At 44.8% G+C, this 144,179-nt stretch overlaps 1 protein-coding gene across 4 annotated transcripts; it reads right to left on the bottom strand.

Annotated features, from left to right (window-relative positions):
• Nucleotides 1-35,651: 35,651 nt before the first annotated feature.
• On the bottom strand, nucleotides 35,652-96,488 carry POR (cytochrome p450 oxidoreductase). Of its 4 annotated transcripts, none has more exons than XM_066575127.1 (16): nucleotides 96,343-96,488; nucleotides 75,432-75,630; nucleotides 62,515-62,563; nucleotides 60,769-60,897; nucleotides 54,860-55,009; nucleotides 54,535-54,659; nucleotides 54,109-54,198; nucleotides 53,792-53,890; nucleotides 53,446-53,562; nucleotides 51,018-51,136; nucleotides 50,373-50,554; nucleotides 47,840-47,989; nucleotides 45,480-45,747; nucleotides 44,566-44,711; nucleotides 43,112-43,197; nucleotides 35,652-37,802 (listed from the first exon to the last, which is right to left on the bottom strand). In XM_066575127.1, the coding sequence occupies exons 2-16, from the start codon at nucleotides 75,614-75,616 to the stop codon at nucleotides 37,658-37,660; spliced, it is 2,040 nt and encodes a 679-aa protein (XP_066431224.1). In that variant the 5' UTR covers nucleotides 75,617-75,630; nucleotides 96,343-96,488; the 3' UTR covers nucleotides 35,652-37,657. The 4 variants fall into 4 exon arrangements, with proteins under 4 accessions (XP_066431224.1, XP_066431222.1, XP_066431221.1 ...); XM_066575125.1 differs by lacking the exon at nucleotides 96,343-96,488 and adding an exon at nucleotides 95,451-95,468; XM_066575124.1 differs by lacking the exon at nucleotides 96,343-96,488 and adding an exon at nucleotides 76,144-76,249.
• Nucleotides 96,489-144,179: the final 47,691 nt, after the last annotated feature.

Consider the following 144,179-nt stretch of genomic DNA (forward strand, 5'->3'; position numbering starts at 1 on the left):
TAAAGTGTGCATTAAAAATTACGGAAGGGTCTTAGTCCGTAAAACAAAATGACAAATTAAAGCCACCAAGATATGTTATCCTAACACGTGGCCTCAACTATATTGTGCCGAGGTACACAAAGACAATCCTGATGGCAGTAACTGTAAGGTATATGGGTGTGCTCATTCCATGTTATACCCTAATACATCCCAGAAGCTTTTATTGTGAAAGCCTCTAGGGAGATCCCCTTCTTCAATGCAGGGACCTTTATTTATTTATTTATTTTTGTACTAGTGGTGTTACGCACTGGTTCTGGAAATCCCCTATTCAGGGGGATAGTGCAACAAGATCTGGTCACTAAGAGGGGATCTGATGGTATAGTTACTTCCAGTAATTCTAATAGAGGGTGTTCCCTAATTATGAGTGTTGATGCTAATCTACTCAATAAAGCTCACTTTTAGGACCCAAAAATATAAATTCATAAAAATTAACTTTTAATAAATATTGCTTAAAAACCTTATGGACACACAAACAACAACAAAAAAAATAAAATAAAATCCACTATCCGGTAGGGAATGTGAAATTGTATCATACAGTAACACTTTAAGATCAGTATCGATCTTGGACGTTTTCTTTATTATGTCTTTTACGTCCAAAAGATAGCTCTTTTTTGGGGGGGGTTTCTTGGTTTTAATGTTCCAAAAAACCTATGCATTTTTTCCGAACCTGAACATGATGTCGTAATCAGCCGGAATCTACATGCAACTCATATAGTCCAATGTATAATAGACACGAGATGTTTTTATGTACAGAATAGACCTTGTAATTGCCCAGATGTTTTTATGTACAAAATAGACCTTGTAATTGCCCTACGCGTTTCGCCCACTGCGTGGGCTCCTCAGGGGCTCAAGTATCTCCTGGGATGATTCCCTGGAGAAAGGTTATCAGTCATCAACTGAGTATAGAAAATTGTTTATAAATTAGGACTATAAACCATTAAAGGCAATGAGTAAGTATAGGTAAGGTACTGTATTGAATTAGCACCCCACTATGAGGAGTGATCGCTGCAATAATTCCTCCTAAGCTGATATGCGGTACTTGATAGCCTAATAATATTTCCTAGAGGAACAGTGCCCAGTTATCACTTAGAGTGATGTCTTGGTCAATACCCAGATAGTCTGCGCACTAAAAAAAGTTCCCCAGGTAATACATCGCTGTCTATTAGATCCTTTTAGTAGGTGAGTTTTGATATACTCAAAAGCTATCAATAGTATACAGTAGCTCCCACTAAATAGGGTTTTTCTGCAGTCAGGCAAATTCTCAGCCTAGTGAAGGGTTGTAAGATTTCCCCCCCTATCAGGATCAGATAAAGCAGAATGAAATCATAAAATAAATAGAACAAGCGGCAGCATGACAGTCCTGGTGGCAGTCCACCACCAGGACTGTCATGCTGCCGCTTGTTCTATTTATTTTATGATTTCATTCTGCTTTATCTGATCCTGATAGGGGGGGAAATCTTACAACCCTTCACTAGGCTGAGAGTTTGCCTGACTGCAGAAAAACCCTATTTAGTGGGAGCTACTGTATACTATTGATAGCTTTTGAGTATATCAAAACTCACCTACTAAAAGGATCTAATAGACAGCGATGTATTACCTGGGGAACTTTTTTTAGTGCGCAGACTATCTGGGTATTGACCAAGACATCACTCTAAGTGATAACTGGGCACTGTTCCTCTAGGAAATATTATTAGGCTATCAAGTACCGCATATCAGCTTAGGAGGAATTATTGCAGCGATCACTCCTCATAGTGGGGTGCTAATTCAATACAGTACCTTACCTATACTTACTCATTGCCTTTAATGGTTTATAGTCCTAATTTATAAACAATTTTCTATACTCAGTTGATGACTGATAACCTTTCTCCAGGGAATCATCCCAGGAAATACTTGAGCCCCTGAGGAGCCCACGCAGTGGGCGAAACGCGTAGGGCAATTACAAGGTCTATTTTGTACATAAAAACATCTGGGCAATTACAAGGTCTATTCTGTACATAAAAACATCTCGTGTCTATTATACATTGGACTATATGAGTTGCATGTAGATTCCGGCTGATTACGACATCATGTTCAGGTTCGGAAAAAATCCATAGGTTTTTTGGAACATTAAAACCAAGAAACCCCCCCAAAAAAGAGCTATCTTTTGGACGTAAAAGACATAATAAAGAAAACGTCCAAGATCGATACTGATCTTAAAGTGTTACTGTATGATACAATTTCACATTCCCTACCGGATAGTGGATTTTTATTTTTTTTTGTTGTTGTTGTTTGTGTGTCCATAAGGTTTTTAAGCAATATTTATTAAAAGTTAATTTTTATGAATTTATATTTTTGGGTCCTAAAAGTGAGCTTAATTAAGTAATTGGGACCTTACTGCCTCTGTGAAGTGGTAATCTACTCAATAGACCAAATCATGATGTAAAGATTTGCTCCCAGTATCCAACAATAGTGTTGGATTACCCGACTCCAAGTGTAACTACAGAGATACGTTTTTATTGTTTTATTATTCTAGACTAAGGTTCTATTCTCCTGTACACAATACGTAATTCAGTTCGTTATAGCTTCTTTTGTTCAGAAAAGCTGATTCAACACATTTCTGTCATTAAAGCGACTCATCAGGAACCCAAATTCAACTGAACCACGAATGGCGTGTGCCTAACAAAAGGTCTTGCACCCTTTCAACTGTCTGAGGGCCAGAAGAAATATATATATATATATATATATATAAAAAATCTATATAGCCATATAGGTAATAAAGACTAATGATTGCTATTGCCAAGATCTAATCAGATTCTGCTTCTGATCTAGACACTTAAAGTTGCCTCAATAAATGCTTTCCTTTCTAGGAAATTAAAATCTCATTCTACGTTAATGTATCTTTCGTTCAAATTTTAATCCCGGGTACGCCAGGTATCCCTGCTAGCTTAATAATCGCATACGTTCGGCAACAACGTCTGCCCGTTTGTGTAGGCCTAGCTTATGATGCACACCCCCTTCCCCTCTGCATCACCAAATAAATCTGTCTTGTCACGTTCCCTAGAGAACTCTAATTTTTCAGGATAAAACATAGCCTATGTCCTTCCTCAAGATGTGTAAGCTATCTCCCTGCCAAATTTTATCAAAAACGCTTCAGCGGTGAAAAGGTAACAAACAGACATATATACGTACACTAATATAAAAATGTGTCATTAATTTTTTTGGAAGAGAGAATGGGCAGGCATTCTCTTTACACAGAAGTCCTCTGCACCTATGTCCGCCCCTGGCATATTTTCAAATTAAAATACCATTTTCCTGATGCGTACTGCATGAGGTGGCACGTTGGATAGGCTCCGACAGCAGAGAGGCTGGCAATATACAGTAAGAGAACCCCGACGGATGTCTTCCAACATCGGCGCTGTACAGCCTTAAAATCATAATGTCTTCAGATGTCAGACAGTGGATTGGAAAGGGTTAATATATTGTATTAGGACATTCGGAGTTGGAGGGGTTTTCTGAGATTGGACAACACTGAGGCAAAGCTGGAGGATGGTACAACATTTCAAAGAAAGTGTTAAGGCCCATTAGAACCAACAATTTTTGCTCAAAGAGGTCTTTTGAGTGATAACCGTTGTGTCTAAATGCACGGACATCGTGCAATTGTCGTGCACGGGTCGTTCCTCGCTCAATTCTAGTTTTCTTGAATTGAGCGATGAACTCTTATCAGCGGTGCAGGCTGATATCACAGTCGGCAGCGCTGATAAGATTCCTACAGCCCGTGTCCCGCTGGTAGTTCACAGTGGGGCACGAGCTGTAATCATGGAGAACAATACAGCTGTTTGCTTTTGCAGAACAGTTGTATTGTTCGCTGAGCGATAGCAGCGGTGTCCTGCTCCACCTGCATGGCTATTAAGTAGCTGCTTAGCTACTATAGACTATGCAAAGATGATCGCTCAAAACTGTCGTTTGAGCTATCATCTATCGGTGTAAATGGGGTGTTACTTACCAATTGAATCTCCAGTGCTACCTGCCCACTGTAGTCCCATAGAGATGAATGGAGAGGTAGTGTACATGCATAACCACTACTCCATTCATTCTGGGACACTCAGGAACCCTGTGCACCCGATCATACACAGACTCGGCTCAGATACTTATCACCTATTCCATGAACAGCACTTCCTTGCTTTTGTCTCCCTGCTGCAGCAGCTTCCTCATCCTCCTCCCTTTATAGACTTCTATGGACAGCGTGAGAGCGCAGCAAGCAGAGACCCACCCCCTCTTCCTGGTGTCTCTGTTATAGGCAGACTTCACATGATAACAGACAATAAACAGCAAGTTAAAAGAAAGTGAGTCCCCTTGTGGTCAGCACTTTAGAGATATCTTAAGTACAAAATATACAATTTCAGGGGAATTTACTGATTTATCTCATAATCAGAACTTTGTTCAAAGTGCAGTTCCTATTCAAAGAGTTGTTTCATCTCCATATTCCCCACAGTTGGGTAGTCTTAATACCAGCACTCACCATGGTGGACCAGAGCCATCCCTGTGATTGGTCGTATGCATTACTATATTTTCCATCTACTGGATGTAAATGGTGAATTGCTGATATTTTCTATTTCCTTTTGTTTTCCTTTAAAGTATAACTACTCTTTTTCATACATCATATTGACATGTCATACGTTTTGATAAGTGGGTTCCAAGTGCTGAGAACACTAAAATGAACAGGCAGAACCACTCAGCTGAGCGCTGTGCTCATTTGGCTGTCGTTGAGAGCGGTGTATAAGCTCCATGCATTTCTATGGAGCCTGTATAGCACGCTCCAGCACAGCACTCAGATGAGCGCTTCTAGCTGTCTGTTTTAGTGATTGTGCAGGTCTCGGAAGCCAGACCCCCACTGATCAAACTTTTCGTAATGCTTGAGAGCTCGTTTCGAGTAACGAACCCCATTGAAGTCAATGGGAGACTCAAGCATTTTTTAAGCTGACCGATGCTCCGCATAGGGGAGCTTGTGTGAAACACCTGAAAACATCAGAAAGTCATGGAAATGCCACAGAAACGGATAGGGAACGGCAGGGGCAGCATGCATGGGTGCATCTGAGGCTCCCAGGTCGCACTATTAAGCCAAATTGGGGGCAAGAGCCTGGCGGTCATCCCCCCTAACAATTTACTTGGGACAGACCATGAGCAGCAAGGCACACGCGCTGGCACATCTTAGCTAAGCACCACACTAGCTGCAACCATGGCCAATCACCACCTGCTGGTGACACCACTGCCTCTTCTCCTGGGTGACATGTTGGCATTGCTGTCCAACCCCCCGCACGAGCCTGCATCCACAGCGCACACAAAAGTTCCCTGCACAACGTTCAGCTGCTCTCATGCTACACGCTGGCCCAGGGTCAGATTCAGTTCCAGCCTCCACCTGGTTGATCCAATGTGCCATCAGTTACAGTTGCTTTCATCGCTCCAAAGACTGGATGAACCACAAAGAAGTTCCACAAGCCAAACCTGGCACAGTTGCACCTCCCACCCAGGACATCGGCTTCTGCCCACAACCTCAGCAATCGTGGGCATAAAGCGGACTCGGATGCTAGTATTGCTGTAAACGTCTCATTAAATCAGTTACAGTTCCTTTCAGCGCTCCAAGGGCTGGATGAACCATGAGGAGGTTATTCCGCAGGCCAAACCTGGCACAGTTGCACCCCAGACTCCCCCCCCCCCCCCCTCCTTTCCACCGAACCTCGGCCTCTGCCCACACCCTCAGCAATAAAGCAGACTCGGATGCTAGTACTGCTGCGAACGTATCATTAATTCAGTTACGCTTCTTTTGATTGGTCAAAACCAGTGTCTCAGATAACTGTGGTAACACGAGAGCAAATACATGTTGCCCAGAGCTGATCCCCAGACCCCAAGCAGGAGAGGGAGGTGGCATAATAGGCCCGAGAAACTGTGACCGAGGTAGGGCCCGCAATCCTCTGTGTGGGAAGCACGTGAACGGGCCCAGGGTCAGGCTCGGTCCCAGCCTCCGCCTTGTGTGACCTAAGGTGCCGTGAGTTACATAGCTATGGGAAACCCGTGTGTCCCCACACAATTCATTCTGTGTATGTGTCAGATAGCTGAATACCGCAATGGGTAAGCCTTCTGCACCCTACCCAAGTCATTCAGTGTATTTGTGCCAGACAGCTGGACACCGCGCTGGGAAGCCTTTGTGCATCCACAGCATAGGCGAGCCTATGAAACTCAAGGACAGTATTAAACAGGAAGAAAAGAGAGTGCCCAAACATGGCAGAGTTTCACCCCACGTGAAACTGTATAGGCGGACCTCTGAAACATTTCAGTAGCAAGTGTATAGGTAGACCCCTGAAACATTTCTGTAGCAAGACTATAGGCGAACCCCCCAAACCTTTCAGTAGCAAGTGTATAGGCGGACCCCTGAAACATTTCTGTAGCAAGAGTATAGGCGAACCCCTCAAACCTTCCAGTAGCAAGTGTATACACGGACCCCCGAAACATTTCTGTAGCAAGTGTATAGGCGGACCCCTGAAACATTTCTGTAGCAAGAGTATAGGCGAAACCCTCAAACCTTTCAGTAGCAAGTGTATAGGCGGACCCCTGAAACATTTCTGTAGCAAGTGTATAGGCGGACCCCTGACATATTTCTGTAGCAAGAGTATAGACGAACAACTGAAAACATTTGTATACCAAAAGTATAGGCAAAGCCCGGAAAAATTAGTTTGCTAAGAGTATAGGCGAAGGCCTGAAAAATTGCTTTACCCCGAGGGTAGTTGAAACCCATAAACATTTTTTAAAGATACAGCTTGTTGTTGCTTAATTCGTAACAGAGCCTGGAGGCAGCCCTCCGAAAAAATTGGTTTTAACGGAGCCTTTTGACCCACAGAAAAATTGGCAGTTCAGTGTGATGACATGCTGTTTTAGGAGGAGGAGCAGGAGGAAGAGTAAGATCCGAGATGGATAGACCAAGCTACTTTTTTCCCCTTTTTTGGGGTGATATAGGATGCATATTTCTCCTGTTGCAGCTAAAAGAATCTTTATGATCCGCTGCTTTCCACTGGTGGAGAAGAGAAGTCTGGGGAAATCCAGCATTTGTTCATCTTTATGAGTGTAAGCATGTCAGCGCTGTCAGTTGACAGGCGGGTACGCTTATCCGCGATGATCCCCCGAACAGCACTAAACACCCTCTCTGACAAGATGCTAGCAGCAGGGCAGGCCAGCACCTCCAGGGCGTGCAGCGCAAGTTCGTGCCACGTGTCCAGCTTTGACACCCAATAGTTGTATGGAGCAGAGGGATCACGGAGGACGGTGGCACGATCGGCTATGTGCTCCCTCCAACTCAGCCTTGACTGGGGAGTGGTGACACAGTCTTGCTGGGGAGCCATAAAACTGGCAAAGGCCTTGGAGAGTGTTCCCCTGCCTGCGCTGGACATGCTATCTGATCCCCACACCTTCCCTGCTAGTTGGCCCTCTGAACTGCGTCTTAGGCCAGTGTCTGCGGATCCTCCACAGAGAGCGGAAGTGGAGAGAGCGGAAGTGACGTCAGACGCCAGGAGCAGCGCGCCGAGGCAGAGGCACGAGGAGGGGTCTGAGGGGCAGAAGGGGACATCGGACCAGCGGAGGAGCCGATACCGGCGCCCGGAGGTGACAGGAGTTCGAGGAAGAGCCGGCAGGAGGAGTGCAGAAGCAGAGCGGGTCCCGGAGCAGCAGCAGGAGAGCAGAGTGACAGGTGGAGTGAGTGGCCGTCGGGAGAACAGGTGACGTCACTGTGGAGGAGCTGCAGCAGGAGCCGATAAGTATCTTCTGTGTGTGTGTGTGAATATAAGTGTTTGTCTTCTGTGTATCTAGTGTGTCCTGGTTGTGTTTTTTTTGTGTACCTACTGTAAGTGTGTGTGTCTGTGGGTCTAAGTGTTTGTGAGGAGGGGGAAAAAAAATAATAATTTTTTGTTGTGTGAGCGGTTGCTTGCAAGAGTCAGCGTGTGAGCGGTTGCTTGCAAGAGTCAGCGTGTGAGCGGTTGCTTGCAAGAGTCAGTTTGTGAGCGGTTGCTTGCAAGAGTCAGCGTGTGAGCGGTTGCTTGCAAGAGTCAGCGCGTGAGTGGCTGAGCTGTGGGCAAGCGTCAGCGGGTGAGCAGTTGCGTGCAGGGGACAGCGTGTGAGCGGTTGCGTGCAGGGGGCAGCGTGTGAGCGGTTGCGTGCAGGGGGCAGCGTGTGAGCGGTTGCGTGCAGGGGGCAGCGTGTGAGCGGTTGCGTGCAGGGGGCAGCGTGTGAGCAGTTGCGCAGAGGGGGCAGCGTGTGAGCGGTTGCGCAGAGGGGGCAGCGTGTGAACGGTTGCGCGTGAGCGTTAAGTTTGTGAGCGGTTGCGTAGAGGGGGCAGCGTGTGAGCCGTTGCACGCGAGCGTCAGTGTGTGAGCAGTTGCGCAGAGGCGGCAGCGAGTAAGCGACTGCGCGTGAGTGGTCCTTGCAAGAGGCAGCAGGTGAGTGGTAGCGTGTGAGCGGTTGAGCAGAGGTGACAGCATGTGAGCGGAGTGTGAACAAGTCTATCCTCACTACTTCCACAAGTAAATTGTAGATCCCCACTAGGATGAGCTCCATGCCTGGCAATGTCATCCAGTGTGCTACTTGTGCAATGTATGCGGTCCTTGATCAGCCGATCGAGGGTGCATACTGTTGCGCAAGATGCATGCACGTTGCACATTTAGAAGCCCAAATCCTGGATCTAAATGGGCAATTGGCAACACTGAGAGCCATTGACAACATGGAAAGGAGTTTGCTACTCACTGAGCAGACACTCGCTGGGGTAGAGGAGGGGGCGGATGGTAGTGCGGAAGAGCAGGGGGAGCAGGCAAGAAGCTGGGTGACAGAAAGAAGGAGGGATAGAGGGAAGAGAACCAGGGAGGCTAGTCCTGAACTGGCACAACCCAACAAGTTTGCACGATTGGCAGATGAGGGGGATGCCATTACAGAGCTAGCACCACTGCAGCACGACACGCCCTCTGAACGCCAGGGGGATGACTGCTCCAGAGAGACGGGGACGGGGATGGCAGGGCAGGCTAGAGAGGTCCTAGTGGTGGGGGACTCAATTATTAGGGGGACAGATAGGGCAATCTGCCATAAAGACCGGGATCGTCGAACGGTGCGTTGTCTTCCTGGCGCTCGAGTTCGACACATCGCGGATCGGATTGACAGATTACTGGGAGGGGCTGGTGAGGATCCAGCGGTCATGGTGCACGTTGGCACCAATGAACAAGTTAGAGGTCAATGGAGGGCCCTCAAAAATGATTTGAGGGACCTAGGGTCCAAGCTTAGGGCGCGGACCTCCAGGGTGGTTTTCTCCTAAATACTGCCTGTACCTAAAGCCACACTAGAAAGGCAGCAGGATCTTAGGGAGGTAAACAAGTGGCTCCGGAGTTGGTGTAAGAAGGAGGGATTTGGGTTCCTGGAGAACTGGGCTGACTTTGCTGTCGGCCACAGGCTCTACCGTAGGGATGGGCTGCATCTTAATGGGGAGGGTGCAGCTGTGCTGGGGGAAAAGATGGCTAGAAGGCTGGAGGAGTGTTTAAACTAGGGACTGGGGGGGAGGGCAAAATGATAAATAGTGGGGTAGCCAGTGTAGCTAGCGACCTGGGCCAAAGAAATGGGAATGGGGGTTGAGCGGGGGGGGGGGGGGGGGTTAGTACAGTTAGAAAAGTGAGGTCAGCCAATAGTACGAATAGCAACAAAACGAATTTAAAAAACAAAAATAACGATATCAATTGTATGACCACAAATGCACGAAGTCTGATTGGTAAAGTGGGTGAGCTTGAAGCAAGAATGACTGATGAGAGTTATGATATAGTTGGAATAACAGAAACATGGCTTGATGATAAGTGCGATTGGGCGGCGAATTTACAGGGGTACAATCTCTTCAGAAGAGACCGAAGGAACCAGAAAGGGGGAGGGGTATGTCTGTACGTCAAATCGAACTTAAATCCGAGACTACGGGAGGACATAGGGGTAGGAGAGGAACAGGTGGAATCTCTATGGGTAGAAATACAGGGAAAAAAATAACAAAATCCTGATAGGGGTCTTCTATAGAACACCATAGCAACAGAAGAAACTGAAAACTTACTATTAAGGCAGATAGAAGAAGTGTCAAAGCGCAACAAAGTAATTATAATGGGGGACTTTAATTATCCAGATATAATATGGGAAAATGAGACCTGCAAATCTCACAAGGGTGATAAGTTCTTGAGAGTAATTAAAAATAATTACCTGAACCAACAAGAGGGAGGGCCATTCTGGACTTAGTACTAACTAACAAACCGGACCAAATAAAGGGGGTGCAGGTTGAGGGGCACTTGGGGAATAGTGACCACAATATAATCAGCTTCCAGCTGTCATTCAATAAGAAGCCTTATCAGGGAGCGACAAACAAACTAAACTTTAGTAAAGCAAAATTTGATCAGCTTAGAACTACTATCGGTAACATTAATTGGGACAACATCCTCAAAAATATCAGTACGGAGGACAAATGGGAAAAGTTCAAAAGGATCCTAATCACCTCATGTGAGCAGTTCATTCCCTTTAAAAATAAAAGAATCTCAACTAAAAGGAAACCAATGTGGCTCAACAAGACGGTAAGAGGGGCAATAAACGATAAAAAGAACGCGTTCAAACTGCTAAAGCAACAAGGCAGCGAAGAAGCGCTAAAATCGTACAGGGAAAAAAACAAAATTTGCAAAGATACGATCAAAATTGCTAAGGAGGAGGCGGAAAGACTGATCGCCAAAGAGAGCAAAAAAAACCCCAAACTATTTTTCAACTATATTAACAGCAAAAGAATTTGCAGGGAGAGCACTGGCCCTTTAACAAATAATGCAGGAGGAATCATCGAAGATGATGGAGGGAAGGCAAATCTATTAAATAGTTTCTTTTCAAGCGTATTCACAAGCGAAAAGGAAATGCCACACGAGATACAGGGGAATAAAATAAACCCCTCACAAAATATGTCATACCTAATGCAGGAGGAAGTGCGGAACAGGTTAAAGAAGATTAAAATCGATAAATCCCCAGGCCCAGATGGAATACACCCAAGGATACTAAGGGAACTAAGTGATGAAATAGTTAGGCCACTATACCTAATATTTCTAGACACTATCAAGACCGGTGTTGTACCATTGGATGGGCGCATTGCCAACGTGGTTCCAATTTATAAAAAGGGGACTAAAAGTGAGCCTGGTAACTACAGGCCGGTAAGTCTCACCTCAGTAACGGGAAAAATTTTCGAGGGGATTCTGAGAGACGCCATCGATGAGCACATCAAGGAGAACAAGGGAATAACTCCTCACCAGCATGGATTCACGAAGGGTCGCTCATGTCAGACAAATCTGATCAGTTTCTACGATGAAGTAAGCTCTAGGCTGGACCTGGGAGAGTCTATTGATCTCGTATATCTAGACTTCTCTAAAGCGTTTGACACCGTGCCACATAATAGGCTAATATACAAAATGAGACAGCTCGGATTGGGTGAAAACGTGTGTAATTGGGTTAAAAATTGGCTCAATGATAGAAAGCAGAGAGTGGTAATAAATGGTTCATATTCTGATTGGGCCACAGTCACTAGTGGGGTGCCACAGGGTTCAGTATTGGGCCCCATTCTGTTCAATATATTTATCAACGACTGATAGAGGGGCTGCACAGTAAAATATCAATATTTGCAGATGACACAAAATTATACAATATAATTAATGCAACGGAGGACAATGTGCAGCTACAAATGGACCTAGATAAGCTGGGGGCTTGGGCAGAAAAATGGCAAATGAAGTTCAATGTTGATAAATGTAAGGTTATGCACATGGGCAGCAAGAATGGATGTTACCAATATTCACTAAATGGGGTACCGCTAGGGAAAAGTGAAATGGAAAAAGACCTGGGGGTACTAGTGGATTGTAGACTAAACTGGAGCAACCAATGCCAGTCAGCTGCTGCAAAGGCAAATAAAGTTTTGGGATGCATTAAAAGAGGTATAGGGGCGAAGGACGAGAACATTATCCTTCCATTATATAAGGCACTTGTCAGGCCTCACATGGAATACTGCGTACAGTTCTGGTCACCGGTGCTCAGGAAAGATGTTACAGTACTGGAGGGGGTTCAAAGAAGGGCAACTAAACTAATACATGGAATGACGGGACTGGAATACCCAGAGAGGCTATCCAAACTGGGATTATTTACTCTAGAAAAAAGAAGGTTAAGAGGCGACCAAATAACCATGTATAAGTAGATGAGGGGACAATACAAGGATCTCTCCCAGGATCTGTTTATACCCAGGACTGCAACTGTAACAAGAGGACATCCGCTACGTTTAGAGGAAAGCAGGTTTCATCACCAACATAGAAGGGGGTTCTTTACTGTTAGAGCAGTTAGACTGTGGAACTCTCTGGCTGAGGACGTAGTGATGGCAAAATCCTTAGAGGAGTTTAAAAGGGGACTTGATGTCTTTCTGGAGAGGAAGGATATTATAGGCTATAAATCTAAGGTTATTTGTTAATCCGGGTATACAGCCAGGTAGGAACTATTAGGGGTTGATCCAGGGAACAATCAGATTGCCATTAGGGAGTCGGGAAGGAATTTTTTTCCCCAAAAGGGCTATTGGCTTCTGCTCTTGGTTTTTTTTTGCCTTCCTCTGGATCAACAAAACAGGAGGTTAGACAGGCTGGACTAGATGGACATTGTCTTCATTCAGCCTTACGAACTATGTTACACCGCTAGCACTGTCAGATGGGAACTTTAGCATCACTTTTTCCATCAGGGCCCTGTGGTATTGCATCACTCTCGTACCCCTTTCCTCTTTGGGAATGAGATTGGAAAGGTTCTCCTTATACCGTGGGTCTAGAAGGGTGTACACCCAGTAATCCGTGTTGGCCAGAATTCGTCAAACGCGAGGGTCACAGGAAAGGCAGCCTAACATGGTCAGCCATGTGTGCCAGAGTCCCAGTATGCAACACATCACTGTCCTCACTAGGAGGATGCACCTCCTCCTCTTCCTCTTCTTCTTCCTCCTCTTCAGTCCATACACACTGAACAGATGAGAGGGAAGCAGCAGGGGAACCCTCTGCAGTGTGGGCAGCAGTCTCTTCCCCCTCATCCTAATCCTCCAAAACGTGCTGAGATACAGACGTGAGGGTGGTCTGGCTATCAAGCGATATACTGTCAACCCCCGTCTCCTGTTCTAACCGCAAAGCATCGTCCTTTGTGCTTAGCAGCGAATTTCTCAGCAGGCAAAGCAGTGGGATGGTAACGCTAATAATGGCCGCATCGCCGCTCTTTGGATAGACTCCTCAAAGTTTCCGAGGACCTAACAGATGTCTGCCATCCATGCCCACTCCTCTGTGAAGAACTGCGGAGGCTTACTACCACTCCGCCGGCCATGTCGCAGCTGGTATTCCACAATTGCTCTACGTTGCTCTAAAGCCTAGCCAACATGTGCAGCATAGAATTCCAGTGCGTGGGCATGTCGCACAGCAGTCACTGCTCTGGCAGCTGCAACTGATGTTGCAGTGTCCTGAGGGCGGCAGGATCTGTGGTGGACTTGCGAAAATGTGCGCACATGCGGCGCACCTTGCCAAGCAGATCAGACAAGTGGGGGTAGTTTTTCAGAAACCGCTGAACCACCAGATTGAATACTTGGGCCAGGCATGGCACGTGTGTGAGGCTGCCAAGCTGCAAAGCCGCCACCAGGTTACGGCCGTTGTCACACACGACCATGCCCAGTTGGAGGCTCAGCGGCGAAAGCCAGAGGTCGGTCTGCTCTGTCAGACCCTGTAACAGCTCAGGAGCCGTGTGCCTCTTGTCACCTAAGCTGATTAGTTTCAGCACAGCTTGCTGATGCTTCCCCACCGCTGTGCTGCCATGCCATGCCATGCGCTACCGACTGCTGGCGACATGCTCACACTTCTTAAGTGAGAGGTGGAGGTGGAGGCATAATACGCTGGAGAAACCATCACCGAGGTAGGAGCCGCTATCCTCGGTGTGGATACCACGTGAGCAGTCCCAAGATCTGACTCGGTCCCAGCCTCCACCAAGTTCACCCAATGTGCCGTCAAGGAGATATAATGTCCCTGCCCGCCAGTACTTGTCCACGTGTCTGTCGTTAAGTGGGCCTTCCCTGTAACCACATTGGTGAGGGCATGGTTTATGTTGCGGGAGACATGCTGGTATAGGGCGGGGATGGCGCAACGGGAAAAATAGTGGCGACTGGGCACTGAGTAGCTCAAGACCGCCACCGCCATCATGTTTTTGAAAGCCTCCGTTTCCTGTATGGCAGCATCTCCAGACTGATTAATTTAGCAATGTGCACGTTTAAAGTTTGTGCATGTGGGTGGCAGCGTATTTCCGCTTCCACTGAACGCTGCGCTGGGAGACATTGCTAGAGGCCGTGGAGGTGAGGGTGTGGGTGCGGGCTGAGAGGAGCTCATGCCTGCTTCCTGGGAGGGGGATTGGATCTGTGTGCCAGGTTGTGGCACAGGGGAAGAGGCAGTGGTGTGACCCGGAGGCGGTGAATTGCCTTCGTCCCACCTTAGGGGTGCTTGGCCATCATATGCCTGCGCATGCTGGTGTTGGTAAGGCTGGACGTGGTGGCTTCCCGGCTGATCTTGGTGCGACACAGGTTGCACACCACTGTTCGTCGGTCGTCCGCGCTCTCACTGAAAAACATCCACACCTTTGAATACCTAGGCCTCTGCATGGTGGCTTGGCGCGAGGGGGTGCTTTGGGAAACAGTTGGGGGATTCTTCGCTCTGGCCCTGCCTCTACCCCTGGCCACCCCACTGCCTCTTCCAACCTGTCCTGCTGCTGCACTTGCCTCCCCCTCTGAAGCACTGTCTTCAGTAGGCTTAGCAAGCCAGGTGGGGTCAGTCACCTCATCGTCCAGCAGCTCTTCCTCTGAATCCTCTGTGCGCTTCCCCCTCAGACTTACTGCCCTTTCTACTACCTCACTGACAGACAATTGTGTCTCATCCTCCTAATCCACAAAAAGCTCTTGAGACAGTTGCCGGAAGTCCCCAGCCTCATCACCTGGACTCTGGGAAATTTCCAAATGTTGGGCATCGGACACGACAAACTCCTCAGGTGGGTGAGGAACCGTTTTTTCCCACTCAGGGCAAGGACCCGAGAACAGCTCCTGGGGGTCTGCCTACTCAGAATCTGTCATTTTCTTGGAGTGACGAGGCTGGGAGAAGGAGGAGTAGCCAGAGGATTCAGAGGTGCAGTCCCCTAGCCCGGTAGTAGTGGACTGCGTGAAAGACTGGGGGTTCGATACATTGCTGGACGCGTTATCCGTGATCCACGACAGGACCTGCTCGCACTGCTGTGCTTGTAATAAAGGTCTGCCAAGCAGACCCGCAAATTGTGATATGAAGTTGGGGAGCGGAGAGACACGGCGCTCTCCTAATCCCTCTGCAGCCGGCTGTGATTCACCCCGCCCAGGACCTCGGCCTGTGCCCACACCCTCACTTGGACGTCCTCATCCTCGACCCTTACCCCTACTCCTCATCATGTCAGATAAAGGATAGAGTCGGGCCCAAATAAATTAACCCACTGTATAGCGCTGAGAACTGGGGCTAATTCACCGCACACAGAGACTTGTGGATACCAGAGGCTCTATGCTGTTACAGAAAAAATTAAACTGCTGTCGTGCGTGGATACCTAGGGATAATTTACCACTCACAGGGACTTGTAGATAAGAGAGGCTGTATGGAGTGGCAGAAAATGGTAACCCAGTTGATAGTGCTGATAACTACAGCTACTTCACCGCACACAAGGAAAGGCAATTGTGAGATGCTCTGCACAGGGGCAGAAAACAATTATTAATCCAGTGGATAGTGCTGATAACTGCGGCTACTTCACCACACACAAGGAAAGGGAATTGTGAGATGCTCTGCACAGGGGCAGAAAACTATTATTAACCCAGTGGATAGTGCTGATAACTGCAGCTACTTCACCACATACAAGGAAAGGGAATTGTGAGATGCTCTGCACAGGGGCAGAAAACTATTATTAACCCAGTGCATAGTGATGATAACTGCGGATACTTTACCACACACAAGGAAAGGGTATTGTGAGATGCTCTGCACAGCCCCAGAAAAAATTAACGGACTGTTTAGCGATGAGAACTCTGGCTAATTGACCGCTAACAGCGAATGGAATATGTGAGATACTCTGCACAGCCCCAGAAAAAATTAGCCCACCATTTAGCAATGAGAACTCTGGCTAATGCACCGCACACAGCAAATGGGAGATGTGAGATGCTCTGCCCAGGGGCAGAAAAATTAACCCAGTAGATAGTGCTGATAACTGCGGCTAATTCACCCCACACAGAGAATGCTTGAAAAAAAATTGGTGCACTACTGCTCCCAGCCAGCCAAAAAATAATGCACACAATGAGGAGTAGCCCTAGGAAGGACTGTTGGGTTCTTGAAGACAGGATCCTCCCTACTCTACTTTCCCTATCTGAGCGTCAGCAGCTCTTTCCCTAACCTCTGCCAGCATGCGTCTGAGGCGAGCCGCGGTCACCCGATCCCCTCAGCCACTTACTGCTGTAGACGTGCAGAGGGCTGGCACGTCTCAGCAGGATGGTGTGTTTCCATGCTGCCTACAGAAGTTTATAGAAAGTAGAGAGGGAGAAGAACTTTAAAAAGTCAATATTTTCATAAATAAGTAAATATGTACTAACTTTGCTTCATTAGGGCTAATATCCACGTCCGGATTTCTGCCACGTTTTATGTGGCGGAAATCCACAGCAGGTTCTATTAAACCTAATAGTTCAGTGTTCACGCTGCGGAATTTCACGCCGGTAATACACGCGGCGGGCTTCCATTGTAGTCAATGGAAGCCCGCCGTCACGCTATTCTTCCGCTGCAGCACAGCGGTAGTCGTAAGTATTTCGTAAGTATTGCGTGAGTATGCATCCCTGCCCACAGCGTCATCCTGCACTGACAGGGCATCATGCGCTATACTGCACATGCGCGCCGGCTCGAGGAATGGGAATAACGCGGCGGATCTAGGGGGGGGGGGCATATGTATGCTACAGTATGCAGGACAGTGGTCCGAAGTCTGGAGGCTGTTCTACATATGTATGCTACAGTATACAGAACAGCCTCCGACATCTGAGCGTTGTCCTGCATATTGTAGCATACATATCTAGAACAACCTCCGACATTGGAACGCCATCTTGCATACTGTCAGAAACATGTGTCTGCCCTCCTCAACTCTCACACTATTTTAACATTATTCCTGAAATATCTGAGGAGAGAATTCAAATTTTTTTTTTTAATGTTTATAACTATGGGCTGCATTTAAAGGCTACGGGCACCTTTGTGTGGCTGCAGAAGACAACAGTGCAAAATTTTTAATTAAACCCTATTGCAAAATTGTCAGCCCAAAATACATCCATTTAAGTAAAAAATAAATAAATAAAAAGCCCCATAAAAGGTGTCAATATCCTTTAAATGCAGCCCATAGTTATGAATTTTATATATATATATATAAAAAAGTTTCTAACCTGAGATATTCCATGAATAATGTTAGAATAGCACCATTTCAATTGCTGTCCAACCCTTTTATCAGTTACTCGGCACACCTTTTAACATCAAAATGATTCTCAGCCTAAAATACATGCATTTAAGTGAAGAAAAAAAAAACTGCTCCTGTCCCCAAAGTTGACCATAGCCTTTCATGATAAATATTTTTTGTGAGACAACCCCTTTAACATTTCTTGTGACTAGAGTTGAGCAAACATACTCTGCCGAGCTTGATGCTCATTCGAGCATTAGCGTACTCGATGGTGGGGGGAGAGGGGGGAGAGGGGGAGAGGGAGAGAGAGAGAGAGGGAGGGGGAGAGAGAGAGGGAGGGGGAGAGAGAGAGAGGGAGAGAGAGAGAGAGGGAGAGAGAGAGAGAGAGAGAGAGAGAGAGGGAGAGAGAGAGAGAGAGGGAGAGAGAGGGAGAGAGAGGGAGAGAGAGGGAGGGAGAGGGAGGGAGAGGGAGAGAGGGAGGGAGAGAGAGGGAGGGGGAGAGGGAGAGAGGGAGAGAGAGAGAGCTCTCGAATTTTATGAAAAGCTCAACTCGAATAACGGGGAATCGAGGATTTAGGTGCTCGCTCATCTCTACTTGTGACGTTCTAAGTGTGGGATTACTAGGTTTCAGTCAAACAAAAAGGGTCTTTACAGCAGGTTAGTTTTTTATACTAGTGAACATATTTTTCTTTAAAATGCTCTGATAATACTCTGAAGGCCTTAAACATGTTACAGGAATAAGCAGTCTCAGAAGCATCCCCATAACATTATGGATCCTCCATGTCTCACTGTAAGTAGGGTGCATGTTTCTTTTTAGGCTTCATTTAGCCTAGTGGTCTTCAACCTTTTTCAGCCCAGCGCCCCCTTTAGGTATTGGGATGGTAGCCAGCGCCCCCCAAGCCTTACTAGTTTAAACCCAGTCAACGTTTACCTTGTTCACAAAGTTAAAACAACAAATTAAAATACCTAATGTCTTTGGAATGTTTGAGTGTTTTTAACAGATTAGCATTAATTGTGAAAACATGTCTCTAAAAATTACCAAAGAAGTGTTATAGTCAGCTAAATTTTAGCTGCTAAAATGTAGGTGCAAAATATTTAAAAGCAGGTTAATTGTGGATATAGTAATAAATAGGTTTTATTGCAGAAGATAATTTTGGGGGGAAACAAGCAATAAGACCATCTTTAATTATCATTCGATAGAAACGTATAACGTATAAAGAAAATGCAAGATACACATTAATCCTTAATGGTCAGAAGACTAATTAAAATGCAAGAAGAATGAAATTCGAGTAATAATAATGTTCGCCACAATCAATCTGTGTCACTAATGGCTGCCTTGAGCCTGATGAGCAGATGCCAGTTTCGCGATATCTGGTTCTATCTCCGTCAACCGCAGTCTCAAATTGCCCCTTACACATATCTGAAGTTTGTTTCTCACTTTTGTCAGGAGCTGCTGAACCACGTTGGCCTCTCCACTAAGAACGTAGATGGAAAAGCTAACATGAGCAACATAACTTCCTGCCACAGGATAGGATAGGAATTCTTCACTTTCACCCAAAAACATTCATAGCCACATTCTTGTAAAAGTGCTTGAGCTTCGCTATTGTGTTTCAAGTCAATCAACTGCTCTTGTAATCTGGGATAAAATTTTCCTGCATCTGCTGAAAATGGATTGAGTACCCACGTTGGTATTTCAAGGGTAAATAGATGCCAAAACCTAGTTTGCATGTGTTCTTTGGGTTGTTTGAGGTGTGAGCAAAAAACATCTAGGTCTGCATCTTTAAGTTCGTCTTAGTCTTCACGTGCAAGTTCTTGAAGACTCAAACTAACACAGAGCTAGCATTGACTCCGGTTATTGGTATGAAGGTCCAGTTTGGCAATGAAGGAAGAGATTAAACCTTTAGCCTTATTGAGTGATTTTTTGAGTGATAATCGTTGTGTCTAAGCCAGCCTTTTATCATCTGCCAGCCTTTTGTCATCTGCCATATGCTTCAAGTTTTGCTTCAATGATGTTATCAAACTCTAGAATTGACCAGTTTCTATAGAGTGATAAGATCTAGTCAGACAAGGTCTACCTACTAGACAATAGATATGTATATGGCAGTCTCCTACAAAGATAGACAAATTGGTATCATTTGTGCTTACAACAAACATCAAAACCCTTCTCTTACTTACACACAATAAAACATGCAGAACAGGTCTGGGATTAGGTTCTTAGAATGCAGGGCCTAGTTTATGTAATAAAGCCTGTTCAGATTTTTTTGTTTTTAATATAGATATACACACACACACACACATATATATATATATATATATATATATATATATATATATATATATATATATATATATATATATATACACACATATAAACACACTATATTATATTATAATATACAAAATAGCCATAAAAAAATATTTCCATTCGAGTCTGTCTTTCAGTTTCTATCATTAATAGAGATGAGCGAACACCAAAATGTTCGGGTGTTCGTTATTCGGAACGAACTTCCCGCGATGCTCGAGGGTTCGTTTCGAACAACGAACCCCATTGAAGTCAATGGGCGACCAGAGCATTTTTGTATTTCGCCGATGCTCGCTAAGGTTTTCATGTGTGAAAATCTGGGCAATTCAAGAAAGTGATGGGAATGACACAGAAACGGATAGGGCAGGCGAGGGGCTACATGTTGGGCTGCATCTCAAGTTCACAGGTCCCACTATTAAGCCACAATACCAGCAAGAGTGGGCCCCCCCCCCCCCCCTCCCAACAACTTTTACTTCTGAAAAGCCCTCATTAGCATGGCATACCTTTGCTAAGCACCACACTAGCTACAACAAAGCACAATCACTGCCTGGATGACACTCCGCTGCCACTTCTCCTGGGTTACATGCTGACCAACCGCCCCCCCTCCCCCCCACAGCGCACACCAAAGTGTCCCTGCGCAGCCTTCAGCTGCCCTCATGCCACGCCACACTCATGTCTATTTAGAAGTGCGTCTGCCATGAGGAGGAACCGCAGGCACACACTGCAGAGGGTTGGCATGGCTAGGCAGCGGCCCTCTTTAAAAGGGGCAGGGCGATAGCCCACAATGCTGTACAGAAGCAATGAGAAATAGAATCCTGTGCCACCGCCATCAGGAGCTGCACACGTGGGCATAGCAATGGGGAACCTATGTGCCACACACTATTCATTCTGTCAAGGTGTCTGCATGCCCCAGTCAGACTGGTAATATGTACCTTAACAGTAACCGCGTTGGTGGTAATGTGGTGGTGACTGAGGACCTAGTAGCACGGTTGTATTTTGTTGGTTTTCGGAATGCGGCCAGGATTAAGTGGGCCGTGGCGGGGGGATGGTGTGGGGGCTCTCGTTGTGTCGGTAAAGGTGAAATTCTTGGACTGCCACCAGACGAACCAATGCAAAGACATTTGCCAAGAATGTTTTCCCTGTTGGAGGAGGAGGGGGATGTTTTTGAGGCACTACGTGTCCTCTCCACGTGTCCGTGGTTATATGCACCTTTACAGTAACCGCGTTGGTGGTAATGTGGTGGGGACTGCGGACCTAGTAGCACGGTTGTATTTTGTTGGTTTTCGGAATGCGGCCAGGATTAAGTGGGCCGTGGCGGGGGGATGGTGTGGGGGCTCTCGTTGTGTCGGTAAAGGTGAAATTCTTGGACTGCCACCAGACGAACCAATGCAAAGACATTTGCCAAGAATGTTTTCCCTGTTGGAGGAGGAGGGGGATGTTTTTGAGGCACTACGTGTCCTCTTCACGTGTCCGTGGTTATATGCACCTTTACAGTAACCGCGTTGGTGGTAATGTGATGGTGACTGCGGACCTAGTAGCACGGTTGTATTTTGTTGGTTTTCGGAATGCGGCCAGGATTAAGTGGGCCGTGGCGGAGGGATGGTGTGGGGGCTCTCGTTGTGTCGGTAAAGGTGAAATTCTTGGACTGCCACCAGACGAACCAATGCAAAGACATTTGCCAAGAATGTTTTCCCTGTTGGAGGAGGAGGGGGATGTTTTTGAGGCACTACGTGTCCTCTCCACGTGTCTGTGGTTATATGCACCTTTACAGTAACCGCGTTGGTGGGAAATGGCCTCGCCGCCATCATGTCTTTGGGAAGCCTCTGTTTCCACACCCCAGAGACATACCATTAGCAGCGGTATAGGCAGAGGCCAGAATTCGTAACATTTCAGCCGTAGCATTAGGACAGGCCCCACTAACATATCACTAGCAGCAGTATAGCGGGAGCGCAGTCTTCGTTCCATGTCAGCAATAGTAGCACTCAAGACAGGCCCCAGTAACAATTCCGAAGCAGCAGTATAGCGGGAGCGCAGTCTTCGTTCCATGTCAGCAATAGTAGCACTCAAGACAGGCCCCAGTAACAATTCCGAAGCAGCAGTATAGCGGGAGCGCAGTCTTCGTTCCATGTCAGCAATAGTAGCACTCAAGACAGGCCCCAGTAACAATTCCGAAGCAGCAGTATAGCGGGAGCGCAGTCTTCGTTCCATGTCAGCAATAGTAGCACTCAAGACAGGCCCCAGTAACAATTCCGAAGCAGCAGTATAGCGGGAGCGCAGTCTTCGTTCCATGTCAGCAATAGTAGCACTCAAGACAGGCCCCAGTAACAATTCCGAAGCAGCAGTATAGCGGGAGCGCAGTCTTAGTTCCATTTCAGTAGCCTTAGTATAGCCAAGGCCCAAGTTACATTTATGTAGCTAAAGTGTAGGCCAACCCCACACACCTTTCTGTACCATGAGTGCAGGCGAAGAACATACAAATTGCTATGATTACACTGTAGGTGAGGGCCCCAAAAATTTGGTGTACCAACAGTACTAATGTACCTCAGTAAAAATTGGCCATGCCCAACCAAGATGGCAGGTGAATCGCTTTGGTTAATGTGGCTTAAGTGGTAACTAGGCCTGGAGGCAGCCCAGTGTAACGAAAAATTGGTTCAAGTTAAAGTTCCAACGCTTTTAAGCGCATTGAAACTTATAAAAATTGTTCAGAAAAATTATTTGAGTGAGCCTTGTGGCCCTAAGAAAAATTGCCCGTTCAGCGTGATTACGTGAGGTTTCAGGAGGAGGAGCAGGAGGAGGAGGAGGAATATTAGACACAGATTGATGAAGCAGAAATGTCCCCGTTTTGGATGGTGAGAGAGAACGTAGCTTCCATCCGCGGGTGCAGCCTACGTATTGCTTACGTATTGCTGCTGTCCGCTGGTGGAGAACAGAAGTCTGGGGAAATCCAGCCTTTGTTCATCTTGATGAGTGTTAGCCTGTCGGCACTGTCGGTTGACAAGCGGCTACGCTTATCTGTGATGATTCCCCCAGCCGCACTAAACACCCTCTCCGACAAGACGCTAGCCGCAGGACAAGCAAGCACCTCCAGGGCATACAGCGCTAGTTCAGGCCACGTGTCCAGCTTCGACACCCAGTAGTTGTAGGGGGCAGAGGCGTCACCAAGGATGGTCGTGCGATCCGCTACGTACTCCCTCACCATCCTTTTACAGTGCTCCCGCCGACTCAGCCGTGACTGGGGAGCGGTGACACAGTCTTGGTGGGGAGCCATAAAGCTGGCCAGGCCCTTAAAGACTGTTGCACTGCCTGGGATGTACATGCTGCTCGATCTACGCACATCCCCTGCTACCTTGCCCTCGGTACTGCGCCTTCTGCCACTAGCGCTGTCGGCTGGGAATTTTACCATCAGCTTGTCCGCAAGGGTCCTGTGGTATAGCAACACTCTCGAACCCCTTTCCTCTTCGGGAATCAGAGTGGGCAGGTTCTCCTTATACCGTGGATCGAGCAGTGTGTACACCCAGTAATCCGTCGTGGCCAGAATGCGTGCAACGCGAGGGTCACGAGAAAGGCATCCTAACATGAAGTCAGCCATGTGTGCCAGGGTACCTGTACGCAACACCTGGCTGTCTTCACTAGGAAGATCACTTTCAGGATCCTCCTCCTCCTCCTCCTCCTCCTCCTCCTCAGGCCATACACGCTGAAAGGATGACAGGCAATCAGCCGCTGTACCGTCAGCAGCGGCCCAAGCTGTCTCTTCCCCCTCCTCCTCATCCTCCTCATGCTCCTCCTCCTCCTCCTGTACGCGCTGAGAAATAGACAGGAGGGTGCCCTGACTATCCAGCGGCATACTGTCTTCCCCCGCCCCCGTTTCCGAGCGCAAAGCAGCTGCCTTTATGGTTTGCAGGGAATTTCTCAAGATGCATAGCAGAGGAATGGTGACGCTAATGATTGTAGCATTGCCGCTCACCACCTGGGTAGACTCCTCAAAATTACCAAGGACATGGCAGATGTCTGCCAACCAGGCCCACTCTTCTGAAAGGAATTGAGGAGGCTGACTCCCACTGCGCCGCCCATGTTGGAGTTGGTATTCGACTATAGCTCTACGTTGTTCATAGAGCCTGGCCAACATGTGGAGCGTAGAGTTCCACCGTGTGGGCACGTCGCACAGCAGTCGGTGCACTGGCAGCTTAAAGTGATGTTGCAGGGTGCGCAGGGTGGCAGCGTCCGTGTGGGACTTGCGAAAATGTGCGCAGAGCCGGCGCGCCTTTACGAGCAGGTCTGACAAGCGTGGGTAGCTTTTCAGAAAGCGCTGAACCACCAAATTAAAGACGTGGGCCAGGCATGGCACGTGCGTGAGGCTGCCGAGCTGCAGAGCCGCCACCAGGTTACGGCCATTGTCACACACGACCATGCCCGGTTGGAGGCTCAGCGGCGCAAGCCAGCGGTCGGTCTGCTGTGTCAGACCCTGCAGCAGTTCGTGGGCCGTGTGCCTCTTATCGCCTAAGCTGAGTAGTTTCAGCACGGCCTGCTGACGCTTGCCCACCGCTGTGCTGCAACACCGCGCGACACCGACTGCTGGCGACATGCTGCTGCTAACACATCTTGATTGCGAGACAGAGGAGGAGGAGGAGGAGGGTGCTTTAGTGGAGGAAGCATACACCTCCGCAGATACCACCACAGAGCTGGGGCCCGCAATTCTGGGGGTGGGTAGGACGTGAGCGGTCCCGGGCTCTGACTCTGTCCCAGCCTCCACTAAATTCACCCAATGTGCCGTCAGGGAGATGTAGTGGCCCTGCCCGCCTGTGCTTGTCCACGTGTCCGTAGTTAAAGGGGTTGTCCCGAGGCAGCAAGTGGGTCTATACACTTCTGCATGGCCATAATAATGCACTTTGTAATGTACATTGTGCATTAATTATGAGCCATACAGAAGTTATAAAAAGTTTTATACTTACCTGCTCCATTGCTGGCGTCCTCGTCTCCATGGTGCCGACTAATTTTCGCCCTCCGATGGCCAAATTAGCCGCGCTTGCGCAGTCCGGGTCTTCTTCTTTTCTGAATGGGGCTCCGTGTAGCTCCGCCCCGTCACGTGCCGATTCCAGCCAATCAGGAGGCTGGAATCGGCAATGGACCGCACAGAAGCCCTGCGGTCCATGAAGACAGAGGATCCCGGCGGCCATCTTCAGCAGGTGAGTATGAAGACGCCGGACCGCCGGGATTCAGGTAAGCGCTGTGCGGGTGGTTTTTTTAACCCCTGCATCGGGGTTGTCTCGCGCCGAACGGGGGGGGGGGGTTTAAAAAATAAAAAAAAACCCGTTTCGGCGCGGCACAACCCCTTTAAGTGGACCGTGGCAGTAACCGCATTGGTGAGGGCGCGTACAATGTTGCGGGAGACGTGGTCGTGCAGGGCTGGGACGGCACATCGGGAAAAGTAGTGGCGACTGGGAACTGAGTAGCGTGGGGCCGCCGCCTCCATGATACTTTTGAAGGACTCCGTTTCCACAACCCTATACGGCAGCATCTCAAGGCTGATGAATTTTGCTATGCGGACGGTTAACGTTTGAGCGTGCGGGTGCGTGGCGGCGTACTTGCGCTTGCGCTCCAACAGTTGCGCAAGCGACGGCTGGACGGTGCGCTGAGCTACACTGCTGGATGGGGCCGAAGACAGCGGAGGTGAGGGTGTGGGTGCAGGCCAGGAGACGGTAGTGCCTGTGTCCTGAGAGGGGGGTTGCATCTCAGTGGCAGGTTGGGGCACAGGGGGAGAGGCAGGGGTGCAAACCGGAGGCGCTGAACGGCCTTCGTCCCACCTTGCGGGGTGCTTGGCCATCATATGTCTGCGCATGGTGGTGGTGGTGAGGCTGTTGGTGTTGGCTCCCCGGCTGAGCTTTGCGCGACAAAGGTTGCACACCACTGTTCGTCGGTCGTCAGGCGTCTCTGTGAAAAACTGCCAGACCTTAGAGCACCTCGGCCTCTGCAGGGTGGCATGGCGCGAGGGGGCCCTTTGGGAAACAGTTGGTGGATTATTCGGTCTGGCCCTGCCTCTACCCCTGGCCACCGCACTGCCTCTTGCAACCTGCCCTGCTGATGCCCTTGACTCCCCCTCTGAAGACCTGTCCTCCTGAGTAAGCGTTGCACACCAGGTGGGGTCAGTCACCTCATCGTCCTGCTGCTCTTCCTCCGAATCCTCTGTGCGCTGCTCCCTCGGACTTACTGCCCTTACTACTACCTCACTGCAAGACAACTGTGTCTGATCGTCATCGTCCTCCTCACCCACAGAAAGTTGTTGAGACAGTTGGCGGAAGTCCCCAGCCTCTTCCCCCGGACCCCGGGAACTTTCGAATGGTTGGGCATCAGTGACGATAAACTCCTCTGGTGGGAGAGGAACCGCTGCTGCCCAATCTAAGCAGGGGCCCGAGAACAGTTCCTGGGAGTGCTCCCGCTCCTGAGCAGGTGTTATTGTAGTGGAGTGAGGAGGCTGGGAGGAAGGAGGAGCAGCAGACAGAGGATTCGGATTGGCAGCAGTGGACGGCGCAGAACTGCGGGTAGACGATAGGTTGCTCGAAGCACTTTCTGCCATCCAGGACAGGACCTGCTCACACTGCTCATTTTCTAATAACCGTCTCCCGCGTGGACCCATTAATTGGGCGATGAATGTGGGGACGCCAGAAACGTGCCTCTCTCCTAATCGCGCAGCAGTCGGCTGCGACACACCTGGATCAGGAGCTTGGCCTGTGCCCACACCCTGACTTGCCCTCCGCGTCCTCGGCCGCGTCCACGTCCTCTAGGCCTACCCCTACCCCTCAGCATGCTGTATTACCAGTGATTTGATTTCACAGGCAGGAAATAAATTGGCGCAAGACTGCAGGCCAAATATAATTTTTTCCCTTTTTTGAAAACGAAAGGCCCCACTGCCTCTAGTGAATGAATAATCTAAGTTTAATAACTGTGCTGTGTCCCTGCTAATGTGTCACAGAACGTGAGGGTAGCAGAGTTATTAACTGTGGCAGAGCAGGTATTTTTTTTCCCAATTAAGGAAAGCAAATGGCGAAGCCAGGAGTAAAACGTAGCTGGGTGCGTATGATTTTTAAAGGTGTCACACGCAGCCGACACGTGTCCACCGCCCTTAGGACGGACAGAGGCCGGACAAATAGAATTATTTTCCGTTTTTTGGCACCAAAAGGCAGCACTGCGTATATTCTATGAACATGAGAAGTTTAATAACTGTGCTGTGTCCCTGCTAATGTGTCACAGAACGTGAGGGTAGCAGAGTTATTAACTGTGGCAGAGCAGGTATTTTTTTTCCCAATTAAGGAAAGCAAATGGCGAAGCCAGGAGTAAAACGTAGCTGGGTGCGTATGATTTTTAAAGGTGTCACACGCAGCCGACACGTGTCCACCGCCCTTAGGACGGACAGAGGCCGGACAAATAGAATTATTTTCACTTGTTTTACAAGCAAAAGGCAGCACTGCGTATATTCTATGAATAATAACTGTGTTGTGGCCCTGCCTATACAATTCTTTCCCTGCAGTATCAATGGAGGGTGCAATGCTCTGCAGAGGCGATTTTGAGAAGCAAAAAAAAATGCAGCACAGCTAACAGCAGCCTGGACAGTACTGCACACGGATAAATATGGCCCTAGAAAGGACTGTTGAGGTTCTTGAAGGCTACACTCACTCCTAACACTCTCCCTGCCTATGCAGCACTTCTGTCCCTAATGCCAGGTGCAACGGTCTGCAGAGGCGATTTTGAGGAAAAAAAAATTGCCACTGCTAACAGCAGCCAACACACAGCTATCAGTGGCCCTAATAAGGACCTTTGGGGGGTCTTGAAGCCTACACTAACTACCAATTCTTTCCCTACAGCAGCTCCGGTACAAACAGCACTGTCCCTCATCTAACTCACACGGCATCTGAGGCGAACCGCGGGAGGGGCCGACTTTTATGTTCGGGTGACACCTGATCTTCCCAGCCACTCACAGCAGGGGGGTGGTATAGGGCTTGAACGTCACAGGGGGAAGTTGTAATGCCTTCCCTGTCTTTCAATTGGCCAGAAAAGCGCGCTAACGTCTCAGGGAAGGAAGTGAAAATAACCAGAACACCGCATGGTGTTCGTTACGAATAACGAACATCCCGAACACCCTAATATTCGCACGAATATCAAGCTCGGAAGAACACGTTCGCTCATCTCTAATCATTAACCTCCCTAGGGTTTTCAAAACTTAAGACTTCACTTGACAGCAATTCACTTGATTTGATCTTTTTCCATCTGTTCTACTTAGGACTTTAAAAATGTCTCTCCCTCGTTCTTACTACAACCTTCACTTCCTTAAGGCCTATTTAGACACAAGTATCGCTCAAAAGCCAGCTTTTGTCTATACGCGCAGCCATCGTGGACTTTTCGTTCATCGATAACTTTTAGCAAGCTAAAAGTCAGAATAACTCATCAGCGCTGCGCGCCGAGTTCTCAGCAGGATACCGCTGATACTATTTTTTCAGCTGGTATCCCGCTCAGAGCTCTCAGTGATCGCTCCAAAAACAAAGCGGCTGTCAGCTCCGAGAACAGCAGGAGTGCTATCAGCGCAGCGGTATATCAGCTGATAGCTGTGAGAACAAAGCGGCTTATGCAGATGACAGTGCTCCTGCTGTCTTCTGCATACAGCGGACGCCTTTATTTACACACTAATAAACTCTTAAGTAGCTAATTAACTGCATAAGACTAAAGAGTTTACGCAAAGTGAACGCTCAAAACTGTCACACAAACTGCCATTTGAGCAATTTTTAAGCGATCATCTTTCTTTGTAAATGGGCCCTTACTATCAAGTATACGTGTCTCTCTCAGGAACTGCTGTTACAGAGAAACCTACAGGCTGTTAATACTCAGCAATTCATAAGCTTCTTTCAGTCATCATAGTTCCCAATTTCCTCTCCTGTTCCAATCTTGCTGCCAATCATCATGAAACTTTTAGAAGTGCTCTGGATGAAGCATACTCAGGTTTGTTTGGCATGTTGAAGGGCAGAGCAGTAATTTCTATTTCACAACTCATCTCACTTTTCACGCCTTTCTTACCCCTAAAGTGCAGCCGACAATAAGAGATCTGTGTGAAGACCTGGCCACTTACATTATTTCAAAGAGAGATTAAACATCAGGCAGAAATAATCTCTTAATCTCCAAGCAGCTTTGACCCCTTTCCCTCCTGCACTTTCCTGTTCACCCTCTGCATTTGACCCAACAGAAGTAGTAGTCTCCAGGCTTCTCCTATTCACTACTGTGAAGGCTATGAGCATTATTTATATATATATATATATATATATATATATATATATATATATAATTCATCCTGTCTCCTATGAACATCTTTGATATACGCTTCTGGAGGCTATGGGTCTAAAACATATACATATATATTTTGTTCTGTCTCCTATGAACATCTTTAATATACGCTTGTACATTCATGTGTTGTTTGCATGGCAAGATTGCATTGTTACAGGAATTGGAAATAGAGAATAGTACTTAGCAAAAGTATATATATCTTACATTCTTCATTATCTCCTGTTACACTGTTCAAAGGTCAATGTGCAATAGTGTCCAGTAAAGACAAAGCCTTAATGTTTAACTGCTATCTATGTAAAACATATGATTGACTAAAATGTACAGGTATTGACAATAAACCATTCTCCTTTAAAATCTATATATATAAAATTGAATGTCTGTCTGTCTGTCTGTTTGTTTGTCCTTTATGCGCTACTACACCATTCATCCGATCGCCATGAAACTTTGGGAAGTTGTTGAGTACACTCCTGGGAAGATTATAGGCATAGTACATTTATGCTATGATAAATGGCGCGCGTGCGAGCGTCGTCAACAGTTACGCCCCTCCACGTAGATCGTTCGATATCCATCATTGTCACTAATTCTCTCACTTCCTGATGTCATAGAAACATGAAATTTGGCACAAGCATAGATTGTCATAAATAGGAAAAGCTAATGAGTCCCAACTCGATTATTCAATTTTAAGCGCAAAATAATTAGCATCCAAATTTTACGCACAGAATCTAATTTTCTCACTTCCCAATGTCATAGAAACTTGAAATTTGGCACGAGCATTGATTATGTCATAAATAGGAAAAGTTAATGGGTCAACTCGATTATTCAATTCTAAGCGGCAAAGAATTAGCATCATTTTTACGTACGGAATCTAATTCTCTCACTTCCCAATGTCATAGAAACTTGAAATTTAGCACGAGCATTGATTAGGTCATAAATAGGAAAAGTTAATGAGTCCCAACTCGATTATTCAATTCTAAGCGAAAAAGAATTCGCATCCAAATTTTACGTATGGAATCTAATTCTCTCACTTCCCGATGTAATTTGGCACGAGCATTAATTATATCATAAATAGGAAAATTTAATGACTCCCAACTCGATAATTCATTTCTAAGCGCCAAAGAATTAGCGTCCAAATTTTACGTACGGAATCTAATTTTCTCACTTCCCAATGTCATAGAAACTTAAAATTTGGCACGAGCATTGATTATGTCATAAGTAGGAAAAGTTAATGAGTCCAAACTCGATTATTCAAGTCTAAGCGCAAAAGAATTAGCGTCCAAATTTTACGTAGGGAATCTAATTCTGTCACTTCCCAATGTCATTAAAACTTGAAATTTGGCACGAGCATTGATTATGTCATAAATAGGAAAAGCGAAGAGGTTCCAACTCAATTATTCAATTCTAAGCGCCAAAGAATTAGTGTCCAAATTTTACGTACGGAATCTAATTCTCTTACTTCCTGATGTCATATACATATACACACATATATATATATATATATGAATGTCTGTCTGTCAGTCTGTCTGTCCTTTATGCATTACTATACCATTCATCCAATCGCCATAAAACTTTGGGAAGTTGTTGAGTACACTCCTGGGAAGATTACTGGCATAGTACAACTATCCTACGATAGGTGGTGCGCGTGCGAGCATCGTCGACAGTTATGCCCCCCAGACAAAGATCGTTTGATTTCTATTACAAGCACGAAAGCAAAAGGCATTACGAGCAACGGGATGCGTGTTCAACTACAAAATGATGCATCCGCCGAACATTTCGCAAGACAATTGCTGGATATTGAGAATGCTGAGGTAAAATGAAAGCTGTGCTGTGATTGGTTCCTATTTCTTATACTGCTGAGGTAACATGAAAGCTGTGCTGTGATTGGTTGCTATATATTATACTGCTGAGGCAACATGAAAGATGTGCTGTGATTGGTTGATACTTCTTATACTACTCAGGTTACATGAAAGCTGTGCTGTGATTGGTTGCTACATATTATACCGCTGAGGTAAGATGAATGCTGCGCTGTGATTGGTTGCTATTTTTTATATTGCTGAAGCAGAAAAAAAGTTGCGCTGTGATTGGTTATTTCTCTTTCTGCTGAGGTAACATGAAAGCTGCGCTGTGATTGGTTGTTATATATTATACTGAGGTAACATGAAAGCTGCGTGGTGATTGGGTGTTATATATTATAAAGCTGAGGTAACATGTGAGCTGCACTGCGATTGGTTATTTATTATACCACTGAGGTAGCATGAAAGCTGCGCTGTCATTGGTTGTTATCTAGATATATAAAAACGAATGTATGTCTGTCTGTCTTTGCAGCAACGCGCGACGGGTAAGCTAGTACTAGATAAAGAAAGATGTTTTGTAATAAAGGTAGATTGCTTTAAGACACTGTCATATCTGTGTCCATTGCTTTCTCACGGCTGCCGCCATAACCACCTCTGATTTGGAGCCTCACAGCATATTGACGAAACATTAAATTTCCTTAACACTACATAACCTCTCTTCTGGTATATTTCCCTCTAACTTTAGCCCCTTAAGGACAAAGCTGTTTTGTACTTTAAAGGGGTTGTCCCGCGGCAGCAAGTGGGTCTATACACTTCTGTATGGCCATATTAATGCACTTTGTAATGTACATTGTGCATTAATTATGAGCAATACAGAAGTTATAAAAAGTTTTATACTTACCTGCTCTGTTGCTGGCGTCCTCGTTCCCATGGAGCCGACTAATTTTCGCCCTCCGATGGCCAAATTAGCCGCGCTTGCGCAGTCCGGGTCTTCTGCAGTCTTCTATGGGGCCGCTCGTGTAGAATGCCGGCTCCGTGTAGCTCCGCCCCGTCACGTGCCGATTCCAGCCAATCAGGAGGCTGCAATCGGCAATGGACCGCACAGAAGCCCTGCGGTCCACGGAGACAGAGGATCCCGGCAGCCATCTTCAGCAGGTAAGTATGAAGACGCCGGACCGCCGGGATTCAGGTAAGCGCTGTGCGGGTTGTTTTTTTAACCCCTGCATCGGGATTGTCTCGCGCCGAACGGGGGGGGGGGGGGTATCAAAATAATTTTTGCTGCGTTTTTTTTCCCGTGACATATAGGGTTATTTTTTAAATATTTTTTTACTGACTTTCCCCCCCCCATTTTTTAGTTTTATTAGGGGCAAAAAGCTGGGAAAAAAATGATTGGTTCCTCGTTTTGATATATAGTTTGTATGGTTTTGGATTACAGGGCGCTTATAGGGACGTTTTAGGTTGGCGTGGGTTTGGGGTTATTTTCATTCTTATGCATGTATTGCTTTATTCTAGAATTTTCTTTTACTTAGGTATGCAATTATGTTTTTTTACTATGTCCCCATGACGTCATGTAAGACCTCTGGCGGCGGGGGGACACTTTAAAAAATTTTTTGTATTTGATACTTTCCCACTGTAGCTGGGCATCCATAGGAGCCCCAGTTATATGGGAAAACAGCCCCTGCAGTGCCATTAGTCACTGGCAAAGCTGGCCAGGGTCTAGTATGACCCTCCAGCTCTGCTGTAGCAGGGAACCACGGTGCCAACAATCTTAGACTAAAGGCTAAAAATCAATGGGGAACATCTGTTTATTTTTGCAAGCATGAAATATGCAATGTATAAGCTCTCATCACCACCCTCCCCCCCAAAAAAAAAGTTAGTATGCGAATACGCTGCATATTCATAGACTGAAATGCTTGTGTGAATGAGCCGTGCAGTTCCATTGTAGAACAAACCTCCCATCTCCAAGATTTGTCTGAGGTAGCGCATTCCAGTGAACTGGGGCAGCTCAGGAAGACAAATTTAGTTGATCACCAATACTCAAAATTGTAGACGTCTCCTTAGGGAGACCCATCATATCTCCTAATCCAACCCTTTCATTTATTCAGTTTCTAAACTCTCCCTTAGAACGTACTCACAGTACCCCCCCTCACCCTTACATGCTAATGCACTTTTTATTTGTACATTTACATATATTGGCTGGTGACTAACTCATACATCTTTATCTATACTGCCCAATTTAGTTAAAACCTGGTTGGACATTATACAGAACAGGCACTTTGATCCCAAAGCCCATGGACAGAAATTCTGCGGCGAGATTCCGTAGGGAGGTCAGGCAGCATCCATAGAGATCTTCAGCCTGCTGTCCCAACAGGAGTCTAGAGAACAACCTCCATGTGTATGCCGTCATGATAAAGCATAATCACATTTTTCCCTTAAGTTAAAAGTTGGTGCATTGCCAAATAGACTTCTGATTAGATTCAGACTGGTAGAGTTGGAAGAGACCTCCATGGTCATTGGGTCCAACCACCTGTTCAGTGCAGAATTCACCAAATCATCCAAGACAGATGATATTTGCCCATCCTTTATTTGAACACTTCCATTGAAGGAGAACACCCCTCCTCCTGTAGTAACCTATTCCACTCATTGATCTGACAGTGAGTGTGATCAGTGAGTGGAACAGGTTACCACCGGAGGATTTCATGGAACTGGCATTATTGGTTTAGTGAATAAGTTACAGTATATATATTTGGTGTCAAGGACTGAACTGGATTAAAATTCTGGCAGATCAGAAAAGCCGGTAAAGAGGCTTTGGGAAAGGTTCCTGATCCAGTCCTTGGTACAAAATATTTAAGACTCAAAAGAAAGCCAGGAAAGATGTTACAGTGCTTGAAGGGGCTCAAAGAAGGGCAACTAAACTAATAAACGGAATGAGGACTAGAATACCCAGCGAGGCTATCAAATTTGGGATTATGATCCCATGATCTGTTTATACCCAGGACTGCGTCGGTAACCAGAGGGTATCTTCTACTTCCAGAAGAAAGCAGGTTTCATCACCAACACAGTGAGGGGTTCACCGTGAGAGCAGTGAGACTGTGGAACTCTGCCTGAGGGCATATATATCGTATGAGCAGAAAATAGAGATGGAGGAGAGCTGCTACCGTTAAAAATTTCCTTCTTTATTGAATAAAATAAAGCATACAGCTCACAGGTGACGCTGAACGCGTTTCGGCAAAAGCCTTTGTCAACAGCCTGTTTTGGCTGTTGACAAAGGCTTTTGCCGAAAACGCGTTCAGCGTCACCTGTGAGCTGTATGCTTTATTTTATTCAATAAAGAAGGAAATTTTTAACGGTAGCAGCTCTCCTCCATCTCTATTTTCTGCTCATATGGAATCTGGCCGCTTGCCGTCGGCTACTTGAGGATGGAGCTCCTGTTGGATCCCAGATCTTCCTGCAACATTGAAAGTTACTGCTGGTGAGGTGAGCCCACATCTTTCTTTTTTGGCATATATATCGGCCTGCTGTTTTCACGGACAACTGATATACGCTGTGGTCTGATGCATTGAATTCCAATGCATCAGATCACATGGCCGTATTCTTGTGATGTAAAAGCACCCGGCCAGCCAATATAGCCCCGAGCACTTTTACGTTGGGCCCAAAAGATAGTCCTGGTACTATCTTTTGGGCCGGAATAAGTCAGCCGCTGCATGGGATCCTATGGGACCCAATGACAGCGGACGGAGAAGGGAGGGAGTTTAGCAGTGTGACTGCTAAACTCCCTCCCTCTTCTCTCCTCTGGCTGATTCCAATGGGATGGGGCAGAACAGGGAGGAGCTAAGTACCACCCCATCTCCTCTCATTGCTGGCTGCGGACAAGGGACAGGGCAAAGCTAAGCTCCCGCACCTTGTCTGCAGCCAGCGATGTGAGGTGGCGAGACTGGGGTGGTACTTAGCTCCACCCATCCCACCCCCTTCCATTGCAAGTAGCCGATGGGGAGGAGAGAGGCAAGCCAGCGAAGGGGGGGGGGCTCAACGGCATAGCAGCCTTGGCGTGTATGTGTCGGGGTCCATGCCGTCTGAACAGGCGTACAAATGTTAGATTTGTGTGTCTGTTCACTAGTTTTTACTACTCACATTGTAACTAGAGATGAGCGAACGTACTCGGTAAGGGCGATTTCGCAATCGAGCACCGCGATTTTCGAGTACTTCACTACTCGGGTGAAAAGTACTCGGGTGCGCCGGGGGTGAGCGGGGGGGGGGGGGGGCTGATATACGCTTGTGTGAAAGAGCCCTGAGGATGTGGTGATTGCAAAAGCCATAGGAGTTTAAGAGAGGACTAGATTTATTTAAAGCGCTACGATATTACAGGATATAGGCATTAGGTGACCAGCGGGGTTGTTGATCCGGGTCTTGGAGTTAGGTAGGAACTCAAATATTGATCCAGGGATTATTCTGACTGCCATAGAGTCAGGAAGGAATTTCTTCCCTCTAAATGAGCTAAATTGGCTCATTGGGTTTTTATTTCCTTCCTGTGGACCAACAACGGTGGGGGGCTGAAACAGGCTGAACTAGATTGACATTGTCTTCATTCAGCCTAACCTACTAGGTTACTATGTTATGTTACTATATATGGCAGGGTTGGAGTTAACACATTAAACAGCCACGTATAAGTTTTAAGATGTAGATTTTATTTCAAAGGTTAATGCATATTTAAAATTATTTACAATCATTGACAATATTTTTATTAAAAAGCTCATTTTGAAAAAAAGGGAAAAATTTTTTAAATACAGTACAGAAGAAAAAAAAATGGTTAAAATTTATGATGGAATATCAACAGACCATATATAAGATAGCACAAAAACAAACCCTGGAGCAATTGATATATTTCACTGCTGTCTACAACTATCCAGCCCATACTGTCTGGGATCAGGAAACCCAGAGGTGACTCAAGTGATCTCATCAGAACAGCTCACTGGCTACAATAGTAATAAAACACAAATGTTAGATCTGTGAAGCTGCATTCACTCCGCCATTTCTTCTGTTTGGTATATAAATCTGTAAATCCCATCAGACAGAAGGAGGAAAAAAAACAAAAAACAAAAAAAAAAAAAAAACACTTTCACCATTACAGATGTTTTCTGATAAACTATACATACATGGACCAACATTAAAGGCAAACAAAATAAGAAAAAGCAACATTTTTACCATTTTAGCAAGAGGTCCTGTAAACTCTTCACTTACCAGTGATGTCTACCACACTACAGAAGAGTCATTTAAAGCACAACCTACATTACTGCGGTGACCTGGTCAAGTCTCCTGAATCAAGTTAGTGAGCAGCAAACAGATTCAAGACAACCCCATTGTAGATGATTAAAACGTTCATAGAGAGCTATTCAGTCTACAAGTATTATGGAATAAATAAAAAAAAAAATTGAAGAGGTGGTATGGTAGATGGGCATCTACAACTGTTTGCATTTTTAAATAGTCTATTCTTGAAATCGGATTCGATGAAGGATCTTACAACATAACAGCAGCAATAAGAATTGGGATTGTATGCCAAGATGAAAATGCAGAGAAGGGGAGCACAGAACCCGGTCATTATCCTGCAGCTCTTTCAGTTATTATATCCACTTGATCATAGCATCCACATAGCGAATCAGCCACGTAATGCATAATGGACCCATCTTGGCTTGACAGCCCAGGGGAAACCTCTGGAATGAATGGGGAATGCTCCAGTGAACAGAAAATGCTGGTTGTGATATACAGAAGTAATCTGTATTGTAATAGCTCAAGCAAAACAAGGTCCATCTTCCCTAGACCTTGTGATCACTAATGGCAATGTAAAGAATTCGTCTGATGGGTTCCATTTAGGAACTAGAGAAAAGCCGTGTACATGTAAGGCACAAAGGAAAGCAGCTTCTCTCAGCTTTTAGTGAATCTTGGTTATGATTTAGTTTGGAAAGGTGGGGGCCTGAGAACACAGGAAGAGCTCTTGCTACCATTAAGCCACAAATGGCACCAGGTGGTCTACATATACTGACATCTACGTGGCTTGGTTCTTAATCATTATCGAAGCTGTGCATAAGGAATTGTATAACTTCATTAGCAAAATTAGTCTATCAAAAGTTAAAATACATTGGATGCTTCAATGAAAAATATATTGCAGCTCATCCATTGATAACTGGCACATAATACAAGAAAGCAGCTACATGATATGAGAAGAGAAGATTGCCTTATGTATAGTAAATGGTCTTTGCTGCAGACCCACTGACTTCATGATTGTGTGCCTTCTTGTATCTCAAGTGAAGTTACAAGCGCTCCCTCCCCACAGCAAAAACACAAAAAACAAAAAGAAAAATATATAGATTTTCTGAACAGCAGGCACAGGTCTAAAATGCTACTAATATAAGAGTCCTTTTGCATCACATTGACTGACCACTGGTATCCTATGAGATCAGATATTTTCTTTACTGGTAAATTTCTAACTATAACCGTCTCAAAATTATGTTAACAGTACTACACCAAGTCGCTGCAGCTCTTGGAAAAGAGAAAAACAAAAACAAAACAAAAAAAAGTGTTCTAAAAAGATAGTCTATTAGATTTACGTAAACTGGCTCATGCAGATCTCCAACAGTAGCTCTGGACAGTCCTCTTACTGCAGGCTTTGTGGTGATTAACTCCAGACGTCTTGGGAGTAACGGCCCTTGGTCATTAGTTTCTTGATGTAATCTATGGCCTGACTGCGATCCATCTGGCCGTACTCTTCAACAATGTCGTAGAAAGCGCTCAGCACATCACGAGCCATGTTGCGGGCATCACTGTATGTAGCAAATAGAACCAATGAATACTGTAATCAATGACCATAGTACTTCAACATTACTGCATTAACCCCTTACAACGGAGCTTTTTTTGGTTTTTATTTATCGATTGACATAGCTGTATGAGGGCTTGTTTTTTTGCAGGGAGAGTTCTATTTTTTTTAAATGGTACTAATCATGGTACCATATAATGTACTGAAAAATGTAAAAATAGCTAAAGTGAGAAAAAAAAAAAAAAAAAAGAAATTCCACCATCTTTTGGTGCGTCTCGTTTCTACGGCACACAAGCTTCAACTAAAATGACATAACATAACTTTATTCTATGGGTCAGTACAATTACTAGGATACCAAGTTTATATTGTTTTTTGCTGTACTACTTGTATTTTTTTTCCCAAAAAGTATTTAGTTTTTAAAAGGCCACCATCAACTGCGCACAATTGCTTTATCTTTCCGTCAACATAGTTGTGTGAGAGCTTATTTTTTGTGGGACTTTGTAGTTTGTGTTGATACCATTTTGGAATCCATACGACTGATAATTTTATTGCATTTTTGGGAAGACAAGTTAACCCCAAAAAAGCGTATGTCTGCCGCTCTTTTGAGGACTTTCATCATGCATGGTAAATAATGCGTTACTTTGATAGATCATACTTAGACATGATACTAAATATGCATTTGTCTGATTAGATTTTTATTACAAATATGGCAAAAGTGTTCAACTTTTATTACGAGGAAAAAAAACAAAACAACAAATTTTACTTTAGAGGGGACAACATCATACTGCTATTGGGCAGGCAGGCTATCAAGCCACTCCACCGGCATGGCTTGATAGGCATTCTGCCAGGATGGCCCTGGGGCCTTACAGAAAGCCCCCGGCTGCTGTGACACCTGCCCAGTTCCCTGTGATCTCAGAGGGCCGTACTGGACTCCTGAACAGCGTTCGGGGCATTTAAAAAGATTAACAGCCCCGATGAGCTGCGCCGCTTGTTGGAGCTGTTGCCTGCGGGTGTCCGCTGTAGGAAACAGCTGGCGCCCGTGGTGTATGAGGGAGATAGCTGCGCGATCTCCCTTCATACACAGCCTGCAATGGCAGGACTTAACTCCTTAGTGACTGCCCCATAATGTTTTTAACTTGTATAGCCTGTAGGAATGGTGTGGGTGTGTGTGTGTGTGTAGCAATCTCTCCTCATACATAGACAGCTGATACAGGCAGTCAAAAGGCATATCAGCTGTCGTTAAGGGGTTAAGGATCAATTGCACACAGTTTACATCATGTGTAAGTGTAACCTGCAATGTGACCGACATCCGAAAAAGGAGCTGTAACCCCGCCTCTCCTGCACACAGATGGAAAGGGAAACGGAAATTTCCTAGCTCAGGAAGATTTTGATACAAGTGCTGTAAGGGAGGTGTCCATGTTTGCAAATTTTTTATTCTTTATTTTTTATTTAGTAGTTCAGGTGCTCTAAATGGTAATGAGAGAAATTCTGCAAATTTGTTTACAGCTCTTACATCTCCAGTGTTACAGCCTGTAAACTAACCTGTGTAGTCTGATCTTGTAGTCATGCGTTACCCCCTTCTTGCTACTGTACCAAGTGTAAGAAAGTAGCACATGACTATAGGATCCCAATGCACAGCTTGTTTATAGACCAACTATGCAGACACCTGGGTCATAGAAACTGGAGACCGAAAAATCTGCTGCCATTCTAATTAAAGACTTTGCAATTAACCCCTTGAGTGGCGGGTTTTTACCACCTTTTTTTAAATTGTCTAGTCTTTTAATTTCAACTAATTTAGCAGTTGCGTCCCAAGAGCCATAACTTTTATTTTTCCATTGACACAGCCATATGAGGGCTTGTTTTTTGCGGGACAAGTTGTACTTTTTGATAGCATCATTTTTGGGTATATATAATGTATTGCATAACTTTTGTAAAAAAAATTTGAAGGGAAATTGGGAATTTTCTCTTTCATTTTTACGGCGTTCAGTGAGCAGAATAACGTGATCACATTTTCTGAGTCAGCACGATTCCGGCGATTCCAAGTTTACAGTTTTTTTATGTTTTACTATTTTTGTACATTTAAAACATTTTTTTTTTCTTAAAAGGTTTGCTTTTGTGTCGCCACATTCCAAGAGCCGTATTAATGTTATTTTTCCATTGCCAGAGCTCTAGAAAGACCTGTTTTTTTTTGCAGGATGAACTCTTGTCTTCATTTATCTGATTTCTTGAAACATGTAAAATTTTTATTGCTTTTTATTCCATTTTTTCCAGTGGCAAGATTAACAAAATCTGTAATTCTGGCATGTTTATTATTATTTTTCACTGCATTCTCTAATCAGTATAGATAATGTATTAAAGTCAGTCAACAGGCCAGTACGATTATGCCAATACCAAAATCATAATATTTTTTTTTTACAACTTTTTCACACTTTTAAACTTATACTTTTTTTTTTTAATCACCCTCCTTTTGCCATATCTATAACAAAAAAATCTAAATCATAAAAGAAATACATATTTGGTATCGCCGCATCTGTAAATGTCCGATCAAAGTAGTGCATTATTTACCCGGCACAATGAACGTAGTCTGAAAAAAAAATAAATAAGAAGAACGCTACAAATGCTCTTTCAGTCACCCTGTCTTCCAGAAAAAAAATGCAATAAAAAGCTATAAAAAGTCATATGCATTCTGAATTGGTACTACCGTAAACTACAAGACATCCCGCAAAAAATGAGCCATTGCTCAAGTAAGTCGACGGAAAAATAAAAAACTTTATTACGCGCAGAAGATGCAGCAGAAAATGTAAAAAAAAGTAAATGTCTTTGAAAACAATTTATAATTTGTTCACTGGGCTTTAATTTCGTTCAAGCATGAAAGTCACTGTTGGTTCGGTCACTAATCATTCAGTTTAAGTACTAAATATTAAGTAGTTCTCATTCACGATTTATCTGCCTGTATAAACAGTCTGCACGAGCGCACAATAAATCACTGAGTAAAGGAACCCTTACTGCAGGTTGTAGGCTAATATGAAGAGGTGGATTTTCAGGTTCCTTTTGAAACTTTCAGGTGGTGGAGATCTAATGGGTTGCAGTAGCAAGTTGCAGAGTATAGGTGACACACGAGACGATTATGTGAGGAGTACACTAGAGGATAGAAGAGGATGTCTTGCAAGGACTGCAGGCTATGAGTAGGAAAGTATCAGGAGATTGGGTCAGTGATATATTTGGGGTGTATTAAGGGGTTGTGGACATCCTTGTATGGAATCGATAACTTGAACTGGATAACTAGATACTCTGGGCGATCGACAGCCAGTAAAGGTACTGGTAGAGGGGACAGTCAGGAAAATAAAAAGGGGAGGTGGATAAGCCAGGCAGCAGATTTGAGAATGGATTGGAGGGGTGAAAGGGTATTTAAAGGGAGGCCACAGAAAATGTTACATTAGTCTGGACAGGAGAGGAGGGCATGGGCTAGCATTTTTGTTGAGTTGAGGAAAGATTGTATGTTTTTGAGCTGGAGATGGCAGTGAGGGCTTGTATGTGCAGTTTGAAGGAGAGGGTGGAATCCAGTGCAACACCAAGATGATGGACTTGTGGAACTGGAGAAAGTTTGGAGCCATTGATTGCAACAGATTTCAGTTCAGGGAAAAATTAGGAGTTTCGGTTGTTCCATGTTACGTTTAGGAAAGCAGGAAGAGGAATGGCCACATTCTGGAGAGCAGAGGTAACATTTGGACCAAAGAAGTAGATTCGATTGTCATCAGTGTAAAGGTAGTACTGAAAGCCATGGGACTGTATGAGTAGTCCTAGACTATGGGTGCAGCTGGAGTTTGGAGGGAGCCGAGTAGGATAGGTCAATAGAAATGTTGAAGTCACACATGATTATGGTGAGGAGGTTCATGCACAAGAAATACAGGAGACAACGCGGTCGAGGATGTCTGTGGCAGGGCCTGTTTGGTAATAGATGATGGACTCTTGGAGATTAGAGGGAGTGTAGATGCAGACTGTGTGAACTTTAAAAGAAGGCATAGTGAAGGCATAGAAACACTCCTCAGATTGATTACTTCATGAAAATTGTTGCAAGGTGGACATAGTCCCAGAAAATCTCTTCTGAAGGCTAAGGAACGCTGAATTGCGATTGCTGAGCAGTCACACGTACAATGAATGCCAGATGACCGTCCACCTGTTTCTTTCGTGTCTCTCTACTTGTACTCCCCTCCGCAAAAAAATTACACATTGTACGTACCCAAAAACTGTAGTATTTAATTTTTTTTTTGCAAAATACAAGCCGTCATGTGACTATGCTAACGGAAATTATGGATTTGAGTGCAGAGTTAAAAATAAAAAAAAAAATAAAAAAAAAAAAGGAATCCCATTTAAACGCGCGTGAAATTACAAAACATTGTACTGACCCATAAGACTTTTCCAAAATGCTCTCTGTTCTCCAGATATTGGATTCCTCTCCCCTCCGGTTGCGTACTACTTGTTGCCATGAAAAACAGATCGCCTCTATGGCAAGAAATAGAGGAGGCCAGCGCTTGCGCCCTTATATCTACATCTGTTAGCTGGTATCTCAGACCTGCATGCACACTAGCTTTTGGTTAGCTACCAGCTACTGTTGTACTCTTTCCATAGAAGAGGTGATCCGTTTCCCTGGCAACAAGCAGTAAACAACCAGGGGGTCAGAGGAATCAATAGCTGCAATATCTAGAGAACAGAGCATTTTGGAAAGAACACATCTTATAGTTATTGCAATTTCCAACATAACTTTTTAAATTCTGTTTAAAAGCAGAGATTTTTCATTTGTTTTTTTTTTTTTATCACCATCTTCCAAGGGCTAACACATTTTTATTTTTCAGTCAACATAATTTTTTGATTTTTGCAGGACAGGTTCTATGTTTTAATGGTACGATTTAATGTACCATATAAAATTTCCCAAAAAGTTTTTAAAAATTCTTAAGTTGGGTGAAATGAAATAGATACATGCATAGTAGCCCTGGGAGCATTCACTAGGCCCCAGGCTGCAATGGCGACCTATCAACAACCAGCTAACTGCTCAAATTGTGGCAGTCAGCTGCGGCAAAGACCTGACACCCAGCAGTCATGGAGCAGGCTCAGCTCCAGAGGCCAGTTGTATATTTAGGTTATGCGATTAGGAAGGGGGCAAGTACTAAACTAGGCACACCCTTTTCAGCAGCAGGGGGAGGGGGGGGGGGTTGGGGGCGGTCACAGGTAAGCCTGGCTTGTGTGATGTACAGAATTAATCTCCTATACAAAAAAAGAACACACAATTTAATGACGGGGTGCCAAAAGGCCACTTACCCGCACACATAGATGTGAGCATTTTCCTCATTAATCAGCTTCCACACATTTTCCTTGTTTTTCTTTAGAAGATGCTGGACATAAATCTGTAAGACGAGAAATTGATATATCAAAGCTTGAAAGACATTTCAGCTCATTAGCCCGTACTTAAAAAAGCATTATGGAGGAGGGGAGGGGTTGGCCACTATTGTTTCCTGCCTGAGCAGCATGCCTGCAGTTCCATTCCACTGGGACTACTGTGGAGGTCACTTTGACTACTGAGTCACTATTAGGGCTCACTCACACACGTGTAAACACATTTTGGTCGTGTAAAAGCGCTGCATATTTGCACTACCAAAAAAAAAAAAAAAAAAAAATCACTTACACCCACATTTTTCGCGCGCGTCAACATGTTATGGGTGCAGATACACTGTGTAATTGCACAAAAAAAAAAAAAAAAAAAACACATACACTAATTGAAAATGGTGCGCAAATGAGTGAATATGCAGGTTTCCTGTGTATTTGCAGCAGGCCGTTCATGTCAATGGCATATTGCAGTGCGTAATATGCAGCAAAATAGGCCATGCCGCAGATTTTTTTCAGGCAAATGCGCTTAATGTGAGAAGGCCACCAGCACCCCCCTCATGTGAACGAACCCATTGAAATCAATGGATTCTATTCACTGCGTATTATGCGTGCAAAAACTGTACACGTACTATGCTCATGTGAAGGAGTCCTTACTATACAATCAGCCCTTTGAAAGCAACCATAAGGCTGATGTGGCCCTCAGTGAAAGGTTAGACATTCCTGGTCTAAAGTAGATCAACCAAACCCCTTAGAGAGTGCTTAACACCCCATCATAATTCAATATTTAAAATCCTCTTATTGACAAAGAGTATATAGTTTAGGACACCCTTGTCAAACACAAGGCCTGTGGGCCGAATCCAGCCCTCCGCCTCATTTCCTGTGGCCCGCCGGCTGTGCAGCAAGTTCCCTCACCCTCCGTGCTGCTGTCAGTATCAGATTCTCTATCGGCTTGTTTTGTCTAGCAGAGCAGACAAACAGATGAGTGCTGATAGCACACTGACAACGGCGGAGGAGGAGGGAAGATAACATGATCCCTGGTACAAGGAGGAGCAGCTGCAGGATGAGCTCTCACCGGCCCTCCCTCGGTTCATGGCAGCAGATCTGGGGACATCTGAGAGCAGCCTGTATACCTGCCATTGGGACCACATTGGATGCAGGTGAGTATGCAGCTGGTTCTGTCTGTTATATAAACATATGTGTCCGTGTGTGTATAAAAATGCAAGAGTGTCCGTGTGTGTGGGTGTGTGGGTGGTGTCACTCTTTACTACTATGGCCAATCTAGGGGCCACAATGGGGGACCCCATCACTACTGGGGCCACTTTCCAGGAACAGGAAGGCTATAGATGTTGTTCTGTGACCAAATAATGGTGCAACCACGTGTCTCGTACCTTTTCTTTCTGATCCCGGGAGTAGGCAACATTCAGTTGAGTGAGGACGCCATCTTTATAAAATTTAGTAAGCTCTTCCTTGTAAAGATAGTCTTCATGTTCATGTCGGCAACCATAATACAAGACCGTCTCGCCAACATCCTTACCTGCACAAGAATGCAAAAAAAGGTCACACAATCCCCTATGGTTCACAACCTTTTTTTTTTTTTTTTTTTTTACTAAACATATTGACCAGTATAAAGGCCCCATTCACACGGTGTATTTGTGATTTAGATTCTGTATCAAAATCAGAACCATTTTAGCATTGCACTGGATGCTATGGAAATCAGTGTGATAGTTCATATGGTATGGAAAAATGTCAATTCTTGATGCAGAAACTGCATCGGGCAACATGCACATTTTTACCCCGTTAAATACAACGCAAAGCCTCCTATAAAGCCACAGCTAAATTCCAAAATTCAAACTCACATTTGTGGTGCCCATTAGTGTTCCAGATCTGCGTTGGAAAAATGGAGAAATGGATCTAATACTAATAAAGCCATGAGAACATACCCTGAGGGTATGCTCACAAGTGGCAAAAGGTCAGACATTTTTGTGAGAAATCACATTTAGCTGAGTGGCGTTTGTAGAAATCCATGTGCTGGCCATCATTACACCAAAACCTGTTCCATTCATCTGAATTGGGTTAACAGAATCTGCTACAACTCTGCAGTGGGAATTGATGCTTTGAGATGCACAGAAACAGTCTTGATAACACGTCTATTATCCTACCTTAGGATCAGTTCACTAAAATAATCAATCAATTCTCTGTTGGGCTGAACAAAGGTTTGGCTGTAGCTTTTATTTTGCAACCAGTAAAAACATATCCACAAGGCAAGCCTCTACATGGTTCTAGATTCACTACATCCACTAACCTTGCTGTTTCAGCCATTCCCGCTCTTGGATGAATCCCACAAATGGAGCGATACCTGTTCCAGGTCCAATCATGATAACAGGTGTGCTGGGTTTAAATGGTAGTCGGAATTGAGATTTGCGGACATACATGGGTACAGATGATTTGTGTCCATTATCATTTGGTTGTTTGTTTCTAAGCCAGTTTGTAGCAACACCTTTGTTCTGTCGTCCGGTCTTGCTCTCATATTCTACTACAACTGCACAAATGTGGATAGAATTGGAATGGACCTATATCACAAGCAAAAAACAGACAAGGGGAATATATTAGGAAATAGCAAAGATACACTAATGATCATTCAGCGCTGAATATCCCTTTTATAACAGATAATTAAAGTTGCTTTAAAATGAATGCTAATCAAACTGTCTTAAAGTTTGCAATGTGGTTCTGCTTTGGATTTTGTGTCTGCGACTCTAGAACCCATTGCCTTCTCCCGACACTTTAAAGGTTTATTTCCAGGTTGCCCTGGATACGTCCTGTAGGCATCCCAGCGTTACAGGTTGGGGTTGCTCAGTAGGAATGGCCAGGGACTGCTTTTCTTCTCTTCAGCCCTCAGGAACTGATTACCAATAGTAGGGCAGCACCTAGAGAGGAAGTGCACAGGAAGTACAGAGCGGAAAATTGTGCGACATGTAGGTTCAAGCTGCATATCCGCAGGGATTTGGTGGTCATCTTGAAAAATATGGGCAAACCTCAGAACCGGAGGGCAGCATGGGAAGGTAATGGCTGTGCGCCTTATACTCATAACCAGCTGTGCATAAACATGGCACAAATACATGTCATATCTGGAATTTTTGAAGACTCACTTCACAAACTGAAATACCCCTTTAACCCTTTCCAATCCAATTTGTATTCTAGTTTTCCTAGGGGGGGGGGGGCTTACTCTTTTTCTGCTATTATACAATGGCGCTATATGCTTGCTAAAGCCAGTACTGCATGAGGTGACACGTTAGATAGGCTCCGACAGCAGAGAGGCTGGCAATAGAGCCCCGATGGACGTCTTCCAGCATTGGAGCTGTCCAGCTTTAAATCATAATGTCTTTAGATGGCAGACAGTGGATTGGAAAGGGTTAAGGCTTTCTTGCACTCATTGTGGGGTTTTTTTAACTTATTTTTTGCTTGTAAGAATTGCTCTGATTTCACATATTTTAAAGCTTTTTTTTTTTTTTTTTTTTTTTTTTTTAAATAAAGCATTTTTTGTGGCAGATTATAGCCATATTAACTGGGCACCCAAGCAAAATTCACAAAATAATAAAAATTAAGCCATTTTTCTTGGAGAACAAAAATACGTAAAAAAAAAAAATAAAATAAATCAATCTGTACAGGGAGTTCCTTTCGCAAAGCCGCTGTGCAAAATACACGTCTGAATGTGCTGAAGGAAGAGTTTGTACTCATTTGTTATAGTTATCCTGATCAAGTCTATGTCTTACTTCTCTCAGTTACCCAGTAGTCCTTGATCATTTAGGATCTTTACATTATCACCCTGAACATCGGTGGGGATCTATTCATGATTTGTGTACCAGTGTTTATTCAGCGGAGTGTTCTGGACATTTTATGTAATACCACGCACCTTAGTCCCCTTGCTTGGCTTTCCCCATGAATGTGCCCTGTGCATTTATCATCTTTGCAGATTTTCTCAATATTGGAAAAGACCTCTTTATTTTATTGCTCTGCTTATTTTGCTTATGTGTTCGCTTCAATATACATATCCACATCCACAAAATAATGGACAGAGTATTAAAGTTTTTTTTAGTATGCTTCATATACTATAAAAACTTTAATTCCAGGGAAGAAAGAGTTGCACAAGCAGCACTCACTCATTGCCCACAGGGCGGGATCCAGCAGTGCAACGCCATAAAAAAGGAATCTGGACTATAGTTCCAAGATAACCTATAAGACAGTCTGCAGCAGCACAAAAATGCAGTAGAAAAGTAAAAAAAAAATAGACAAACAAAAAACTTTTATTCCTCCATTTCAAAGCATGGCTGCAACGTTTCGACTAGTATACCACTAGCCTTTGTCATGCTTGGCAAAAATAGAGCATGCTTCGATTCCTCCTCTGTGAGTGGAAGAATAATTTTACATTGCATGCCATGGACAGACTTTGCTGCGGAATTCGCAGCAGGTGTCTGGCTGGGAATGCCGCAGCAAAAATCTGTCTGTGCACTGGGCCTTAAAAACAAAAACACTCAGTTGGAGTGCTGTGATCATGAATGCATTGGTTACCATGTCTTACTGCCATGGCCAGAGACAAGAGGACACCGTGGCACCACGATGGCGTAGAAAAGAACACTCTACTTGAGTAGTACTTAAACAACTTACTTTGGAAGAAGAGGCGATAGAGTAGTACCGGGCCTGCAGACGTGGCAACAATTCACAAAGATGATCAAGTGGTGGACGCAGTGAAGGCATGTCTTCTAGAATCGCCAGAATATTTCTTCTTGCTTCCACAACCCAGTTCAGATACATAGCCTAGAAAAGGAGGACATACTATGTATTCACATAGAAATGCAGAGCGGTTCACCCAAAATTCTACAGAATTATAGCAAAACTGCACTTCAAATACAAAGGTAACATTTATCAATCTGATCATCACAAAGATGCCAGGAGGCAGGCATATTGTTTACTTGGCAGTTGCAAATGACTTGTCACAACTATGTGCTGGAATGCTCAGGCCCAACATCCATGGGCGGATTTGATTTGTGGAATCCACACGGGAGATCCTCAAATCAAGCCGCTGATAGGGAAGCATGATTGTCCGCAAATGGATTTAAGCATGCTCCATTTTTGTGCGGTTCCCGCACAGAGGGCTTCTATTGAAGTCAATGGAAGCTGTCCGATCCACAACTGATACTGTGGACAGGCCACAATCCCGTGTGAAAGCAGGAGATGGAAAAAATAAAAAAAATAAAAAAAATCTGTACTGCGCATGTCAGACGGCACACCGTGCAGACCATCTGCAGTACAGATAACCCAGAAGTTGAGTGGCCCACGCGGACGCCGACTTCCCACACACGTATGCCGGGTGGGATTCAGCTTTGCGCTCCTGCCTGTGGGATCCGACCCACCCGTGGACATTGGGCTTTATAGGGCAAGTACAGCTTGTGAATTGTTTGTTTTACGGCTCCAATATATCCCTATTAAAACAAAAAATTATGTTACATTGCAAGTGGTCTTTGCTAATGCAGGCATTGTCCATTCTAGAGTACAAACAAATCTTATGTAGTCTTATAGCCATATCCTCTTTTATCTGTTCCCTACATCTTGCAAACCTAGCGGACAGACAGAAGAGTGCATGACTGCAGGTGCAGACAGACTACACTGGGTTCAGTCATAGATTGTTACCCTGGAGAGACAGATCTACATAGGAGATGTAGACACAAGACAGTACGTTTTTAGACCAAGACCTACTGCAAAGTTTCCACATGCTTTGTTCTGGATGCAGGAAAAATAAAAAATAAAAAAAAGTTACAAATTCACAAAACCCCTATTGCCACCAAAGATTTATGTAATATATCATGACTATAAAAGCTCATCACTGCTAGAATATAAGGGATAGTGCTAACATGTTGGTGTCATAATAAAGCCCTGAACCTGTGCAGGCACTTAAAGCCGTGGTAGAAACATTAACATAGGCGACCAACAAATATCTAATCAATTCACATTGGATTACTGAGGGAGATTGAAATGTGGGCAAAACACAACAGCAATGCTAGATTAAAAGAGTAAGGATTTACATAGTAACATAGTATGTTAGGCTGAAGGGAGACAACATCCATCTAGTTCAGCCTGTTTCCAGCCCCCTCACCCACCAACCCCCATATTAATCCAGAGGAAGGCAAAAAACTACCCCAATGAGTCAGAAGCCAATTTAGTGGGGAAGAGGGGGGGGGGGGGGGGGAGAAACTTCCTTCCCGACTCCATAATAGCAGTTAGAATGATCCCTGGATCAGCATTTTGATAGTTCCTAGACTCCAAGACCCGGATCAACAACCATTCTGATTATTTCAGGTCTATGTCCTGTAAGGTTGTAGAGCTCAAAAGAAAACAAAAGGCTAGTCCTCTCTTAAACACCTCTATTGACTTTGCCATCACCACATCCTGAAGAGTTTCAGTCTCACTACTCTTACAGTAAAGAACCCCCTTCTATGTTGGTGATGAAACCTGCTTTCTTCTAGACGTAGCGGATGCCCTCTTGTTACCGTCGCAGTCCAGAGTATAAACAGATCATGGGAGAGATCCTTGTACTGTCGCCTAATGTAGTTATATATAGTTATTTGATCGCCCCTTAAGTCTTTTCCCCAGAGTTAATAATCCCAACTTTGATTGCCTCTGTCGCGTGATTGGAATAAAATTGGGTCAGGAATGACTGACCCGATTTCAGAACAGAATTTAGAAAAATCAGGACTCCCGATTCATAGTTCTCCAATTCAGCCTCCAAAATATCCCTTGAACAACAGTTGAGGCTGTGGCTGTTCAGTGGTGAGCACTGCTGCTTTGAAGTGGTGGGGTTCCAGCTTCAAATTCCCATCAAAGTCAGATTCAAACCTACAATTCCAGCACTGCAAGTCAGCAGTGCTGAGCCAATGTACCCGTCTGTCCTTTCTGCTCAAACAGAGAGCCAAGATTTTGGCAGTTTTTACTAAAAAAAAAAAAAAAAAAAAAAAAATAGGAATGATCCACTTCAGCAAAAATTGACCCGATTTTAAATCGCCCAGCCGATGACTATGAGCAACACCATTTGTCACCTCTAAAATGTATTACCTCTCCATAAATATATATGCAATCAAAGCAAAACACGTGTACAGTATTGTCAATTTTTTTCCTATCAAACAAGGCTACATCAGCAACTTACTTTGCCTTCAGCTGAAGAGGAGGCCATTTTTCGTAGATTTTCTTGCTCTTTTGGATCAGTGGCATACTGGGCAAGCTCGTAAAGTACATTGGTACGAGGCGGATTGGTTATATCCAAGTAATAGGTGAGAGCTGTGCGATACGCAGTAGGACAAGGGAATGGATGCTTCTTGTTGGATTCCTCTGCAAGAAAAATTATGCTAGAATGTTGAAACAATTTCAGCACGCTAATGAAGACTGGGAAGTTAGTTTCAAACACCGTGTTCAAGAGATCAGTTATTGTCGGAGAAGCTGGGGCCAAGTAGATCAGGAATCAATGTAGGATCTATGTACATACGGTAAGCTCACAAATGAGCCGGAATAAGCAGCACACATTACTGAGCACTATTCTCCAACTCTGTAATTTAAAGCACTCGTGTCACACTTCATACATTTTAACTTCCCTGCAATAGATACATGAAGAGAATGCTATATGGCCTTGTGTTTTGTGAGCAAGGTTACAAAGTACCAGCAGATGGCAGAAGTCTACATCAGCAATTCTTACGTAGCTTCCATAGCAAAGCAAACCGTTAAGAAAATCCCATGTAGCAATGTCTTCCCAGCTACTATGCTAAGCAATAAAACCGCATTTCTTCCGAAGACTTACCGTCAAGGTTATTCAGAGATATCACAGTTTCAAGGTCTACTCCCAGTACTTCTGCTAGTTTATTAACTATTGAGGAATCATTAGCTGGATACACCGCCACATGATCGCCTGACTCGTACCTTAAAGGGAACAGAGTTTTTAGGGAAGTACTTTAAATGCTTTTAAAAATCAATCATTCAGTAAAATACATCAAGGACTGAAATTATTCAGTAGATCTCTGGTAATGGACATCCTACATGTAGTTGTTTCATTGCTTGAAGGAGGAAAATCTGAATGACTCCACTCTATTGTATTACACACCAAAGAAGCCAATACACTAGAGAATCTGGAGGGACGAAGGCCAATTTAGACCATTTACTGCTAATCCCCTTTTTGCGGCATAAACGTGTGTAACAGATGCCAACCAATGACAGAAATCTGTGGAAAGGTTGTGCAGCGTTGGCCTTTTGGAGATTTAGTGCTGTATTTGAAAATCATCTGTGCTTAACAGATCTGCATCCCATTAAAGGTTAAATGCACAAGCCGGTGACCCTGCATACCTATGTGCGCAGGCGGAGTCTATGCAGACCCATTTTTCTGGCTTCTCTGTACTAAGGATGGTCCACACGACTAATTGTCGGACATCCACAGTGCAGATTTAAAAAATTTTTTGAACTCCTGCTTTTCCTGCAGAATTCGCAATGTCAATTGCGGACAGGCCATGGGTTGGATGGCCTCCATTGATTTCATGGGAAACAGTCTGTGCAGGAACGACATGAACATTGAGCTTACTGCGACTTCTCATTCGCAAGCAGAAACCGCAATTGGTTGTCGCTCGTGTCCATGAAGAACACTTTTTACATTCCATGACATGGAGGTTTATTGCTGAGGAATCCTGAGGTGGACACCCTCTCCAGATTCCACAGCAAAAAATCTGCCCGTGGACATGAGGCCTAAAGGAAGCATAGAAAAGGCGACAGAATACAGCAGTGATAAATCAGTCATTGTCTGAATTGTTTTAACAGATCAAACGTTATAGGCCAACTGTAAACTGCAAAAAAAAAATTTTAAAATGGCCATTTGAAATCCCTACTGCATGGCCAGCTGTAGGCATCGTGTGCACAGCAGTCATGTGCAGGCACCTATACTGTGCCATACAGAGTCCCTGTGTCGCCATACTACGGAGCCGTAAAACATACCGAGTGTCGCTGTATGGGGATCTGCAGAGCATTGTACTAGGGGTTATTAATTTGTCTGCCGTTGGAGAAAAAGCTCCATAATACAGCAGCCACAATTTTCTTCTCAATTTATTTTTTTTTAATTGGGGGTGGGGATTTGGGAAGTGTTTTTATTTATGATTTTACTTCCCAAATGACTAAATTACTCAGGAGATATGAGATTATCTACCAATAATGTATAAAAACCTGGAACATAATTGGGGAAGCCTTGTGATCAAAGAACTCAATACAAGTCAGCATTGCGCTCAGTGTCCATAGGAAATTTCAAGGTACCAGTGTCTTGCAATGGTGGTGCTCCAGATCAAGTCCATAATATAGAACATAGAAGATAGACACCGAAAGACCATCTGCTCCATCTAGTCTGCCCTTATACTGTTCCTTTTTATTTCTCTTAGGATAGGTCTATGCTTATCCCAGGCTGCTCGATTTACTGTTGATTTTGCAACCACATCTGCTGACTTGTTTCAAGCATCTATCTGATGTGGTTTCTGATCAAAGAAAAATATAAGTGAAGTTATGTATATGGTGTTTCAAACTAACACCTGGCTTCCCTGCAATTTATATAATTGGTTAAGAGGTGAATATAAATTAATTGGAAAATCTATTACTTAAGGATTGTCAGATTTGAAAGAGAAAAAAAAGTCCAACAGAAACCTGAAGCACAAAGTCTGCTGTAGGAAGTCCTGTTCATTTTAGGTCTAGCCATTATGTGTTCTGGATCTAATATTTTTAAAATATTCTTAGTTTATTAGGATCTAAGGCATCGCCATTAAACCATTTCAAATGGAAGCTGACAGTCATAAAGGCTTAACTAGTTCCTAGCAATCAGCTGGGAAAGCCACTTTTGGCCAGAGAAAAGGTAGCGTCACATGTCTGCCATTCAAATGCAGTGCATGGACATGCCATGTCTGCAACTGGAGGTGCCGTGCTAAGATGGTTCCCATGTTTTGCCTCAGAGGGGTGGGGGTCCCATGTTTGTGACCCCCTCTAGGGTATCCATATGCCAAACAGTTCACATAGAAGGCTTTGTCTTCATAAGACAGCCTATTAAATATAAACTTAACATTTCATGCTACATGAGAGCTCTGCATTTTCTGGTATATTACTTAGACAGAAAAAAAAGGTAACACGTTATGTAGATTATACTTTGTTTATGCATCATGCAATCTAAAACTTGCAATTTAGGCACTAGAAGCAAAACTCTAAATTACCTGATCTTTGAGCCATTAATGTCCAACTCCAGATGCATTAGATGCCTTTCTCCACCTGCGTTAAGCTTTCGGTTCAAGGTTACACTGGCCAGGAATGGATTTTTAGCATCAAAAGGTCTGCAGAGAATAATAATGTTCTTGTAAATTATACTAAAGCCTGATGGAAGCCAAAACATTCTTTGCTTATGAAGATAAAAGAATAAGCAGTGCTAAATTTAAAAATTGCTACCATGACCAAAAAGCACAAGGGACGGAAAGACGGACAAGCACACACACACAGTGACTACAGGAGTTATTGTAAGCTCCATCAAAAGCAATTGCAGTCAAACAGAGAAAAACAACTTACGGTTTTTGTGTCTCATAGCTATTCAGACGACCCATCTCCCCAGTATAGACCTTGTTCATGTTCTCATCTGTGTACACCACAAGTTCATACTGACGAATACTAGCAAAGAGGAAGAAAAAAAATTTTTTTTTTAAAATGACTTTTGGGTACTTTGGGTCATACCTCTAGATAAACGTGCCAGTTAGCAGATTACTAGCAGTCCAGTTTATTCTAATGCAATCATAGTATAAAAGATCCAAGGACCCATACTTTATTTGCTAAACACCTAGGTTACAAGACCACAGAAGACTAGATGAGCATTTAGCACTGTAACCTACCTGGATTCATCTCCTGTTGCTTCTACACCAAAGTGCTCACACACTGCAGGCCAAAACTGCTCACGCCAGGTGATAAAGTCTTCCTCCAGACTGAGAAAAAGATAAGGGACACCAGTGAGGATTCATTCTAACAGCTCTTTAGAGAACTCAACTTAGAGCCCACGGATGTTGATCCCCAATGTATCTCAGAATCAAAGTCCCAGAGTTGAATTGAGCGACAGCGCACATCCATGGCCACTTTGCCATTTAAGCTCCTCCTCACTGCAGTGGTGAAGTAGGAGGAATGGTGGACACAAGCTCACTCTCAGTGGGAGTTCCAGCAATCAGACATGTGGATAGGTGATAATTGTGGATTCTAGGAATATCCCTTTACCCCATTAGCATGTAAGAAGGAACACAAGTAAATTATGTACATGTGGTACTCACTTGCCATCATCATCTCCACTTCCTAGTTCAAAGATTCTTTCAGCACCCAGCTCCTCCAGTCTTTTGTCTACGTATTTTCCCATAGCATTGAAGTGCTCATAAGTTTTGTTTCCAAGACCAAACACCTAAGAAGAGGGAGAAACCATTGCAAAGTTCAGTAATAAAAACAAAAAGATTAAAGAATGTAAGCCTTTACACCACTTTCTTGCATGTAAATGCTTCAATACACCATTACATCCCAGATTACCCTCTATTGATATTGAATGGCATTTCAGTTACCAGTATGTGCTCATTGACACTTTTCAATATTAACAATAGAACTCACTGCAAATTTCAGTCCGTTGAGATCAACATCCGCTTCCTGCAACCAATCATAGAAGTCCTGAGCATTGTCAGTAGGGTCCCCTTCACCGTATGTAGCCATGCAGAACACAGCAAGAGAGTTATCAATCTCCGTAAGCCGACCAAGATCCACCTGCAGAACAAAAAAAAATAAAAATTAGTATAACGTATTGTCCAATATATACGCATACCAAATACTATATGCTTTCAAAAAGTTTTTATCTGATATCCAACAATTGGGTAAATAAAAGGCAATCTGAAATAGTTGTGATAGGTTTTCAGGGAAAGACTATGGCGTTTTCTAGGTTCGCCTTGTTAAATTGAATATATAAAATTCTAGTAAATTGTGAAATAAATCTGCCACAACATCACAAGTTGTAAGAATTTGACCCCCCCAGCAATCATAACACACACACACGATTCGCACAGCAGACTATTGCAGCACCTGACTTAGCCATGGCTCAGACATGAATAGAGAATGGCTGTGTCTAGCTTCCATTGTCTGGTTTGCTTCTTTAACATAAGAATGGGGTGCTATTGCAGAGTTCTGGATGGTTTCTATATAAAAGGCTGTTTTTGATAATTCCTATTAGCTGCATGCACGGTCCCACAGAGGAATTCTAATTGATTAAACATGCAGCCAGCAGCACAAAGGCCTCAACAGCTGAACAATACTGTCACGGAACACAAGAACCCCCGAATATTACAGTTAGGTGGAAAAAAAAAAAAAAAGCACCAACATTACACAGAATTATTTGAGGATTGTTGTTTTGAATATTGGTTTTAAGAGTGTGTATTTTTCCTGTGTACAAATAACGTATGAAATTTGCCCTAGAGGTTAAGTTGGTACGTTATCATAAGAAGTCAATTGCCCAATGTTAATGGACTATAATTTGCACTGTGGTTCAAAAATCTATCATTGCCACTATATTTTCCACATTAAACAATGCAGGACATAATGACTGAGGGCGGCATCACATCTGCGCTGCGTTCGGGGAGCAGGAAGGGGGAATCCCTGCAGCCAAACTGCTCAGTCAGTCTCTGGATGGAACCACACACTGCTGGGTAGACCCCATTGAATTTAATGGAGTTCTACCACTTTCCTCCCAGCTGCCTAGTTTTGGGACAGGCATGCAGCGCTTTTTCTTTCAGCATCTGCGAGAAAAACCACACACACACACACACACACACACACACACACACACACTTTTCCAATCCATGTGAAAAGACAACGTGAATACTATCATATAAACTACTGTGGGCCCATGTACTGTGTGGAATACATGGACAGTACACAGCCAGGAAACATTGCCATATGAATGAACCAATAGGGTTACCAATATGACTGACCAGATAATAAGAAAAAAGGTGATTATACTTACCTGATAATCAGGTTTTCAGGAGTCTCCACCCGTACACCCCCCCCCCCCCCCTCCCTCAAAAAAAGGGGATATATTTAAAGTAGTACTAGGAAAAATTTATAAAATATAAAATTTCAAAAAAAAAAAAAAAATTTAGGGAAAAAGAGTTAAGTTAAGCTCCTACCCCCGGCAATTCGTTAGAAACCACTGAGGAAGGTGGGAGAGGGGGGAGCTTTTAACCTCAGTGTGTTCCTGTCCAACCAGGAGGCGGCTAAAAGCCCCCCCTTCCACCTTCCTCCGGGCTATACGACCTTTTCTGGCGCTTAGCCCTGGATGCCCCTGCTGGTGGTGCCATTTGTGACGCAAGAGCTGATCGCACCTCCTCCTTGACCAGCTTCCTGACATCTTCTAGGAATCCCCTTAATCCCTTTTTAACCAGCCTGGCTACACATGCCTTGCAGAGAGGCCTCTCATACGTGGCCAGCAGTCTCGATCTGCACTCTGCGCATTTTTAGGTTTTGTTCTGGGAGGGGCGTCTTTTTTATCCCCCTGGTAGACCGTTTTTTGTGGATAAGGATGCAACATTCCAAACACTGTACAATGGATTTTTTTCATAATCTTTTTTGCCCCGCGGGCTAGTTACAGCCCCCACTGTAGCTGAAGATTCAGCGACGCCTAGTGCTGGAGCACTCATCTGACTAACAGTGCTGCAGACACTCTGGAGCAATACAAGCCAGCCTTATAGCAATGGCTTACATGTTCCTGTAGATGTTCTCTCAGGTTCCTTCAGAATTTTCTTCAAATTTGGCGCCTAAACGCCAAGTCCCACCCCCTCCTCGTGTCTGGTGATGCCGACATCGCGCCGGTCACGTAATCCCCTCCGCCACGCGCCAAAGGGACTCAGAGTGCCACGCCTCGTCCTATGCAGCCAGAGCAGACGGAGAAGAGCTGGGGACCCGCTTTGTAGCCCTCATGGGCCGCCGTGGGAGGAACCTGGCCCGGGGGAACCACCCCACGTGGCGTCCCGGGAGCCGCTCGTCAGGAAGGGAGGACAGGCTGACCCACTATCCTCCGATCCGCCGGTTAGTATCCTAATGCTGGCGTCTCCCCCAGCATCTCTCGGGGATCCTGCCTCCTGGCAGGACAGGAAAACACTGAGGAAGGTGGGAGAGGGAGGGAGCCTTTAACCTCTTGGGGTGTTCCTGTCCAACCAGGAGGCGGCTCTCTCAATTGGTGCTGTCATGGAGACGACTGGGAAAAAAAAATAAAAAAAATGAATAAATGGCCCAATCCAGTAGGACCCATTTTGTAGTCAGTTATATGGCTATAACACATACTACAAATAAGTGATTTTAAAGGGGTTGTTCGGTAAGGTTATACAGTGGTTACTGTCAGTGCAGGTTGTGGAGAGAATGCCTATACAGACAAGAAGATTAAGGAAGCAAGGCTGCGGAAGGCAACCGGGCAGGAAAATCTATGCGCAGTCCAGTGGGAAAGGGTCTGAAGGCAGAATCTGCTTCTGGGCTGCCCATAAATCTCATCCTAGGACACTTTCAAGTTGAAATAAAAAATCTTAGGCTTTTAAACTCTATAGGTCTGCGCTGCTCAAATGAGTTTTCTGGCATTTACAAATTAGTTTTAACTAAAACTGTGAAAAAAAAATCTCAATACTCTACCCTTTGTGCTTCCATGCTGTTCCCACCTCAGTGATCCCTAGCCTCGTTTGCCAGCTCTCAGATGACTCAAATTCCACACAATCAAGGCCACATGATAGGACATTAACAGGAAGGAATGGCATAGCCATGGGCCTTGATTGGATTGTGCAACAACATTATGCAATACAGCTAATACAAGACGAGTGGAGTGGGAACAGTGTAGAGTCACTAACTTTTATTAGAATTGGGTTTTCATTTAGGTATGCCAAAATTCTATTTCTCAGTTGCAGAACGTATACCTACACAGCACTGAGAAGGCTGAACTTTTAAATTCCTATTTTTTATTCCTTTTCTCTCAGAAAGTGGATGGAACACCAACTGATCTTCCCTGTGCTAGTGGGGTAATGAAAACATGCAGGATAGCAATAAACAGAGATAGTGAGGGAACACATAGCTAACATAAGTGAATTCAAGTCTCCAGGTCCACATGAATTACATATTAGGATACTAAAGGAAGCAGCAGAGGCAATTGCTGAGCCACTCGCCATAATCTTTGAAAATTCCTTGAGAACAGGAGACGTCCCAGTAGATGGGAAAACGCAAATGTTGTGCCCATGATCAAAAAAAGGGAAGGGTGATCCAGGAAACTACAGGGCCGTGAGCCTGACTTCTATACTGGTAAGAGATCTTTGAACAAATTAAGTAGCATGTATGCAAGTACTTGGATGAAAATGGATTAATTAACCAGAGCCAGCATGGGTTTGTAACAAACAAGTCATGCCAGACTAATCTATTTCCTTCTATGACAGAATCACCGAGTGGGTTGATCAGGGAAATGTGGTATATATACACTGTACTTTAGTAAAGCATTTGACAAAGTATCTCGCACCACTCTAAGGCCTCCTGTACACGGGCGGAAATTCTGCGGCGGTATTTCCCGCAGAATTTCCGCCTCCATAGGATTGAATTACAATATGCAATCCTATGCAGACGGACGCAGAGAATGCACGCAGAAAACAAATCGTGGCATGCTCTATTTTTGTGCGGGTCTCACAGAGGCCCGCACAGAAATATCACTCCCGGGCCGCCAGCTCCGCTCTGCACATGCGCCGGCTGGCTGGCACCACAAAGCCGGAAACACAGAAGAGGTGAGCACCGCACTGGTCCCTGCAGGAGCTCGGGTCAGGTCCCGCTGCAAAAATGCTCGCATTGGGATCCGACCCGGCCGCCTGCAGGCGGCCTTATTAAAAAAGAATGACCAAAATATGGACTTGACAAGGCAACTGTTAGGTGGATTCCCAACTGGCTGAGTGAGCGTACGCAAAAAGTGGTCATAAATGGCTGCACATCCAAGTGGAAGAATGTATCAAGTGGGGTACCACAAGGCTTGTTCAACATTTTTATAAATGATCTGGAGGAAGGAATTGATATGAAACTGATCAAAATATACCGACAACACAAAGCTAGGGGGGATAGCTAACGTAGAAGAGAGTGAGAGTATTAAAAAAAGATCTAGAAAAGCTTAAACAGTGGGCAGCAGTTAACAGAATGGTATTTAACAAGGAGAAATGCAAAGTCCTACATCTGTGCGATTTTCATTTTTCTTGTCCATATAGAATGTGAGAAGTCGGGCCAAGCAGCAACATCTGTGAAAAAGACTTGGGTATACTAATAGACCATAGACTGAATACGAGTCAACAATGTGATGCAGCAGCCAAAAAGGCAAACACAATTCTGAGATGTATTGAGAAAAGCATAGAGTCTAGATCACGTGAGGTCATTATCCCCCTCTACTTTTCCTTAGTCAGACCTCATCTGGAATACTGTGTCCAGTTCTGGGCACCCCACTTTAAAAAAGACAGACAAACTGGAGCAAGTTCAGAGAAGAGTTACCAAGATGGTGAGCAGTCTGCAAATCATGTCCTAGGAGGAACGGTTAAAGGATCTGGGAATGTTTAGCTTGGAAAAAAAAAAAAGCCGAGGGGAGATTTAATAGCTGTCTACAAATATCTGAAGGGCTGTCACGGTGCAGAGGGATAAGCCCTATTCTCATTTGCACAAGGAAAGACTGGAAGCAATGGGATGAAACTGAAAGGGAGGAGACACAAATTAGGTATAAGAAAAAATAAAAAATAAACTTTGACAGTGAAGGTGATCAATGGGTGGAACAGGTTACCACAGGAGGTGGCGAGTTCTCCTTCAATGGAAGTGTTTAAACAAAGGCTGGACAAATATCTGTCTGGGATGATTTAGTAAATCTTGCACTGAGCAGGGGGTTGGACCCGATGACCCTGGAGGTCCCTTCCAACTAGCATTCTATGAAAGAGTTTTTACCATGGCGCTTTATTCTGAGACCATAAAAGTGTTATGTAGGAATTTTCTTCTACTCCTAATGTAGCAAAGTTAAGAACCCGAGAAGGAGGGTAAGGCTCTATTACATGACCAACAACATTAAGCTAGTAGTGGATACTAGGGCCCACTAAATAGCCATCTGTATTCCTGGTCAGGTGGCTGTAATAGAGGGTATCTGGTCAATAATGAATTATGTGGACCAGTATGATGCTTTATGGAGCAAGAGAGTTCATGTGACCATTTCTACAGAAACGCTCTTGTAAAGAACTTGACTCCTCAGGGTGCCTCCACAAGGGCCAGAATTAGCCTGAAGGTCATGGTAAATTCCACACCAAAATCTACAGGCTACCTGCGAATTTTGAGATTGAATTCCGCAGTTGCAGAATAAGCTGTGGATTTAGGCTTGTCCTGCAGGCAAATTCTGGCCCACGCCAAAGCATCCTTAGAGACTCCTGTAAGCAGCTTGATGGGCCATATAGCAACAGCAATAAATGCCCTAGAACATGTGACTACTATGTACTCACCATTTCAAATTCTTCAGGGTCTGCTGCCATACCACGCATCCCATAGCGGTGAGCATCCTTAGCAAGCCGATTAGCAAACTCTTCTCCAGTTCCTGTCTGAGATCCATAGAATACTACTATATTTTTGCCCTGTGGAAAAAAATGAAATCGAGTATATACACACCTTAAGCATCAGGAAAAAAATAAATAAAAAAAAAAGAAACGGCATTATTGAAAAGAAAAAAAAAATTTCACTTGACACTCCATCATACAAAGCTCTTCAGTGGTTCAACTATATATAGGTAATTACAGGTGATGTTTTTCATAAGGCAGGAACACTGAAGTCTTAGGGGGATTATATTCCAGTAATAAGCTATTCCTATGATAGGGAATAACTATCTGATTGGTGGGGGTCCGACTGCTGTGACCTCCACGGATTGCAAAAATGGGGTCTTGTGGGTCCCCCATATGACTGGCAGTGAGTGGAGCAGCAGCACACATGCTCGGCCACATTGATTAAAATGAATGGAGCAGTTGTGTACCGCTGCCCCATTCATTGCTAGACATACAGGGGACCAGACGACCCGCGAGTTCCAAAAGTGGATAGGGAATAAGTTACCGCTGGAATAACTCATCTGGGGCCTTTTACACGAACAACTGAACAATCGTTCACACGCGATCGCTGCTCAAAGTAACGATTAAACGATAAAAAAATTCTAGTTTGTCAAAGATTGCATTTTTTCAGAATGAATTATTTTATTTTTTATTTTTTTTAAATAAAAGGTTACGGTTTGTCCAGCAGCATATCCATTGTAAAAACAGAGGATGTGTGATCAACATTAATGGAAACGAAGCTGCTTGCTAATTGCAACATATAGAAATGTAGTAAATGGGAACCGAATGACTTGCTGTATCGCCAATTGGCACTAGCTGCCGGCAATTTATCTGCCCATGTAAAAATCAGACATGGAAATTTCACAGCATTTATGGCATGTGAAGCTGGCCTTAGCCTGACTGTAGTTATATCTTATCTCTATTTAACACTCAGAGCCACTTCCAATATATAACCTTTAGCCATCTGGCCGGGAAGATACTGACAATAGGGTTTTCCCAATAGCAGTAGACACAGAACTGAAAATATAGCCCCCATGATTAATAGATCTCCCTCATATCTGCACTTACATTAGCTACTAACTTTACATTCAGTCTTCCTTTACAGTATCTGTATACGCCTAGCCCTTTAAGAATATGTCAAACAAGCCGACTCCATGTGCGTCTATGCCAACTCACAATACACAAGCACCTTAATTACACTCAACAAAAGGTCTCCTACTTTCCTGGCTGAGTCAGACCATTGACATCAGGGTTACTGACTAATACTAGAATACAAGATTTGCCGCATATCCATTGATTTAAGATTTTTTTTTTTTTTAAAACAAACAGTCATCATTACAAAGCTTGTTTAAATGAGCTAAAGAGCGATAAAGCGGTCTGTGCAGCCAACAGAAGAACGATGAAGGATCGTAAATAGAGATGAGCGAGCATACTCTAAGGACAGATACTAAAGCATAGTCCTTACAGAGTACCTGCCTGCATGCGCGCCAATATTCGGGGAAACAGGCTGCCCGGCTAACGATGTCATTCGCGCGTTCAAACGAGAAATCAGTTAGTCTAACTGGACCCTTAGTTTAGCCAACAAAGTGAGCTCAATAATCATCAATAGTTCACAGTCAACAACTGTGCAAAAAAAGTTATAAATCCACTTACAGTTTTCTTCATCTTTTCCACAAAGCTGCTGTCTCGGGAAGTGGGTGTTCTGCAAATAAGATATAATCATCATTAGAGTAACATTACTATAGTTTTCCTTGAACATAACTATCTGGCACCTCCTGCCTAACAGTGGCCAGAGTCCAAGTCCAGCCGGGACGGTAAGGCTGCAGGTATTTGGCCTTTAAGAGCATCTGTACCAATAATAGTTACACTGTAAGAACAGTGCCACTCCTGACTAATGGAAGTCAGACTCTGATGCATTAACTCACCGCATCAAATATCGGAATACATTTTCAGAGTTTTATTATTCAACACATGGAGAGATGTTTTGCGCTATAGGTCAGAACGTTTAATTCAGTCACAAATACTTTCTAGATGAAAAAAAAAAAAAAAAAAAAACACCACAAAACGTGTGCATCTATGGTGAGCGTAAAGCTCTATTTCCATCTGCGTCAGAGGCTCCGCTCAGAGCCCCTGCCGTAGATCGGTCACAAAATCTAAGATGAAATTGCACCATTTGTGAAGGAAAATACTGAAGTGCATCAGCCAAAATGACAAAGTCAATGGGGGTCAGTCGGCTGCCATTTGTTTCAGTCATAGCATGGACCCAGCCTTTTGTTTTCCCCACTCATTACGGAAGAGGAAGATGAAAACCGGAACACAGATGTAAACGTAGCCTGACTTTCCGCCCATCTCCATTTACAATATAGGTTTCCATGAAGTTTTTCCTACTTTTCAAAATATACCTGGTGCATCAATACTTTACCATTTTTCAAGATCTCTGTTTTTATCAGTGAATGGAAGTACAAAGACACAAAAATATGGTATTTGTAGACAAGGCCGTACAGACATTGTTGGATTAGAGATATTAACAAAACCAATACTATTGTAATCACATCTCCTGCATACATTGAAGATGGTTTTTTTTTCAGCTTTACAAACCTGGATACTACATAATGGCAAACCTCCGGAGATCGATCTACAAGCGCATAACTAAAAGTAGCAGAAACACCAAACCAAAATCTGTTATAAAAAGCAAATATCTGCTTTGTTGGACTGGGAAAAAAAAAAAAAAAAAGCTAAAAACATTTATATAAGAGGGTAGTGCAGTGACTGAGCATGTCTGAGCTCAATTCCCAAAGAGGAAACATGAGACCTAAGTTCTCACAAGCAGCAAGTTCCAATGGAACTAAAACCAAGAAAGCCTGTCTCCTTTCAACTTTCTCAGCCATATCAATGCCTCCTCCAGACACTATAGAGACATACTCACCCTACTACAATGACATCCTCTTGTGGGACAGAGCTGAAGCATCCCATCCTTAACGAGTCCTCCTTAGTTTTCTACTCAGGTCAGGCTATAATAAAGGCATTAAACTTCCAGATGCCGGTACACAGCGATGCAGATGCTGCGCCATTCTTAAAATACTCTGCTTCGTCCGGAAATATCAAAACCGATTAAGGCTACAAGTGAGCAAAAGGTTGTTACAGCCATTTACTTGTATTCCCGAGTGCACCTCTCTAGAGAAAGAAGACTTCTTGAAAGCCACTCTGGCAGCACAAAAGAAACAGGAGGAAAAAGAAAAAAAAAAAAAAGAAAGCAAAAGAATCCTTCACATCTGGCAAGAATGAAAAAAAAGAATGGGAAGGGAGAATGAAAGATCCCAAGAACCACTGCTTCAAGCTCCTTCTCCACCCCTCCTCCTTTCTTCCTCTTCTCGCTCTTTATCTGTGTGGAACAAGTAACAAGCCCACACTCCCCTTCCTTCCGCCACCATCTGGTTTCCCAGGAAACTGTTTTGTATCACAGATGGGATCTTCTCCTTGCCTCATGCCCTTTACATATACTATTTTCCTACTTTACACCCTAACATTAAGGCTGCCTGGAAAGCTGGGAGGAGTGTTGGTGGGGGCACTGTAGTAATGACTTCCACAGACGTAACAATTGCCAGTGGAAAGCCTCCAAAGAAAACCAGAGAGTCATTCACGGACCTCCGTCTTAAATTACTAACTCAAAGTACGTACGGGAAGTGATAAAACTAAATATATAAAAATTAGCTGAGGCAGTGGATACCAAAGCTAAAATAATTCAGATCCGACTTTGTTTAAAGCTGGTGGGAACGGAGGAAAAGGAGTAAAAGCCATAGTGGTGGCTCTGCAGGGCTTAGCAGTCAAGTTGTGTTATCAAACAAGTTCCTATAAAATGTTTACAAGCAATGCCTCATTGTTTTGTCTTGTAGATAAGTATATAGGATATGACTACAGAAGAGCTTTATAGTCCACTAGCTTGTATGCATACAGCTTATTAAAGTGTTCCAAGAGCCGTGATGGGATCTTGTCACAGGCTTTCAATGGATGAAGGGTTCTCTGCTTTAGGCCTCATGTCCACGGGCAAAATATGATTTAAGATCCGTAGCGGGCCTGATTTTCCCTGTGGACATGAGGCCTTAGACAACAGTATTTGTAAGTCATACCAAAATGAAAGGCCAAAATATGGCCATGTGAAAGGGGTCTTATTGCAGCGGGATCATTCAGAGACTCATGAGAAGGAAGCCCTGGAGCTCACTCACATGTGTATGGCCTGTGAAATCTGTGGTACATAGTAAATATACAGATATGCAAGTAATGTGTATTTACTGCGTAATTTAAGAACCCATAGCCTATAAATGTGCACAATACACACTAAACTATGACATGCTACTTTTTCTCATGTGCGTGAAAAATGCAAGTCGGATTGGCTTAACCTAAATAAATGCGCTTTCAGCACTATGTAATATGCAGCCAAAATATGCTCGTTTGACTGAACCCTACCATATAGCTCGGTTTCTTGCTTAGAAAAAAAACCCCCACAAACAAAAACAGTCACTCAGTTTTCCTAAGTTGGTCTTTTCTCAAGTTTAGAGGAACAGCAGGCTTCGTCCTAATCTTGCATTAAAGGGTTTGTTTAGGGAGTAAAGTTTTTAGCATAAGCCCAGTGACATAAGACTTATTGTAAAATAAGCCAGAACGCTCTCACCTGCAGCGATTAGCCCTTCTGGTCTGCACCCAATTTCTAGATACCTCTGTCTTGTGTTACCTGCATGACCGCTTCAGCTAATCACTGGCCTCAGCAGTACCCAATGTTGAGGCTGGAGACTGGCAGAAGCGCTCATGCATGTGACAGTAGCCTGGAAGGGTGCAGAGACCACAGAGTTGGCGATTAGAGCATTGACTAACAAAAAGGAGAGTACTCTGGTTTATTATTCTACAAAAATCACTGGTCTTGTGCTAAAAAGGTTACTCCTTGATCAACCCTTTAAGCCTGGACTACAATGTCACCGCATTGCAATACAAGCAGCTGTACCATAAGGGGGCTTCACACGTAGCTTTAGGAGTGTTTGTGGCTTTTTTTTTGCGCTCATGAGAAGTAAATCAGTACTTGTGTGTTATCCATCACCACTTTAATATATACCACCCAACGCCATCTTTGAGACCATTTGCTGCATTTATACCACCTGAATACTATACATATGTGTTTAGGAGAAAGAGGGAAAAAAAAAATCATACATACATGTATTTTTTTTCAATACACATGCACATATGTACTTGAAACATTCGTGAAATCAATTTTAAAGACAGTGGTGACCGATAACCCACAAGTGCCAATAAGTCTACCAAAAAGGATAATTATACTTTATAATTTCCTATTCCATTGCATCCATATCTAGCCTTGGATCTAAATGAAAAGCTATTTAGTAACTGCTGTATTTAGATGCTGGGTCCTTAGGGCATCCCAAACCAGACCTTTATTTAGAATCTCGATTCTTATGTAACAAACTTATTTAGCCATCCAATCCATCAGGGACAAATAGTGAACGCTTATCATTTGTGTTTGTGTGAAAAAAACCCCTTTTCCTGCAGCATTTTAATAGCCTGTCACTTTGCAGCTGTCTGCAGTCCCTTTTCATCATTCTACTTTCAGAAGGGGTGTAGTTTTTAAGGGAATTTAAAGAGATCGCCTAATAATCCAGATAAATGGATTTGATGAGGTAAGAGACAGTGAAGAGCACAGTGAAAACTGCATGTGAAAGCTATATAAGCCAGCTTTTAGCAGTCCCACATCCTGTAACATGAGCTGCCTTTTGTGAGGCATTTATCCCATTCTGCTCCGTTCACATCTGAACCTTCCCCACTGGGCCTCCTCACCCAGAAGGAATCCCTTACACAAACATCTTAAGCAGTTGTGCTCAGCAGGAAAGCCAAGACGCCTGATCTGTGGACATGTCTCTGTAACACAAGTACCTTCACAGCTCAGAAACCTGAGCTGCAGGTACACACTGGGGCAGTTAGCAGAGATTAGCTGGAGAGCCACGAATAATAGGCTTTCTGGAGAAATACTAGTGTCCATGTCACATTCACCTCCATTAGATGCAGCATTGTGAAGCTGGCAGAGTGTGTGAACCTGGATTGGCTATGTAGTACAAGGTTATTTCAGACAGCCTGGAAATTGAATATTTTCTACTATAGTGTCTTGGAAGACACGTGTGGTTCACAGGAGACTTCCACATGGCTCCCTAGATATTGGCATTACAAACACTACAGGCATGTCCTACCATCGTGTAGTGCCAGGGAGACATCCATGTCAGGCTGTATTTATACAGGCGTGTTCCGTCCGACCACAATATGGACAGAACTTGCATGCGAAAAGAACACATTTATTTCAATCTGTTAATTTCTCTCGAACAGATAATTGCATTGTTCAAGAATTGTCCTTTCCTATGGCAAAAAAATAAAAAATAAAAAAATTATTGCAGTTGCATGTGACTGCAATGGGGTTTGTTTGGTTTTTAGCTACAGGAATCCCCTACGATTTTTTTTTTCACATGTGGAAACCAAACCGTGAGCATATTGGGCATTTTTCACATAAATTTTTTTTTTTTTAAATCACCTGACAATTTTTGCTATGAGGGAGGGTTGGGAGATTTGTTAAAAATGTTGGGCAGTTTCTCTTCTGCAGCCTCTATATACAGCGAACGTCACTAGGAGATCCTTCAAAGCACTGGACTTACCAAGCCATTTGTCCTAAACTTTGCTGTGGTTGTACATTGGCTAATAGGAATGTGCAGGAGGAGGAAGATAAGGGCTGAGAATTCAGGGTGGCTTTACATGGAAAAAAGTAGCCAACGAAAAACTGCACAGACAAGCAATTTTCAACGATAGTTGTCTGGAGTAGACATGGGAGCCGACAGGTTACAATCCGAGAAATCGCTCAGCAGTCGTTCGCTGCTTCATTTCAGCTCACCGAGACAAAGCTACTAGCGAGCAAGTTCTCGTTAAATGACTGCCTGTTCACAGTGAATGGAAGCGGGTAGCTGGGAGTGACCTGACGAACATTGCCTCCATTCACTGAATTGCCATTGCTTCTGTGTGAAAGCACAGGAGTGAGTCTTAGGACTGTCAGGCACCTATACACCCAACATTCGCCTCATGCAAAGCCACAATAAGTAGTCAGTATGCACATTGACAGATCGCCCCGTGAGACTTAGTGCTCATTTTACACTTTTTTCCCCCTGTGCTGTTCTTTCAGAGAAGCATCAAAATGTAAAACAAAAGAAAAAGTTGATTTCCCATTGATTTATGGAGCTTAAAGAGAATATATTAAAATTGGAATAAAAAAAATAAAAAATAAAAAAAATTAAAATTAAAAACTGAAAGCATGTTTTTTATTTTCTACCTGCTGAGCTACAATCAGGGCATTTGATCCATGCTGCCCTTATAGTAAGCAAACATTGCCAGTTAACAAAATAGCTTCAGCTGCTAACTCCAAAACTCACAGACATAGGCCGCCTGCAGACGGCCGGGTCGGATCCGGCTGCGAGAATTCTCACAGCGGGGCCCGACCCGAGCGCCTGCATAGAGCAGCGCGGGCACTCACCTCTCCTGCGCCGGCCGCCAGCACATGCGCAGAGCGGGGCTGGAGGCCGGTGAGTGAAGTTTCTGTGCGGGGCTCTGCGAGACCCGCACAGAAATAGAGCATGCCACAGTTTGTTTGCCGCGCGAGATTTCGCGCGGCCGTCTGCATAGAATTGCGTTTGTTCCCGCTGCGGAATTTCCACCCGTCTGCAGGCGGCCATAAAACACCAATTCAACCATGGTGGAGAACAGGGTGGAGTCACAAGCTTCAGGCTTTGTTTTATTTTTTAACTTGTGTCCAGAAGGTTAGCTGGTTTAAGTTTAGGAATATTTCATAGCAGTATGGGACAATAATGGGAGTGACATGATAACCTACAACCACCTACAAGTCTCCATAGTCTAATGCAATGTACTAGTTCTAGCTGGCTTGATACAATGCTAGAGAATTGTATGATTATACAAAAAAGTGATACGGATTGTCACATGCCTCTTCAATATGCTGTGAAAAGTTAGATTTTTTTTTTTAAATAGTACAAATTACAAACTAATAAAAAAAGTTAGAAGAAAAAAAAAACCAAAAAAAAAAAAAAACCCCTGAAACATACATACGCGCCCCCCAGAGTGTGTCCATAGCAGTTAAACCTTTAGGCCACCTGTCCATGGCAGGGATTTCGCCGGCGGTTTACCATAGCATTGCTATGGAAAGCGCCGGCCCTGTGTCCACGAGCAGAGAATCATTGCGATTTTCCATGGTCAGCCTATCTATCAGATTAGGCTGACTTGCAGAGATTCGTCTGCGGCTCCTGCTCCCAGGCGGTGGCTCCCGCGGGGGAGCTACCCGGATACCACAACGCCCGTGGACAGGGGGCCTTAATCTTCAGTTAAATGAAGCAAACTGTATGGGAACAAACAATCCTTAATACAGCTTCTTGTTGACATTACTGGCAGTAGCACTTTCCGAATTTAAGCAAGGAAACATGCTGCCAACAAATGATACTCCTGTCCCTAAAGAGATGCAGTCATGACAAACAAGATGTTGGTTGTTCATTGAACATATTTACATGAGGCAAAGATTAGGAAGAACGATCATTTGTCAGAACTCATGTAAGCGGGCCTTTAGGAAATGCATCAATATTGTGTCATCGTCTGCCTTGTCTACAGAACGCATTTCACGTACATCCAGTAGTTCGTTCAAGAGCCCCTCAGGATGCTAATAACTGCAGGAACACTAACAATTTCTACTAATGAGCCACTGCAATCTTATAAGGGCCTCATTAAAGTTACTTACAGGAGAAAGACCCTGGCAAAGCATCTCAGGAAGGGCTGCTCAGCGACAACCTTGTGTAATACATGAATCAGTCACCATGACAAAAGCTTTTGCCTTCAGGGCATCTCTTGGTAACCCAAGGAAAATAAGCCAGTCTGCGCTCCTGTTCAGTAGCCTCCAAATACTACTATGGGGCCAAGCTAAAAAGTATGCCCTGTATGTTATTTGTCCGTCCATTAAAACACCTACTTTATTGGTTTTATATGCAAATTCACAAATAAAGTGGATGGGCAAATGATCATGTTTGTTGTACTAGTCACAAACTCAGAGAATCAAGAACATCTGAGGTTTTGTTCACACTGCCATTGAAGTCATTTGTGATGGAGACTGTCCCTAGAAGCATAATGGCGCTTAGAACAGATTCTGTGGAAGCTGGGGATATTTTTGTAGTACTTACTAGGCTCCACGTTCCCGTGCTGTCAGTGCAGCGGACTCCTCACTGTAGGCTGTGCGTATGCACTCCCATTACTCCCTACACAGAACCTGTCCATAACTTAGTCTATGGTGCTCATAGGTGGGAAAAGGTTCCCTTTAAAGAGTCTGAAGAAGTTCTTTCAAAGAATGCAGTATCCTTCTCATGCTGGTTTCTAGCTTTCCTAAAATGTTTGAATTGCAAAACTGACAATTATTGATTTGATATATTTTTATGGTTTTGTACTTCAGCCTTGCGCTCATTAACCTGCAGATAAGTTGTGGGCATGTAAGCAACTTGACTATTTAGCACTCCATTCTTAGCTTCACTCCAGCTATGAGCAAGGACCTGTTTGGTCTGAAAGGCATAAGTAGCAAGAATTCATCTGTTAATATTAGTTATGTCTTTTATACTTTACCTAACAAAGAATCTCAGATGGATACCCGAGAGTTGGTCTTCGCTTCTATTCCTGGATATTTGATACGACTTTTGGGAAACTGCTGCAGACCCATGCACTAAGGCCCCCTGCACACAGGTGGGTCGGACACCACATGCGGAATCCCCACAGCGGAGTTCGACCCAACGCCCGGCCGGTGACCCAAGCTAAACTGTCTGGCGGCTTCTGCACACGCTGCGACATGTAGCGGGCGGCGCTGGGGGAGGGTACGCGTATCCCACGATACTTCCACAGTGATCACTGTGGAAGTGCTGCAGAACAGACTACTTCCATTGACTTTAATGGAAGCCAGTCGTGCGTAACCCGCACAGCATGCTATGATTTATTCTCCGCGAGCTGGAATAAAAATTAAAAATGAAATTAAAAAAAATTTAAAAAAAAAAAAGAAAGAAAAGGAATCAATTGGCTTTTTGCCATTGAATACTGTGTGCTGGATTTGCTATGGAATCCGGAGGCAAACGCCTGCCGCGGACTCCGCAATGCAAATATGCCCGTGTGCAGGAGGCCTCAAGACCAATGTCAACTGACTCACTTTGTTGAGATTATATACATCTGAGGTTAGACAACTGGGACAGAGCATCTACAAGACCGCAGGTCTTGTGGAGTGTTCCCAATATGCACTAGCTAGTAACCATTTACAGGGTCATGAGTACCCAAGGCTCATTTGATCGATGTGAGGAGCCAGGGCTGGCCTATCTGGTCTGATCCCACAGAAGAGCTACTATAGAACAAATTTATTTATTTATTTTTATTATCCTCAAAGTGTTTAAAACAATGTATTGGGTACTTGCCCATCCTCTGCCCTGGCAATCCGGCACTGCAGTCCTCCTGGTATTTGTTGTGAAGGGATACCAGCTGCCGCTGCAGCAGTCAGGTGCTCAGATGCCGAGATAGGTGACAAGGGAAGGACACCCAACTGCTGCAGCGGGCAGGTGGTATCTGTTTCACAATAAAGACCAGAAGGACAGTAGGGCTGCAGCGCTGATCACCAGAGCACAGGACAGGCAAGTAGTTTTGCTTTTGTCATTTTAAACACACTTCAGGCTACACTTTATTTTAAATAAATCATATCGCAATTGGACAAAGCCTTTAAAAATGTAATGTCTATTACGACAGAAAGGTGGTAGAACACAGAGCATTGCAGTTTGCTGCAAGTAAGGCCTCCTTCCCACGAACGGATTTCAACGGATTGAACCCAATAGCTCAGGGCACACGGTGCAGAATTCCACCGCGGAATTCCGCACCGTGAAATCTCCCGTCCTCACCCGCAGCATGCTCTATTTGCCGCAGGTGTACGCGCTGACGGCTTCCATTGCAGTCAATGGAAGCCGTCCGTTCACGCCATCTCCCGCTGTAGCACAGCGGAAGATAGCGTGAAAACGCTTTCCCGCCTACCGCCGCGTCATGTGACGCGGTGGGCGTGTCATGTGACGCGGTGGGCGTGTCATGTGACGCGGTGGTGGGCGGGGAAGCGTCATGCGGGAGCGAAAACGCCGGATCCGCTGGTAAGTATGAGGTCTCTGGGGGGCGCCGTGACAGGCTTCGCCGTGGAATATTCCGCAGCGGAGCCAGTCACGCTCGTGCGCAGCCGGCCTAAGGGTGTTTTACATGGAACAACCTTTGGGTGGATATGCCAGACAGGTCATCCCAGTGATTGTTATAATTGTTCATGTGATTTTACACCGGAATGAGCAGAGCTAGTGAACGGAGGCAGAGTGGGCCAGGGAGCGTTCTGAGCCGCCCGCCTCCATTCACGGTAAGCAAACAGTTCATAAGTGACCAACTGCCTGTTTACACAGGCTGATCCCTGGATCATGACATTCATATGCAAGTTACTTTGACATGTCCCACCTACTTTGCTTCAGAACAATTACACCCCTTCATGGCAACAGTATTTCCTAATGGTCTCTTTCAGCAGAATTATGCACCCTCTACCACACTACGGAAATTGTCGAGGAACATGAGAAAGTTCAAGGTGATGATTTGGCCTCCAAATTCTCTAGATACAGTGCTGTTCTAAAGTTCCCCGCACTAGATTTGGGAGGTTTTATTATATTTAAACCAAAGTTAGAAAAATCTAAAGTTTGCCAGCAATAATATATACCATTTCATTTGTTTTCAGGAGAAATATTTATTTATTTATTTTTTAAACACACCTTTCACCTGAACAATGCTACAAAGAACATCAGAGCATATTAAAAATTGTCCATGCATAATTAAAGCAGAATTTGAAAATCTTAGTAATTAGTATAAATATCACACTAGCCATTCTTTGCTCTTGAACACCAGTGTGCACGTTTTAGGCATGGGGCACATAAGATTTAGCAGTTCAACCAAAACCACGTACTGCCGGGTGTTTATGCTTTCAATCAGTTCCCTTTTGATAGTGGGATGCCTTTTGGATATATTTGGTGGATACTTTTTGCCATGAGTTCTCAAATCAGATTTACATTTGGTGACTGGGTTGTCCAGTTTGCTGGATACTATTCCACTGGAACAACTGCTTCACGAATTTTGTCTGATGAGCAGTAGCATTATCATTCTGAAGTCCCCACCGGGAAACAAATCCTTGGTGCTTAACTGCAATGGTTTCTATAGTATCTTGCAGTATTTTGGGCCAGTCCTCATCCCTTTAACGATAGGTTGTCTCACAACACTGTTTGTTCACGCTTTACTAGATCTTTTTGAATACTCTCTCACACTACACTAAAGAGAGGTGATTCGAAAAGATCTAGACAAGCTTGAGCAGTGGACGGGGTCTAACAGAATGGTATTTAACAAGGAGAAATGCAAAGTCCTACATCTGGGCAAGAGAAATGAAAAGCATACACAGAATGGGAGGAATTTGGCTAAGCAGCAGCACATGTGAAGAAGACTTGAGTATACCAATGGATCACACACGGAACATGAGTCAACAGTATGATGCAGCAGTATAAAATAAATAAATAAAAAGGCCAACACAACTCTGGGATGCATTACGAGAAGCATAGAGACTAGATCATGTGAGGTAATTAATCCCCCTCTACTCTTCCTTGGTCAAACCTCATCTGGATACGGTGTCTAGTTCTGGGAAGCCCAATTTAAAAAAAAAAAAAAAAGACAAACTGGAGCAAGTTCAGAGAAGAGCTACCAGGACGGTGAGCGGTCTGCAAATCATGTTCTAGGAAGAACGAATAAAGGATCTGGGAATGTTTAGCTTGCAACAAAGGAGGCTGAGAGAAGATTTAATAGCTGTCTGCACTGTGACAGCCCTTCAGATATTTGTAAAGGGATCAGCCCTATTCCCATTTGCACAATGAAAGACAAGAAGCAATGGGATGAAACTGAAAGGGAGGAGACACAGATTAGATATTAGAAAAAGCTTTGACAGTGGGGGTGATCAATTAGTGGAACAGGTTGACACGGGAGGTGTAGAGTTCTCCTTTAAAGGAAGTCAAACAGAAGCTGGTCAGACATCTGTCTGGGATGATTTAGTGATCCTGAACTGAGCAGGGGATTGGACCAGATGACCCTGGAGGTCCCTTCCAACTCTCAATTCTATGATTCACCAAACCAGCGACTGTGCACCCTGGATTGTACTCTTCTCTAGGCTATCACATATAGGCTGCCTGCACACGGCAAGGTCGGATCCCGACGGGAGAATTCTCATAGCGGGATGTGACCCATGTCCTGGTATTGAGCTTATACTCACCTGTTCGTGGTCTTTTCTTTCTGCACTGCGATGTGCCAGTCAGCGCACAGCCGCAGCACATACCCGGCGAATCAACCGTGACGTTTCTCGCAAATAAAACAAAACCACTTTCCTCTTGTTGGGGAGACCAGGTCAGCCTTCATTTCCTTTGAACGTTTGACAGCAAAAGTTTTTTTTGCCTTTACACCCACACAATCCAACTTCAGTTACAAGCCTCAGATTACTTGGAGTACATCAAACCTCAAGATTCACTCCATTAACTGAGCGATTTAGGTGATATCTTCCAGTTTTGAGAGAGACCCTCTTCAAAACCTTGCAATCCCTTGCTGAGGATGGCTGGACTGTGGCTGATCAATGCTTTCCCATAATTTTATGTCTCTGGATGGTTTTAATAACCATAGATTGGTTGGTTGCATGCTATACCCAGATTGAAATCTCTCTAAAGTGTAACCGTTCAAGGCGGAAGGCAACAGCGAGGTACCTTTGTTCAGCCCAACGAAACTTAAATTTCATTTTGCTCAAGAGTAACCTCTACACAGTAATGTAAGTTGTATTTACGGCTGAATCGAACTAAGGGTAAGCCTTAGGAAACTGTCTTTGTAGTCTGCTGTGGTAAAATGAAAGCTACTCTGCGATTGGTTGCTATGGCCAACTACAATAAGACAGTTTCAGAAGTCTGACCCAAGAGCACTCCCTTATAGCATACGGCGAAAAAATGTTTTCAGCTTGCGTTCCGACTAGCCATTATAAGCCAACATCTAATTGGTTACTTTTTTTGTCTCAATCATACAAGTGTTGTCTCAAACCAAAATCCCTTCTAGCTAATATGGCATATATGCTCTAGATTTTCTGTATGGCTACTGCATAATACTGTATATGGGACTTAAGATGCAGCAGAAATAAATCTGTATAGACTTGAAAGCACGTTGCAGATTTTCATAGCAGACTCAATTGCAGATTTCTTTTGGTCTTACTGCAGAGTTAACCGACAGCAATAAGGATGAAATCTGCAGTGAACTTTCAAGCAATTTGTGCAGTGGAAATTTTTGCCATATGTGAGTAGGATCCAAATTTGCCACTACAGAATTCTAGAAACAGAATATTAAACACAATAGATAAGTAACATAGGAGTACTTACGCAGAGGTCTGAACTTTAAACTCAATTGGCTCTTCTTTCTTCTGGCGGAAAAAGAACCAATAGGTGAGCAGGCCAACGATTAGCGATAACAGGAACATGTCTGCCATACTAAACATAGACTCCTCCACAACGGCGCTCCCATCCTCTGAATGGCAGACATCTTGGTTAACACAGGAATCACCCATCTTGATTTCGGACACTAGAATGGTGCAAGAAGAAAAAAATTGTAGAAATGTTTAGTAATCTCATCCCACAAAGCCATTTATGCCATCTTTGTCACCTTAAATATCTTTAGTAATAGAAATCAATCTTGCGAAGATCCCATAAATAGCGAGTAGCTCTGTTCTCACAGAACCATGCAATGCAGATTTTCTGGAATTGTGCATTAAAATTCCACTGAGTATTAGAGAAGTAAAAGAGTAAAATTTTACCAAGTGACATTCACGGGCAGAGGAAGTGAATTTATGCTGTGAATTTTTACCCCTTTCAATGTGTGGAGACATGTATGGATCCCCATAAGTTACATACAATTGATTAGGTTTTTGTTTTTTTTTACTGAATTTGTCCCATGTGGACAAACTCTTACTAACATTTGTCTAATGTGTATTGCCATAGTTGTGACACCCGCTAACCAACTAATAAGCATGGGGTGCCCCACCAACCAGCTTGTAACGTTAGGAAAAATATAAATAAATTAGATGTAAAAACTTACAAGCTGGTTGTTCCATAACCCCACTGAAGAATGTGCTCTTTTCCTTATTGCTAGGTCACCAGAGGCATCTCAAGTTGCATGGAAGCGCCTTACATAACATTTTGGGAGGACCTGTCCAGCCAGTTACGCTCAGTCCCTACATAAGATTTTGGGAGGACCTGTCCAGCCAGTTATGCTCAGTCCCTACATAAGATTTTGGGAAGACCTGTCCAGCCAGTTATGCCAAGTCCCTCCATGTATCCTCTGCAAAAAAGGATATTGTTTTGTAGATTGCCTAGTGGTTATCAATCCAGTAGGTTTACAGTTACAATGTATTTGCTCAGTCCTGCCTTTAGGCAACTGCTCATACTTTTATCTAAATAGGGCTAATATTTAGATTTCTTAGTATATCTTTAATGTGAATGGAGCTTGGTTTTTGTGATACAGCGAGCAAACTCCCATAGATTTTTAAAAAAATGCCTGCAAGCACCACTAGAGGGAGCTGAGGAGCCATGTTCTTCTGCAATGAACTCCGCAACATATAACGCAGTGAAGGCCCCAGATTGTGGCTGCAGTCAGCCAGGATTTTATCTTCTAACTTTAGTTCCATGCAAGGTTACTTGAGGATAGCAAGTGTTTAAAAAAAAAAAAGGGTAGATATTTACTTTAACCTAGATAGCTGAACATTCTTTGTTAACATGTTGGCTTAGCTCAGCAGGACACGCATGCTCTTAGAATATCCGATGAGTAGTTACAAGCCTAACTCAAAACAAAGGGTCAATTTAAACTCCAAACTGGGAAGCTCAAGTTAGAATATGTCATAAAAGTCAGAAGAGAGGCGATCATGCATGTTTAATAATGTAGTGCCATGTACACACTTGCATGCTTTCAGCCATTCTCATTCATGTTATTATTGAGAGTGGGGGCCAATGTTCCCAGCATACATACATGACAGTGGAAGGGAAATAGAAGTTACAGATGACTAGATTGTGGGTCTACACAAGTATAAATTGCTACAAACTGCCTAGTCAGTCACAGCAGATTGCGTAATTATTCTTAAAGTACAGAACATGCAAATTGTGCTGAAGTTCAAGGTAGATCATAATTTAACCAAAGGGTGACGGTCATAGTGCAGTTCAGAAGAAAAGGTGATTGCAAGCAGCGGAGTACAACCCATCTGAAGCATCTGTACTTTAGTACCTTTATGAGAAGCGCCATGTCCACAAAGTGCTATAATAAAAGTTATAAAGTGCTGATGCAAGAACAGAAAAAACATAAAACACAGAAGCTGAGAAAGCATCTGACAGAAGCAGACAGATGCCGTAAAATACCACTACTGGAGGTGGGTCAAAACCACACACTTCGAGGAATACTGCAATACAGTGACAGTTACCAAGTATCACACCAAGATCCAGAAGTAGCAAAAGCTATGTGGTTGCTTAGAGAATTAAAAAGGAAAAAATAAATAAATAAAATTTGGTCAAATTAGTGTCACTGAAACACAAGAACGGTACAGAGCTCTCACAAACACTGTGGCCTGCCAAGAAGGCCATGAAAAGTTCCATTCATTGTCCATTATAGTATTAATATAGATCATCTTGTAGACCAGAGGAAGTAGATATGACATTTGTATCACGGCTTTACAAATTGCTGATGTCACTGTATATAGGGAAAAAAAACAAAAACAAATAAAAACTGCCCATTAAAGAGAAAAGCTGCACTTTCACTAATTAAACATCTTGCACACTACAGCAAGTTCCTATGCTACAAGCACCCAGCCTACATTCACCAATCAGCCACTAAATACACCCACTTTAGAATTTAAAAAGGGGTTGTACCCAAATCCAAGTTTATTCCCCATTCACAGGGTAGGGGACAACATGATGGATTAGGGTTGGATTACTGAAAACCCTGCCAATTATTAGAACAGGGTTCCCGTATGAATGGAGCAGATGACAAGCGTGCTGCTGCGCCATTTTAATGGCCGTGCTGGAAACTGCCTTGTAAGAGCCGCCTTCTCTCCAATGACGCCGCATCGGGGGAACAACTACACCATGTAGCATCTTCCAGAACCTGAGCAAGAAAACCATATCACCAGACAACTCGCTTTTCTGACTAGTAAAGCAATTTTCTAAGTAAACCCCTAAGATAATGATGTAATTGATTGCAACTCACCAAAAAAAAGCTACAGAAATAAAGTTACCAGAATTTACACTAACCAACGCAAGAACGGATTCAACACCAAACAATGTGGACATTATAAAGGACATGATGGCTACATCTGTTACACATCTCTCCAGAATGGACGCCATATGGGCGAAAGAAAAGAATTTCAGTTCGGCAACGAGCCAGTGGAATCCACCATATAATTGCCATGTATCAAAGTTCACAAGACAACTGCAATGACACACTTGGCATAATACTTCAATACAAAGTCCAAAACACAAAGAACAGAGCTCTGACAAAGGACTTTACGTATCTGACTGCCGAGACCCCCATCCAGTCCCAAGCCTGGGGTCCCAATTGCCCCTGCATAAATGGAGCAGAGGACACGCATGTGCAGCCACCATTTATTTCTGCTGTAAATTGCCTAGTATAAGCCATATCATCTGCAATGACACTGCAATAGTCACTTGGGGAAGAAGTACTGAATCATGCCGCATCTTCCAGAAATCAAAAGGGGAAGGAAACTACATGACCACAGACATGCTTTTCCGATTAATGAGGCAATTTTCTATGTAAAACCCCAAGACAAGGATGTAATTTCTGACTAACATTACTCAGCAAAAAGAAAAAAATATAAGTCACTAGCATTGACACAAACCAAGGCAAGAACAGATTATCTATACTGAACTAAGTATTATGGCAATTCTAAAATACACAAATAAGGGAGATGGAACAATACCTCTGCAGGGCCACCTATTGGAAGGCAGCATTCCTGCAAGTTAATGTTAGAATCTTTATACAAGCCTTGTAACAATGACTGGGAATGCTCCTCTAGGTAATATGCAAATAAGGGACATTGAACAATACTTCTGCAGTGCAATCAATTGGAAGGCAGCATTCCTGCAAATCAATGTTGTGCACACTGCCATAGGTTTCCATTAGTTTATGCAATCTTATGCAGACAGCCGCGATTTGACTGTGTGAAGACTCAAGCAGTAAACAAATCGCGGTAGGTCTTATTTCTGTGCGAGCCTCACAGAGGCTTGAACAGAAACGTCACGGCTGATGCGTCGGCTCTGCATATGTGTGGCTGTGCGCCAGCCAGCACGCAACAGAGCAGGAGGAGGAGATGCCACAGGTCACTGCAGGGGCATGGGTGGCATCCTGCTGTGAGAATTCTCGCAGCAAGATCCGAATGTCTGCTTGAGCCCTTAGACTCCTCACTCACCTTGTAGGTGCTCTCCCTAGGGAGAAAAGAAAGCATTCCTGACATTCAGCCAGTCAGTGACTTCAAAGTCCATTTTGTAGATTTATAGTAAATAGATCTAGATTCTTGAAAGTCAAGGCTGACAGTAGGCAGTAAATCACTTGTCCCCGGGTCTGAGGGATGTGCAGTTTCACTTCTACTCTCTCATCCATGTGAATGCACCCTAACAAACATTTACACACCAACCCAACATCAGCATGTCAACAAGGAGAAACTCAAGGATTGTTAAGAGGTTAAAAAAAATTAAAAAAAAAAAATCTATGATAATACACCACATGTGCTACTTGACGACACCTACTTGAAGCAGATTTCCCAACCCCAGGGTTATGATACAATTAATTGGCAGCTTATCTTCTGTTCCCTTTGATCTAGAACACAACGTAACAATATGTTCCATTTAAAAAGTTAATGTACCAGAGCTAGGTACTGGTGTATCTAGTCTCCACCGGAAAAATGTGTGTAGACATGGGTTGGACTGGTTGTGTTGTAGGGAAGAGCTTGTTGATGCCCCCACTAGCGCTCCCATCTCTCCTGCCGAAGACGCTGCTGGCAGTGTCTCGCCTCCCATCTGCCATGCCGACCCTGCTGCGAGTCACATGCCGAACCTTGTATCACTATTAGGGGTGACCGACTGTCATATGCGATGGCCCCCAGTACCTGGAAATGGTTCTTACAGACACAGGGGTGTAACAATGGTGTCACCTGTCTCTGGATGGTGGACAATGAAACAGTTGGAGCTGCTTATGCTTGTCAGACGATCCTCTCTACTGGTGGTCAGTTGTGTCCAGCGCCCGGTCACCTTGTATGCGTGCCCTCACACATCTACTAGTTGCAACTTCAAACAGTCAAGTCATAACATCCCAGGTAGCGGGCAATTTGTTGATATGACCATATAGCTTCTCACATTCCAGTAACGCACTCCTTCTCATACTTTTAAGAGGGCCAAATTTCTTTTAAGTCATATAGGTGTCTAGTGGTCAACCAGCTTTACACAAGCGGAAGAGGTCTACTTAAGGGCTCCTACACACTTGCGTTCTTTAACGCGAATATCAATGGGACTTTCTAATGTTAAAAACGAATCGCTAGTTTGTGCAATGCGTTTTTAAACATTAGAAAGTCCCATTGACATTTGCATTAACACAAGTAGCCTCATAGCTTTTTATAGGCCAAGGGTGGAAGCACTTTTTGGGCCTCTAGTTGCAAAAGCGTTCATCCAATCACGCCACAAGTCTAATAATTTGCATATCTGCCTGAGATGTAACTGCATGCCAAGTTTAACAACAACTCCAAGGTTGTCGTTTTAATAAGGGGCTAAGGACAATGAGTGGTTAGTACTGATTCTATAGGGTCGTGTGTTCCAATCAGAGCAGACCAGGGCAACATCAGCACCAAGTGCACATTAGGCCGGGTTCACATCTGCGCTGGAACCTTCAGAGGTTGTGTCAGTGTCACATAACCAGCACAAAATACCGGAAGAAAGCGCCTTTTCTTCCGGTAAAATGCCAGGCAGCTGCGTTGTTCGGTTCAGTCGTAAGATGGACCCATTCAGCCAGAGGATTGCCCTTTCCTGCTCCCCAAATGGACCAGGAAGCCAGAGCCTCCGAACGCAGATGTGAAAGCAGCATTATTTACTCACCCACTTCCATGTTTCCCTAGGAACGTGGTCAGCACTTCAATACTCAGAACTGTTGCCATGAAACATACATCATTCCGAGTATGAACCAAATGGCAAGCTGATGTAACAACATAGAAGACGCCACAGCGCTCATACAAGTTACATGACCCATCAAAGCAGCTGATTGGCGGGTGTGCCAGAAGTGGGACCCTCACCAATCAGACAGTGATGTACTATTCTAATGATAGACAAATCAATTTTTAAAGCATAGTTAACCCCTGTAAAGGGGTATTAGCAAAACTGACTTGTTACTTATTCACAAGATAGGTGACAGAAGTCTGATCAGTAGATGTCTTACTGCTGAGATCCAACCAATCGCCTTTAGGGTGCCTACCCACTAGCAACATTTTTTTCTAGTGATGAGAGAGCCTCGCAGCGCAGAGAAAACTCTGCAATATCGCTCATTGTTTTCAATGGGGCCGGCGGCAGCAGCAGCGCTGGCCCCACTGAAAACATAGTGAGTACATTGGCAAAAGTCAGTGATGCCATCCCATTGCTTTCAATCCACAACGATGATTTTCAGGGAAGGGCTTGAAATATAATCCCTTTCCAAAAAAATCCTCCCTAGTTGTAAAAAAATAAATAAAATAAGAATTTATATTCACTTACAAGAGCTGTCTGGCTCTTCTCATTCAGTGGCTGAGCGCTGTGACCAATCACAGGCAGCGCTCAGCTATCATTCGATAGCTGAGCGCTCAGCTGCAGCGGAGAGAAGAGCCAAAGGGCTCTTCAAGGAGAGTAGAATTTTTTTTTTTTTTTTTTTTACAGCTAGGGATGGTTTTCAAGGAGGGGCTTCTATTTCAAGCCCTTCCCCAAAAATAATCGCTGCGAGGGTTGCCTGCAACCCACTGCTTTTTAATGGGGCTGCAGCAGTGCCGACCCCATTGAAAGCAATGAGATAGCATCACGGACTTCTGCCAGAGCTGTGACAGAGGATTCCTTCATCCCCACGGGGATAAAGGAATCCTCTGCCATAGCTGTCACAGCTGTGGCAGAAGTTTGTGATGTACTTCCTAGGTTTTCAATGGGGCTAGCGCTACCACTGCTGGACACACTGAAAACAGTAAGCAATATCGCAAGAGTTTTTCTCTGCGGTGCGAGGCTTGAGTGTAAGAGTCACAAATGAGTATGAAACCATTAAAAATAATTTGGTTCATAATCAATGGTCTTGCATCGCTATAAAAAATATCGCTAGTGGGTAGGCACCCTTAGGCCAGCTGCACACAGATGGGGTGGATTTTGCATGCAGCAGTCCAGCTCTGACTGTGGGTACTTGTTCAAATATGTATTGTGGATGGCCACGGCCGCTGGACATGCACAGTACAGATTTTTCTTTTTTAAATCTGTATTTTTGCTGCGTCGTCACTACATGATGACGTGGGTACCCACGTTCTATCTGCAATGTTAGTTGCAGATGGGCTGCGGGTGGGACGGCCTCCATTGACTTCAATGGAAGCCATCCATGCGGAAGCCACACAAAAATAGAACATGCTGTGATTTTTTTTCTCCGCTTGTGGAAATAGCAATTCCTTTCTGCGAGTCTTTAGGAAAGAGGGTTTCGCATAGTATGTTCCGAATGCCATTTACTGCGGACGCCAACCGCAGATTCCGCAATGCAAGTCTGTTCATGTGCAGCCGGCCTTACTCCTCACAAGACCCCCATTCTCGATCAGTGGGTGGGTGGGGGGGGTCATAGTGGTGAAACCCCCAGCAATCAAACTACCCTGTGGATAGGTGATAAAAAAAAAATCAGTCTTCAGAATACCTAGTTAAAGGGGTTGTCCCGCCCCGAAACAGGTTTTTTTTTTTCAATAGCCCCCCCGTTCGGCGCGAGACAAACCCGATGCAGGGGTTTAAAAAAAAACAAAAACGGATAGTACTTACCCGAATCCCCGTGCTCCGGTGACTTCTTACTTACCTTGCGAAGATGGCAGCCGGGATCTTCACCCACGGTGGACCGCAGGTCTTCTCCCATGGTGCACCGTGGGCTCTGTGCGTTCCATTGCCGATTCCAGCCTCCTGATTGGCTGGAATCGGCACACGTGATGGGGCGGAGCTACGAGGAGCAGCTCTCCGGCACGAGCGGCCCCATTCAGAAGGGAGAAGACCGGACTGCGCAAGCGCGTCTAATCGGGAGATTAGACGCTGAAATTAGACGGCACCATGGAGACGGGGACGCTAGCAACGGAACAGGTAAGTGAATAACTTCTGTATGGCTCATAATTAATGCACGATGTACATTACAAAGTGCATTAATATGGCCATACAGAAGTGCTGAACCCCACTTGCTTTCGCGGGACAACCCCTTTAAGTTCCTCTATAGTCATTTTTCTGCAGCGTCATTCCAGAAGTAATCTGTGCATGAAATCTTTCTTCACTACATTGTGTACAGGACATTTCACGGAGACCTTAATTGAACCGTTGCATAACAGCAATCTGGCAGAGCAGGAGATCTCATTGCCACATTGTGCAATCTCCAGTTCTGATTAATTGCATCTAATCCATGGGCAATGCTAAAATACGTACAAATATACAGATAGACGGCCTTTTTTTCCCCGATTACTGCATTTATGAAATGCAATTAAGCTTTTAATTGTGAACTGTGACAAATAACTAGACCTATAATTTACATCTAAGGGCTTGTTCACATCAGCATCTGAACTCCCATCAGAGAGTTTTTGTTTTTAAATTCGTACTGCATACTGTGCCATTTCATCCTGTAAAATGCCGGAGGACCAGCCAGAAACTGAACAGACGCCTATTACAGTCAATGGAGTCCATTGAGTCATCATAAGAGATCCATATGGCCAGAGTGACATTTTAGAGGTCCCCAAAAACAGCAGGAAACAAACCCCCAAGCATTGATGTGACTGAGCCCTAAAAGGGTTTTACAAGTTATTGAAAAGTTTGGGAGAGGGAAGGAAGTTGTTTTGTCTTGTTAGCCAACACAAACTAAGTCATACTCACTGCTCCCATCCTCACTACTGGGCTTTGTTTATTTGACAGACAGTGACATTCCATATAGGCATATATGACTGCTGAAATCAATCAGTATCCTTAGCAGGCTATATGCCACCACTGTGGTAAACCACCAATGGCGGTGAGCACAGGAGCAGCGCGGGGGATATTATATATATATATATATATATATATATATATACACATACGCGCCTTAACCATTCCCTGTCCTCTTCCTAATGTTTCAATAGCTCAGAAAACCCTTATAAAGAACTGTAGGCGTATTAGTATGCTTCCTATAACTCACGTAAGCTTAGTGGATTCCATTCAAGAATTTGATTGGGCCAACCCACAGAGTCCGTTTGGTTTCTCCTCAATCATTCCGGTGTAGATATGCTTGTGTGCTTTGGACGATTGCCTTCCTACATAAGCCAAACTACACTTTAGCTTACAGACAACAAGACCGTTTTCCAATGTAGCAGAGAATTGATAGGTTTCTAAAAAATGGTTATCTGCTCAGAAATACTGCAGGATATTATGACAAGAAGTTGTGACGGACAACGATGTTCAGACAGAATTATGTAAGCTGATATAATAACTCATTTATGAACTATGTGCCCTCACAACTTGGAAAAGTATCCAAGTTTTTAATTAAAACTTTCAGGTGGAGGCAATGAACATAAAGTTATAAAGACTCAGTTTAATGTTACCTGATGTCAAGCACACGCATTCAGACGTACTCACTCTGAAATATATAGAATACGTGTCTCACCAACAAATATGGCAGAACCAGCTTTTATTTCTAAATAGATGGATTTAGGACTCGTATTTTCTGAAGATCAGAAGGTTATATCAGAGTGACGCAAATCAGCCATTGCTAGTAATAAACAGGTGATGTGTTATACTGCGTACCTTCCAGAATGCATACCTCATGTCCTATCCATCCATAAGTTGGCGATGTGGGTACGCTACTACACTATGGGACTGATCAAATTTTTCCCAACAAAAGGACAGAGGTATGGCGTATATCTTCTAAATTCACTGATTTTCCCTTATCAGAAGTCTCCTGCCTTTTCCCTACTCCACCTCTGTGATATACCCCTATTTCTCGTACAGTCAGACACTCTGTATATCTGAAGAGTCCAACAGCAGCGGCAGTTTAAAAACAAAAGTTTTCTCCTTCCCATTTGTACTCTTGTTTTTCTTAGTTGAGATAATAGTTAAATAGTACATACTATTAAAATACAGTGCAAAATGTACTTTAATGTATATACACAGATAAATGAGGTTGTTTCTGCAATATATGCATGGATTTCTGCATACCCCATTTAGAAGAAAGTCACTGCAGAAAGTCTGCTGTATAGGACTATACCCTTAGGCCTCATGTCCACGGGGAAAATCAGATCCGCTGCAGATTCTACATGTAGAATCTGCAGCGGGTCCCTCCTGCCCCGCGGACATGAGCGCCGAAAATAAGAATTTAAAAGTATTTACCATCCGGCGCGGGCGGAGAAGATCAGCTGTTCCTCACGGCCGGATCTTCATTTTCGGCCGGCGGATGAATTCCTGACGCCGGCGGCACGCCGGGCACATCCGCCGAGCCGAAGCAAGGAAGATGCGGCCGTGAGGAACAGCTGATCTTCCCCGCCCGCGCCGGATGGTAAATACTTTAAATTCCTATTTTAGGTCTCCCGCGGATCCGGACGGCTTCCATAGGCTTCAATAGAAGCCCGCGGGAGCCGTCCCCGCGGGAGACCCGCACGAAAATGGAGCATGGTCCGGATTTTTCCATGCTCCATTTTTTTTAAAATCCCTTTTATTGACGATCCGCGGGTATTTATCTACCCGCGGGTGGTCAATGCATCCCTATGGGATGCGGATCCGCGGGCAGGAGAAGAGTTAAAATCTGCTGCGGATTTTAATTCTTCTTTTGCCCGTGGACATGAGGCCTAACAGATGCTGCTGTTGCTGGGCAATTGAGACAAATTGTGCGTATCGGAAACCGATGGGAGTATATATTCCCTACCATCATTTAGTAAATGTACAATTTATTTATGGTATTTTTACTCTTTACATAAAGGATATGGATTGATTGTTTATTTTCTTCCTCACCTTTCACTTTATAATGAAATATATGTGGGAGAATATTTGTTACTCTTCCGTGGCTGCATAACATGAGCACTGGGTGTGACATACCATTATTTATTAATATCTGCGCTGTGACCATTTAGAGCCTTAGAGTTCATATCCCATTGAGATATGCAATAAACGCTATATTTTTTTTACATCGAATGGGTTGCGAGCGCTATGCACGTCAAAATCCCTAGTATCGTGGTACCTTTAATTTTGTCCTCAGCACTTTGAGGATAGCGACGGACAGTGCATTTTCGAGGGAACCATGTAACATCGCGGTACTCCAGGTCCGGGACTAGCAATAGTCCGCTCATGCGCGGGATCTGCAGCACATCGCGGCATCACAGAGGTATACTCTGAATTCAGTAACTACATGCTGATTGGAGCAGGAGGGACAGACCCCCAGTAGGCTATTGGAAGGTGGGGGAGACACAGGTACTTAAGCCTGTACCTATCCTTTGACTGTACCTATCCTTTGACTTATCTTATGCGGGAGATCCGCTGCGGATCTTAAATCATATTTTGCCCGTGGACATGAGCCCTTAGGGCTCCTGTCCACAGGCAAATTTTCATTGTGTTCCCCGCGGCGATAATCCGGCCGTGGGGAACACAGTGAATGCTTTCCATAGATTTCATAGCAATCCCCCGCATGCTACAAATTGCCGCGATTCTCTGAGGTGAGCCTGTCAGATCGGATCTCTGCAGAGATCCGTCAGCTGGCTCCTTCTCCCCTGTGGCAGCTCCGCTGCGGAATATCGCAACGCCCATGGACAGGCAGCCTTAGGCTGTCTGCAGACGGGCAGAAATTCCGCCCTTGGAAGCTGCCATAGGATTGAATTAGCAAACGCAATCCTAGGCAGACGGCCGCGGTTTGTCTGCGTGAAATCTCGCACGGCAAACAAACTGCAGCATGTTCTATTTCTGTGCGGGGCTCAAGAAACGTCACTGCCCAACCGCCGGCTCTGGTCTGCGCATGCGCCAGCTGCCCGGCAAGCTGGCACATCAAATAGCCAGAGCCCCGGGGGCGGGCAAGTACGCGCCGCTCTATGCAGGCGCTCAGGTCGGGTCCCGCGGAGAGATCCTCGCAGCCGGATCAGACCTGCCCGTCTGCAGGCGGCCTTAGAAAGGAGTGGGGTTTTTTTTAGAACAGAATTTCATAGTCAACATTGAAACTTTGCCCTCTAGAAATAAAAAACCTGGTCAAATGGTGACCAAAGGTAACAAAATAGACAGCATGTTATTTTCATGTGTATTGTGCACAAACATAGCACATGCACTTTTGCGCATGTGTTAAATTAGTTCAACAGCCATCGCGCAAAATCGCATACAACTGTTGGCCTAAGGTAGTGACAGGCTTGCTGATTGCACCAATATGTCCGTCTAATATACCTGTGAAGTAGTTTGGCAGAAACATACATTTTATAAGTAGCAATACATATATAGAGGGCTACAAGAAGTAGTCATGCGCTGCAGTTAGGATTGCCCACCCTACCCCCTAATCCCCAATTGAAATCAATCTCTCTATGCACAGTTCTAGGCAGACCTCTGTCTATAAGTGGCTGGAGGGTCAGGTTGATAAACCTATCTGCATACTGAGGACTAATTTCTGTGGTCCTCTGTGTGTGTTACCACTGAAACTGCTTCATGGATACGGCGGCAGACATATGCTCCTGTGAATAAGCCCATAGCCTCATGTGGCGCAGTTTGTTATCAAAACAACTCTGCCCCTATATGTTTGAACGACGTACCACTACACACCAGGTCGTCTACTCACTCCATCTCCATAGCATCTACAGTGTGGGTCACAGAAAGACAATTCTTGTTCAGCCACTGCATACATTTACACAGGACAATTATTTATTTTTCTGTGGGAGCGCAAGAACCTAAAACGATAATCACCCCGTGTAAAAGGGCCATTATACTACCCTCAAAGAGAGCAGCATAAAGGGGATGACAGATTCACTTTAAAGATTAGATTACTTCAAAAAGGTTTGTTAATCCAGGGATTATTCTGTCAGGACTTGTAGTCTGGAAGGAATTTTTTTCCCTAAAAATTAGAAAGTTTGCTTTTACCTCACTGGAGGTTTTTTTTTTCCCTTCTTCTGGATCAACGTTGCAGAATACTAGGATGAACTAAACAGACATGTCTTTTTTAACCTTAACATACTATGCAAGTCAATGGTTCCGTTTATGGCTCCATTTGAATACCATTGTGGTCATTCAGACAGAACCCTGGGCAGGAATGGCCGATCACACGCACAAGCGCAGTGTGAACCCAGTTTATACATCTCTGGATCGCTCGACAAACACCCTGGCATTGGCTGTACTTTTATTGTGCTGAGTACAAAGGGTTAGTGAGGCAAGGGTGAGGTCAGGCAAGATAACAGGTTGTGCGTTCCAGGTCTCCACTTCAACAGAATGTCAGCAAACCAGTCATAAGGTCACGTTGGCAAGAGATTAAGAGATCTCCTCCTCCCACAAATCAGTGGACCCACCAACATTATACATTACTAGGTGGTCATTCCAGCAGTCTGGGCACACATGACAATAGTTTTACGACCTGTACAATTAATAATGGGAAGACCATAAAGTGATTTTTACCACCAAAGACCAATTTATCACCTAACCATTGTTAATACATGTTTGATCACTGGGTGGGGGGGGGGGGTGTAAAAGAAAAAATAAGGACATTATTCACTGAAAAGGAAGCCAGTAATGCAACGCCTGATAGGCTGCAGGCCAGGCTGCAGCATCATAGACCCCAGTAGAGTGCAGTGGCCATACAATAATTTGGAGGCGCTACTTGTTCAATGCAGACTAATAATGCAAGCCACTCACATGTGAATGGATACAAAAGACACCGACCACCGATAGGTGAACCACACTGGCTTTGCCAGTAGGGGTCATACTCGTGTATAGTGTGGCGCACCTATCTGTGATTGACGTCTTTGGCATCTGTTTACATGTGCAGACTATGTTTGCAGTCATTCCTCACCAATCTGGGCTGGGTTGAGTGAGTGGCTTGCATTATTAATCTGCATTGAACAAGTAGCTCCTCCATATTATAGTATGGGTCTCTGCATTCTACTAGGGTCTACAGCGATTGTGCCTGGCCTGTACTGCGGTATGGGACATGCTGGAGGGGCCCCCCGACAACAGAGCTGCCAGTAATCTACAGTAAGAATACCCTGCCGGATGTCTTCCCACATTGGAGCTGTACAGCTTTCAATCAGAATGTCTGAAGACGTCAGACAGTGGATTGGAAAGGGTTGATACCAATTAGGTGTTGCTTTTTTATTCATTAAAGGGGTTGTCCAGCGCCGAAACGTTTTTTTTTTTTGCATAGGCCCCCCGTTCAGCGCAGGACAAACTCAAGGGATGTGTTGAAATTAAAAAGAAAATTTTTTTACTTACCCGAATCCCCTCTGCAACTTCTTCCTTCTTTTCCTCCAAGATGGCCGCCGAGATCTTCTCCCATGGTGCACCGTGGGCTCTGTGCGGTCCATTGCTGATTCCAGCCTCCTGATTGGCTGGAATCGGCACACGTGACAGGGCAGAGCTACGCGATGCCGCGTAGAAGGGGGCGGAGCCAGAACGCTGCTCGTGCCCGCACCGACCAGAAGGGAGAAGACCCTTCTGCAGAAGCGTGTCTAATCGGGCGATTAGACGCTGAAATTAGACGGCACCATGGAGACGGGGACGCCAGCGCAGGGAAGGTGAGTATATAACATCTGTATGGCACATATTTCATGCACGATGTTTATTACAAAGTGCATGTATATGGCCATACAGAAGTGTTTAACTTAACTTGTCATCGCGGGACAACCCCTTTAAAAGGTTTTTGTTTTTTGGGTTTTTTTGCAGGAGGAAGGGGGGGGGGGGGTTAAGCCATTTATTAAACTGGGTTTTTTTCTCCTTCTTTAAAAGGAAAACAAATTTTTTGACACTTTTTTTGTCCCTGAAGAAGACTTGAAAATTTGCTTGTTCAATCACTAGAATGGTACACTGCTTTACTTATGTAGTGCGTTCTACTAAGCTTATGTGAACAGCCCATTAGACCCAGCAGGAAGTGTGGCCTAACACTGAGTTACATGGCAGACATGGAGGCCTTTGTCAGGCTTCCAGCTGCCATCGGAACGCAATATTACTTATTATAGCAAAAGCTATCAGTGTCTGGCAACAAGCCGCATACATTTATCTAACAAAAAACTTAGGGCCCATTCACACAAGCATATTTCCCATCCATATTAGTTGCAGATTTGGGTCAGGAATGCTAGATTTTCTCCTTAAACAGAGCAGCTAGAAGGTGAGCAAGTGAGGAGACTTATAAGGTCATTTATGCTCCTGTGGGTAATATGCAAATAAGGGAGATGGAACAATACCTCTGCAGCATTCCTGCAAGTCAATGTTAGACTCTTTATACAAGCCGTATAACAATGACGGGGAATGGAAAGCCAAGCCAGAATCCATACACAGACAGCCTTTTCAGGGCATTTGCCCATCAGGATGCAGTAGGTTTATGGCTTGGCAAGCGAGAGGCCTGTGATGTGAGTCAAGAACGCCATATTTTCTCCTTAAAGAGAGAGCCCCTAGAAAGTGCGTGAGGAGACTTATAAGGCCACTCATGTTCCTCTGGATAATATGCAAATAAGGGCTCCCACCCACTGGCGATATTTTCTTTCTTGCGCTGCGAGCGCACGAGAAAAATCTCGCATCGCAGCGCAAGAAAGAGGCCGGTATAGTGGTTTCAATGGGGCCAGCGACAGCAGCGCTAATCCCATTGAAAGCATAGGGAGAATGCCGGGGACTTCTGCCACAGCTGCCGCAGCTGTGGCAGAAGTCCGCGGCATTCTATTCTATTGCTTACAATGGGATGGGCACTGCTGCCGATCCCATTGAAATCAATGGTTTCAACCAAGCCCCGCAGAATGATTATCGGGGAAGGACACATAGCTCTTAGCTATTCAATTATGAATAGCTAAGATATAGCTATTCATGAATGAATAGCTAAGGGCTATGTGGCATTGGCTGAGCGCTCAGCCAATAACTTAGCAGTAGCTGCTATTGGCTGAGCCCTCAGCCAATCTGCACAGCCCTTTCAGGAGTCAGCGATTTTTAAATCCCCTACTACTAAAACAGCTTCATAGCAGTGTCGGGGAGCCAGCAGAAGGACGCGGCTGAGCGCAGGAAAGGCGAGTAATAATTTAATTATTTTTTCCCCACTTATTGAGGATTATCGGGGAAGGGCTTATATTTCAAGCCCTTCCCCGATAATCATTCCGCGGGGCATGGCAGAAAGCAGTGCTTTCAATGGGATCGGCAGCAGTGCCGATCCTATTGAAAGCAATGGAATAGAATGCCGGGGACTTCTGCCACAGCTGTGACAGCTGTCACAGCTGTGGCAGAAGTCCCCGGCATTCTCCATCTCTTTTCAATGGGGCATAGCGCTGCTGGCGATATGTCGGCGTGATGCCGATATCCCGGCGTCATGCTGATTTTTTTGCTCGCACTGCAATGCGAGACTTTAACTTTAGAATTGCATTGCAGTGGAGAAAATATTGCCAGTGGGTGGGAGCCCTAAGGGAGTTAAAACAATACAGTATAAAGTGTCTAACATTGACCATCATGAATGGTGCCTTCCCATAGGTGGCGCTGCAGAGGTATTGTTCCATCTTCCTTATTTGCAGATTTCACTTATTGCCCTGCAGTGACAAATAAACAATGAAAAATGCTTTTCCTTGACAGTTTGAGCATGTGGTGGATGTGAAAATTAGCAGTATGGCTAAATATCACTGCAGATTTCTTCTGATGGAAGTGGGATTGCTAATCACCATACACTTACACTGTACTGCGGAATTTTGACATACATTCACAGCCAAAATTCCACTATAACTTGGCTGTGTCTGAGCTAACCCCAGGAGAATATTTATCCTCTACAAGTAAACTATGAATGTTCCCATTAGGTGACAGCATGCAGAGATCTTGACCTCTAGGTGTTTGTATTAATTAATTAATACAAACACCGTACAACTTTACATCACCTAATGCAGTTTTATTTGGTAAACCTGTAATACCCCTTTAAGAATGACCACTCTTCTGCGAGTTCTCAATTCTGGCATGGGTTTAATGGTAACTAACGTTTTGAACAACTTGTCCCTAAGGCCGCCTGCACACGGGCATATTTGCATTGCGGACTCCGGAGCAGGCGTCTGCCTCTGGGTTCCGCAGCAAATACCACCCATAGCATGCTATGGAAAAGCACTTTTTTTTTTGCTTACTAGCAAAAGTCTATTGCGATTTTCTGCTCACGGAGGAAGAAAAAAAAACAAAAAAAACCAAACAATCGGAGCATGTGCTATTTTAGTGCGGTGTCCACACAGACGGCTTCCATTGAAGTAAAATTGTGGACAGGTCACAGATTCTGTGGCATAGCTAGGCAACGGTGTAGGTAAATCTGTACTGTGCATGCCCGACAGTGAACTGTCCGGACCATATGCAGCACAGATAAAGAAGGCAGGTACGCGGGGTCACTGGCCGAATTCAGCTGCGGGATCCCACATCCAGAATCCAACCTGGTCGTGTGTAGCCGGCCCATGTGATAGTGTGATAAAAAGCAAAAGTATAGTCATTTACCTGAAATTACATTTTTTGTGCTGGCCACTAGAGGTCTCCCTTTCTTCTAGTTTGCTGTCCACTGCCTGTTGTCAAGTGATGCTTGTCTCTAAATACAGAGCAGTGTGAAGGAGGATACGCCATAAATGTCTGATCAGTTTCCAGTGGTGTGACCCACATTTTGCTCCACAATCCCATCCCATCTCTGTGGCCACCATTGGCCAGGATTACAGAAACAGCTGAACTAGCTCTTGTACGTTATCCAGAACACCCATAGGAGTGGATGGGAGTAGTAAACCTTGGAGAACAGTCCGTTTCGGTAATACCAGCCATCAGTGGCCACAACATTAAGGTGGCTATTCCCACCTTAGACATGATGGGCAGATATGAAAAAACCCTTTAAACTGGCGGGGCACATCAGATAAGGGTTGAGGATACATGGGAGCCTGTTGACAGAGCGAGACAGCAAATATCATAGGAAACCATTATTGTACAAGTTGGATTCCAAAATGCTTAATCCCTTGTCTGTTAGGTGAGAAGCGTTGACAAGGTGTCTGGGAGACGCTTATTCCCCACTCCCCATTGAGATAAATGCTTGACCAAAAGCCAGCAGCTGAGAGCTCTCAGGCAACGGCGCACGCACGCACACCTTATATGCCTGTGAAGTAGATTGTCAGAAACACATAGTAGCAGTACATATATAGAGGGCTACAAGAAGTAGTCCTCAGTCATGAGCTACAGCTGAAGGTGCTCTCACTATATCTCTATTTGGCTTTAGTGCATCTGCTATGATTATAAGGTAACATGACGAGAGGTGATCGTATTGATCCTCACTGTTAGAGAGAAGACTAATTAGGTTATAAGAAGAGGATGGGGTATTCTTATATTTCCCAATTAAGACATGCCTGCTCTCTGACCTGCAGACAGTGTACCTTGCATGGGGCCTGTGGGTTTCGTTCACCACTAGGGCTATGGTATCTAGCAGCGGTCATGTCATCTGTCATCACTGCTAAGGCTGCATGCACACCGGCAGGTTGGATTCCGCATTCAGAATCCAGCCCTGGCAGCTGCGCTGGCCCCATGTACCCACTTTCGGTTAGCTTCATCTGTACTGCAGATGGTCTGCACAGCTCGCCGGACATGCGCAACACAGAGTTATTTATTTTTTTTTTTTTTTTAATTCCCGCGGAATTCGTGGCTGTCCGCAATGTCAGTTGTGGACAGGATGTGTGTCGGATGGCTTCCATAGAAAAATGGAGCACGCTGAGATTTTTCCTCCGCGAGTGAAAACTGCATGAAAAACAAAAAGGTCACTTTTTCCACAGCATGCTATGGAAGGCATTTGCTGCGCAACCTGGAGGCAGACGCCCACTCTAAGCAAGATTCATCACCCCCCCCCCCCCCCCCATCAAGTTAAAAAGACTGACCTCAAAGTCTTACTAGTTGCTTAGCAAACAATGGGAGTAATGTAAGAAAGTGCTAACACCGCCCCCCCCCCCCTCCCCCCTCCCCCTCCAATGCCACCATCCCACAGGACATACTGCCCCATCAGAGGGGTAAACTGGCACAGGACGAGGCGTTACCAAGACAGGAACGGGCCAACTTCCCCCCAGGCGATACCTTCCGTATGGTTTGTATACGCCCGAACGGTGTGCGCCAGCAGATGTCTGTGTACAGATGACACGTCTGTTGGTAGCCCCCGGGGACGAGGCGCACTGGATCCTGCCCGCTAAACATATTTACCCACAAGGAAGGGATTTACAACATGGGGACCGCAATTATGGGCGCTATGTGAAGCTGCCTGATGGTATTGTGCTCAGCAAGACCCCGGTCACACCTGGGTTTGGGCTCCGTTAGGGATTTCTGTATCACTGCTCCGTTTTTGTAGCGGAGAAGCTTAAAGGGGTTGTCTCGCGCCGAAACGGGGTTTTTTTTGTTTTTTTTTAACCCCCCCCCCCGTTCGGCGCGAGACAACCCCGATGCAGGGGTTAAAAAAAACAAACCGGGTAGTACTTACCCGAATCCCGGCGGTCCGGCGTCTTCATACTCACCTGCTGAAGATGGCCGCCGGGATCCTCTCTCTGTGGACCGCAGGGCTTCTGTGAGGTCCATTGCCGATTCCAGCCTCCTGATTGGCTGGAATCGGCACGTGACAGGGCGGAGCTACACGGAGCCGGCATTCTGCACGAGCGGCCCCATTGAAGACAGCAGAAGACCCGGACTGCGCAAGCGCGTCTAATTTGGCCATTAGACGGCGAAAATTAGACGGCAACCATGGAGACGAGGACGCCAGCAACGGAGCAGGTAAGTGAATAACTTCTGATAACTTCTGTATGGCTCATATTTAATGCACGATGTACATTACAAAGTGCATTAATATGGCCATACAGAAGTGTATAGACCCACTTGCTGCCGCGGGACAACCCCTTTAAGTTAAACTGAATTTAAACGGATCCATTTGTTTTTTTTCCTCTTTACCAATGATGGAAGAAAAAAAATAAAAAGTTTCTGTTTAACCTGACTTTTATACAGGACCAAAACGCGCAGTCTTCTGTGTTATTGGCCCTGTAAACAAAAAAAAAAAACAAAAAAAAACAGAAGTTAAATAGAAACTTTTTCTAGCATTGATTGCAATGGGGAAAAAAAAAAAAAACAAAAAAAAAAAAACACGGATCTGTATACGTTCAGTTTCTCTGTTTCAAAAACGGAGCAATAATACGGAAATCCCTAACAGCGCCCAAACGCAAGTGTGAACAGGGATGTGAGAGAAACAATCTTGTAGAAACGGTCCCTGGACAACGCAGCACGAGGGACAGAGACTACTTCTGTCTCTTCAGCGGTGCGACTTGCCTCATTAGCATCACTCATCTGTAAGCAGCCCATCAACAGGACTGCTTTCTCACCTACAGCACAGATAACGGTTTCTTCCTATGGCCGAACACGCTACCAAACTTTCCTGTGTGGCAGTCGGTGACAATTCCCCTGGTCAGCTACACTACAAAGTGCCCTTATAGCGCCCCCTCCCCTCTTAGGCCACTAAACATTACTACCTGATGTCACCATTAGGATTAGACACTGAAATATCATAATAGAATCCCGGCGCCCCATCTCTGCGCCCCCTCTAGGCACATGCCTGGCTGCCCACCTAGGATATACATTGTACAGGACAGCACAGAAGCCCGATTACATAACAGTCTCTATTCCTCCGCACTTCCTGGGGCATCCAAAGAGCTGCGCCCATTTATCAGTCACCCGGCTCATCACCTGCAGGGAATCCCTGAAGAAGCCGGTGCTAGGACCCTGCAGGGACACGTGATAGGGATCCATGAGGCCGCGTCTCCATGACAACAAGCCGCGAACCTCGCACCACCCTGGCTTTTCCGTACAGCACTGCCCCACTAGGACTTACCGGCCCCGGCACTCTGCGCAGCACCACCAGGTAGTCGAGAACAACGAACTATGCTCAGCCCGGCTTGACACTCCAAGAACGTCAGCTGACTCCAGGCCGCTGCCAAATATATACCAACTAGGAGTGCGGGGGCGTCCAGGGATAGCTTAATATAACATTGAAGGCTTCATATCACTTACATGTGAGAAACTGAAGTGAAGGAACGGACTTTAAAATCGCAAACTCTTTATGAGCAAAACAATAACTAAGGAAACTCCTACTTTGGGAGAAAGTAAATACGCGCGAAATGTTACTCCCCCTGGTTTAGAAGCCGTGCGTGTTGGTACAGTCCTAAGACCGGCCCCTTCCGTGCTCAGAGCCTATGGGTGTGCATATATGCGATGGGTGTGGGTGAGTATGGGGGCGGTGCTTGTGTGTGACGTCATGGCAGGAGAAGTCGGGCAGAGTTGAAGACTAGAAAGAGGGTTGCTGCAATACTTTGCAATGCCAGGAGGAAAGGACGGGTCAGGTGTTCTAGAATGATTGGAGAGCATTCCGGTTTGGGCACAAGTGCCCTTATGGCAAGGGTCAGGGGAACACGCTGCCATGATTTTTAAAGCAATCTGCTCGAATAGACTTGACAGCACAGGGCTGGTATTAGACATAGTGTGGCCCTAGGCGGTTTTAAAAGTGGAGCCCCCACTTCTTATATATTGTACCAACACAGTTACATTACCTCAACTCATTAAATCAAAACAGAACTTAGCTTACTGTATAAAACCAAGCTTCCTATATAGACAGGGCACCAGAACCGAGCTTCCTATATAGACAGGGCACCAGAACCGAGCTTCTTATATAGACAGGGCACCAGAACCGAGCTTCTTATATGGACAAGGTACCAGAACCGAGCTTCTTATATGGACAAGGTACCAGAACCGAGCTTCTTATATGGACAAGGTACCAGAACCGAGCTTCCTATGTAGACAAGGTACCAGAACCGAGCTTCCTATGTAGACAAGGTACCAGAACCGAGCTTCCTATGTAGACAAGGTACCAGAACCGAGCTTCCTATGTAGACAAGGTACCAGAACCGAGCTTCCTATGTAGACAAGGTACCAGAACCGAGCTTCCTATGTAGACAAGGTACCAGAACCGAGCTTCCTATGTAGACAAGGTACCAGAACCGAGCTTCCTATATAGACAAGGTACCAGAACCGAGATTCCTATATAGACAGGGCACCAGAACAGAGCTTCCTATATAGACAAGGTACAAGAACTGAGCTTCCCATATAGACAAGGTAATTCTTGGAACTTAGCCCCTCCCCTGTCCCGCCTCCTTTCTTTGCAAATAGTGCAGAGGGGGTGGAGAGGAGGCAGAGAGGGGGCGGGAGCTCAGTTCCTGCTCCTGGCTCTTCCATCCTCCCCCCCCCCCCCCTGCAGTTGAGGACACCGTATATCGGCTCGGCGTGAAAACCAAGCCGATATACGGTCATCTGAATCCACCCTTAGGGTGCCTTCACACTTGCGATAAGATTTTTGTACAATGCGAGAGTGAGTGTAAATGCCGATTTATGAAACCAATGGTTTCATTCCCACTTGCAATGTTTTCACTCATGCGATGTGGAGTGGAAAAAAAAAATTGCAGCATGTCCTAGCTTTCTGCATTTTGTGATTTAAAAAAAAAATTCCCCTATGGAGGCTCCTTTTTATTGCAATGCAACACCCGAACTTGCGATTTTCATGCAATGCGTTTTTAATAGAGATGAGCGAGCGTACTCGGCCATGCCCCTTTTTCGCACGAGCTCTGCGATTTTCGAGTACTTCCGTACTCGGGCGAAAAGATTTGGGGGGCGCCGTGGGTGAGTGGGGTTTGCAGCGGGGAGTGGGGGGGAGAGGGAGAGAGAGGGCTCCCCCTTGTTCCCCGCTGCTACCCCCCGCTCCACCACGCCTCCCCCCGGCGCCCCCCGAATCTTTTCACCCGAGTACGGAAGTACTCGAAAATCGTGGTGCTCGATCGAGTAATTACTTGAAACGAGTATGTTCGCTCATCTCTAGTTTTTAACTTTAGAAACTCCTATTGACTTCTGTGTGATTAAATCGTGGGTGGCAGCAATGCGATGTGTAATTTTTCTCCGGAAAAAGCATTGCTGACGCTCCAAAATCGCCTGACCAAAACTGTGATTTGCCGCAATTTTCTTGCGGCAATATCGTGATCGCCAGTGTGAAGAAGCCCTTATATATACTGTTGTGATACAGTACTGGAAAATTTATCCAGCAGAGAAAGGGTGCCCTTGCTTAGTAATCAGGAGGCACCTGGGAGGCTCCCTGTGAGTAAGCTGCTGGGATTCTGCACCGCAACAGGAGTTTGGAAATAGACAGGGATTACATAGAATTGTGTTATGTTGAAGCACTAGGCCTGTGAGTTAGGGCCAAGTCTAACATATAATTAGAGGCCAGATGGCCAGGTGTTGAGTTATGCCCTGGTGTGATGTAAGTATGAAGTGCCATAAACTATTGTGGTGATGGAATAAAACTGGCAGGTGCCAAATAAAGAAAGTTCTAGTTGTCAAGTGAGTTTTTGAGAGTGACACCAACCATCTTGTGAGAAAATGTCTCGACTAATCCCCTAATGTCACAATACATAAACACACAGGCACAGCTTTACATACATATGAGCATACACAGGTATACTTTAAGGGTGCATTCAGACGACTGTATATCGGCTGGGTTTTCATGCCCAGCCAATATACGGCGTGTCTCTCTGCAGGGGGAGGAGGCTGGAAGAGCCAGGAGCAGTGCTCTGAGCTCCCGTCCCCTCTCTGCTTCCTCTCCGCCCCCCTGCACTATTTGCAATGAGAGGAGGTGGAATGGGGGCTGGGCTAAATTTCGGAAATTAGCTCTGCCTCCATCCCGCCTCTCCTTATTGAAAATAGTGCAGAGGGGTGGAGAGGAGACAGAGGGGGCGGGAGCTCAGAGCACTGCTCCCGGCTCTTCCAGCCTCCTCCCCCTGCAGAGAGAGACGCCGTATATTGGCTGGGCATGAAAACCCAGCCGATATACGGTCGTCTGAATGCACCCTAAGGCTGGGTTCACATGGGACGGAATTGCAGAATTTCTGTGCGGCAAATCTGCCAGCGGCTCTTAATCCCGGGATTAGCCAGCCATGTGGGTGAGATTTTTCAAAAATCTCGTCCACACGGGGCCGCCAATCCGTTGCGGCCAAGCCGGGCGGAACCAGTGCTGTGGCACGGAATTGACAGCCTCAGCATGTCAGTTCTTTTTTTTTCTGTTGCAGCCTCTCTCCTCTGCATGGGGAGAGAAAGCCGCAATGGAATGCTGGTGGCCGAACTGCTCCAAAACTCGTGCGTGAAATGCAGCAGGTTTTGAAGCTGCGGCTCTTCCGTGGAAAACTCGCGGCTTTTTGGTGCGGCCAAGCCGCGGGATTTCCGTCCTGTGGGAACCCAGCCTAAGGGTATGTTCACACAGCAAGCAGAATTTTCCATGGGGATTCCACCTCTAAAATCACCGTAGAAATCTGCAGCTGTTCTGATGCAGATTTTGCTGTGGATCCACACGCGGATTTAGCCCCGTCAATAGCATGTCACTTTTTCTTGTAGATACACATGCAAACGTATTGAAATTGCGCACACGGATCAAAGCTAAATACACATACGAATATGCAGCTTAGCCACAGGTTTCTGTTGTGCTTTTAGAAGTAGAATCCGAACAGAAAACTACACGTTGGATTCTGTGTGAACACAACCTAAGGCTCCATTCACACGGGGCAGTTCGTCTGCATTAAAAACCGCACCAAAAAGTGCATTGATGAAACCGTGTGTTTTTACTATGGCCGCCTGCAGACGAGCGGGTCGGATCCGGCAGCAAGAATTCTTGCCGCGCGATCCGAACCGAGCGCCTGCAGGGACGAGCGCGTACTCACCCGCGCCTGGCGGCCCCGGCTCTTTCATGTGCCGGCTGCCGCGCAGCCGGCGCATGCGCAGACCGGAGCCGGCGGCCGGGTGAGTGCGTGCCCCGCAGAAAATTAGGACATGCCGCGGTTTGTTTGCCGCGCGAGATTTCGCGCGGCCAAACCGCGGCCGTCTGCATGGGAGTGCGTATTTTAATGCACTCCTATGCAAACTTTCAGCGGCGGAAATCCCGCGGGAAATCCCGCGGCGGGATTTCCGCTCGTGTGCAGGCGGCCTATGTTTGTAATAAAATGTGGCAAAAATGCACACAGTTTTGCAAATGCACTTTTTGGTGTGGTTTTTATTGTAACTGAACTGCCCTGGACTTAAATCTTAGGGTGTTTTAGGCGGCCGTGGGCTACCCAAACCACCATGATCCCAACTTCTATTGGGATGACGCAAGTTGAGTCACTGGGCTGCTCTGAAGCAAAGAGGAGGTGAGCCACATAAATTTCTTGCTGAGGCACTCCTTATGTAGTTGGATTAAGAGACCCAGTGAGTGAGTTGTTCTTTTTCACCGGTCCCTGCTTGCCGCGTCCATCTTTGAACTTTTCAGCTGCGAGCCTGTGGCATTGCCTACCAAGGACGGACAGTGCCACAACTAAACAGTGATTGAGGTGAAGGCAGGGGGCTCCTTTGGGGATAGGGACCATGGGCAATTGCCCAGTTTGTCCCACCCGACACTAGCCCTGCACGGACCCACAGTAGTCAATGTATGGGTAGTAACAGATAGTAAAAAATATACCAGCACTCCAGTGTATGTATAGAATAAAAGGTATATAGACAAAAACTTACTTCATATTGGTGCCTTGTCCTTGGCACCCCTGAATCCCAGACAGCAAATAGTATCGCAGACGTGGCAATGGAATGAATATAGCAATCTATTTGTCCACATGTAACGCTTTTCGGCTTTAACAGAAATACCACGACGCTCTCCTGAAGGCATGCCATAATTGACCGGTGTGTCGGAATCTGATCATCCAGAGCAACCTGGAATTGACTAGGGCTATACGTCATCCTGGATCTTAGACGTACCGGTACCCCTTAGGGGCTATCCAGTAACGTCAGGTGTGTCCTTTCTTTTTCTACCAATTTACCAATCTTCAATATATCCACCATCTGGAGCGCTACCTATTGTTTACAGTAGTCAATGTGCTAATTCACAAATCGGCTTTTCTCACATAGTCTACGTGAAAAAAGCATGCAGCGTGCACTATTCTGGTCCTATCTGCAGACAAGGTTTACCCATTCGAGTTAATGAGGGGCACACAAAAAACAGCACATGGACACTGTCCGCATGCTGTCCGTATTTCATGGATCTGTTGTTAAAACATGCAGAAAAAAGTGATTTAAAGTTTGCTCGTTGGTTGACTGATCACTGGCCCTTTTACACGGTGTAATTGTCGGGCAAACAGATGTTCAGAGGAATAATCTGACCATCTGAGAGGGGCATTTTTCACAGCCTGCTCAGAGATTATTTTGTCATGGACAGACCTGATGTCAAGAACTAACACCCTCCCCTTCAGTGTCATTGAAAGGGGTTCTCCTGAACTTTTTCTGTGAATAACCTATCCTTAGATTTGGTCATCAATAGTTGATTGGTGGAGGTTGGCCACTCAGGATATCGGCCGATTGCCAGGCCTCCAGACATCGCTGTCTGTATTGCAGCAGCCCAGTATGGTATTACAGGCACAAATTCCCTTGAATTCATTGCTAGGCCTGCTGTCAGTCCCCTAATCAATGGGAATCCTGAGCGGGAAACCCCAGCCGATCAAATATTGATACCCTATCATGAGTATAAGAAGCAAGAATGCACGATACGGACAGCTTTCAGTAACACTGACTGGTTTGAGATTGAGCATTCTAGCACCGGCTCTGTTCAATCTGTATGCCGAAACAAGCATGAGATGATTCAGCCTGGACAAATCAACAATGGGAGTGAAAATTAGTGGGAGAAACATCAAAAACCTTCGATATGCCAATGATACAATATTGCTCGTGGGAAGTGAAAAGGATGTGAAATATATGATTCGAAGAGTTAAAAAGTGAGCGTATAAGACTGTACCTCAACATAAAGAAAACAAAAGCTAATGCCAACAGCAAGTAATGGTACAGTCCACATAAAAATCAGCAATGAGGAAATTGAAGCGATTAAAGATTTTCTCTTCCACGGATCCAAGATTGATTTGTGGGTCTGATTCTCTATTGCTGTCAAAGGAAGAGTTGCACTTGGTTGCAGTGCAATGCAAGGCTATGGAAGAGCAAAGATATTGGCATGGCTACAAAGAGACGAATATTAAATGCAATCGTGTTTCCGATCTCCATATACGCATGCAAAAGTTGGACACTCAGGAAGGCAGATAGAAGGAAAATTGATGCTTCTGAGCTATGGTGCTGAGAAGAATACTGCATATACCATGGTCAGCAATGGTCACCAACAGGATGGTCTTAGAGAGTATCAAACCAAAAATAGCACTGGAGGGCAATATCACCAAACAGCGGCTCTCATACTTTGGACATATCATGCGAGCCAATTCTCTGGATACAACATTGATGCTCAACACAGTTAGTGGGTCATGAAGAAGAGGACAACAAAGAAGATGCTGGCTGGATGCAATCAAGGCGGATACAAACATGGAAGAACTGAAAGAAGCGGTCAAGGATAGGAAAGCATGGACGGTGATCCATAAAGTGACTGACAGTTGTCCTCGATAATCATTAACATTATGAGAATAAGTCATCAACAGTAAAGTCCTGGACAATCCTTTTAAAGAGTACCTGCACTTTCACCTTCGGAGCGCTTCTGCTCTGTCAGCCTTTTACTGTTCCTTCCGGCATCTGAAGACGGCCCCATATAGGGCTTATATAGAGCTATATAGGGCCATCTCCAGCTGTCAGAAGGAGCTGAAGCGTCCAGTGGAGCAGAAGCACCACATAGGTTAAAGTGTAAAGAAAGTTTTTGGACCTCACCTTCCCCCAAGCTCTGGCATTAAAGTTCAGTTAAGGTTATCGGTGTCATACTTGTGACAACGACATATTGGCAAACACTCATCCACTGCCTGTGGAAGTGTATGTATAGAAGTGCAGTGATCAGAAGATTATTGCTATTACATAGTATTATTTTTAGCTACGTTGCTAATTATTGTTGATCATATTGATCATATGACCTGATCGATGATATGAGATTGACTTGACTTTTGAAGGTCACTTACGCAGGCCATGTAGTTTACATAGCGTAATGCCAGAAACTTCTGCCAACTCTGCTTTCCACATGCAATATACAAATAATGATTCATTCCACTCATTCATAGGGCCAAGAAACTCAAGTCAACTGAGAATTCAAACTCGGGTGCCCTAGAAGAACAATAAGTAGAAGCCACTTGTGATTGATGTTTGGTACAGTCCAAAGGCTTAACTGCATCAGAAAGCAATCATCATATTAATGAGTATGTGTGGCGCACTACGTTATACAGCTATATACCATTTCTTTAGGACCCTTTCCTGATTTTGGCTGAGAAGGAATGAAAATAAAATGCATTAAAAAACAGCACCAAACTGCTGGTGTGAACAATGCTCTATCGTGACTCAATGTGACATCTGACAGCCCAATACTGTAGTGGAAATTGCATTTTAAGGCTTCCAATGGATTTGCGTTTTTTCATCCGTGTGTCAGACGTTAAAAAAACACACACAGCATGCAGACCTTTATGAGGCAGCACATACTACCAGTTTTTTCATGCGGAGATGTACTGTGTGAAAAATCTCATCACATGCCCTATTCTTATCAGTATTACAGACGTGAATTGGAACATGCAAATTCATTTGAATGTGTGGATCGTATGTGTATTGGTCAGCACATGGACAGATGTCTATGTGGTATCCGATGCAAGTGTGTTGGTAGCTTTAGGCCCAATGTCCACGAGCGGATTTGATTTGCGGAATACACACACGTCACCTGCACAGAAGATCCGCAATTAAAAGTGCCCATAGGGAACCACTAGCATCCGCAACTAAGTTTTAAGCATGCGGATTTGGTTTGCTGACCGTTTGGTGCGGAAAACAAATCGCAGCATGCTCCATTTCAGTACGGATTCCGTGCGGGCAGGCTCAATAGAAATCAGTGGGTGCAGACTTTCCGCAGTGAATCCACAAATACAGATGCACTGTGGATTTGAAGGGTAAAATCAATTAGGGAGGTGGGGTTGCAGATTTTTTTCCATTCGGATGATCCGCAGTGCATCCACATACATCTGCACGAAAAAAAACATTACATTCGCAATCTCCCGCAAATGGTTTCTGCAGGTCTCCCGCTGCGGAGATCCGCCCGTGGAAATGAGGCCTTTAGATAATGTGGATTATGGCCATTCATGACCAACAAATCATTTAAGGCTTGTCCCACTTTTTAAAAAAATTAACAGGTGGTTATGGCGTAAAATAACAAAAGAGGCAGTGCTCACCTGTCTTCATTCCCTCTGGGGAAACAGCTGAGTAAGGCCTTCTTCACACGGGCGACAAAGTCGCGTGATTTTGTCGCTTTGCTACAATGCTACAAATCACATTTATGTGAAGTCCATGCTTTCCTATGGGTTCCTTCACACATGCAATGTTTGTAGCATGCAACAACATGACACAAAAACCTCGCGGGTCTGGCTATATGCCTGCGACTCGTGAGGTTTTGTACCCCATGTTTTTCTATGGAGCCTTGCTCTCTGTTGCATCGCACGAAAACGCGATTTTCGTGCGTTGTGATGCAACTTTGACAGTACGAAATCCTACTGTCAAAGCCAAATCTTAGCCCCAGATGCAGGGGAAAAAAAAACAAAAAACAGATACATCATCTTACAAGCGCTCTCCGCCACAGCTTCTCCTCTGGTCCCGGCACTGTTTCTCCTCATCATTTTCTGGCCGGGGATTGAAACATCCCCGCCTTTTGGAAGCACTGGATGTGATTGGCTGACGCTTAGCCAATCACAGCCATTGCTTGATGAATAGCTGTGATTGGCTAAGAGTCAGCCAATCACAGCCAGCGCTTCCAGCAGCCGGGGATTTTTCAATCCCCGGTCAGAAGATAAAGATGATGATCAGGGCTGGGACCCGGGGAGAAGCTGTGGCGGCACCCCAGACAGTGCGGGAGAAGTGATGTATACTTTTTTTTATCTTCAGCTACATCTTATTTTCGGGGTAGGGCTTATATTTTAAGCCCCCCCCTTCCCTGAAAATCTTCGCATGTGATACTACAAAGTCATGCGACTTTGTAGCATCACATGCAACTTTGTAGCTCTACAAAATCGCAGTATTGCTGCGAGAAGACGCAGCGATAACGCACGGTGCAGCGATGCGATATCGCAGCGATGCCATGTCGCCTGTGTAAAGGAGGCCTAAATCTGGTCCCGGTATGTACTTCCAGTGGAAGTCAGGTTACTGCTGCAGACAGTCAGAGGCAACAGCATCACTGTGCCAAACTCCTGGCATCATGGATCCCAGGATATGAGCACTGATGCCAGGAGTATGGGTGGTGATGCTGCGGCCTATGATTTGCTCAGCTGTTTTCCAGGGGGGAAAAGAGAGCTGAATATTGCTTCTTTTGTTATTTTATGCCAAACTCAGCTGTTAAAATTTCCTCCGAGTGGGAAAACCCCTTTAGGTGTTTATTTACACAAATTATTTAAACATTGCGCCCAATATTCTTGCATCAGACAACACATGGACATCCCGTCAGTGTGCTGTCTGATGTGTGGGACACTGCACATTTGTATGTACTATTTTTATTCGAAAGTCCGACAAGAATAGGACATGCTGCAATTTTATTTTATTTTTATTTGGACTATTTGTCCAAGTAAAAAAAAAGCCCATGTGAATACACATGGACTTGAAAAATCGTTTTTGTGAATAAACCTTAACGTGCATTCACACATTAAAAAAATCCACAGCGAATGCACGGCAAAATCCTGGGAATCCATTAGCATACTAAAGACTGTCCTCAATGACAGCTTGTGGTCTGTATGATGTTTCATCACTGGAGGTTAGAATGTAGAGGTTGGAAAGAAAGCAGGAAGAAGGTAAGTATATTTTTAAGCTAGTTTACAGGTTCCAAGGGTCCGTTACTGTGGATTTTGCTACAGGTCTGCGGGTATCCCACAGCAACTTGGATTTGTTATGAATTTTTATTTTCTTTTAGACTTTTCCTAAGCTGCACTAGTTCTCTGAAATGAGTTACTCCAAACAGTCAAGTTAATCACCAATATCCACAGTTTTAAAAGGAATCCGTCAGCTCGAACACACTGTCCAAACTGCAGGCATCATGTTATAGAGCAGGAAGAGCCAAGCAGACTGATATATAGTTTTATGGGGAAAGGTTCAGTATAACTTGTATTTTATTCATTTAGATCTCTGCATATTCTGAGCTAAACAGTCCAGTGGGCGGAGCTATTAGTGATTGACGGCTACCCCTGTACATACAGTCATACACTGCAGTTAACCATTGGACTTTTCAGCTCTCAATAAGTAGAGTTTAAATAAATAAAACATAAGTTACCGTATATACCGGCGTATAAGACGACTTTTGAACCCCGAAAAATCTGCTCTGAAGTCGGGGGTCGTCTTATGCGCCGGTAATACAAAAAAAAAAGTGTCAAAAAAAAAATCATTACTCACCTCCCCCGGCGTTCTGTCGCGCTCCGGCAGGATGTCGCTCGCTCCTCGTCCCCGGTGCAGCATTGCTTTCTGAATGCGGGGCTTGAAATCCCCGCTTCCAGAAAGCTAATACACACGCCGTCAGCCAGTTACAGCCATTCAATGACAGCATTGAATGGCTGTGATTGGCTAAAACACACGTGGCTTCAGCCAATCACACTATTCAATGACATCATTGAATGGCTGTGATTGGCTGAAGGCGCACGTGTGTTAGCAATCACACCCATTCAATGATGTCATTGAATAGTGTGATTGGCTGAAGCCACGTGTGTTTTAGCCAATCACAGCCATTCAATGATGTCATTGAATGGATGTAACTGGCTGACGGCGTGTGTATTAGCTTTCTGGAGGCGGGGATTTCAAGCCCCGCATTCAGAAAGCAATGCTGCGCCGGGGACGAGGAGCGAGCGACATCCTGCCGGAGCGCGACAGAACGCCGGGGGAGGTGAGTAATGATTTTTTTTTTCTCCACTGTAATACCGGCGTATAAGGTGAAAGTTGGGGGGTCGTCTTATATGCCCCGTCGCCTTATACGCCGGTATATACGGTATACTAAATCTTTACCCATAAAACTATATATCCGTCTGCTCGGCTCCTCCTGCTCTATAACATCATGCCTGCAGTTTGGACAGCATATTCTAGCTGACAGATTGCTTTTAAGTGAACCCTAGAAACAGATCTCTGTAGGGAGGCCTAGCATATTCCCTAATTTCCCAACCGCCTTCATCCAGCAATATTCCCCGCAGTTTATGTATATACTACACACACTCACTTTAGCAGCACATATACTAAAATTGTACCCAGCGATCCAGTGGTGAAGTCTGTCTGTATAAACGCCCTACACAAGCGCTAACTACCTTAGCGGTGACGTCAGTGTTCATGCAGTCGTTTACCCGACTGTCGTCTCGTGTAAAACAGCAATTATTCACTTGATCTGTCACATGAATTCAGTATAAATACACCTCTTCTGAAAGGCCCCTGAGTCTGGGACACTATTATGCAAGCAAAGTGAAAACCAAAGTGCTTTTATAACCCTGGTTGGATTAAAAAGAATATTACAAACTTTGAACATCGTATGATGAACCATTAAATCCATTATAACACAATGGAAAGAATATGGCACAACTGCAAACCTGAGAAGAGAAGGCCGCCCACTAAAACTCACAGACCGGGCAAAGAAGGCATTAATCAGAGACTCAACAAATACACAAACGGTATATTTAATTGGGCTAATCAGCACATATGAAAAAGACTTTGGTATACTAATAGATCATAGACTGAACATGAGTCAACAATGTAATGCAGCAGCCAAAAAGGCAAACACAATTCTGGGATGTATTAAAGAGAAGCATAGAGTCTAGATCACATGAAGTAATTATCCCGTTCTACTCTTCCTTAGTCAGACCTCATCTAGAATACTATGTCCAGTTCTGGATGGTGTCCAGTACCAAGATGGTGAGCAGTCTGCAAATCATGTCCTATGAGGAATGGTTAAAGGATCTGGGAATTTTTAGCTTGCAAAAAAGAAGGCCGAGAGGAGACTTAATAGCTGTCCACAAATATCTGAAGGGCTGTCACAGTGCAGAGGGATCAGCCCTATTCTCATTTGCACAAGGAAAGACTAGAAGTAATGGGATGAAACTGAAAGGGAGGAGACACAAATTAGATATTAGAAAAAACTTTCTGACAGTGAGGGTGATCAATGAGTGGAACAGGTTGCCACGGGAAGTGGTAAGTTCTCCTTCAATGGAAGTGTTCAAACAGAGGCTGGACAAATATCTGTCTGGGATGATTTAGTGAATCCTGCACTAAGAAGGGGGTTGGACCAGATGACCCTGGAGGTCTCTTCCAACTCTACCATTCTATGATAACTCAGGAGGAACACCAAAAATCTATAGTGGAGATGGAAGTATCTGTCCATATAGTGGTCCATCTGCCAACTATAAACTGTGCATTCTGCAGAGTGGCACATTATTGAAGAGTGGCTAGAAAAAAAAACATTGCCTAAAGAAAAACATAAGAAAAAATGTTTGGAGCTCAGCAAAAAACGCTGTAAAATCCCGCAAAACATGAAAGAAAGTTCTCTGGTCAGATGAAACATAAGCTGAAATTTTTGACAGTCATGGGAAATGCTGTGTGCGGCACAAAACCAACACTTCCCACCACCCCAAGGCACTTTTTCCACGATGAAACATGAGAGGTGCTTTTTATTTGCGGGGACTGGAAAACTGGTCAGGATTTAAGAGATTTTTACCCTATACATACTGCTAAATCTACACTGGAGAGGTCTTAAAGGAAAGATTTCAATCTCTTGGAATAGTCTAATCCAGCATTTCCCAAACTGTGCTCTGTGGAGCCCTTGGAGCTCTGCGAGCAATACTCAGGGGCTCCGACCAAGGCACTGTGGTGGCGAACCTATGGCACACGTGCCGGAGGCGGGATAAAAAGCCCCCTCTGCTGGCACGCACAGTGTCAACTGCTCACTATGGTAGTGATTACCAGCCGGGGTGCCGCGGCTCCCCGGGCCAGTAATTACGCAGTGACGCTAATCCCGTTGCACGCTCTGACGTTAGTGTGTGCACCCGGGATCCTCCTCCCCTGAGTCCTCTCCTCCTTAGTTTCACAAGGGAGGAAACATTCCAGGCTCACAAACTGCTATCAGTGTGCACCTGTGAACAGTACCGAGAAGAGGAGAAGCGGTACTGACTACAAGGAGGAGGTAAGTATATGGGTTGGAGGGGCTATTATTACTGGGGCTATTGTGGGGTTAATATTACTACTGGGGCTATTGTGAGGTTAATATTACTGGGGCTACTGTGAGGTTAATGTTACTACTGGGGCTAGTGTGGGGTTAATATTACTGGGGCTGCTGCTAAGTTAATATTACTGGGGCTACTGGGGGTTATTACTGGAGCTACTGTGGGGTTAATATTACTACTGAGGCCACTGTGGGGTCAGTATTACTACTGGGGCTACTGTGGGGTTATCATTACTGGGGCCACTGTGGGGTTACTATTACTACTGAGGCCACTGTGAGGTCACTATTACTACTCAGGCCACTGTGGGGGTCACTATTACTACTGAGGCTACTGTGGGGTTAATATTACTGGGGCCACTGTGAGGTTAATATTACTACTGGGGCTACTGTTAGGTTATTATTATTACTGGAGCCACTGTGGGATTAATATTACTACTGGGGCTACTGTGGGGTATTATTATTACTGGGGTCACTGTGGGGTCACTATTACTACTGGGGCCAGTATAGGGGATGCTATTACAACTGGAACTACTGTTGGGGTCCCCATTACTACTGAGGCCACTGTAGGGGCCATTATTATTACTGGGACCGCAATAGGGGTCACTATTACTACTGGGGCCAATATAGGAGACTCTGTTACAACTGGGGCCAATATAGGGGATGCTATTACTACTAGGGCCACCAATATAGGGCTCACTATTACTACATTTGCTGTGGAATTTACAGTAGCTGTAGCAGCAAAGTGGATGAGATTTTGAAAATCTCATCCACGCGCTGTGGAAAAAATCTGCACAAACCCGTACGGATATTGATATATGGTGTGGGATTTAATTCCGCAGCATATTAATTTCAAATATAATATATATCAATAGCCCATGCAGCGTTCCTCTCTGGGTTTTTTTTTACAAAACGCATGTGGATATTGACATGAGTTGCGGGATTTAATTCCACAACATGTTAATTCTAAATATAATGTATATCAATAGCCCACCCAGCGCTCCAGCGTTCCTCTCTGTGTGTTTTTTTTAAACAGCCCTGTCCTTTTTATATCGATGGAGGTAAAAATCATATGTCGTAATAAGCCACACCCTAGCCACACCCCATAACCGCACACCCTTTTGGTAGGGGTGCCGTGAGGTAAAAAAGTTTTCACAGGGGCGCCCCAAGGCTGAAAAGGTTAGGAAACACTGGTCTAGATGTGCTAAGCTAATAGGGACATACCCCAAGAGACTTGCAGCTGTAATTGTAACTGAAGGTGACTATAGAAAGTACGGACTTTCAGGGGGTAACTAAACATTAAAGTTATCGTTTTGTCTTAATTATGGTTTGGGTTGCATAAAAAAAATATTTGACACCCTCAAAGTGGTCAGCGTGTTGTATAAATCAAATCGTACAAACCCCCCCAAAAATTCATTTTAATTCCAGGTTGTAATGCAACAAAACAGGAAAGACACCAAGGGGAGTGAATACTTTTGTAAGGCACTGTAAATATTGATTGTCATACAATAAATAGTACAGCAAATAATAAGAAACCACTAAGCAGTAGAGTGCATAACTGCACGCTCGCAAGAAAGCTCCTGGACATTAATTAAATGTAGAGAGGATCAAACCAATTGATTAAAGAAAGCTTTATAAACAGAAAAATAAATAAAGTGCAAGGGCATTATGTTCATACAGCCCTAAAATATGCAGCGTATCTGTCACGTGTGACTCTAAGGCTGGGGTCACACAGGACTGAAATCCCGCGGAAATCTCGTGGAATGACCACGGATATACCTTTAGATTTCCACGGGAGAAATGCAGCTTCAAAACCCGCGGCCTTTCGCCGCATATTTTGGAGCGGTTTCGCCACCTGTGTTCCGCTGCGGCCATCTCTCCCCATAGGGAAGCTTTGAATTCCGCGCAGCATGTCAATTTCAGTGTGGCTTGACCGCAACAGATTGGCTGCAGCTTGTGGACCAGATTTTTGCAAATCTCGTCCACTTTGCTGGCTAATCCCAGGATAAAAAGGCGTGGAAATTCTGCAGCAATTACGCACCATGTGAACCCAGCCTAAGGATTTCTCCACTTAGTGACAGCCCCATTGCCTTTTTACGTCCTCACTTAGTGGGCTTTAATCCTAGAGGCCGTAAAAACATACATCCTCTTTGGATTAATGCCCTCTTAGCTAAGGACGTGACAGCTCCATGCTGTCGGTGCCCGCAGGTAGCCAACAGCATGGAGCTGTCACCCTGGGCTGCGGAGATGCCCCCCCCCCGACAATGCGATCGGCGCCGATCGCAATAAAGTGGAAAAAAGTTTTTAAAAAATTAGATATTCAGCTGCCCCAATGGATCAGATACATCAGGGCCGCTGAGATTACTTACCCGCCTTGGTGGAGGTGTCCCGCGGTGCACTGGTCCTCCGGGACCCGTCACCGCTCTTCTGCGCATGCGCGCAAGACGCATGACATCACGCGCATGCGCAGAAGGCCAAGAGCCCTGGCAAATTAAAAATCTCCTGGCTTACGGCTCCAGAAGGTAGCCGGGAACCAGGAGAAGTCACCGGGGACTGCGGTGAGCTGTCCCCGGGCCCGCGATCGCCGCTATCTGGTGGATAGCGGCGATCGCGAAAAAGTTTTAAAAGTTTTTAAAAAGTGCCAGTGTCACCTCCCCTCATGGATCCGATCCATGAGGGGAGATGAAAATACTCACCTCGGGTCCTCCGCGATGTCCTGGTCTTCCAGGACCCGAAGTCCCCTTCTGCGCATGATTAACATCGGGCACGTGCACAGAGGGGCTCGAGCCCCGGGAGATTCAAAATCCCTCTGCTCCTGGCTACCATGTATAGCCAGGAGCAGAGGGATGTCACCCAGGATGTGATCACTGTTATCCTATGGATAACAGTGATTATTAAAAGTAAAGAAAAGAATGTAGAAAGTAAAAAAAAAAGTTTTAAAAAGTAAAAAGATTTTTAAAAAGCTTACGTTTCATTGCCCCCCACGTATCATATCCGTGAGGGAGGATGAAATGATGTACCTAAGGCCCCCGGATTCATCCGCGGACCTTACCCCAGCTTCTGCGCACGCGTCCATTGCCAAAATGGCAGACGCATGCGCAAAAGCCGTGGATTGCCAGGGTAATTTTAAATCTCCCTGCTCCTGGCTACAAAACATAGCCGAGAGCCTGAAGGTTTGACGGGGGGTCGCGGTGAGCGGTTCCTGATCACGTGTTCACCGTTATCCAATGGATAATGGCGATCACGTAAAAGTAAAAAAAAGGTGAAGCTTCATCTCCCCTCACCGATGCGATCGGTGAGAGGAGATGAAACTTTTTACCGGAGGCCCCCGTATTTGCACCCCGGCGCGATCCTCCTCCATGAATTTCCCGTATTCTGCACATGCGACCATGGAATTGCGTAATCCACTAGCAGAAAAGAGAACACAGTAGGTTCTATTTTACCGCGGCTATCCGCAGCATAGAGCCTATTGTGCTCCATGGTCGTGGATATACCCGCAGCCCATACGCAACTACATTGTATACGGGCTGCGGGTACCCGCGTCATCGCTAAGCGACGGTGCGGGAAATACAAAAAAAAAAGGTGTACTGTGCATGACCACCTGTGTGAGTACACAGTTATGCGCAGTACATTACGCGGCCGTACATAGGGTCACAGCCGGGCTCACAGCTGGGATCTGCTGCGGGCCTCCACAAGCGGATTCCACCTACGGCTGCGTGAGCCCGGCATTATTCAGATCGCTACCTGTAATACGTAATTTACAAGAAGCCCCTGGGAACGCTCGCCTTCCTGAAGTTCCAGGAGCAGCTTGTTGAGCGCCTTCTGTGTGAGACCGCCGCACTGCAAAAAGCTTACAAAGCCTCATAGAGCGCCACTTTTTACACCCCATACCCGCCACTGAGGTAAAAAAATACCCCCCAAAAAGCATGAGAGGAGGGTGGATACCCCATTTTATTGCCCCATGTACCCATCCCAACCAGCCTCCGCAATTACCCCTGTCTTTGGAAATACCACACAGTTCACATTATTACTTTTATCTAAGATTTGGGGAACGCCGAAAAGGGCGCCGGGGGAAATTTTTTAACATGTCAATTTTTATTCCGTACAAGTGAGCAATGGGGCCTGGGATTTATTCAGTTGTGCCCTGAAATCCAACGGGTGTTCCCTCCATTACGTTTTTAAATTGACAAAATTGACAAAAAAATGAAAATCGTAATTTTTTCCTTCTGCTTTGCTTAGATTCATTCAAATACTGTGGGGACAAAATACGCAGTACACCCCTAGATTAATTCGTTAAGGGATATAGTTTTCAAAATGGGGTCATTTGAGGGGGTTCTTTATCATTTTGGATGCTCAATGGCTCTACAAGTGGGCAATGGGGCCTGGAATTTATTCCGTTGTACCCTAAAATCCAACGGGTGCTCCTTCCATTATAGGCTTTGCCATGTGTCCTGTAAGTAGATTAGGGCCACAAGGAGTATGTTTCTAAACACGGGACAAACAGGGGTATCCATTTTGGAGTGAAAGTCTTCATTCATTTGTGTGCTGTACCAAAAAAACTGTTTTTAAATTGATACAACTGCGATACAAAAAAATGAAAATTGTAATTTTTGTCTACTGCTTTGCTTAGATTTATTAAAAAATTGTAGGGTAAAAATACACAGTGCACCCCTAGATGAATTAGTTAAGGGGTATAGTTTTCAAAATGGGATCATTTGTTGGGGTTCTCTGTCATTTTGGCCACTCAAGGGCTCTACAAGTGGGCAATGGGGCCTAAATCACCTTCATGCTAAATTTCTGTTCTGAAAACCACCGACTACTCCTTTCATTTTGGGCCCTGTTGTGTATCCAGACATAAGATTAGGGCCACAATGGGTATGTCTCTGAACACAGGACAAACAGGGGTATCCATTTTGGGGTGCAAGTCTTCATTCATATGTGTGCTGTACAAAAAAAGCTGTTTTTAAAATGACAGAATTGCCCAAAAAACGAAAATCGCAAGTTTTTCCTTTTGCTTTGCTTGAATTCATTCAAAAATGGTGGGGTCAAAATATGCAGTACACCCCTAGATAAATTCGATAACGGGTCTAGTTTTTAAAAAAGGGTAATTTGTGGGGGTTTTCTGTGGTTTTGGCCACTCAAGAGCTCTACAAGTGTGCTATGGGGCCTAAAACGCCTTCAAGCAAAATCAATGTTCTGAAAGACTCTGACTACTCTTTTCGTTTTGGGCACCATTGTGCATCCAGACATAAGATTAGGGCCACAATGGGTATATTTCTGAACAAGGGAGAAACAGGGGTATCCATTTTGGGGTGTCAATCCTCATTTTCATCTGCACTATAGGAAAAAAATATGTCTTTAAAATGACATATTTGCAAAAATATGAAATTTTATTTTTTCTCCTCTAAATTAAATTAATTCCTGAAAAAAACTGTGGGGTCAAAATACTCATGACACGCCTCAGTGGATACATTAAGGGGTGTAGTTTTTAAAATGGGGTCATTTAGGGGGGTATCTATCATTCTGACACTCATGAGCCTTTGAAAACTTGGCTTGCTGTAAGAAAACAAAGTGTTCCTCAAAATGCTGAAAAGTAATGTTAAATTTGTGCGTCATCTAAATGGTTAAAAAAAACACAAAAGTTTTGCAAATGTGTGCCCAGAATAAAGTAAACAGATGGAAATATATATCCTATTAAAAATTTGTACAGTATGTTTGCACATATTTGAGATATTACAGTTGAAAATGTGAAAATTTTTTAATTTTTTTCAAAGTTTTTCCAATATTGGCACTTTTAATAAATATACACAAATTATATCGGTCTATTTTTACTATCTAAATGAAGTACAATATGTGAAGAATCACTTGGATATGCAAAACCTTTACGGAGTTATGCTAGGTTGAGTGACACATGTCAGATTTCCAAAATTTGGCTCCGTCACTAAGGCACAAACAGGCTTCATCACTAAGGGGTTAAAAAACAAAACTAAGCTGTGTGTTTTCAGCGTGTTGATCTTACCCTATTGACCTACAGCTAACATCTGGTGGCAGAGTTCTTTCACCACCAATAAGCCTGGGAAAACACTTTGTGTGCAGCCACCATACGTAATTCATGTCTTGTACCATGTGGCAATGATGTCTTTAAAGCACATCTCTTTTTTATTAGGCAAACCACACATTGCAAAACGGTTACGAAGAAACTCAGAAACCACATTATCACCCCCCTCCCTCGCCACCTGTCAGAAAAGAAGAAAAAATGAAAATAAATGTTAAGATTCACAGTTCTTTACAGGAAAAAAGAATTTCATCCAAGGAGGCCATATACGAGGGGGTGCTTTAAGTGCTGATAAGTCTTTGGCTTTGTGTTCCTTTTTTGTTTCTATTGTAATGAATGTTACATCACATGAAAGCCTTATGCGTCTAATATATGTTTTCAAAATTTTGTGTTTGTAGCTTATGGCAACCGTGATCCAGGCACACGGAAAAACAAAATGGCAGAGTCTAAGGTGATATTCAAAGCAAATGAGAGCAGAGGAGTGATAAAATTCTTGTTTCTGCAAGGAAAGTCCGCGAAGGATATTCATGGTGATATGTCGCAGACATTGGGGGATCAATGCCCTTCATATTCTACGGTTAAGAACTGGGTTGCCAAATTTAAAACGGGGCACTTCAGCACCAATGATGAGGAACGTCCTGGACGACTCAGACAGGTTGTTGTTCCGGAGATCGTTGATGCTGTGCACAACCTTATACTGGAGAATCAGCAAATTTCAGCTAAAGGAATAGCAGACATCATGGGGATTTCTCGTGAACGTGTTTGTGTCATTATCCATGAACATTTGAACATGAAGAAGCTATCTGCAAAGTGGGTCCCCAAATGTTTGACAACAGATCAGAAAAGCATGCGAGTGAAAAATTCCCAGTTCATTTGTCAGCGTTTCCGAACTGATAAGAACTTCCTGGATCGACTGGTCACTATGGATGAGACCTGGATTTATTTGCATGACCCTGAAACCAAGGAGCAGTCAAAAGAGTGAAGGCACAGTGGTTCTCCTCGCCCAAAGAAGTCCAGGGTGCAAAAATCAGCCACTAAGGTTATGGCGTCTGTGTTATGGGGTAAGGAGGGCGTGTTGCTAGTGGACTACCTTCAAAATGGTTCCGCCATCAATGCAAGCTATTACATTGCACGTTTGGACCAATTAAAGGCAGCTCTGAAGGTCAAAAGGTGCAGTAAGCTGTCCAAAGGAATCTTGTTCCTGCAAGACCACGCCTCCCCTCACACTGCACAAGCGACCACGGCAAAACTGGTGAAGCTAGGCTTATTCACCCTCCAACTATCATCTGTTTCCACACCTAAAGAAACACCTCAAGGGTACCAAATTTCACACCATTTCTGATGCCATGGCTGCTACGGATGACTGTTTTGAGGCACAACCAAAATCCTTCTTTTTGCAAGGCTTACAGAACTTGGAATACCGATGTAAGAAGTGTGTTGACATCAGTGGAGAGTATGTGGAATAAATGTAAAGATTCATCTTCCTATCTCGTTTCTTTCTGGGTAAAGCCAAAGACTTATCAGCAGCCCCTAGTACCATATTGCAGATAACCATGATTGCTCAATCAGCAACCTTTTAGAGTAGTTTGACGCATAGTGTTTTTAGGTGAATGTCCACGGACGGATTTTACCGCGTTTCCCGCAACAGAAATTTGCGCGTAAATTCCGCAACTATTAGGTTCTATTGAACCTAATAGCTTTCTGACTGCCAATGCTCACGTGCGGAATTCTACCGCGGATTTCCGCGGAGGGAAATAAATCGGGACATGTTCTATTTGCCGCGGATTTACGCCGTGGGAGGTCTCCGGGCACTTTTTTGTTTTTCATCGCAGTACTCCTGCACCGTAAATCTGCGGGGGTATCCTGCAACGCTCGTGGGCATGAGCTCTTTTGGAAATTAAACAGGGTTTTTGCAACAAAAAAAACCAAACAAACACTGTGCTAGATATTAGCAGTAGGTCAATAAAAAAATATGAAATTCACTGCAAACAATTAATTTTTTGTGTTGTTTTCCTCACTTTTAGTGCGTTTATTGGGACAATTTTTTTTTTCAAAACACAACATACTCTATGTATAGTGGGTTTTATTCATGCCTTTTTTCTAAAAACACCTGAAAAAAGCACACGTGTGTATAAAAAAAGGGCACAAAAAATGCAAGAAATTTATAATGTTTTTTACAAGCTGGAGAACACCAATAAACTGGGTGAATGAAGAATTAGGATAGAGTCAAAATGCTGCAAAATCCCCATGTAATACGCAGGCTATTTTCTGCAGAAAATATTTCATATTCTACTCAACACAAAGTGCGTAATTCACAGCAATTCAGTGGCAAATCCACACCAAAATCTGCATAGAAGATATTTGGATTTTGCGGCGGATTTATTTGTGGCATATTTTTACGCTCCATGTGAAACTACCTTTAGGGCGAGCACCCACTGGCGTTTGCGTTTCCCGCGGAAAAAAAACGCAGCGTTTTCGCCGCGTGTCCCGCGTTTTTCGCGGCGTTTTCGCGGCGTTTTCGCGGCTTTGCCATTAATTTCCATGGAGAAAAATAAGGACATATATGCAACTGACAGTTCCTATGTTAAAAACGCAAACGCAACGCAAAAAAAACGCCAGTGGACAGGAACACATGTTATCTCTATGCCTGTGCAGGAAAAACGCAAAACGCAAAACGCAAAACGCAGGTAAAAAAACGCCAGTGGGTGCTCGCCCTTAGGCTGTCTTCACACGGGTGAGAAAATTGCACAAGATTTATGCTGTGCGAGACCCACAAATATGAACCCCATTCTTTTGAATTGGGTCATACACATGAGCCATGTTTTCCTGCATGGCAGCATAATGCGATACTATGCAGGAAACAAATCTCAGCATGTTCTGTCTTGCTGCGTGCTCTCGCATCACAGCACCCATTGCTTTCAATGGGTCCGGCGGCAGCATCGCAAGATCTCCCATTGAAATCAATGGGAGAAACTCCACGATCCTCTGTTGCAGCTGATAGCCACGGCAGGAGGATTGCTTCTTCCCCAAAGTGATGCGAGTCTGTTTTGACATGAAAACGCCTCGCATCCATAGGGAATTCACATGGTGGGGAGCGCAATATCACGGCCCCATATCGTGCTCGCCCGTGTGAAGTTAGCCTTATAGTGCATTTTACTAGCAATCAATAATACCTCCTTCATGGGGAAATAAATCCTGCTCACCTGGATGTTGCCGCTGCATGCAGTACTTTGTTTTCAGATAACCAGATTTAATTTGAATCTCCAGTCCTTATGCTCATGCCACCTTGATTCCTGTTACATCATGCTGAATGCTAGCAGGATTAATATAAGCTGTTGTTTGTTTTGCAATATCTTTGTAGCCTCTCCTTGTACAGTCTACAGAAAGGTGGTGTAAAGCAGATAAAGCGATTATAAAAGTAGTTCAGTAAGTAGAAGTAATTATTCTGTGCAATGTTGGTCTTTATAGATATGCCACATACATTATATGTTCTGGATTCATGAACCACAGGAACCCCTATTTTTATTTCTTGCGTCACCCCCTTCTGAGAGCCATAATGTTTTTTTTTCCCACAAATGTAGCAGTGTGAGTGCTTGTTTTTTGAAGAATGAGTTGTATTGTCTAAGGCCTCCTGTCCACAGGTGATTTTTCACTGCGTTTTTCGGATGCTGGAAACGCAGTGAACGCTTTCCATAGACTACTATGGAAAGCGCAGCCCCACTGTCCACGAGCGGAGAATCATAGCGATTCTCCGCTCACGGGATTTAAATCGCAGCATGCTGCGACTTGCCGCGATTCTCAGTGGTGAGCCTATATGTTAGATAGGCTCAGCGCGGAGAGCTGTCAGCCTTCTCCTGGTCCCCAGAGGCGGCTCCCGTGGCGAAGATCTGCTGCGGGATATTGCTACGCCCGTAGACAGGAGATCTAGCACTTCCATTCTGGAGTACATTTATCTTATTGATTAACTTTTAATAACATTTTCTGGGTACAATTAAAAAAACAACAATTTTATCATTTTTTTGAGTTTTAAAGAGACTCTGTCAGCTACTTTGAGCCCTATTAGCGAAACTTATGGGCTAAAAGTAGGTGATCCACTGAGTCCAGGGATATAAGTTTTATACTTACCTCGCCTGTCGTTTCCCCGGTGTCAGTAATGGAAGCTGCTGATGCAGTGCATTGAGCAGAGCTGCTAAGTAGTCCGCCTGTATTAATATTATATAATGAGCGTACTACTTAAACGCCGCTGAATGCATAGTGCCATTCAAAAGTTAAGCTCATCCTGCAAAAATCAAAACCCTTTCACAGCACCATTGACCAAAAAAAATGTTTTTTGAAAGCAGTGATAAACAAACAATGTGAAAAAGTTACAAGAAAAATAGCCCTCATACAGCACCTCGATGGAAAAATAAAAATGCTATGTCTCTTGGAATGCAGCGACGCAAAAGCAAATATATTTAAAAAAGTGTTTTTTGTTTACAAAAATAGCAGAACATAAAAAACTGTATAAATTTGGTATCGCCAGAATCGTGCTGACTCAGAGAATAATATTATCATATTATTTATTTTGCACACTGAACATCGTAAAAATGAAATTTAGACAACAATACAGCAGAATTTCTTATTTTCCCCAGCCCCCCTAAAAAAAAAATTATTAGAACTTAGACAATGCATTTTATGAACCAAAAATGATGCCATTAAAAAAATACAACTTGTCCCGCAAAAAAACAAGCCCTCCTATGGCTTTGTCAACCAAAAAATAAAAAGTTATGGCTCCTGGAATGCGATAATGAAATAAACTGAAAAATTAGTTGTCCATTAAGGCACAAACAGACTTTGTCACTAAGGGGTTAAGAAAGTAGGAAGATCACCACAGACTGATGCAAGTAAAATGTTTTTTTATCTTTATTCCGTTTCACAAGGGTTTCAAATATACAATTTGTGTTTTAGCAACATTTTGGAAAGAATGTCTTTCCAACATACTTGCTTCTCTTCCTCGATATAGGACTACATAGTTAAATTATCCTTCTCATGTCATGGAGGTGGGTATGGTTGCCTCTTGAACTTTTGCTGCTTTTTTTGGTTATCAGCGTTCTACTCCTCATTCATTGGTTTTTTTTCATCTATCCTTTACCTTGAAACATATTTGTTTTCTACCAGTACTTTAACCTCAGGATCCTATTTCTTTCCTGCTTTCCCATTGCTCTGACCTTATTCAGAATTCAGGTATGTCGTATTTTTCCTGTCTGAATAATATACGCATGGTGCTATAGATGTTTATTGCTACTGTGATATGGCAAGATCTAATGCATTCAGTCAAATTTGATATGTTTAGAGATGAGCGAGCACGCTCGGATAAGCCAGTTACATGACCGAGCCTCGCTCTTCTTGTCCAAACGTGCTCGGGGGGCGGGGGGGGGGGGGGCAGCGGGGATTAGCGGGGGAGAGAGATCTCTCACTCTCTCCCCCGTCGCCCCCCAAACACGCTCAGATAAGAATGCAGTTACTCGAGAAGAGCGAGGCTCCGAGTGTGCTCGCTCATCTATAGATATATTAGTTTTCATTTATTTCTGTACATAGGTTAGACAACATACTTTATGAAACCTGATTTTGTATATTATTTTATTGTATTATACTTGTTAAATTGTGTCTCTGATGTATCATCGTAGTCTAAAAAAGGACATTCTGACAAAAATTTTGCTACAACATGCATGACATTTTTTTTTATTCAATAAAGATACCCTTTAGGCCTCCTTCCCACGAGCGTGACGGGGTCCGCCGCGTAATATTACGCAGTGAAGCCCGTCACGGCGCCCCCCAGAGCCCCTATACTTACCTGCGGGAGATAGCGTGAAATCGCTTCCCCGCCCACCACCGCCGCGTCACCGCCCGTCACCGCCCACCACCGCCGCGTCACCGGCCGTGTCACGTGCACGGCCGGCCGTGTCACGTGACGCGGCCGGCCGCGTCATTTGGCGTCATATGACGAGCGGCGGTGGGCGGGAAAGCGTTTTTTCACGCTATCTCCCGCTGGTTACAGCGGGAGATAGCGTGAACAGACGGCTTCCATTGACTGCAATGGAAGCCGTCAGTGCGTACAGCCCGTCCTCACCCGCAGAAAATAGAGCATGCTGCGGGTGAGGACGGGAGAAATCGCGGTGCGTAATTCCGCGCTGGAATTACGCATCGTGAGCATTGTGCTATTAGGTTCAATAGAACCTAATAGCTGCGGGCAACGCAGCGGATTTTCGCCGCGAATTACGCGGCGGAAATCCGTTCGTGGGAAGGAGGCCTTACTTGTATCAAACAAAGCCTGTAGTGTTGTTCCTACTTTCTTCACTATGAAAGTTGAAGACATCTTTTTCGAGACTCTAAGTATATATTAAAGGGGTTGTCTCGCGAAATCAAGTGATGTTATACACTTCTGTATGGCCATATTAATGCACTTTGTAATATACATCGTGCATTAAATATGAGCCATACAGAAGTTATTCACTTACCTGCTCCGTTGCTAGCGTCCTCGTCTCCATGGTTCCGTCTAATTTCGCTGGCGGCTTGCTTTTTTAGACGCGCTTGCGCAGTCCGGTCTTCTGCTCTGAGCATGAGCCGCTTCAGTGTGCTCGCCACTACAGCTCTTCTGCGCATGCGCAGACGAGCTGTGGCTTCTCGGGAGCGCGCTGGAGGAAGGTGCAGAAACTTGAGCCGCCCAGCCGTGCCGCCCTGCCGCCCAGCAGAGCCGCCCAGCCGTGCCGCCCAGCCCAGCCGTGCCGCCCAGCCGCCCAGGTAAGTGATGGGTGACGGACTGACGGGGGTGACGAGTGACGGACTGCTGCTGTGGCCCCGGAGCCTACCGCTGGGCCCCGGGGCCTACCGCTGTGGCCCCGGAGCCTACCGCTGTGGCCCCGGAGCCTACCGCTGGGCCCCGGGGCCTACCGCTGTGGCCCCGGAGCCTACCGCTGGGCCCCGGGGCCTAGCGCTGGGGAGCCGGGGCCTAGCGCGGGGGAGCCGGGGCCTAGCGCGGGGGAGCCGGGGCCTAGCGCCGGTTACCTGCTGCCTGGCGGTGGGTGACTGTGGCCCAAGAGCGTGTGCCGTGGTCGGCGGCCACGGTGGGTCCGGTCAGCGGCTGCGGGGCGTCTGGTTGTCAGGGAGACACAGCTGGTAGCGTCTCGGGAGCGCGCACATCGGGCTACAGCAAGCGACGGGAAAAGAGCCGGCGGCCATCTTGGGGAAACTTTTTGTTGCTGAAACGCTGGAACTGTAAGTAGAAACCGGCTAGAAAAGTCATTTACATGGGTGATTAGTAATGTATGCTTAATAAGGGGGACTGGGCAAAAAAAAAATTGACTGCTTCCTCGAGACAACCCCTTTAAATATTTTTATTCTCCTAAGTAGGGCACAGAAAAGATGGTTTCTGAAACATACCTAAAACTCAGAAAACCCCTTTAAATATCCAGCCACACAAAGCAATCCTCCAGTATTCACCAGGGACTCCTGCAAGGAACTGTTGGACTAAAGTGTGGAGGCTATGCAGGTCATGACCCTCTAAATGTTCCCCTAGAGTTAAAACTGGCACAGGTTGGTATGGGAGATAAAAACATAGCCAGATAGGACTAAGGTGTTGGAGCACATGTATGGCAACCTGTGTACAGTAAAGTCAAAGAGAAAATGGTAGAGAAATTTACAGTAATGTCTTTGCACTTCACTGAAAACTACTGACTGAACCACTGCAGAGATCAGACAGAGTATTTTCAAGAACAGACCCTAGATTATAAATAGAAGGTAACCATAGGGGGGCACAGAGGTAGCAATAGCACCCTGCCCTTGTATATGGGAGGATGCAAAAGTTCTTTGACCACATAGAAAGACACCAATATTGTAAGTGGCACATAAAAGTGACGGGAAGGTCTGTTACAGATTTTACACAGGGGCCCAGGAGCTTAAAGTTTCACCTCTGGCAGCAGCAATTGCTGAGTCATGATGAACCCACTGAGGCCTGATCATCAAAGAATTTGTCTCGTGAAAACAACTATAGTCCACAAGCCCAATTAAGGAATATGAACTGCCACTCTTTTAAATTCTTATTTTGCAGCTTCCTACGTGTAAGTATCACACACGTGTGGATTGCTGAGTTGTGCTGTGTACAGGTGTGTGTTTGTGAGAATGTGAGAGAAGATAACAGGAAAAGTTGTATCTGATAGTTACAATAAAATAGTTCAGTAAGCAAATACGCAAATGGTTAAAGCATACCTTCACTTTCAAATGACTTTTCAGAATAAACTGCCATGTGTGCACATGATGAACAACACTATATCTAGCCATTATATGACTTGTGCACTTTTATTTTTACTAGTTTTCCCATCTGCAGACTGCATCTGGAATTCTCAGATTTCCCTGAGCTAGGTGGAGACTAGCTGCTATGATGTTCCCCATACACAGCACAAATAAAGAAGAGGAGATTTTGCTCCCCTATCTTTATCTCTCACATATAGAGAAGCAGCAGCAGCAGCGGCATGGAAGACATTTATAGAGAAGTACTGAGCAGTGTCGATGTGATCCCAGTAGCTGTGACATAGGGTGCTACAGCTAATAGTGTTTTACTCTCTGTGACTTTCAGTTTCTCTCTCACTGGGATTCTGTGACCTTGTAATCTAATCTTTCAGTGAGCTGTTAGTCCATCTTCCCACCTAATAAGAATTAGCAGTATTTCAGAGTGGGTTTTTTTTGGGGGGGGGGGGGTGGTGGTGAGGGAGTAGGGTTCTGATTAGCGAATAAGTGGAGGCAGAAGCATTTTGTCTGATAGCATTATATCACATAACGTAGATATAATTGTTCCAAGGTGGTCAAGCATGCTCAGTCCTTCCCTCTCTTCTGCACTGGGTATGTGGAGGGATCCCTGGTGTGGTGAGAGGCTGCCTCTGAAGTTGCTGCATCTTCTTTGATGTTAGTAGTTAGGGAGACAGCATTACTGGAGAGAAGCAAGACAGAAAATGTGTGACCACCTTGAAATAATTACTTAGGTGGACAGAGAGGAGAAACCGTAGGTGATCAACCCTGAAATATCTGGGGGCAGAAATATATTTTTTAATGAGTGTGAATACAAAAATACTTAGAACTATGAACTGGATGCAAACATAAACAAGATTTTTAGTGGTATAACCCCATTTAATACTCAATAAAGTATTCAATACAATATAACTATTAGTAAACAGCGATGAGATGATATATCCTTACCTGTTTTCAAGAAGTGTAATTACACAGGTTTTAGCTACTTTCGTCAGTTCTTATGTCCCCAAAATCTTTAAATGAAAACATAATAACATGGGGTAAGTGGGTTTGAAAGGATTGAATGTGTCAAGGCAGGCAAACTTATGACAGACAGCAACACGGGACGACTGTCTGCTGAATAATCTGAACAAGAGGGTGACGTCACCACTAGCTTTTCGCGCTCGTGCAGAACATTTAGGCCCAATGTCCATGGGCGGATTTGATTTGCGTTATCCGCACGTAACCCGCGTTTTAAAGTGCCCATAGGGAAGCATTGCCACCCGCAATTCGTTTTAAGCATGTGGATTTGATTTGCGGACTGTTTTGTGCAGGAAACAAATCTCAGTACGGATTCCATGCAGACGGGTTCAATAGAAGTCAATGGACGATCCACAGTGCATCCGCAAGTACAATGAATGTACTGCAGATTTGAAGGTTAAAATCAATTAGGGAGGTGGGGTTGTGGATTTTTCTCGATGTGGATGATCCACAGTGCATCCACGTACATCTGCGTGGAAAAACCATTACATCCTCGATCTCCGACAAATAGTTTACGCAGGTCTCCCTCTGGGGAAATCAGCCTGCGGAATCCGATCCGCCCATGGACATGAGGCCTCAGACAGGCAAATTAACACTGAGTATCACTTACCTCTCATTGACTTCTCGCTCAACTCTTCACATTGTGAAACACTGAGCGGAAAGCATCTAGACGCAGCAAGAAGTGAATGAACCAGTGATGATTTTATGCTGGTTTATGCTGAGCGACAAATGAAAAGTAAACAAATAGTGCACAATGGGTTTGCATTTAGACACAACGATTATCGTGCATTTTCGTTTGAATGAATTCTGTGCGACAATCATGGCGTGTAAATGGCTTTTTATTTGAAAACATGCAAACCTAAAGGTTTAACTTATGAACCACTTACTGGTAAGTGCTAGAACTGACCTTTTATGAAGATGACCTGAGTGAATCATTTTAATAAATCAATCCTGAATGCATGTTATAGCTTTCAAGTAATGTAAATTATGCTTATCATGCAGCTTCTATTTAAACAAGCATATTTCATTACATCAATCCATTATCCAGCCACATACATTCCCGCTACAACTTATTGTTCGAAACGTTTTTATTGGAAGCGTTGTTATGTACAAATTAAACATATATGTAGGATTCAATAAAATAATAAATTGTACATAATTATGACATCGTCTCTTCTGTTTTAGCAACAGTACTGGCTTCCATATTATATTATTGTCCAATAACATGGGCAGATGTCAACGTAAAGTTCGTTTAAGTCTGGAATGTAACCAATCAAGAAATGTAAAGGTCATTTCCTAAAGGGAATAACCTAATTAGGCATCATGTTAATTTTCTAGTGATGGGGATGACACCTGGCCATAACACATGAATCAAACCATGAAAAACCAAACTACTGAAAATAAGAAGGCGGGAGTGAAGAAAAAGTAGACATATAAATTAGGAACAGAAGGATAGAAAAAAAATAGAAGAAAAAAGAGTATGGTTCTTATTATGATATGGAACCATTTAATATCCAATCAGAGAAAGAGGGTAAGCCTCTAAAGTCTATCCATATAGTCCAAGTAGAGAGAACCCCACACTCCCCGTCCCCCAATCCACATCAAGGTCTGAACGTCAGAGTTTTTCCATGTATTTTAGATAACCCAAGGCCTCCACCCTTGCTATTCTGATAATAGCAATGCTTTGATTCAAATATTTGGGAATGATTTGGCGCATAGGAATTATGAGGTGATGCAAAAGGCCTTTTTTGAACTTAAAGGGGTTGTCCCGCGAAAGCAAGTGGGTCTATACACTTCTGTATGGCCATATTAATGCACTTCGTTTACATGGAGCTGTCTAATTTTCAGCGTCTAATCGCCGGATTAGACGCGCTTGCGCAGTCCGGTCTTCTTGTTTTCTGAATGGGGCCGCTCGTGCCGGAGACCGGCTCCTGGTAGCTCCGCCCCATCACGTGCCGATTCCAGCCAATCAAGAGGCTGGAATCGGCAATGGACCGCACAGAAGCCCTGCGGTTCACCGAGGGAGAAGATCCCGGCGGCCATCTTCAGCAGGTAAGTAAGAAGTCACCGGAGCGCGGGGATTCAGGTAAGCGCTGTGCGGTGTTCTTTTTTAACTCCTGCTTCGGGGTTGTCTCGTGCCGAACGGGGGGGGGGGGGGGTTGAAAAAAAACAAAACCCGTTTCGGCGCGGGACAACCCCTTTAAGGCACTTTTACACGAGTCGACAGTCGTTTCAGCGACTGCATGAGCGCTGACGTCACTGCTGAGGTAGTTAGCGCTCATGCAGTGATTTCAAACTGAAAGTCCTGCTGGCAACTTGTGGGCTTCCTATGGGAAGGGCTGTGCGGGGAGCTTTCAGAACAGCACAAGAAGCCTGCAAGCTGGCGAGAGCTAACAAGGTTGTTTAAACTGACAGAAAAATCAGCTTAAACAACCGCTAACGAAAAGTGAGCTATAGTTTCCTTTCACGCTGAACGATTAGCATTTACTTTCACTCTTTTGAACGAATTTTGAGAGATAATTGTTGTGTGTAGAAGGGCCTATAGAAACTGAGCCTGGAAACATGGATAAGAGTGCAATCTCTGGGGTGATGTAAATTGTAGATCTAGAGATGTCTTGCCATAGAGGTGATATAAGTGGACATTCCCACCATATGTACAGCATCGAGCCAGTTGCTGTAGAGCATTTTGAACATATATCTGGTATTGACGGGAATATTTTATGTATTTAAGCAGGGGTCTTATTCCTATTATTTTGTAGTTAGGTTCTAACCTTGTAACCTGCTGATTTGGTCCAGAGTTTCCCAGAAAATAATCAACCCAATGCTCCTTCCCATATCGTAATCCAACCAAGACCAAATTCCGTCATCTGTCTATTCAGCAATAATCCATAGACCTACGAAACCACATGTGCAGAACTCTCTGAGAAAAGACATAGCCTCTCAAAGGGAGTACACTCTGCAATCTAATTAGAAAGAAGTGTAACTTCAAATGAAAAATATTGTAACCAGGATGTTAGAATACTTGAGTCTCCTGCCTCTTAGATCTAGTGGTCCCATCACATCTCGAACCCAGAAAAGCATCACAATCGGAAGAAATAACAAGTGAGTGTGTGACAATGTAGCTGGGAACTGAGGGTTTTAGGGAACCAGTCATAGTTATTCATCAACCCTGTCCATCAATTCTCCTCCATATATGTAATGGAGTCAATAAAAGGACTTGTAAGGAAGCTTACAATTTCTCCCAATGTACCTTGTGAGGAATCTAGAAAGTTCCCTGAATTTGGAAGGTGTTCAACATCTGTTCTATTGCTACCCCAAATTTTGTTGTGGTGTGGTTGAAAAGATCCAGGACATAACTGCAGATGGTGATTTTATGATACAGGTAGAGGTTAGGCTGGGTTCACACAGGGCGGATTTGCTGCGGTTTTGCCGCGGTTTGCCGTTGCATATCCGCACTGCGGCAAAACCGCTGCATTTGCAGTGCAATGCAGCACAAATGAGTTTTGGCAAAAAGCTGTTCTCACAGGACGGATTTTTTTTCTGCACAGCCGCAGTGCTGCGCAGTTTTCAAAGATGCAGCATGTCCATTCTTCTGTCTTTTCCATAGACCTCTATAGACGCAGCAAAATCTGCACCAAAATCCGCTGCAAAAAGTAAAAAAGTGCTGCGAAAAAAACGCGCAAGCCAAAATTAACCTTTGAAGCGGTTTTGCCGCAGAAGCAGTTCTTCTGCGGCAAAACTGCAACAACAAAACCGCAGCAAATCCGCCCTGTGTGAACCCAGCCTTAGGCAGACCTACTCCCCCTTGTGTTTTAGATTGTATCAATATAACTGAGATGTGGTGAAGAGGTTCGCTATAAAATCTAGTAATTGTTTTTCTGAGCTTCTCAAAATATTGTTTAGGTATATCCCAAGGGATAGTCTGAAAACCTTATAAAATTAATCCTGCCAAACCATGACAGCCAGAGATTATGCCAATCTTTAAGCTCTAATTCAACAATCAGGAGAAAGGTTTATAATTTTGTTCAGAAATTTGATCTTCTATGTGAAGCGCTGAGCAGGGAGCATTTACATGGAATGAAAAGCCAGCGATTCAATGATGGTTTTTATACTGACTGACAGTCAGCGATAACGACTTGCAAATGAATAGTGAGCAATTATTTGTGCATTTACACTGCACGATTATCGCTTAAATTTGTTTGCTTGAATGGGTTTTGAGTGGTAATTAGAGATGAGCAAGGACATTCGGAGAAGTCAGTTACTCGAGCGAGCATCTCTCTTCTCGAGTAACTGCATTCTTGTCCGAGCAGGCTCAAGGGGGCGGTGGGGAATAGCAGGGGGTAGCGGGGGAGAGAGTGAGAGAGATCTCTCTCTCCCCTGCTACCCCCAGCTGCCCCTCGCTCACCCCTGCCGCCCCCTCGAGCCTTCTCGGACAAGAATGCAGTTACTCGAGAAGAGCGATGCTCGCTCGAGTAACTGACTTATCCGAGCGTGCTCGCTCATCTCTAGTGGTAATCATTACGTGTAAATGGGCCATTAGTTTATAGTGTTGTGGTGATGTAACAGGTTTATCATTCAGTTATATATATATATATGGCGCATTTTAAGACTGTATAGACTAAGACCCCATTTACACGTAAAGATAATCGCTCAAAACCCACTCAAACGATAGTTTGAGTGACAGTTTTGAGCGATCATCTTTGCATACTTTATAATAGCTAATTAGCTACTATAGAGCTATGCAGGCAGAGCGGGACACAGCTGCGGCCACTAATAGAACAATACAGCTGTTTTGCATAAACCAATAGCTGTATTCTTCTCCACTCTGACTGCTAGTGTCCCCGCTCTGAATTCACAGCAGAACACAGGCACAGAGAATCTTATCAGCGCAGCCGGATTATAACAGCCTGCTCTGCTGATAACAGCTTGCTAGAATTGAGCAATCAGCAACTCGTGCACGAAAACTGCATGCTGTCCCTGCATTTAGAAAGAACGAGAATCACTCAAAAGACGTCTTTGAGCGATTTTTGAGCGATTGTCGTTGTGTCTAAATGGGCCTTAAAGGAGATGTCCCGAGGCAGCAAGTGGGTCTATACACTTCTGTATGGCCATAATAATGCACTTTGTAATGTACATTGTGCATTAATTATGAGCCATACAGAAGTTATAAAAAGTTTTATACTTACCTGCTCCGTTGCTAGCGTCCTCGTCTCCATGGTGCCGACTAATTTTCGCCCTCCGATGGCCAAATTAGCCGCGCTTGCGCAGTCCGGGTCTTCTCCTCTTCTCTATGGGGCTCCGTGTAGCTCCGTGTAGCTCCGCCCCGTCACGTGCCGATTCCAGCCAATCAGGAGGCTGGAATCGGCAATGGACCGCACAGAAGCCCTGCGGTCCATGAAGACAGAGGATCCCGGCGGCCATCTTCAGCAGGTGAGTATGAAGACGCCGGACCGCCGGGATTCAGGTAAGCGCTGTGCGGGTGGTTTTTTTAACCCCTGCATCGGGGTTGTCTCGCGCCGAACGGGGGGGGGGGGTTTAAAAAAAAACCCGTTTCGGCGCGGGACATCTCCTTTAAGTATGCACTGTCTAACTTTTAGACAGCATTATTAAAAAAGCCCCAGAGTGTTTACAGCTCCATAGCACAGAACCATAGGGGTTTTGTGTACCACTGTTTAGGCTTCGTGGAATGACTGCTGTGTGCACAAGGCCAAAAATTATTATATTTGCAGAATAACCTTTATCCATGCTGAATGAAATGATACAAATGTGATAACTGTACACATCTGGACTATAACTCTGCTCTGTAACTAGCAAGCTCAGGCTGTGGCTTTGCTAGTTTACCATACATGTAGTCAACAGATAAGGCCTACATCAGATTACAGGGTCCCAATGATACTGAATAGGATGAAAGCACAAAACAGATATTTAATCTAAATAAATATTGTGCATTGTATGTGGCTAGATTATAATGGAACCTGGAAAAAGACAACGAATAAGAGAATTGTTATTATTATCATTGATGTCTTGTACATTTTGAGCATAATTTCCTTTATGGCAGGTGCAGAAGCCATAGCATCAGTTTCATGGAGGATTGTATTGCTTAAAAGTAATACAAAATATCAGAGCAGGAAGACTGGCAGCAAGAATTCATGTACAGTAAGGCCAGTCTCACATGACTGAATTTGGATTGCGGAATCCACGATTGTCACCCACGTGGATGATCTGTGGTATTCTGTGTCCATTAACAAGAACAGAGCATTTGCATGTCCACTCACATGAGCGTACAGCGATTCTGATTTTCGCTTGCGGAAATAATATCGCAGCATGCTCTATTCTTGTGCGGATTCAGCACTGATGACTTCCATTGAAATCCGAAATTGACATTGCGGATAGGTCGCAGGTACCCACATCATCGCCTAGCAAAAGTGCAGGAAGAAAAAATATTTGAAAAATCTGTACTGCGCATGTCCAATGGCGAGCTGCCAGATTCATGCTCAATACAGATTTAAACATTTCCGCACGGACGCCAGCCGGATTCTGCTGTGGGCTCCTGCATGCAGAATCCAACCCATCCTTGTGAGACCGGCCTATGTAATGCAGAAAAAAACTGTTTATGATTTAGGTTAATGTAGTTCAAAGACTCCTTGTCCTTGGGAAATAATTAATAGTTTCCTTATGCCTGTTATATAAGATGCAACTGATGTAATGCTTTCATCTTTTATATGTTTAGTCCGAGAGCTCAGTAATTATAAATCTATATATACACTCTTTGGCAGGAACAAATTAAGCGCCTAGAAGTTGTTGTCGTTTTGATGCAAAACTCTGCATGCAGTTACATCTCAGGCAGATATACCAATGATTAGAGTTGTGGGGTGATTAGATGAACAGTCTTGCCACCTGAGACCCTAAAACGGCCCACCCTTGCCCTATAAAAAGGGTCAAAGGCTACTTGTATGTATTGGACCTCTTTTTCTGCTTGTGTAGAGCTTGTTGACCACTAGACACCTCTATGGTGCAATTGAAGAGATTTTGCCAGGTTAACAGAGTTTGAGAGGGGCGTATTATTGGAATGCAAAAAGATGGATGGTCGTATTTACAAATCGCCTGCCTCCTGGGCTCTTCTGACCAGACTGGTGAAAGGTGTTGGGACCAGTGGTTGCATTAGGGCACACAAATAAGGCAACCAGGCTCAGGACACCCTGAAAAGACTACCAGTAAAGAGGATCATCTAATCATCCGACAAGCATGAGCAGCTCCGTTTCATTGTCTGCCATCCTGAGACAGGTGGCATCATTGTTACAGGGCCCTGTGTTAGTTGGAACCATTTCCAGGTATGTGGCAGAAGGACATTTGGTTTCATAGTGCACATTACGTGTACTGGCTTTGATACCCACCCACCATCGCCTTAAGATATAGTGGTGCCATGAACAATGAGACTGCTAGGAGTAGAACTAGTTTGCCTTCAGTGATGAATCCTGAGTTAGTTTGCGCACTCACGACAGCTGTGCTCATGTCTGAAGACCTAGATGCGAGCTCCTCAATCCTGTCTTTGCTGATGATCGTTACATTGCCCCCACTGCTTGTGTGATGGTCTGGGGGGCCATTGCATGCAACAATGCTATCAGCACTACCTGCGGAGAACTGTTGATAAGGCTAAAGGTTGATTTTAGGGTTGGACTGAATTTAACGATCAGCTAGCAGTGCACAAAAAGTGCATGATCGCCGCACGTTTAGATGCTACGATTATCGCTTAAACGATCGCTTTTTAGCAATTTTTGAGCGATCATCGCTCCATGTAAATGGGCCTTTAATCAACATAAAAATAATACATATGAAGTTTGATTCCGACAACTCCTTCTATGTGTTTTTTTTTTACAATAAGAGTAAATACAGCTTTATCTTCTTAAGACCTCCTTAAGATGAGCGTTGTTTACACACTGAAACATACTTTCAGCTAGGCATCACTGGATTGAAAGTGTTAGCAAATCCACCTTTTGAAGTCTATCCATTCAACTAATCAATCACCCCCAGAAGGGATTTTTAAAGGGATTTTTTAATAGACAATGTCTATTATCTATTATCAGCTTCATTTGCATGTGACTCTGACTCCCGTCCAGAACACAATGGGGGCGGGGCTAAGGCGCACGCATTAGCCCGCCCATGTCCCGCCTCTCCTCGTTGAAAATAGTACAGAGGGGCGGAGAGGAGGCAGAGAGGGGGCGGAAGCTCAATTTCTGCTCCTCGCTCTTCCATCCTCCCCCCCTGCACACAAGGAGATCGTATATCGGTCCCGGTTGCAGAGAGAAGAACTGCGCATGCGCGGATGAGAAGAGGCTCGTTCCCGTGCCGACAAGAGCTGCTGCGGCCCCGACAAGAAGAAGAGAAGATTCTTATCGTAACCAGGGACGACGGAGGAGCAACACAGGGGGGGGGGGGGCACCCCTTCAGGTAAGTCCAAAACTTCTGTTTGCTTCATTTTCCATGCACAATGTATATTACAAAGTGCATGGGAATGGGCAAACAGAAGTAATGACATGCAATGTTTCTGGCCGGACAACCCCTTTAAGACATGAATGCCATTTTTAAGCATGTCCTCTGTGGCTTTGGCTTCATGTTTGGAGTTATTGTCTTGCAGGAAAATAAAACTTTCCTTCAGGATTGACCTCTATTGTACATTAAAGGGGTTGTCTCGCGGCAAACATCAAAATTTTACATTACCCCATTCCCCCTGTCACCCCCCTGGCATAAAATAGCAATTTAAAGTGGTTTTTAAACCGCTTGCTACTCACCGATCCGACGAAATATGGAGTTATAAAAATCTTCTCCCTAAGATGGCTGCCGGTCCTTTCCCAGGGATGCACTGCGGTTTTCTCCCATGGTGCACCGCTGGTCTACTCCCATGGTGCACCATGGGCTCTGTGCGTTCCATTGCCGATTCCAGCCTCCTGATTGGCTGGAATCGGCACACGTGACGGGGCGGAGCTACGATGACGACACGGTGACCAGCTCTCTGGCACGAGCGGCCCCATTCACCAGCCAGAAGCACGGACTGCGCAAGCGGGACGCTAGCAACGGAGCAGGTAAGTGACTAACTTCTGTATGGCTCATATTTAATGCACGATGTATATTACAAAGTGCATTAATATGGCCATACAGAAGTGTATAACCCCACTTGCTGCCGCGAGACAACCCCTTTAATAATACTCTGTGAGCCTTCCAGACAAGAGAAAACGTCCCTACATTATTAAGCTTCCAAACCGTCATGTTTATTGTGGAACAGGTGTGTTCTTGGTAGTCGACTTACACCACAGTGCATTTTGATGGTCAGAAATCTCAATTTCTGGTATGCCCTTTTTCATTTGATTCCAGAGGTTTTCAGGCACTGTTTGACAAATGGCTGTTATATGTTTTTTTTTTTCAACAATGGCCTGCCCTTTGTCCCCAAAAAGCCACATTAGGCAACAGTTGTATGCACAGTCTCTCCCATCTCAGTCATGGAAACCTGTATGTCCAAGTTTCAATATGGCTGTTGGTGGAGTACCTGACTAATATTCTTTGTATATTTTCAGTTTTGGGGGGATGTTCAGTGATCCTTCAATTGTTTGTTCATGTGTTGTTTTTGAGAGGGCTAATTAGCATTTGAATATCTATGTATGCATTTTTGACATTGAAAGGAGCAAAAGCTTGAAGTTAAAGTTTTTTGTTCAGGATGCATAGTGGAAAAACCTAGACAAAACACAAAATATGAACCTGGCCAAATAATTATGCATGAAATTATCTGGAGATTAATATAATTGTAACAAATGTAGATAACTTGGTCAAGTCTTGTTCTACTGGGTCATTATTGCGTGAAAATAGGGCTTAAGGGTGCGTTCACACGAGCGCATAAACGGCGCATTTTTGCGACCAAACGTATATACGTGACCATCTGAGGCAATGGTTTTGAATGTATTCGTTCACATGGGCGATTTTACGGCGCATAAAAACGGCAACCCGCGGAAAAACGGACATACGCGACCGAAATACGTGCCGGCGAATATTCGATGGCCGAAAAGACCGTTTGAAAAGTAGGAACAAACGAAAATACGCTTTCTAGCTCTGGTCGTGATCGGCGAAAAACGTTCTTTCCGGCGATTATACGCTGCGCTCGTGCGAACGTAAATACGCCTACGCTCGTGTGAACGCACCCTCAGACTCATATAGAATCCTTAAAGAAAACACTTCCTTGAGCCTATATAATTAGAATTACAACATAGGTCCACAGCAGGATATAAAGGCAAATTACATATTAAGGATCCATGTAATTCAGATCCTGTATACAGCCATGTACATGAGTCTTTTTTGCTTAGATCATTGTAAAAAAAGGCCATGTGTGTTGTTACAATCCAGCAAGACAATCTAGCAAGACAAAGTCCAAAGGGTCGAATACAATATATAGGCTCTGTATGTAATATGCTAACAAACTCATCTTGTCAGGCTCTACCAACTGAAGCTTAACTACCACAAAGAGTTACTTGTATGCCTCACTGTGGACTTATTATTTTCTGATATACCAAAAGTGAATATACATTTATAATACGGGACTTTTTCATGTATATAAACATTGAAGTGCGTATCGCCAATATAGCAAAAAGATTATAGTCAATCTTAATTTTTACACCTGACATTGAATCTAAAATACAATGCCAGCCTGTAAACATATGAAAGATTCACGCATTTGTAAAACTATTATGTAACTGAAATCACCTTAAACTGTACATCTAATATCCATTTTAAGATTCTTTATAATAGGGTCCAGTAAGCTATATACTGCTAACAATTGTTCATAAAGCACAACCCAGTAAACAAACAATCATCCAACCGCTTGTATAAAAGACACCTTTAGGAACAATGCCAAATCTAAGTCAAGGCGAGGTCATTCTATAGGTTTCGATACAGTCGTACCATGACACGCTAGCTTAAAGGGGTTGTCTGTGATGAAGGCACAGTGGGGCAGTGGTGAAAGATTATATAAAATAATAAAAGCAATGCTTACCCATTAGATCCCCTGCTGCTCCAGAACCCCGGCTTCCAATTTTGTCTTGATCTCGGACAAACCTTTTAAGAATGGTTGCCCTTCACAGTTTAGACATAGTTTAAAATGACTTCTTTTTATCGAATAACTTTTATTAAAAAAAAAACATAGAACACAAAAATAGGGCACTACAGATAACCCTCTAGATTGTCAATATATTAGCCTTAGCCAAGAGGAGAACGACTATAGCCACTCGCTTAATTTTTCATACCCTTCTAATGTCTAAGACAGGGCCATGTATTTCTATGATAGTGCGGTAGCTGTCGTTTATTTCGTAAAACTTGGATTGGGGTGGGAGCAAGTTTATTTTTGATTACGCATATCTTCCCAAAAATTTATTCCTATGATCAAGGTTTGATCAAGACTTAGATTCAGTACAAGTATCACGACAAATAGTCTTGTATCTTTTCCAGTATAGGAGGATGGAAGATCTGCGAATTACCAAGGTGTATGTCTATGAACTTGATGATAAGCATATAACTATTGTTACAGATAGAGATCAAGTCCATAAAAGCCCCTCACCTATCCTTATCGTTACACATCTAACATTATAATCTCCAATTTTTATATTTTTCATATCTGTTTGAATCTCATTAAATCTCGACGCGAAACGCGAGATTCAAACAGATATGAAAAATATAAAAATTGGAGATTATAATTAGAGATGAGCGAACGTACTTGTCCGAGCTTGATATTCGTGCGAATATTAGGGTGTTCGGGATGCTCGTTACTCGTAACGAGTACCACGCGGTGTTCTGGTTACTTTCAGTTTCCTCTCTGAGACGTTAGCGCGCTTTTCTGGCCAATTGAAAGACAGGGAAGGCATTACAACTTCCCCCTGTGACGTTCAAGCCCTATACCACCCCCCCGCTGTGAGTGGCTGGGGCGATCAGATGTCACCCGAGTATAAAAGTCGGCCCCTCCCGCGGCTCGCCTCAGATGCCATGTGAGTTAGTGAGGGAAAGTGCTGTTCTATTGGAGTTGCTGTAGGGAGAGTGTTTGTAGTGAGTGTAGGCTTCAAGAACCCCAACAGTCCTTCTTAGGGCCACATCTACGTGTGTGCAGGCTGCTGTTAGCAGTGTAAAAATTTTTTTTTTTTTTCTCAAAATCGGCAGTGCAGAGCATTGCACCCGGTATTAGGGACAGAAGTGGTGCTTAGGCAGGGAGAGTGTTAGGAGTGAGTGTAGCCTTCAAGAACCTCAACAGTCCTTTCTAGGGCCAAATTTAACCATGTGCAGTACTGTGCTGGCTGCTGTTAGCAGTGTTGCATATTTTTTTTTTCCAAAAAATCGTCTGTGCAGAGCATTGCACCCTCCATTGATACTACAGGGACAGAATTGTGTAGGCAGGGCCACAACACAGTTATTGTTCATTGAATATCCGCAGTGGGGCCCTCCCTTTGCAAAAAAGCGAAAAAATTATATTTGGCCTGCCTGTGTCAGTCCTAAGGTCTCCGTGTACGTGTGTGCTGCGTGGAGAACGTACAAAAATCAAACGCAACCAGCTACGGTTTACTGCAGGCTTGCGCCATTGTCTTTCCTGACTGGCAAATACCTGCTCTGCCTGAGTTAATAACTCTGCTACACTAAAGTTGTGTGACACTTTTTCAGGGCCACACCACAGTTATTAAACGTATTGTTCATTGAATATCCGCAGTGGGGCCCTCCCTTTGCAAAAAAGCGAAAAAATTATATTTGGCCTGCCTGTGTCAGACCTAAGGTCTCCGTGTACGTGTGTGCTGCGTGGAGAACGTACAAAAATCAAACGCAACCAGCTACGGTTTACTGCAGGCTTGCGCCATTGTCTTTCCTGACTGGCAAATACCTGCTCTGCCAGAGTTAATAACTCTGCTACACTAAAGTTGTGTGACACTTTTTCAGGGCCACACCACAGTTATTAAACGTATTGTTCATTGAATATCCGCAGTGGGGCCCTCCCTTTGCAAAAAAGCGAAAAAATTATATTTGGCCTGCCTGTGTCAGTCCTAAGGTCTCCGTGTACGTGTGTGCTGCGTGGAGAATGTACAAAAATCAAACGCAACCAGCTACGGTTTACTGCAGGCTTGCGCCATTGTCTTTCCTGACTGGCAAATACCTGCTCTGCCTGAGTTAATAACTCTGCTACACTAAAGTTGTGTGACACTTTTTCAGGGCCACACCACAGTTATTAAACGTATTGTTCATTGAATATCCGCAGTGGGGCCCTCCCTTTGCAAAAAAGCGAAAAAATTATATTTGGCCTGCCTGTGTCAGTCCTAAGGTCTCCGTGTACGTGTGTGCTGCGTGGAGAACGTACAAAAATCAGACGCAACCAGCTACGGTTTACTGCAGGCTTGCGCCATTGTCTTTCCTGACTGGCAAATACCTGCTCTGCCAGAGTTAATAACTCTGCTACACTAAAGTTGTGTGACACTTTTTCAGGGCCACACCACAGTTATTAAACGTATTGTTCATTGAATATCCGCAGTGGGGCCCTCCCTTTGCAAAAAAGCGAAAAAATTATATTTGGCCTGCCTGTGTCAGTCCTAAGGTCTCCGTGTATGTGTGTGCTGCGTGGAGAACGTACAAAAATCAAACGCAACCAGCTACGGTTTACTGCAGGCTTGCGCCATTGTCTTTCCTGACTGGCAAATACCTGCTCTGCCAGAGTTAATAACTCTGCTACACTAAAGTTGTGTGACACTTTTTCAGGGCCACACCACAGTTATAAAAGTTATTGTTCATTGAATATACGCAGTAGGGCCTTCCCTTTGCAAAAAAGCGAAAAAATTATATTTGGCCTGCAGGCTTGCGCCAATTTATTTCCTGCCTGGGAAATCAAATCACTGGTAATAAAGCATGCTGAGGGGTAGGGGTAGGCCTAGAGGACGTGGACGCGGCCGAGGACGTGGAGGGCCAAGTGAGGGTGTGGGCACAGGCCGAGCTCCTGATCCAGGTGTGTCGCAGCCGACTGCTGCGCGATTAGGAGAGAGGCACGTTTCTGGCGTCCCCACATTCATCGCCCAATTAATGGGTCCACGCGGGAGACCTTTATTAGAAAATGAGCAGTGTGAGCAGGTCCTGTCCTGGATGGCAGAAAGTGCTTCGAGCAAGCTATCATCCACCCACAGTTCTGCGCCGTCCAGTGCTGCAAATCCGAATCCTCTGTCTGCTGCTCCTCCTTCCTCCCAGCCTCCTCACTCCACTACAATGACACATGCTCAGGAGCGGGAACACTCCCAGGAACTTTTCTCGGGCCCCTGCTCAGATTGAGCAGCAGTGGTTCCTCTCCCACCAGAGGAGTTTATCGTCACTGATGCCCAACCATTGGAAAGTTCCCGGGGTCCGGGGGATGAGGCTGGGGACTTCCGGCAACTGTCTCAAGACCTTTCAGTGGGTGAGGAGGACGATGACGATGAGACACAGTTGTCTTGCAGTGAGGTAGTAGTAAGGGCAGTAAGTTCGAGGGAGCAGCGCACAGAGGATTCGGAGGAAGAGCAGCAGGACGATGAGGTGACTGACCCCATCTGGTGTGCAACGCCTACACAGGACAGGTCTTCAGAGGGGGAGGCACGGGCAGCAGCAGGGCAGGTTGCAAGAGGCAGTGCGGTGGCCAGGGGTAGAGGCAGGGCCAGACCGAATAATCCACCAAGTGTTTCCCAAAGCGCCCCCTCGCGCCATGCCACCCTGCAGAGGCCGAGGTGCTCTAAGGTCTGGCAGTTTTTCACAGAGACGCCTGGCGACCGACGAACAGTGGTGTGCAACCTTTGTCGCGCCAAGATCAGCCGGGGAGCCACCACCAACAGCCTGACCACCACCAGCATGCACAGACATATGATGGCCAAGCACCCCACAAGGTGGGACGAAGGCCGTTCACCGCCTCCGGTTTGCACCGCTGCCTCTCCCCCTGTGCCCCAACCTGCCACTGAGATACAACCCCCCTCTCAGGACACAGGCACGACCGTCTCATGGCCTGCACCCACACCCTCACCTCCGCTGTCCTCGGCCCAATCCAGCAATGTCTCGCACCGCACCGTCCAGCCGTCGCTAGCGCAACTGTTGGAGCGCAAGCGCAAGTACGCCGCCACGCACCCGCACGCTCAATCGTTAACCGTCCACATAGCCAAATTTATCAGCCTTGAGATGCTGCCGTATAGGGTTGTGGAAACGGAGTCCTTCAAAGCTATGATGGCGGCGGCGGCCCTGCGCTACTCAGTTCCCAGTCGCCACTACTTTTCCCGATGTGCCGTCCCAGCCCTGCACGACCACGTCTCCCGCAACATTGTACGCGCCCTCACCAATGCGGTTAGTGGCAAGGTCCACTTAACTACGGACACGTGGACAAGCACAGGCGGCCAGGGCCACTACATCTCCCTGACGGCACATTGGGTGAATTTAGTGGAGGCTGGGACAGAGTCAGAGCCTGGGACCGCTCACGTCCTACCCACCCCCAGAATTGCGGGCCCCAGCTCGGTGGTGGTATGTTCGGCAGTGTATGCTTCTTCCACTAAAGCACCCTCCTCCTCCTCCTCAACCTCTGTCTCGCAATCTAGATGTGTCAGCAGCAGCAGGACGTCGCCAGCAGTCGGTGTCGCGCGGCGTGGCAGCACAGCGGTGGGCAAGCGTCAGCAGGCCGTGCTGAAACTACTCAGCTTAGGAGATAGGAGGCACACGGCCCACGAACTGCTGCAGGGTCTGACAGAGCAGACCGACCGTTGGCTTGCGCCGCTGAGCCTCCAACCGGGCATGGTCGTGTGTGACAACAGCCGTAACCTGGTGGCGGCTCTGCAGCTCGGCAGCCTCACGCACGTGCCATGCCTGGCCCACGTCTTTAATTTGGTGGTTCAGCGCTTTCTGAAAAGCTACCCACGCTTGTCAGACCTGCTCGTAAAGGTGCGCCGGCTCTGCGCACATTTCCGCAAGTCCCACACGGACGCTGCCACCCTGCGCACCCTGCAACATCGCTTTAATCTGCCAGTGCACCGACTGCTGTGCGACGTGCCCACACGGTGGAACTCTACGCTCCACATGTTGGCTAGGCTCTATGAGCAGCGTAGAGCTATAGTGGAATACCAACTCCAACATGGGCGGCGCAGTGGGAGTCAGCCTCCTCAATTCTTTTCAGAAGAGTGGGCCTGGTTGGCAGACATCTGCCAGGTCCTTCGAAACTTTGAGCAGTCTACCCAGGTGGTGAGCGGCGATGCTGCAATCATTAGCGTCACCATTCCTCTGCTATGCATCTTGAGAAGTTCCCTGCAAACCATAAAGGCAGCCGCTTTGCGCTCGGAAACCGAGCTGGGGGAAGACAGTATGTCACTGGATAGTCAGAGCACCCTCCTGTCTATATCTCAGCGCGTTCAGGAGGAGGAGGAGGAGCATGAGGAGGATGAGGAGGAGGGGGAAGAGACAGCTTGGCCCACTGCTGATGGTACCCATGCTGCTTGCCTGTCATCGTTTCAGCGTATATGGCCTGAGGAGGAGGAGGAGGAGGAGGAGGATCCTGAAAGTGATCTTCCTAGTGCGGACAGCCATGTGTTGCGTACAGGTACCCTGGCACACATGGCTGACTTCATGTTAGGATGCCTTTCTCGTGACCCTCGCGTTCAACGCATTCTGGCCACTACGGATTACTGGGTGTACACACTGCTCGACCCACGCTATAAGGAGAACCTTCCCACTCTCATTCCCGAAGAGGAAAGGGGTTCGAGAGTGTTGCTATACCACAGGACCCTGGCGGACAAGCTGATGGTAAAATTCCCATCCGACAGCGGTAGTAGCAGAAGGCGCAGTTCCGAGGGCCAGGTAGCAGGGGAGGTGCGTAGATCGAGCAGCATGTACAGCCCAGGCAGTGCAACAGTCTTTAACCCCTTAATGACATGGCCTATTTTGGCGTTGAGGACCAAGCGATTTTTTGGTATTTTTCCATCTCCATTTTTCAAAAGCCATAACTTTTTTATTTTTCCGTGGACGCGGCCGTATAAGGGCTTGTTTTTGCGTGGCGATCTGTAGTTTTTATCGGTGCCACTTTTGGGTATATAGACAATATCGTAAATTTTTTTATTTTTTTTTTTAATGATAACAGGGAGAGAAAACGCATCAATTCTGCCATAGATTTTTTTTTTTTTACAGCGTTAATCATGCAGCATAAATGACACACTAAATTTTTTCTGCGGGTCGGTACGGTAACAACGATACCAAAATTGTTATATTTTTTTTAGGTTTTTACACTTTTTTGCAATAAAACCCCCTTTTTTTGGAAATCTTTTTTTTTTCTCTATAGCTGCATTCAAAGTCATGTAACTTTTTTATTTTTCTATGTACGGAGCTCTTTAAGGGCTTATTTTTTGCGAGACGAGCTGTAGTTTTTATTGGTACCATTTTGGGAAATGTACGGCTTTTTTGATCACTTTTATTGCATTTTTTGTGAGGCAAAATGCTAAAAATTAGCATTTTGCCTCTGTTTTTTAGCGGTTTTTTTTACGCTTTTTGTCGTACAAAATAAAAAGCATGTTCAACTTTTTGTACACGTCGTTACGGACGCGTCAATACCCAATATGTGGGGTTTTAGTTTTTTTTCCCTTTTTTTATGCTAATATTAGAAAAAGCATAAAAAAGGGGTTTTTTACATTTTTTTTTTACATTTTTCTTTTTTTTACACTTTTCTTTTCTTTTTTTTATACTATTTGAGTCCCTCTGAGGGACTTACATCACTGTGCCTATGATCGCTGTCATAAGGCATGGCAAAGCTACTGCTCTGCCATGCCTTATCTCTTGTACAGCGATTATAGGCACAGGCAATACAGGACGCCAGTGTCTGGCGTCCTGTTGCCATGGTGACAGGCCGGGCTCTCGCGATAACATCGCGAGTTCCGGCCGGAGACACACAGGGATCGCGATCCCTCTGTGAACTCTTTCCCTGCCGCAATCTACTTAGATCGCGGCAGGGAAGGCGTTAACAGCGGCGTGCGCATCTCCGATGTCCCCCCGCTGTTGGAGCGGGACGCCGGCTGTGACTGACAGCCGGCTCCCGCTGCGGGATAGCGCGGGATCTTATGTGATCCCGTGCTATCTCCAGGACGTACCAGGTACGTCATGTTGTGGGAAGTACCAGGCTGCCATGACGTACCAGGTACGTCCAGGAGCGGGAAGGGGTTAAGGGCCTGGCCAGCTTTATGGCTCCCCAGCAAGACTGTGTCACCGCTCCCCAGTCAAGGCTGAGTCGGCAGGAGCACTGTAAAAGGATGGTGAGGGAGTACGTAGCCGATCGCACGACCATCCTCGGTGACGCCTCTGCCCCCTACAACTACTGGGTGTCGAAGCTGGACACGTGGCCTGAACTAGCGCTGTATGCCCTGGAGGTGCTTGCTTGTCCTGCGGCTAGCGTCTTGTCGGAGAGGGTGTTTAGTGCGGCTGGGGGAATCATCACAGATAAGCGTACCCGCCTGTCAACCGACAGTGCTGACAGGCTAACACTCATCAAGATGAACAAAGCCTGGATTTCCCCAGACTTCTCTTCTCCACCAGCGGACAGCAGCGATACGTAAGCAATACGTAGGCTGCACCCGCGGATGGAAGCTACGTTCTCTCTCACCATCCAAAACGGGGACATTTCTGCTTCATCAATCTGTGTCTAATATTCCTCCTCCTGCTCCTCCTCCTCACGTAATCACGCTGAACGGGCAATTTTTCTTAGGGCCACAAGGCTCACTCATCTAATTTTTCGAAACAATTTTTATATGTTTCAATGCTCTTAAAAGCGTTGAAACTTTAACTTGAACCAATTTTTCGTTAAACTGGGCTGCCTCCAGGCCTAGTTACCACTTAAGCCACATTAACCAAAGCGATTAATGGGTTTCACCTGCCATCTTGGTTGGGCATGGCCAATTTTTACTGAGGTACATTAGTACGGTTGGTACACCAATTTTTTGGGGCCCTCACCTACAGTGTAATCATAGCAATTTGTATGTTCTTCGCCTGCACTCATGGTACAGAAGTGTGTGTGGGGTTGGCCTACACTTTAGCTACATAAATGTAA

This window comes from Eleutherodactylus coqui, chromosome 1, assembly GCF_035609145.1.
Source record: "Eleutherodactylus coqui strain aEleCoq1 chromosome 1, aEleCoq1.hap1, whole genome shotgun sequence".
NCBI lineage: Eukaryota > Metazoa > Chordata > Amphibia > Anura > Eleutherodactylidae > Eleutherodactylus > Eleutherodactylus coqui.

Coding starts and splice junctions, on each gene's coding strand:
- POR (XM_066575124.1), bottom strand. Junction 54,199..54,534: donor AGTGGAGATGATGATGGCAA/GTGAGTACCACA, acceptor TCTTTTTCTCAG/TCTGGAGGAAGACTTTATCA. Junction 51,137..53,445: donor ATTAATGGCTCAAAGATCAG/GTAATTTAGAGT, acceptor GTTCCCTTTAAG/GTACGAGTCAGGCGATCATG.